The sequence below is a fragment of the Phalacrocorax aristotelis genome, chromosome 2, assembly GCF_949628215.1.
Source record: "Phalacrocorax aristotelis chromosome 2, bGulAri2.1, whole genome shotgun sequence".
Taxonomy (NCBI): domain Eukaryota; kingdom Metazoa; phylum Chordata; class Aves; order Suliformes; family Phalacrocoracidae; genus Phalacrocorax; species Phalacrocorax aristotelis.
This window is the reverse complement of record NC_134277.1, coordinates 25,164,447-25,274,204: the sequence shown is the minus strand read 5'-3', so window position 1 is coordinate 25,274,204 and position 109,758 is coordinate 25,164,447. Positions and strand designations below refer to the sequence as shown.

The window sequence follows — 109,758 nt, the reverse complement described above, 5'->3', positions numbered from 1 at the left end:
TGCAGGGCTCACGTTGTACCTAATTTTAAGTTTTTACGTAAGCATAAATATAAACTGATTTCCAGTTAAAAGACCTTTTATATCCATACCTTGGCTACACTGCACTGCTGTTGCTTTTGCTCAGAAATTGGAAGGACTTACATGAGTCCCTGTACGTTTTTTTGGAAAAAACGGGCCAGTGCCTTGCTGCCAGTAGTAATGAGTCACCCGCATGTTCACGTATATGCAAGCATATAAAAAACCCTCTAAATGTCACAGTCCTTGTTCTCCTGGTCAAATATTTATTGTTTGGTTTTAACTGTGAAAAGACAATGGAGTGTACTTTTTGTGTCCTCAGCGTGTAGATATGTTTTCACATTCTCTAAAACAGTAACAGAGCCCCGCAGCTGCTGAAGAGTTGTCAGAGAAACAAACAAATGAGCAAGACTTTGCTCGACACAAAGGATTTCAGTTGGATAATCTCTATATACCTTAGCTTACCTTTCTTGCAGGCAGGCAAGAAATACACAATACAGGCTTGTTTAATAAAACATACTTAAAATTTATGCTGATAGTTTTAGGGAAAAGAGTCATAATAAAACCAGATTATACTCAAAAATTATCAGTTAGCAAAGGGTCAGCATAAAAATTAAAATAAATTAGCATAGCTTAAGTACTAGTAGACTGTCTTACTCTACAATGTAATGTTTAACAGACCCACCCGTAAGAAAATGCTGCTGATTTCTGGAAACTAAACTGGAGATTTCTCTCAAGTTTACATACCATTTCATATGGCTGTTTTATTTTATTATCTTCTTTGGGTTCTCCTTTTTATAGAATTTAAGTAGACAGTTTTTAAACAAAAATCTCTGCCTTAATTTTTAATGCCAGCACTGCTATGTCTTGTTACAGGGACAAACAGATTTTTACAAAACTTATACACACGCACACCCCTCCCCTATCCGTCTTTCCAGAAGTAAAAAAGGGAGTTTTAAACTAAGCTGTTTAGCTCAAATTTACTTCCATTTTTTCAAGTTGGCACTTAATTAAGTAAAAGCATGTGCTTTTCTCAAAATGTTGCTCACAGGCAAAAATGACAGACTACGTGCCAGAGAACCCCTTGCAATGTCACAGCAATTTATGCCACAGCACTGGATACAACTGGTTTTAAAATGAAGTAGCAGCCTCAGGGAATCTTGCGCTGTTGTAACATAGCAAATTCTGGCTTTGCCCAAGTTAGGAGAGGAGACAGTAGCTTAGAAACTGAGTCATCTACAAAAAGGTCTGCTGCTCACAAGTTTGTGTTGGTATTATAGAGGTGCTAGGGTGGAAGAGGATGGGTTCTCTTTGGAGTCAACATGGGCAGTAACCCAAGAAATAATCAGAACAGTAAGATCAGTTCAAGAGCTGTGAGAAGAAACCCATGAGGAGCAGGACATTTCAGCATGTCTCTCCAGCAGGCTCAAAGAAACTGCTGGCACAGACAAGCTTCTTAGTGAGTCTTTGGATGAAAACTGAGAGAACAGAAGTCAGGAGTCCTGATGATACAGGCAGCAATTCAAGAGACAAAATGGACTTGGACAAAAACCATGTGGGTACAGTAACCAGGAAAATGAATGTGTTCATGTGAAGACTCATCACTCTGCTCAAAGAAAGAGACCCTTAAACTGCAACGTGTGGAACGTGTCAACAAGAGATGGAAATCTAAATGGTGGACCTACTGATAGTGGATCAGGGCAACCTGACACTAGCACATGAAATTATTAGACTCATACCTTTGTACCATACTGTATAGGGTACTTTATTAATAAATCAGCCCCTTGTTTATATTAAGACAAAATATAATTTGACTCTCAAGATGTTCTATGCAATTCATCAAAGCATTACAGACTTTATCTTTTATCTAAAATATACATATGGTTAACCAAAATATTAAAAGCACTGCTCAGAACACTATTCTACAGGTAATGAATCCTTCTTGACTGAGTCCAATGTTTTAACTCTTTTGATCTTTTTTAAGGCTCCTTCACAAACAGAGGGCTTTCTAAGAGCAATGTCTGCAACAGCCAGTGGCCCTCCAATTAACTGAGGAGGTGTACTTTCGACAGTTACTAAGCGACCAGATCCAATCTGAAAAACAAAATAAATGCATTGCTTGGCATTCATGTTAGCATTTAAAATGAGAGTTAAATCATGAACTGTCTTTCAAAAATATTATTCAGCTGGTGGAGATGCATGCCGAGGTTTCTGAGGTCGACTCAAACTATCCTTTATACTAAATTCACAAACTGTTCCCATCAATACAAAGGAAAAGACAGAGTGTTTTTTTCAGCAGGTACCTTTATGCAGTCTGCTCTTCTGCCTTCATGTCTGATCTTATGAACAGAGGAGAAGAAAATCAAGCCTTTACTACATTAGAAGTTTGTTGTGCAATGTTACTTGGATTTATATATAATATCAGCCATGGTTTTTCTCTTCAGAATTTCACTATACATTTAATACTTCAAAGAAAAAAAATGGGCACAGATCCTGTTTCTCTCAGAATGCAATTTCCTATAACTGTTGCTCCAGGAAAACTCCAAGACTGACAGAGACATACACTTTCCAGTCTCAGGACTACTCTTTATACTGAATAGATTCAGGTCTTTGAATAAAAATCCCTGAGTGACAACTCTATCTTCTAACCATGACCTACTAAAACAAACAATGCAACTCTTTGAGGGCATATGGGTGACACGTTTAATGACTTGACCTTGCCTGGTTTGCAACAACCGTCTTAGATTAATTTTCACCTCTCCCTGCTAAGGGTGTTTGGCAAAGAGGAGGGAAGAGGATTGTTCCATGAAAAAAATTGCCAGCCATATCTGTCATTTGTAGTTCTTCTAAGCAATGTACCCAAGGAATTTTATCTGATGTTCCTGGTGTGTTAATTTTCTTAATACACTTATTCTGCAAAGGGGGACTAACCTTTTCTTGTTTTTGTCTAGAGTTGTTGAAATATTGATTATAGACACATGAAGATATTTTCTAGTTAAATCCTCTCTCTCCAGAGAAATGAGTAATCTTGGCTCGAGGTCCGAGTCTTTAAAATAAAATCTAACGATGTATTTCTCTCTACTAACAATATCCAGAATACTCATATTTGTATCTAAACTTTTCAGGTACTTTCTGCAAAACATTGCTGATTAACAGGTGCACTGATATATGCACTTAACTAAATATGTTTTTCCAGCCCACTTCATCTTGCACTCACAGATGTGTCCATCCATAACTTTCAGAAGTTTAGGGCAAAGATAATTTGATAAAAATCCTAGTCCAGTACTCTGAGACCATCCCCTTGCTTCCTGTTAAGCACCTCCTTTCTTCATCACATCAAACATGAACTGCCTCTTTTCTTTTTCAGGATGCAGCCACCTTAGTTGTCTCATTCATGCCAGACAGCCCATGATAGTACAACCTCTTGCCTTTGTGTATGTTTAAAAACAGCACCTCATGGTTGTAAGAGAACAATCCCCCCTTGGAAAAAAAGGGGTATTGCACATGTTTAGTTAGCATGAATCTAGACTCCCTTCTTTTTGATTAACCATTGTTAATATTTAATCTAAGCCTAGCGATGGGATGTTGTGGCCATTGGCTCACTCATTTACAGGCTGCTACGGTATTACTGATCCAGGATGCACGGAGGCTGACTTTGCGACAGAAAATCACCATTTACGTGCCACAGACTGTTACAGCAGTGTTAGAACAGAAAGGACAGCATTGGCTATCCCCGAGCAGAATGGTACAGTATCAGGCAATACTGCTCGAACAAGAAGATGTAATAATGAGTGTCTAGTGCCTTAAATCCGGCATCCCTGCTGCCTTTACATGAAGAAGAAGGGTTAGTGCATGACTGCTGAGAGACTACTGAGCAGGTATATTCCAGCCATGCAGGCCTGAGAGGTGTCCCCTTACAGGACCCTGACTGGGAATTGTTTACTGATGGGAGCAGTTTTGTCATCAAAGGGGAACAGAAAGCTGGACATCTGTTGTCACTTTGAAAAAGGAAATAGAGGCAGCACCTTTGCCAGTGAACATTTCTGCACAGAAAGCTGAATTAATTGCACTGACTCGAGCTTTAGAAATATCAGAAGGAAAGTGAGCCAATATCTATACAGACTCAAAATATCTGTTTGGGGTAATACATGCACATGGTGCAGTTTGGAAGGAGAGAGGATTGTTATCATCACAAGGAAATCCTATAAAATATGGCAAGGAAATTTTGAGACTGCTTGAAGCAGTTAATAAGCCAAAGGAAGTGGCAGTGGTACATTGCAGAGTGCACAGGCTGGTATAATTAAAAGAAATCAAAGGGCAGATGAGACTGCAAAAAGAGCTGCTCTGTTTGCAAGGACAGCAGCCTTAGTCCCTGAACGAACTTCTGATATTGATGTTCCTGAATACACAGAGAAAGAAAACTGGGTAAGTTTCTAAATTGTGTTAAGACCTCTGAAGGACGGTGGAAGACTCCAGACGGACAATGTGTAGTTACTCCGCAAACAATGAGAGAACTTATGAAGAAGACACATGGTGCCACTCACATGGGAGCTGAGGCACTGGTAGAAATGACAAAAACATACGCAATAGGCATTAATATGCTAAAAACTGCCAAGGGTATTGCAAAAGGTTGTGAGACCTGTTTAAGAAATAATCTGAAAATTCCGTAGAGACCCTTAGCAGCAGAGGCAGTCACCGGCAAATTGATTTTTCAGAATTACAAAAATGTAAAGGATATAAGTATTTATTGGTAATTGTTAATACCTTTTCAGGCTGGCCAGAGGCTTTCCCATGTCACACCAACAAAGCCAGAGAGATAGTGAAAGTGCTTTTAAAGGAAATAATACCTAGATTTGGAGTCCCTGAGGGATTTTCGTCAGACAGGGGACCCCATTTTGTAGCAGAAGTTACCCAAGAAGTTTCAAAATTTTTGCAGATTAAATGGAATTTGCAAACTCCATGGAGACCACAGTCTAGTGGGAAAGTAGAAAGGATGAATCAAACAGTTAAACAGAGAATTAGAAAATTATGTCAAGAAAGCCAGACGAAATGGACCAAGGTTTTACCCTTGGCATTACTTAGAATAACACTGCAGATGCAAGAAAAAGTTAGCCCGTTTGAAATAATATATGGGAGACCTTATGTTGTAAGCTTCACAGGGAAAGTCAGTCAGATGCACCTGAATGGAGATCAGATTCTGAAGGACTACTTGATTTCTCTGGGCAAGGTTATTAACTCCATAGGTATATCCTGGTTAAAGCTTCTGTGCCTTTAGATTCACCAGTGCACCCCTTCAAGCCTGGAGATTCAGTTATCCATGAACGTGGAAAGACGAACAACTCACAGAGACGTGGAAAGGACCTTACCAGGTGCTGCTGGCTACAGATACTGCAGTGAAGACCCAAGGAATTGAGTCCTGGATCCATTACAGTACAGTAAAGAAAACACCTGCACCTCAGTAGACTTCTGCACCAAAGAGATCCTTGAAATTAAATATAAAATTCTATCCAGTTTTGAATTATTTGAGTAAGATTGTATCTAGGGAAAATAGTTTTGTATGATATTGGATAATTATTTGTGAAACTAATAATGAAATGGTTGATTGATGTGGGTTTTCTGCTAAATTGGATGGGAAAAAGTGATTCACAAATTATGCTGCCACAATGGGACAGATCAAAATCTATGTGAATTACTAGCCCAAGAGGAAACCAACAGACTCTCCTGTGTTGGATCTGGGAATTCAGTTGGAGAGATGTAGAGTTCATGCTTGACAAGAGTTCCCACTCCCCTAGAACTACTCAAGAATTATACCTATAGCAGGCCCTACAGCCTATGAAGAACTAGAAGTGAAGAAAGATGAATGCTAGAAGTTAGGGTATGAGGGATGCTCCCTGCTAAGAATTGTGTTACTTTTGAAAACTGCACTTCAAAATGTGACAATGTGACACAATTACAACCCCTTCTGACTTATGAAAGAACAGGGACCATAAGGTATGCCTGGTTCCATACTCAGTTACCTTTGGGATGGTTCTTACTTTGTGGAAGACTGGATTATACTTATGTTCCAGCGAATGTAATCAGAGGTCCTTTTTCTACAGGGAGACTGGCCCCCTTGCTTCTAAGTAAAAAGGACTTACAACATGAATCAAGAAAAAGAAGAGATGTCCATCCGCTACCTAGTGACTGTGATTCACAAATCATTTTATATAGTCCAAGTGAAATCACAGCAGCTTCCATCCTCACCCCTGGAGCTGGAGTAGCTATGAATTACCATGTTCTAAAGTGAGTTGTTTGTGTGCTGGTAAAAGATACAAATTTTGCTTCACAGGCCTTGGCAGCCATTGGTACTGAAACAACCCAAATCCAAGAAGCCACCTTAGAAAACTGGGCAGCTATTGACTATTGTTGAGACACAATCATGGTTGTGAGGAATTTAAGGGGATCTGTTGTTTCAATCTTACAGATAATTCACAGCTACTAGAAAATAAAACAAAGAAATTGAGAAAATTAGCCTCTGGAGCTTATGAAAGGGAAGGATTGGGTCTTTCTTGGTTAACCTCGTGGCTTCCCAACTTAGAATGGCTAATGCAACTGTTTGTAGTCATCTCACAGAATCACAGTCACAGGTTGGAAGGGACCTCAGGGCTCATCTAGTCAAACCTTTCTAGGAAGAGCACAATCTAGACAAGATGCCCCAGCACCCCGTCCAGACGACTCTTGAAAGTGTCCAATGTGGCCGAGTCAACCACTTCCCTGGGGAGATTATTCTCCCCATATCTTATTGATTGTACTAATAATCATAACCTCTTGTTGTCTTATTCAGTGTACCCTGAGGAGAGATGAAGAAATGGTTTGAGACTTGGAGGTATTAAGATGCCTCAAGCCTCAAAAAGGGGGGAAATGATTGTAAGAGAACAATCCCCCCTTGGAAAAAAAGGGGTATTGCATATGTTTAGTTAGCATGAATCTAGACTCCCTTCTTTTTTGATTAACCATTGTTAATACTTAATCTAAGCCTAGCGACGGGATGTCTTGGCCATCAGCTCACTCACTTCATCAACAACAAGCTTTCTTTTTAGAAGAAAAATGAAGGAGAGTTGATAGGAGAAAACAGCTTTAAGTTGTTCTTGCGTAACAAGGGTTAGGATATCTCATCTGTCAAGATCACCAAAGACCCCTGAAAACAGGAAGGCATGCATGGAAGAATCTGAAGCGGAGCCAAGAAGAATGACTTAATGTCATTATGCAACCTATGTAGATTAGAATGAATATGTATTAGACAGGTAGAATATGTATGGATTTATTGTATAAATATGATAAGGTAGCCAGCTTCGGAGTGCTTGATTTATGGAAAACCACCGAGCATCCAGTCTTGTGCAACCCTGAAATAACTTTGCAGTGTCTCTTCTGAGTGTGTGATTATTGGATCATTGCACACTGGGAGACAAATCTGCTTTTAGGACAACAATGTTTTTTCTTCCTTGTTTCTCCTTCCATGTAAGAGCAACTTATAAGCAACCAAAAAGCTATCCCTCCCCCTACAATCCTCCTTAGCTGTGACGCTTACACAGAAATCATCCAGCTAGCTCACAAGCAGTTACTGACTGGAATGGAGATTCTCCCACATCTTACCATGTCAAACTCAACATCTAAATACGCTGTTATGCCCAAATAAGATTTTAACAATGGCTTTTATTTTCTCACAAGTCAATTAACTGACAGAAATGAGAAAAAAAACCCCTTTTCTGCAGATGCAATGAGTGGCTTATCTGCACACAGTCAGGAACGCACTTACTGACAAAGGTCAACTCTACCAACATATTAGGCATCACACAGAGTTACCCAACAATAAACGAAGGAGGTCTTGACCTCAGCAAGGTTTTCATGAAAGGCTGTCCCACAAGAGGTACATGTCAAGTAGCATAGGGACCATCTTGCCCACGCTTTCTTTGAGTAGTTGGCAGATCTGAATCTCATTCTGAACTACCACCTGTTGTGTGAGGATATGTCAGAAGGGGAAGTGGTGCTTTGCGGGAAATATAGATTCTTTCTTACATACTTAGAGCTGGCCAACATAAGCATTATTAAAGAAAGAATAAGCAGGAGCACATACACAGCCAGAATAAACTCCAAACCACTTACACACTAACGAAAACTAAACAGTGTCACTGGGATTACTTACTGTTGTACCAAGGTCTTTAATATCTGTAGAATGGACTGCTCCATTTTGAGGCTTCAGTTTAGATCTGGAAGCCTCTATTAATTCTTCTTGAAGCCTTTTTGCTTTCTAAAGATAGTTAGAAAAAGGGCAAAATTGTTTTAATCAGAATGAATTGTATCATTTGCACTTGTTAGAAAATATACAAACAAAATGACAAAATAAATGAGGTGATAATTCTATTGGCCTTTAATTGTAAGCACCCTCCCTCTGTTTTTTTACTCTCTCATGTACTCGGGACCTGAAAACCGAATGAACGGAAATGGCTTCACAAGGGCAAGAAAGGAATAATCACTTGCTATGACCTGCGAGCTATATTCTTTCTAATGTATCCATATATGCTCTCAGCCTTCATCACTGCAAGAGGACACTGCTGCCTCATGTTCAGCTTCCCACCCCACAGACAGTACACGCCTACATAGCCTGTCAGTCCCCAGGCTGTTCTGATGCATGACAATCTTAATATATCCCAGATGTGTGACTTCACTTTTTCTTTTCCTGAACTGCATAAGCTTTTGGTCAGCCTATCCCTCCAGCTTCTCATGGTCCACCTGAAAAGCAACCCTACCTCCCAGCATATGGATTGCTTCCTCCAGCTCAGTGTCATGCATCAACGTGATGAGGGTGCATACTGATGCAATATCCAAATAATTAATGAAAATTATAAAACAGTATCAACCCTATAATTAACTCCGAGGAATATCACTCAAATCTGACTGTTAGTTAAACTTTAATCACCAACCACTGTCCTTTGAGCCCATCAGTCCAGCCAGTTTTTCATCTGACTTGTAGTCTAGCTGTAGTGGGCAACACCTATGTGTAGTCCAGTCCATATCTCTCTCCTCAGTTTGGCTGCAAGGATGCTACACAAGCCTGTGCTGAAAACCTTGCTAAAGCAGAGAGAAATAACATCCATCTTCCTCCTTCTGCAGAGCTAGTAATTTTATCACAAAAGGCAACCATGTTGGCAAGGCATGACTTGGTAAGGTAAATCCATGATGGCTATTTCCAATCACGTTCTTGTCCCTCATGTGCCTAAAACAGCTTTCCAGGGACTCTGTTAAAACTAAGAAGCCTGTAGTTCTCCAAATCCTTTTTCTGTCCTTTTTTTTTTAATTTCTAATTCTAGCATAGATCTTCACCGCAGGCCAGTGAGATGCTCGCACATAAAGAAAAATGTTCTCGTTGGTATTTCCTTTGGGAAATAAAGAAAAATTAAATTCAGCTGCCAAAGCATTTCTTTTAAGTCTGATTTTATCAATTCTCCAACTTAGTCTGATTACCCAACCAGGACTAACATTTTTATTGTTCTTTTGGAAAAGTGCTAACATTGTTAAAAGAAACTCCTTCCCTCATAAAACATTTCCCATCTTGAATGATGTCTGCTTTATTATAATGAGGGAATGAAGTGTTAGAAAAAATAAAGAAAAGAATGACCAGACTTTTAGTTTCAACAACTTCAGGACATATATACATATATATACACAGTGTATGTACGTTTACATGTACATATATACACACACAGAGACAAACAACCCTCCCCTAATTGCAGATGTGTAAACAATGTTGATCCCCAATTTGTGACTGTAATCAGAAGAGCGAATCATTGAATCACAGAAGATCAGAAGAGCCAATGATTGCATAGCTTTGCCAGTACATCTTATGGGTTATTATTCTATGCCTGTGTGAATACATTGTATTAGATATACTTACTTTAACTTCTACTTGAATATCCTCATAACTCATCAAGAAATGTGTTTGGAACTTCCCAATTATTTTAAATACACCCTGAATGTAAATTTTGCTCCATCACTCAGAGATTTCTTACCTTCAATGCCTCGTAGTTTGATGTCCGAGCCAAGAAATTTTCCCAAGATTTATTTACAATTTCTCTCTGCTTATGGATAGCTTGGATCTGTAATATAAACAAGATTTACAAGATGCAACACAATCCTATTCTCATAAGCTTTCCTGAACTCTTTGCTTGTGCTGTTTGGATAGTAGGTTCACCTATGCCCTTTGGCTACCTTAGCTCATCCCTCTCACTGGAGATTGGATGATAATATTGTCCTTGTCCTTTAAAGACTTCACTCATGCACTGCCTTTTAAAAAAAAAAAAAAGGCTTACCTTCTCTGTTGCAACAAATTTTCCTCTCTTCCAAAACAGATGTTGGAAGAGTACCAACTCTTTCAGGAATACTTTCTGTATATTGTCACTCTAATGCTGAATAACAGAGATGGAATCAGTTCTGGTGACAAAAGTGCAGGCATCATAATGCATGACAATCCCTCAAAAACACTAGCATGAGAGTTTAGACAACTGGACCAATTGTTCTTACTTCTCAGAGAGCAAGAGAGGATGAGGCAGTAGATGAGCAAAAATGCCAAATGCTTGCCTTATAACCAAAGTTGGAAAACATCTATACCTGCTCACTCTCAGCATGCTGGGAAGCACAAAGCCCTGCTTTGTGAAGTAATGAAGCTTTGAGAATATTCAGCCAGGGGAGCTTATAACAGAGGCTTATGTTTCATTTTAAGAAGCAGATGTAGTTGTAATAGGTACTTTACATTGCTATCTGCTACAGATGAACACAAGTGCAGCTTACAGTAACATAATGATCATTTCTCATTACACTATTGCTGATGTGTCACTGATGATACTGCTTCATTTTTTCATGTTACTCTCTAAATATTGGCAATATTATACAAATTGGGAGAACTGAGGTTAACCTAATTTAATTTAAAGTTAAAATTTTACTGCTGAGACAGATTAATATATCTTCAGTGTACCCATACAGAATTCTCAACATTATATAACGGGAAAATCTTCAAACAGGTTGACAAAAAAGCTTTACATGGGCTTTACTTGTTTAAATACTCCTTGTCTTACCTTTGCATATGTTTTCTCCTCCTCTTGGATTTCTTGGTGATGTTGACTTTCAAGCACTTCAGTCTGCAGAGCAGCAATCATTCTTCCAGTATTTTCTGATATCTCTGAAATAACTTTCAAGGCTTCCTCATCTGACTCAACAGGCCTGAATTCTTCTTTTAGTTCTGCACACAGTTCACTCCAAACTTCTCCAACCTGTGTGTGAAACAGACACCACACTATTTGATATTTGTATCTTTTTTCAGTTCCTATTATTCAAAATACAACAGAGGAACAATATCTCTCCTTGTTGTTGTTTCACTTCCCAGAATTTTTATGAAAGGTTAGACTTCAGTAACATTATGCCAAATTCATTAATGATAATCCTCCCTAAGCCCAAGCTTGACTCCACCGAGCAGTTACAGGAATGCTGATAACTACAGAAACTCAGAGAAACTCAGAGAAACACAGATAGCTACAGGATACCAAATTACAAGAATGAGATGTTGTGTCCTTCTTAAAATCTCAGACTGTGCACATTATCTGTGCAAACTGCAATACGAGACATAAACCGAAGTTGGAATTATCAACTAAAGATTGAGTCTTGCTAGTTCCTGAACACTTTAAGCTCTCACAGACTTTGCTCCTAGGCAGAAAATTGGCATAAACTGAAGCATCTTTTGAGCAGGATGGCTCCCACAAAGTTTGTTATCTTGCTCTCGTTCCCTATAGGAACATCATTCTTCACTTTTGACAGTATGGATGGATACTGCATGTGGGGACAAAGATGGGAAAGCACAGAAAAACCTTCATCAGAATGTGTATTTAATGTCATTTTTCATAGCAAACTGCCCCCCTGAACTAACCTTACTGCTCAAAGAGGCAATCCTACTCTCCAGCCCTTCCCCTATTTCTTACACCTACCCTGGCGCATTCCTGTGTCTTGACCTAGCGAACAGTTAAAATTATTTCTTTCTGAGTTATTTTTAACTACATTGGTTTCTAGTCTTATTTTCTATGCAGTCACAAACATTTATAGCAGTACAAAGGAAGGGTCTAGGGAGTGCTCAATGATGGAGGTGGGATTGTTTCTTTTGATGGTAAATACTGGCTTACATTCTCTGTGAACCTATAGGTGACTTGTGACATAGGTGACAGCTTTTGAAGGGTTATTTGTTTGTTGTGTGCTGAGATATACCTGCTATTTTTGCAAACACATATATAGTAGTAATATTTTCTTCCATTATACTCACTTTAAAGTCAATATAACGCTGTATGATGGCAAGCGTGACAAAATCCTTAGCAGATAAGCCAGGTAAATTTTCAAAACCTAAAAGAATATTAATCATGTCAGTATCAACAGCATGATGAATTTATCTTAAAATACAAAATTCTAAAAAAAAGGCACCGTCTTATTTATCATATAATCACATGCAAAATCTTCATCACAATAAACCAATCAGTCACTCTTCTAATCTTGAGCAGGCTTTTGGTGACAAAACCCGTTTTCTCTGTAATAAATTCACTCTATAGTAACTCTTTACTTATGAGTGGCTCCGTTAATAACGGAGTGTTGATGATGCATCTCAAAGTTTCCTTCGACCTTTTTTTTCTATAGCGGCTTTATTGACTGCCAGTGAACAAGTTCAGTTTAATGACAAACAGGACACTGACAAAGCTATTCACTTGTCTTACCAAGCTTGCACAGTAGTGAATAAAGTTTTGCCCGTATGTTTTCTGAAACTTCCATGATGGCAAAGCTAGGACAGTTGGCAGGCATGGGGATGACCTCTTGCTGTTTCTGGAAGCTGCTAGCAACAGGTCTCTTCATGTCTAATAATTTCAAAACACAAAAGCAGAGTAGAGGAATGAGGAGGTAGTATGTTCCCAAAGCTATTAAAAATAGAGGAAATTCTATCTGTGTAATGAATTATGAAGACCTTTAGCAGGCATCTATGGACATATTCTTTTCCATGATGCCTCCTCCAAACGAAGACAGTGCCATCTTACTTTGTGGATACCACGTAAATAATTTTGATAGTTTGGCCAGGAATTTGAACATAATTGGGGCCAGGAAATATTAATTAGTATGGCTAAAGATTTGCAAAAGCATAGCACTCTCCTTGTAACATATAACAAACCACAATGCCTTTTGTGGAAGAACTTAAGTAGTTTAACCGTCCAGCATTAGAAAAGCTGTTCAGGATACTAGTTATGGTTCTGTTCATTACCTAGTTCATTCCCAGATGATGTAGAAAATGCCATCTAGTGGCCAGACTCTAAACAAAATAGAAGGTATTTTGGGTTTAGTAAGAACTACAGCATAAAGCTATAAATATTGTGATTTACTTTCATCAGGATTCAGACTGCAAAAGCCAATAATGTCTTTGTTTTACTTTATTCAGTAGAACTGCTCACAGTTTCACATGCATCATAAAACTTACCTACAATCCTTCCATATTGATCACGTTTGACTCCTAGCTCCAATTCCTCCTGTCTCCATAATTGTATTAGAAGGTTAGCTGCTGTTTGATCTTTCTCCCCTCGCCAGGTACTGATGTGCGAAGTGGTTTTAGGGTTGTCACAAAATTCAACCAAGATTCCAAGAATTATATTGCACAGGCTCTTTTGCTTTAACTTGGAGAAGGGAAAAGGAAAGAATGTTTTAAACTGTTCAAAACACAGTAATGCCTACCTTCAAAAAAAATAGGGAAACTATGTAATATGTAATCAAGTAACTGCAAGCTCTTCATCACAACTATTTGCACAAAACTGGTGTACAAACTTGTAAATCTTGCAAGTTTCTGGAATCCTGCCATGCAAAGTTCCATAAATCAAGGAACATGAGGGGAAAGACTGCTGGATCATAAGATGCGCATACCTGTGTGTAGAATTACATAATAGGTTTTGTATACATGCCTCCAGGCTCACATGCTGGAGAATATACTACTACTAAGATTTATTTTTGTAAGACATGGACTTTAAAGGCAGTGGCTGTGCAGTACCACACAGCGCCTGTTCTGTTTTGTGGCCAGATCTTTTAGCAGTAGCTGCGAGTAGGAAAGGGTCTGCAGCCTTGCACTGCAAGGGCATCAGAGGCTGGCGGTATGACCAGCAACAATGACAGAATGAAACAAGGAAGGTGCATGCTTATTTTGTGAGACGTGAGATGCCTGTGCCAGCTCTATGGCCAAGACCCACAGAGGTAGCTATACATACAAAATACGTGTACAAAGTAACTTAACACATCAAATTTTAAAGCCTTGAAGTGTATACTAACTCTGCTCTTACTAAGTTCAATATGAAGTAAGAACTGAGATGCTTTTCTAAACAGAGATTTCATCCAAAATAAGAGCATAGTTTGAGTCTTCTTTTTAAAAAGAGTGTATTTTTGGTAAATTTAAAATTTCCTTTGTCAAATACTTATTTTTAAAAAAGATACACGGAAAATCCATCCAATAATTTCTGAGCAGATAACCTGGTGTGTGATAACTTTCCTATCTCTGGGAATTACACACACTGATCTTTTTGTTAGTATTATAGCACTCTTAGGAGATGCCGTTAACAAAAATAATGCAGTTTTCCATGTTGTTTTACTACTCTCTCATTCTGTAACGACAATAATAAAAATACCTACTGCCAACAAATCCAGAAGGAGAAAAATGCCATGTTTTTCAAGAAAATAATCCTCTGCAATGTAACATCCAATGACACAGGACCTTAAACAGAAATAATTTCACTGTGTAGAAACACTTGTGTGCTTTAGAACATTGTACAAACATTTATTTTACTGAATTGCATAAATGTATCTGGTATGCAATACGCTTCATACTTTCAGGGTGTAGAAAAATCATGTTTCCCATGCCTTTTCATTTACCCTGTATAACTAAATATACCTTATTGCTCTTTCTTCTCTTGCAGGTGGCACACCTTCCTTGTAGCAGCCCAAGAAATTTGGCAGGTTCCCAATGAACTGGATTAGAATATGGATTTGATCTAAAACTAAGTCAGTGAGAGAGGCTAAAATTTAGCTAGATCACATCCCTGGTCTGGCTTATTGCAGGGCTGTGTGAATATTTCTGCCAGCAGAATCAAGGGGGTGAGACAAGCAAGACTCTTTTTTCGGCAATAGTATTTGCTTCTCCCAGCTTAAAATGATCATAAAACCAGCATTCATGTTGCTATTGCTTCCTTCTCTTATTTCCTCACTTACAGTCATTAACACAGAAACTGAAGGGATCTTCTGCATCATTCTTTTCTCCCAGGCAAACATATCTGGCTTTCAGATTTGGCTTTTGATGTATTTATCAACCTCTGCCTTAAATTAACTTCCGGTTATCCGCCTACATACTGGCTTTCTTTGATAGCAATCTTTAAAATATTTCTAGCCCAATATATCCAGTTCACAAACACTTCTTATGCTTACACTAGTTTTTAGCTAATATTGGTCTATTCTTGCCTTCTGTTTACTTCTCTGAAGTTATTTACAGACTCTAACCATACACCTTTCAGAAATTCTTAGGTAACTCTCATGTCAGGAGGTCACTCTGTGTGGGGAGATAGACTGCTGTGTAGAGATTCAGGTTGTTATATGAACCCCTACTTAGAAGAGAATACATGCAGAATACGCCATTTATTTTGTATCACTTTAAATAAGTCACATTGTATAAAGGATTTTTATACCTTTTAAACAGAAAAAAGGCCTATATGTGCAGAAAAAGGCCATAGTATTGCAGACCTAAAAAATACAAGACTTGACATTTTTAAGGGTTACTGCTGCTAAAATACTTTACTAACCACAAGCAGTCAAGTGCACTGAAGAGGAGATAATTGTGGCCTAATCCACTATGTAACTTCTTTGGATCCATCTGAATGAATGGGATAAGTATATCCACTCCTTCATAGCTGAAGAGTTCCTGTTGAAATGTTAATTAAAGCAATATGTTTCTTAAATAATATTTACTAAATAGCTCCATATAATAAAATACAAAGGAAACTGAAAAATTTAAATATTTATATCATAATAAATTTGGCCCACTTGTTAGAGCAGGATATATTCCTTATGATACACATAAGAAAAACAGATTTTCAGCTTTCCCAAACTGCTAATCTCGTTCATTAACACACTTCAATATTAATTTAAAAACCATGTAAAATAGCAATAGGTGAGACCCTTCCTAGTGGAATTCTGAGTGATTTTGCATTTTAAATGTCACTGTCACAGAAACCAGTTATCAGACCTCACTTGTTAGTGATGAACTACAGTTCACATCTGCTTTTGAATGAAGAAAAAAAAGGCAATATCCTTTAAATGAAATGTACCATATTTTCACATTTTCTGCACAGTACGAGTTAGAAAGGTACATACCTTTCTGTGGAGATCATTTTCACAGAGAGCAGACAAAATAAATAATATATCAGCTTGGATTTCCAGTAGAATGGCATCTTCTTTCTCTTTAGATTTGTTTGCTGCATACTTCAGGATGTCTACAAATTAATGTATTTTATATATATAAATGTCCTATACATAAGTCAGAATTCTATTACAGCTGCTGATTTTTAAAAGAATCAAATTTACATCAAGGGATTTTTAAAGGAATCTACTTATGATGTTCAGTTTTATCTCCCATGTTTTATAATAGCTTACAGAAGTGCAGCACTCTGATGCTGTATTTTCATGGACTCTACTCTTGGTGACAGAGTTGATGAGAGCAGCCTGCACTGAATTCTTCGTTGTTCAGTCTCTGTGCTGCCCCTTGTATTGTGCCAGTGCAATGAATTCAGGGAACTGATCTGAATTAAGGAACTCTTAGAAAAAGGCAATGAACTTACTGATTTGCACTACTGTACAGCCTCACAAACATTTGTACCGAGAGTGGAAATGTGGGAGAGACATAAATTACCACCGTGGCTGAGAAAATAAGCCTTGGAATGACTATGTGAAAGAGGACATTCAGACACAGAACTCCTTCAAAGTAAGAAAAGTTACTTGAATCTGATATGTAAGGTTTAGTGTTCATTTTGCTTTAACTAAAATCTGTAAGTTTGCACAGAGTTTTCACTGGAGTTCAGTTTTCAACTGAGGATATAAAATCTTTTCTTTCTAGACTTTCTATTAGAACATAGTTTTTGAATTCCAAAGGATCTTACCTATTTTATTTCTTCCAGTATGACTCTTTCAGAGTACTGGAACTTTTTATTATTGTAAGAAAAGGACACACACCAGTGTGTATTGGAACTTAAAACCAAATGTAACAGTAGGTATGTGTTACTGAACAAAAAAATGCTCTAAAATTGCAGAAGCAGTGGTTAAGCAATTTTATTCTGCTTTTATTCTTCATAATGTTATTCATAGAAAAGTACATTGCTATTAAGTTTCTTCTGCTCTAGAGAGAAGTTGTGGAAAGTGACACCATAATAGACTTAGGTAAAACAAGACACATGGCTCAAGTTCCTAGGGGCTACCACAGTGAAATTAATATGTAACAAATGCAGTATAATAAAGGGAGAAGGGGCAGCTTTCACTCTGATATTAAACCCCAAGGCTTTTACAGCTGTCTGTTTTGCTTAATTCATTCAATTCAGTGTCTTAAAGTGTAAAAAAATTCAGATTCAAATTAATTACGTCTTGGATTAATTGTTTGAGGTTTTTTAGTTTTTCAGCAGTCAAAGGAGTAACTCACTAAAACCACAGCACACAAAAAAGCACATGCTTAGTCTCAGCAGAAATGTAGTAATTTAACTACAGCAATACAAGTTGTGCTTTACCCAGTAGCTGGCTAATTGCTCCCTGGTCACACAAATTAATGTTCACAGCATCATCATAAAGGGACACAACAGATCTCAGCACTCTCAGGCTGTAGCGCATTTGTGCAAGTTTGTTGCCGCGACCACCTGTTCCATGGAAACTGTTACCTTCACCAAAGAAAGGATCTGTGGAGCAATCACAAAAGGAATTTTTTTTTTGTCGGACAATGTAAGTTCAGAATAATAATGTGCTCAGGAGGAAAAAAAGGCTTATAAGTATAAGCTAAAATCAAACAAACAAAATCCCCTAATGTTAGAAAGGCTTCTTGTTTAAAACCATCTTGTAATAAGCCTTTCTGTGTAGGGCTATACTTTTTACCTTCATAAGAAAGGTATGATTTTGGTGAACATTTAAAATTACAATTTTTTTAAATCTTACTAGGTTAATGAGCAGTCTCCAAAACTCAAAGTATCTTCTCTAGCATGACACATAATGTCAACCTTTTGATCTCCATTAGATCCAAATGAAAAATTCCTCCTAGGAAAGCATACCAATTTTATGATGGAAACTATCCATCCCCAGAAAACCAGTCCAATAAATCGGGTGCAGTTAGTTATCTTTTTGCTTAGCCCATACTCTTAGCTGATGGCCACAAGCCAGCCACAAGCCAGCTTTAGTCTGGAAGCTGCCTTACTGTGTACTGCCCTAAGTTTTGAGCTAATGCATCCTGCCTCATGGCAGGAGTTACTGGTTGGACTTGTTGCCACAGCAAGTGTATCTGACTAGCTTAAAACACAGGCAACAGAGATGTGTGGCTGCCCACACAACTAAAAGAATACCAGTACAGTGGTATACAGTTAAATGGGGCACCAGCTCATCCTTCAGTAGTAAAAAATATTATGGTTGGTTTTTTAAGAAAGCTTAATTTCCTAAGTGACCTACTGAAAAAGATTCATTCTTACTTCATGCGTTTTACATTCTTCCTTCCTGTCAAAGAAAGTAAGTTCAGTTGAGTTGTGTTTTGAGATTACTATATATGAATGCCATGAGCACCTACTGACCTTGGCCTATACACCATTCTAGAAACATAAGGAGAAGAGTATTCGCTTGGCAGGACAAATATTTATCTACTAGCAAGGGAGCCACTGAAGCTAAAATAGCAATTGCATGAAGCTGTAATTCTTCATACTGGGCAGTGGACCAGTCACGAAATCCAGGTTTCTTATTTGGTTTTACATAATAAAGCAAAGCTGGCATCACATCATTTTCACTGAGAAGCTGCGGAGTCAAGACAAAGAGAAAGAGAGACAGCTTACAGGTTTCACATGCAAATAAGAAAAACCTAAAGCAATGAGTCAGCTTTATCTGTCTACACTACGAAAATTATTTTTTATTGAGAAAGTACATCTACAAGTACAGACAAACGCTGTTTATATGCTGTAACATTCCCACAGACTGTGGTTTGTTAAACTTGATTATGTTCTTCACATGTATTTCAGTAATGCTTTGCAGTCACTTGTCAGCTAATTTTCCTAGCATAGTCTAGGTTTGTAACTTTTCTAAAATAGAAACTGTACGCTGCTTTCAAACAGCAGGACTTGGTCTGAAGCTACATATGAATTCTTGATTTGGAGAACAGCTGATTTCAGTCTACCGGACTATGCCAGATGGACAGCTAAATAATATTGCTGTGGTTCTGTTGACCTTTTTTTTTTTCTTTTTCCTGCTTACCACATCTTCTGTTTCATTACAACTTACCTGTACAGCACAGGGGTCTTTAGATAAGACTCTTATTACATTAAATAGTAACTTCTTCATCTCGAAGTCCTCATAAGAGTAGGTAAGTTTAAGACCTTTTACCAAGGGATTGGGAATTTTAACTATGAAGGAAATTGTAGATAAGTTACAAAAAAATCATCATTAAAAGTAAAAATACTGTAATGACACAATTTGACATCTCTTACCTTCAGTAAATGTTGCAAGAACTATTAACAGCTTTGCAAATCCACTTTCCTAATAGGCATTCAAAAAACATACATTAATTACATTAAATTGCAGTGAAATTAAGACTTATGATTTAATTTTAGTTTTGCTTTTTTCTTCAGAGTGCAGAGTTTAATGTATCCTATGGCAGAATAAACAGAATTTTATTTAAAAAAGATCAACATTTGGACATTGTACAATACTGACTAACTACAGTCTTAAGGGCACAATTAGTTAAACCCATGTCTCATTCAGTGTAAGTCTGAACTTGTACGGGGAAGTCCCAGGCACATGTATTCACTACAATAATCTACCACACAAGAAAACTGTATTCTCAGTACTGTTACAGTTGTGTTTTCTAAAATGCATTTGTGGATGTGTAGGTTTATACATCAGGATCATTGGTACATAGAATTTTATGTCCTCAGTTGTGCGTACTAACACACTTATATTCAGCTTCAGTGCGTTTAGAAGTATGCACAAGAAAACTGCATGAATGAGTGACATGCATTTATATATATTACATATTAAATATTCAGAAAATATTGTAATTCACAGCTCATAGCTAACAGAAGGATGATTATGTCTAATGTAACTACGGATAGGATCAAGGCCAGGGGGTGTCTATGCAGCACACTAGAGGCAAGAGAGCTTTGTTTCTGGGGTGATTAGAAGCCATGGTTACCAGGACATTGCTGCTCTTGAGCAACAAAATACATTAGCTTGGCCTCAGTACTCCAGCAAAGCCACCACAGAGCTTTCTACCAGCTCCCAACAGGAGCAGAGCTCACAGAACACTACACAGATATCCCCACAGAATCAAACAGTTCTATTAGTTTTGCGTAGCTTTTTAGATGCGTCTCCAAAAAGCTGGGCTCAGATTTGTTCGGCTTAGCTCTGGAAGTTAGCATACAGCCAAATGATTTTAACAACCAGAAGAATATTGCAAAAATAGCTTTAAAGAAAGTATTGAAGTACACAACTATTTTACCTGTTAGCTTTTGTCTCTATGGTATCTATATCTTCTGTACAAAGCCATTGCAAAGTGGTTAAATAAAAAGCAACATTAAGACTTGTTAATATTTTCTCCTTGCTGATTAATGCAGTACTAAATTCTGAGGGAAACCAGTAAGCAATTATCAGAGAGTTTTGTTCTAATGCAGAAAGAATAATAATTATTATAATAAGCTTTACTTTACATATATTTTTCCAGTTTACTTGTGGTGAGAAAATTATTTTCCTTTTCAAAGGCTCAGATTCCTGTGCTGATTTCTGAATTGTTAAATACAAGACTGAGTTTTCCGAAGTTGCTTGGATAGTATATTAAGGGAAAAAAGAGAACATTCTGATGAAAATATCTCTGGTATTATCTACAAGGCAGGATTCAATGGTAATGTTAATGTTTTTGCTACCTGATATTTATACCTTGCACCTTATCTCCACAAGTGAAGTAAAATCTCTACAGAGGCTGTGAACAGAGAATCTAAATGAAAACATTTTCATTTTTTCCTTGCATTGAAACAATTTTTCTTCCCTGTAGTATAAAGAATTAAAAATATGTGTCCTGGTTATTTATTTTCTAGGAAAAAACTGCCCTGTTTCTACAGTCAGATAAACAATATGAATGTTTCAGACGTCAAATATGTTGCTGCAATAGTATAACAGGCATTTCATAACAGTTAGTGATAAATGGAAAGTTTGAATGAAAAATCTGTAATCTTCATTACAGACTATAAAATCTGTTTAGTAATACAGCCAACTGGGAAACTTCTACTCAAGCTGAGAAATTTATTCTCTGAAAGTAAACCATTCCTGAACAGCAATAGACCTACAGGAATTTGATTGCTTAATTATTCAGTATGTATGTCACAACTTCATTTGAAGTTCTAAACCTCAACTGTAAAACAACAGAATAAAATAATATTAATAACTATAAACGGTTAACTTCTCTGCAGTTTCCTCATAAAAATTCTGGAATATTATAGAAGAATAAGTCATTTACTTTTTGGGCAAGTCACGATAGTGCAGTCTGGACTACATTTTTCTGTCTTAGTCTTAGAAAGAATTTATGTGCCACTTATTAACTGGATCTAAGTAATTACTTTTTCAGCATGTTATTTAGAGCTTCTCAGCTTATTTTTGGAGGACCCTTCTTGTTCCTCGTTATGAGACACAGATACTTCAGTTGACTTTGGGCCATTTGAATATAGCCTGTACTCCTACATGTTCAAACAACAAATGAGATTTAGTGCAAAACTTGTAACAGAATGGCACATCTGAGAATCCGTACAAGAATACAGGGGTTAATATCAACTTCTGCACAGGAATAATATTAGCATAATTTTTCTAAGTATTCAATAACGTTGATGCTAGTACTCCAGGCTAATGACCTACAGATTTGAAGTCTCTTTGAGGTAAAGGGAATTGCAGAAAGAAAAATTATTTCTTGCTCAGAAAATCTAAGAAAGAGGAGAGCATTGGAGGCAGAGTAGAACAAACATTAGAACACTAATGGGGAAAAATACTGCATATATAATAGCAAAGAAGAAGTTATTAGACTCTGGAATATAACTACAAATACTTACAATCATAGGTGCTGCAGGGTTTTCAGCTAGTAATGTGGCAATCACCAAGAGGTCATTCCGTAGCTGACGATCATAATGCCGGAAACCATGCACGAGAAGGTCTACAAATACTTCTTTCAAAGCACTTAAAAGAAAGTGAAATGCATTTTACCTTTTCATATTCAAATTTTAGGCAGCTCTAGGTATACGAATCCTCATTCAGCATCATACTTTTCAAAGCCTTAGGGTTTAACTGCAAGAGAAATAACTTAAAATGGTTATGAAATGGGTTCTTATGTGTACCACTAGACATCCAATTTAAGCATATATGCAAGGTGCATGTACTACAAATTGCACCTTCCACTGTATGTGCTATAATTAATGGAAAGACATAGTATTTACTCAAGCATGGAACTGGATGTTGTTGAGAAGAAATGGTCTATTCCTAAATAGTTAAAAGTAACTCACTACAGGAGAACCTGTTAATTACTCCAGCAGAGGACCTAGAACTAAGCCTTGTATATCACAGCATAGGATTTCCTACTAATTCTATAACATAAGCATTTCAACAGTGCAGTAATACTGCCCAGCTGAACCTAACATAAGCTTGAAAACGGTGCAATTAACTTTCTCATCATATAAAGCAATAGGGCTATACCTCCTGTACTATGCAGCAGAGTGCCTTGATCTCCCTCTTGCCCTGTAACAGAAACAACTGGTGGTGGGGCACCATGTTCATGAAATAAAGAGAGGCTTGACAATGAAATAATTTTGAAGTTGACTGGATGTGCTTTTAGCTGGACTCTAGCCACTGAGTTTGTAAGCTACCTGGCAGGCACCTCTTGGATTATATATAATTTCCTGGCATCTCACAGGCCACAGAGCTATCTAACTTGCTGAAACAGAAACAGATGCCTGAGACATCTAAATCATGGGCTGCTTGGCTATGAGGTCTCATCCAGTAGTGCTTCAATTTTGGAGAATTAGATGTGTTAATACTGAAAACTTAATGAGGACTTAATGAGAGACCTCCATACCCTGTTCGCATTTTTGGTCAATTCTATTCAAACAAAATGCTTCACAATAGCAATGCTTTAGATGTCTCCAAAATGACAACATTAATTCAAAAATGCTTCCCTGCACTTACTGTACACACTCCAAGCTACTGAGCTGATTAACGACTTCTTCTTTTGATGTGTTTTCTAGCAGGTTCCACAGGATTTCTGAGGAGCGGAACACCAGCTGTCCTGACGGATCGACACCATTTAGATACAAACAGAGCCTGCTGGCTGCTTGGGCCTTCATCATAAGTCTGCAATTTACTCCTGAAATTATTAAAATCTGAATAATTAATTCCCTGTAGGTCATTAATTGTTTTAGGCATGTTCAGAGAACAAATGATCTAAGATCAGAGGTAATCAGATTGCTGAAAGAACAGTTTGTACTAACCAGAGCTGGAGAGATGCTGGAGAGCTTTGAGTACCCACAACTTCTCAGTAAGCTGATTTTCAACTAATGCTAGTGACAAAACGAGAGTCTCTGCCAATCCTCCTAATTCAGCCATTTGAATTTTATAGTTTGCACTTGTTGGCTGGTAACCTGCACATACAAAAGCTTTAGTTAAAATGCAGTAAATATTCAGATTTTTGGTTACCTCATAAAATATTCATCCTTCCTCAAGAAAGGATTGAGAACCGAGTATCACATTTACTTACTCCTAAAACCAATTGAAAAAAATGTAACAACCAACACGAGCTACTTTTCTTATATCTGAGTATTAATAGTGCCTAAAGCATATCCAACAGACTTACCCTTAAGACGACTAAAACGCTATAAAACCAAATGAATTGCTTCCTAGAATTTACAGAATGAAAGAACAAGCAGGGTTACAGAAAGGTGAAAAACCTTCTTCAGGTCATGCAATAAGCTGTTGGTGCAGGACCTAGTTCTCTTCTGTAGCCTATTCACTAGAGAATTAATGCCTTCTATTATTGTACTTAAAATATGTGAATCCAACATTTAATTTACAAACCTGACTTTCTAATGTGTCCCTGATTTTACTTTTGTCCATGCATATGTAAATCTGTATTTAATTACTGAATTACAGGGGAAGGGGAAGCACTGAGAAAAGAAACTTATATTTATATATGCTAACTCAGGAAAGTTAAGTTTATCTTAAAAAGCTTAAAAATATATATATCAAATGACATGAAATGCAGGATTGATAAATGCAGATAATGCACACAATGAAATCAGTTTTAACTAAACAAACTGATAGGCTCTAAGTCAGTATTACTTGATAGGTAAGAGGACTGCAGTATCAAACTGGCAAGATTTACATATATGCTTAGAGATAAAGAATTTGACTTAAAAATCAAACTGAAATACATTCTTCATTTTTGAGATAACATATCTTATTTTCTACGTCTGGATGACAAAAATAAACCCTAGCAATATTTAACACTCACTTATCTTGATGGAACTGTTTACAGATACATAACTAAATGCACACATAGCTCCTTGCAGGATTTGAGTCTTGTTTGTAAGGTAAAACCAGATGTATATGTTTTCATATTTCTAGAATCTTATGAGGGCTGTTGCTGCTGCAGCTTCTTTAGGCCTCCTAAAATAAATGAAAACCAGCAAGAGGGCACAGGAAGTAGTGCCATGCTGTAGGAACACAGCAAGGGAGCACACTGACATCCAGCATGCTCCCTCACCTGCACTCTGGATCCACTGTGACAATGTTCACCTGTAGCTTGGCTGCCTATAAATCTTGTGCTGTCTCACAGCACGTGATCCTGTGCCCCTCTGTGAGGGGATCCATGACTGACTTTGCCTGATAACAGCCTCTGGCATCATCATAAGGGTCAAAAACACAAATAGTAGTGGATTCTGATGACGGTTTGCATACCTATCCATAATACCAGAGGATCATGCTCTTATGCAGGCATCGTCACCCTCTTTCTGCAGAGACATGTCCACTAATTCCACTCAAATGTGTCTGTATAATATGAACACAATCAAATGCAGACAGGCTCAGATCTATCCCTCACAAGCAACACAAGTGAAACCAGAGCTGCTTCTCTCCAGGCTACATATACACAGTTGAAAATTACTTTTCCCTTCTCACAATTCTGACCCTAACTACTCTTTCTTCCTCCATTATCCACATTCCTGAGATTTTGGGACCACTTCACATTTTCTGGATACTATTTAATCCTAATCCCATAAGTGTAATAATTAAGTCCTTGAACATTGAAGAACTAATTTTAGATTTGGAGTATGCATTTCTATAAAAACATGTTAATTGCACATTTTCCAATGCTATATATTTAATATGAGATATAGTAACTATAGTAATAAAGAAAAATTAAGCCATAGCTAATCAGTAGCTGGGATCATAAGCACTTCATTTCTTGTGACACTTGAAAATACTGTGCTTTACCTGAAAGTAGTTTTCTTGGTAGCTCCGTATTATAAAAGCTAACAACACACTTACAGATTTGTATTCTAACTTGAGAGCTTGGCACCCTCATCAAATAACCTGTCAGAAACAGAAAAAAAAGTAATTTACAAAGTTTACAGTGTTTTTAGAATGTAATATTAACACTTCTATTTACAGTATTGACGGTTTCCTTTGGCCATACCCCCTACAAATCTGTCATTTCATGCAAAGTTTGATTATAAAACTCAAGGGACAGGGACTCCTCTGCTTTGTGGCTACAGACCCTTATAAGAGTTTGGATGTTATTCCAGAAGGTGTGGAATTCAGAAGAAAGCTACTACACTAGGCTGTTGTCATCATTACCATGTCAGAAATTCTTCTTCCAGCAGACATGATACGACATAAAGGGAGCACAGAAGGAGGTCCTTTTCCACAAGATAAAGAGAATTCCACTGAGAGCTAGCAGTGCTCAACATGGATAATAAAAGCAATCTTTTAGATTTTAGTGTCTTTTGGGACATGCTACTCTAAGGAGAATCTAGAACGATCTGAAACCAGGACACCATTCTGCTTCCTGCTCAGACCTGTGAAAATCCAGAAAATGCAGAAGTCTGAGTCAGGAGTTGCTGCTTCTCACTTGTTTCTTCCATTTGGCTTCAAAAAAATCAGGGAGGATACATGTTCCCCTTATTCCAGGCTTCAGTGTTTATAGCAATACAGTGATTTCTCAGAGAAAAATTAAATTAAACAAGCTATAGGCAAGTTTAGTTATTCAGCTGTACTGATAAAGTTATTTCATGTAGCTTCTGACATTGGCAAATAGGTAATTCTGCTAGCTAATCTGCAGGTTAACTGCACAGCAAAATAAGAATGGTTTCTAATACTAAAAGGCACAGAGGACTGAATGAATAATTGAAGGAAATTACTTACATCTACTAAGGAGGTAACAAGTAATTAAAATCGTGCTAATTATACAGATAATTTTATTATGGCACAATAATAATAATTTTTTTGTGGCATATCACTTTACACTCACCCAGTTGTGCAATGGATTTTGAAACTGCCACGGAATAGCTTACTTCATCAGATAATTTCTTTTTCTGAAATGGTAACCTGCAAAATGAAATTAAAAATATTACAACTATGCTTAAAACACCGCAGAAGAACACTTTGATCAAGTCACCAGAAAAGCTCAATAGCTTTTTGTGTCTTCCTTGACATTTTCTGCAAATAAGGACATTTTTCCCAGGACAAATATATTCTGGCAATTAATGGAACATGTTCATAGACAATGTTTTCTTAATTCATATTTGATGCAATAAGAAATACTGAATAAACAAATGTCATTTAAATGTGGAAGATTAAATCCTGGAACCTAGGCACTATCAGGCTACTGCAGAGCTAGACTATGCATAGACATGTGCAGAGGGGAAAAAAAGGGTCATATCCCTGGACAAGGCCTCTTGAAATGGATAAAAATAAAACCAATCAACTGACTCCAAATAACCCAACAACAAATTTAATTTTAAAAACAGGATATTAGGAAATATTCAATAATACTTGCAAAATACTCAGATATGACATAAACATCTAGGTGCTAAAAATCTCTAACAGTAAACATTACAATATTATGCTAAGGTCTCTGTAGCTCATAGTGTAGAGTAGCTTTCCGGTAGGTTTACCTCTGTAAACATAGCCAGAGAAAAAGGAGGAAAGAGCAAATAATGGAATAAATGGGAGGAAAAAAAAAAAAGAAGCAGACACTGAAAAACAAGTGGGAAGAAGACGGGTAAACAGAAGCAGTTATGGAGGAGTGGAAAATTTTATACCAGTTCTAGTATCTGAAAGAAAATAACAGTTAAATAACAGCCCCTGCCTCTAGTTACAGGCTTCTCTTTGTCATACAAAGTAGTAGTGAATTGGGGAATTTCCACACTACAGAAATTAAAGCAAAACCCAAGGGTGCAATCTTCCAAAATATATTCATTGCAGAAGGCACAATTATTGCTGAACTGCTGTAAGAGACGAGAAGTCGTACTCACAACTACACTTTATCTACTTTATTCATTCATTCTCAGTTTTGTCACGCTTCTGCCAAACAGGTAAGAAAATGAAACTCTGTGATGCGCTTCCTCATCCTCCGCTGTGTGGCAGCAAAGGAAAGCAGCACAACTGATGGTGCTCAGGGAACTAAAGGATTCAGCTGAGAAGTTCTCTGTTTATTAAACCTAACAGCTGAGAGGAAGCAATGTAAAAACCTATTTGATTATCTGGGTTACTATGCAACTAATTTTCTGTCCGGCATAATTTTTCTCTTCCTTATTCTCACCAATTATAATTAAATACAGGACTAACTGTAGGTACAAGCATTCCATAAGTAACTTTATTAAATTATTGAGGAGGAGAAAACTGCTGACAAGGGTGGGTAACACCTAAATTCTATTCTACAAATAGTTTAAAGTACAGTATGACAATGAAGATGCCCAGAAGTTCATGCAGTGTTTTTAAATGAATTATAAACCCCAAATCATTCAGTTGTTGTGGTTCTTTCTTTTCTGCAACATGGCTCGTCATTTTTTAAAGCTTACCTTCAGGTGTTAAAGTGTCTTTGTGTCACCTCAGGTTTTTAAACTCACTTAGAGAGCTTGTTTGAAACAGCAAAATGTGCCTCAGCAGGACTTAGCTGCTGAATCTTTTGAGGCCATCAGTCCCAGAACAACTTACTCTTGGAGATAAAAACACCTTGGGGAATCTTGCTTCCAAGCAAGCTGGGGCCAATTACAATACAGTTTTGAATGATGTAATACGTAGCTCCACGGATACTGAACTGCTTAAATGGGTCCCTCCTTCATGCCAACAGAAATTGGACTCAAGGATTGGACACCGTTCATGAAAAGGAAGGGTGATATAATAGATGCCTTGCAGATATAGATGCCTTGTAGACAGATACTGTATGGATATGTCAGTTGCCTTGGAAAATGTATGAATGTGTCAATAAGCAGTGTTTAGATCTCTAAAAGAAGGGCTGAAGTACTTACCCACATAATTTAATAAGTTCACATAAAGGCTCAGTGAAAGCTTCTTGTTCCGTTGTTTTTTCTGCACACAGGTTAAGAATTTCAATTACTTGTGCTAAATCCCTAAGTGGCTTTTAATTTAAAGTTAAGGAAATCAGATTGTTTGTACTGCTACAAATCAGAAGAAAAAGTTGAAAACTATTCACCATACTTCAAAGCCTGAACCAAGAAAAAGCGAGGCCAATGCTTTCGAAGTCAGATGTCTAAAATGAAGCATATGAGTCAATACTTGGCTTTTTCAAGCAGCCTTACTTCTACAGGAGTACAACTCTTGCAAATCTAATTTAGCTTTCTTATCAGCTGAACTCACTGGAAGTTCAGCACTGAATATCTAATAATATAGGATGAAAAGTTTTTACATCACAGTGTCAGATTTACTTATCTAAATTCTGAGACAGCCTTGAGGTATTTAAATTCCTTCCCACTCCAGTCCCATGTGACTAAGTAAAGTTTGAAAATCTGGACCCAAACACATTTTGAGATTATCTAATTAAGGGTAGAGGCACAAGATCAAAACTGAACAGATCGCTGAGACTGAGAAGTCACTACCAGTCCACTGACTCATGGGAACTGCCTGTAAGTACTTAACCACAACTCGACTGTGAAGTAACGTGATAGCTTAAATCACTGTGGCAATTAACGGAACTGTATGAAATTAATCACATTCTTCCATATGGCCACACCCTCCCTAGTACTTCTGATTATCAGAAGCCTTTCCATTTGTACTGTAAATATGAAGAAAAGTTTCAGATAAATTAGTCTGACTTTATTTTTCTTTAAAATGTGTCCGCACAGGAACTCATTGCTATTTTATCTGCTGCTTCTTAAGTAGTGACAATTATTATGCATGTCTACTCTGTGTTGAAAGAACACTAATTACATTTTGAACACTTTCAAACACTGTACAGGTAAGATCCCTCTACTGAATTTTGTAGCAAATGAATCTAGCATCCAAGAATCTTGCTAATCTACCAACCTTGGCTACGTGTGCACAAGAAGGCCAGTGACAAGAACATGCGTGGACCTAACTTATCTCCATGTGGAAGCACAGCACGTCATAAAATGCTTTGCAGAAAAGTCAGAGTATTATCAGACATAAAACACCATGACACCTGAATTCTACAGTGGCAAAAAGGATACAAACCCATTTTCAAAATGCTTGACTACCTTCTTGAGAGTCTTCAGCTGCTCTGTTTCCAAATCTTTCTGAAGTAAAAGAATGAAAAGCAGGTTTTAATTGCAGTTTGCCGTAGAACATTAAATGATTACATTTATCCCCTTTTAAGTTTAAATGAAAGTGGAAACGAGATTAAAAAATCACAAGACACAATGAAATTATGAAAGTGCTTTGCAGCAGGATTAGCTCCTTGATCAAGCCTTATTTCTAAGCAGGGAGTCTGCGCTCTTGTAACTGAAGAGGCTTTAAAACTCTATCTTTTCTTCAAATGTGTGAGCTCTTTCCCTGAAATTCTTTGGGATTCTGTGAAAGACAACTAAATAAACCAAACCTATGTCACACATGACACAGATATATAAAAATGTGTATCTAAGTGCCTTGGAGTGGAGCTCTGCTACCACAAGGAAAGAGCCTGCAAATTCAAAGTTGAAAACAACTGAAGTGAGGATATGTCAGGGTACATCAGTGACATGCAGCATTCATTCCAGCTCTTCGGAGCATGTCCACGCCGGGCAAGAACACTGCAATTTGAGGCAGGCCAGAAAGTTGTTTCAGGAATCTGCAAGCCCAGAATCCTACATTTTATCATGTATCTTATACACTCTAGAGAAGCAGTAAACAATATAATCCAGCACATTTTTCTTCAGTCAGTAAGTTTATTCTATCAGCTGTGTATCAAAAGGGGGGGAAAAAAACCCCACATTTGAACTACTTCTCTGTGCTGCATTACCTTAAAGTGTGGTATGTTTAACTGAGTTCTTGTTTTAAGAATAGATATTATTAGGTTTTTAGATCAAAAATAACTGATGGCTTTGTGAATTTAGTTTCCCAAATCTCCTTGTGGAGACCAAAACCAGTCTGTGGAAGTCCATGAGATTACATTCTCCTGTGTGCCTAGGTAGTCATATTTGTCCCTCAACACAGAACTTTGTGTATTTCTCCTTCCTTTAAAATCACCTCCCTGGAGAAAATTAGCAGTTAACTTGGGCAATTACATAAACTCCTGACATAGTTTCAGTTAACTCTGTATGTATTTCTGTTTTTCAGCTGTAGGTTTCACACTCAAAAACTCCCAGATAAGCTAGAAATTCTGCATGTCTGGTTTTTAAATGCATGTGCTTTTGTCTTTTTTTTTTTTGAAAAGTCCCTGTGGGAGGATGTACTGGTTTGTATGTATCTATACCTATAGCCTTTTAAAAAAGATAAAACCACCATTGATACCATTCTTTATAACAGTGAACATCTTTCAAAGAGGTGTTCAACTGCTGGAACAAATACTTCAGCTTTGTGCTCTGCAGACCCAGCCACCAGTGCCATCCGGGTAATTTAAGGCGGGTACTAAAGTAACTGTATAAAACATTTTTCTAAGCCCCATTACTACCTGTGTAACTGAAATAACAAGGTATCAGGCTTACTTACCGAGTCTGAATCTTTGAGTAGTCTGATGACATGATTCAGATCCACCGATCTTAACTGTCTATCCTGGAAAAGTCACACTTGTAACTTTTTTTTTTTTTTAGACTGTGCTTAAAAAGTGGTTAAACCTTAAAAATGTAAAAGTGCCGTGTTGAACCAACACGAATCTACCCACGGACGGGTAAAGACAGGCTGTGTGTGGAGCACAAACCGGGGCCTGTTCTTAGCCCGACGTAGCGGCCCAGCCGAGCCAAGGCAAGGCAAACCCAGCCAAGCCAAGCCCAGCCAAGCCAGGGAAGGGCAGGGCAGAGCTGAGCAGGGCCGGGCCGGGCCTCCCGGCCGGCGGCTGCCGGCAGCGGGGCCGGCGGGTGACCCCGGGCTGCGGTAAGCTCACCTGGACGGTGCCGAGACCCGCACCGGCGTCCAAGGCGTTCCTGCGCCGCTCCCCGCCGCAGCGAGAGGGGCCGGGGGCCGGCGACAGCGCCGGGGAGCGAGAGGGCGCCCGTGAGGCGGGGGGCTCGGGCAGACAGGACATTGTGTCGGCCGGCCCGCCCGCCCGCCAGCGGCGGCAGCAGCAGCAGCAGCAGCAGCAGCGCCGGCGGCAGGGAGGCCCGGCGCCGTTGCCATGGGCGCGGGGCGGCGCCACCTCCCGGCGTCGGGGCCGGGGCCCAGTCTCGCCGCGGCCCAGCCTGTGCCCTCCGCCCGGCCAGCCAGGCCCCACCGTGGGGAGGCGGTCCCGCTGCCGCCCCCCGCCGCCTGCAGGCCTCACACCTGCCCCTCCCGCCTCATCCGGAGCCGCATCGCCACACGGTGCCATGACATCTGTGTGTTGTACCTCCTCTGCCCTACCAGTAGGGCCATTTCATGCCCTATTATAAAATGCTTCCTCAGCGAGGCAACTATTTCCCCAGGCTTGTGCAGGGCAGAGGCCGGGCTTCCACCACTTGCTGGGGAGCTGGAGGAGAGAGGCTGGTCGATCTGTAACTTCTGATCATTAAAAAGTCCACCATGAGAGACCACTGTGACAAACGCTAGTGTAGACAGGACAGCCCTGTCTGGGGTAGCACGGCTGTGGGGAGGAGGGGGAAAGGAGCCTTTTCTCTGCATAGGCCAATACAAAACTGATGACTAATGCTTGGAAAGTAATAAAGGCAGGGACAGAAGCATAAGGAGATTTGGATATTTTCTACTTGCTCACAGTTTTCACCCCTAGGTTTGCTACGGCATCTTCCAGCTGCAAGCAAAGCTTCTCCTATGGGGATACACGTACACCTAATGGGCATGCCCCCATATTCTGAAACGCTGTCTCCAGGATGGGAGCGTGGCTGAGCCTGCCAGCTCCAAACTCTCCGGGAACACAAGGCCCTTTGCTGGGTTTATGCCTGGAGGAAGAGCGCTGTGTATCCAGCAGTGGCTGCAGCAAAAGCCGACACCTCATCATTGCTCACAGGCGCTCTGCTGGGCTGCTTACTTCAGCTGCCCTTCGCAAGAATTGGATACACTGTGGGCAAGTTGCAGATATGCAACTTTAGGTATGCACATTCCCATGTCTTTGACTGCAGGCACTGTTGATACCAACCTCAGTTTTCATTAACAAGTAATTTTGAACTTCCAAAGAAACATTTGAATATGTGAATAAATTTATTAAATGTTAATTTAGCTGTTTGAAAGTCCAGACAGCTTTTATAGGAAAAGAAGGGATAACAGAAACAAGAAAGAAACCTTTATAGCTCCAACTATAACCAACACAGTTCTTATTTTCATTCTTACCAGTTTGCATGTTATACCCCTCCCATTTTATACCTGCCTTCTTCAGAAATAAGTAAGATGCAGATCACGTATGCTGTACAGTTCTCCTTCCATTAAAAGGAAAATATACAGTAGCGCATGGACCCATCCACACTCTGCATTTCATCCCAGGGATGAAATTTCATCCTGCATACAACTCCAAAATGACAGCAAAAATATAGCCTAGCATAGGATGGGACTCCAGTTTGGAAAATGCAATGACCATCCACAAAATCCTGATTTGCATTCATAGGAACACGGGTCATACAAAGGCAGAACCTGGATGGCATTATAGTGCATTCACCCGATGTGACAATGCAGCTGCTAGTCCTGGAGCTAGTGTTGGATGCTTTTCATCCATCCATGTACACACATCTCTCCATTCCTCTAACCATTTTACTAGCCCTTCCATGTTCTAGTTAAACATTTGTTTCTGTGAACATTTTCAGTGGCTGTCTTGTATCTGGGCCTACACTGCATGGAACAAGATTTTTTATTAAGCATTTGAGATGAATTATAATGACGTTTATAGGCCTGCAAGCAGTTAGTGCTGAACAAACTCGATTAAATCTTTTTTTGCTTGGTACCCATGACTAGATGCTTACTGAAGTTGTAGGTATTCAAAGTTTTTAAGCTTATGGAAAAAAAACCCACTAAAAATTTAGTGCTTTTTAAAAAATTACTTTTATTGTGGCTTAAGTGGTTTTAAGTTCTGTTGCTTGTGTTTTGAATGACAATCGTATAAAGACCATACCTAAATCGGGCAACTTAGTCTGTAAATGATAAGCTTAGGTCACATGACATTTGTTGGCTGCCTGTTCCAAAGATCATTTTGCAAAGCTCCATTTGCTCACTGTGCACCTTCTTCATAAATGAAGCTTTTAAAAACTGGGATGAAAGCTACACTGTGCAAGTTTGACTACAGAGATTTTGCTGCCCTTGGCAAATTTCGATCCTCAAAACCCTGCAATCAACTGTGAAAATATTTACTTAACAGTTTTCTGCCCCAAACAGGCTTATATTGTATTTTTATCACATCTACCTCTTCCATTGGTAACAAGTAACATCAGAGTTATAGTACCTTACTTCTGAGAGTATTAATTCATATGTATTAAATGTTAAGTCTTACAAATGCCAAGAAATGTGTTTAAAAAGTAGACTTGATGTAGAGAGGATTTCTACTTTGAGGGCAATCTTTTGTTGTGAAGAGACATTTCAGCAAACTCTATTCTTGAGGTAAAGTTAAATTTCATAAAATGACAGGACTGTGTAGTTGAAGTTGTAGGACACAGCTGAGCGTTAGAAGATCAAGGTTCCAAATCTCGGTCTGCCATTTAATCCCCTGTTGACTTTGCTGAGTGAATTATTTCCTCTACCACTCTGTATTTGCTCTCTTACAGATTAGGTTGCAAGCTCTTGAAGGACTATTATTCAGTACAGGATATGCCTTTCATGTGCTGCAATGGGGGTCTTCAGCCCTACCTAAGTCCTTTCCTTGGCTGTGTTGAACGTGTAGACTTTTTCCAAAGCCACCTGCACTGTTTTTATCAAATATGACACTGAGCTCTTAATAGCACAGAAATCAGAGTCTTTTTAAGAATCAGTTTGATGACTCCTTGTCTTACTTTTCATTCTCCTTTCTTTTTTTGTTCAGTAGGAAATGGAAAAAGAAGGGGGGGCATAGGAGCAGGAAGGTGCAGAGCTGTCCTGCCAGACCTCCTGTGTTTGATATCCACAGAAAAAAGAAAAGACCTCTGAAGTGGCTGGCAGTACACTCAGGCTTAAAACCATAGAGTCAACAGAACTTCCAACATCTGGATTTACATGCCTATACAATTAAAACACAGTGTTCAGGTCACTGGGTGGGATGGATTTGAAGGGGACTTTCACACTGCTCTTTATTAATGCAAGGAAATGCAGTGAGTCACAACAGACAGAACTTAGACTTTTGTACAGTACAAGGTACAGCTCAATGAAGGTGTAAGTCTGGGGCCCCAGCTGCTAGCATAGCATCAACACTCAGTAAAACAAGCACTGTGATATAGGGAAACAGGGTGAGATTTAAAAAAAAAGCTAAGAAAAGACAGACTTCAGGACCAAAATGTTACTGTTATGTCTGGCATGGCACAAATAGATATTAAAAATTCTGAATTTTAAAAATACCTAAATTCCATTTGGGAATCTGGGAAGGCTGTGTGTGAAAGCAATGTGAATCCTGCCAGCTTCACTGACTCATGCCTCTTGACCTCTCTGACCTCAGAACAGTTTATGCTGCTGACCTCTAGTTAAGCAGGAATTGACCCCTTGTGTATTCTTTTCCTCTTTCCTCTTATGTTGGCATAAGTCTCTTTGGAAAAAAGTTATGTATTTCCTAATGAAGGATTCCAAAGTGGTTCACCTGTTTTTCTCATTCAAACAGTAATGCTTTCTCACACACACAACCAAGCAGGAAGAGTGTCTCCACCTGGCAAACTTACTTTCTGTTTGTTGAGTAGAAAGCTGACTGAATATATGCTGATTGTACTGTAGTGTTCATTCTGTGTTCTGAAAACGTGGAAAATACCTTACAGCAGGGTATAGGATATAGCCTTCCAGTGTGTCTGTGTGAAATATCTGTTACCCAGCCATTGCAAAAGAAACAAATTGCCCTTTAGAATTTTTTTCTTATGAACTCACACTCAAGTTCTACATTTCTCAGAGAAAATGTTGATCATCAAGTTCTACCTCTTAGGGAAAACGTTGATCAGAGCATACATGCATTATAAAGAAAAGCAAGCTAAAATTTATTATGCATAAGCACATAAGAAAAAGCCAAATACCTGATGTTGAATTTTTATTGATTTTTGTGTAAAACACAGTCTATGGAAAAATAGATAAAAGCATTACTAATAATTTATAATAGCCCTGTTCAAAGAGACAGCACAAACAAACTGACAGACACAACTACAGAGAGAATATTGCAAATGGGAGACATACTATGCTCACTGCAAGACACTGCCAGCAAAGCATGAGAAACAATATATAATGACAGAGATTGTTGTTCAAGTCAGTTCAATGTGTCACTTACTGTAAAGGCTGTAATCTAATTAATTCAAGCAGTATCACATACTGATACTATATCAGTACTGCAACATTACGCATTACATTGATATAAAATACTACAGGATGAACAGCCAAGAAATCAAGAACATGTGTATTAGGAGATGCACTGTCTGAAAGGAACTATGCATATGCATCTATCACCACTGCATATATGAAAATATTACACTGAAAAAATCTATCTAATTTTTATTCACCTGATATATCTAACCTGTGAAATTTATAGCGACTTGGGAACTCATTGCCTTATATTAATTAAGAATTTCCCTTAGTGCTAGTTGGGGAACATGTAAAAGTAATAACATATAGACACACACAGACACACTAGTTTATAGGCAATTAATGCCAAATGAAAATACAAATATACTTTCTCATATTGGCACATCATATAATGCACAATGTTGGAACAAAAAGTTACATGGCACCAATTCACAGTAACCATTACCACAAGCTAGATACACAAAGAACTTGCAAAACAATTACAAAATAATTGATCTCTAAATAATTCAAGAACATGGGTATTTAATTACCTTGTACATAGTTGCCACAGTTAACAGAATTGTAAGATAAAATTAAAGACACATATGGAACCTGTAATAGAACTGTATTTTAGACAATGTAAAGAAAGAATACCTTAATATCCACAGAAAACAAATAACCTGTTGCTAAATACATAGAGGTCTCCATTTTCTAATATGGGGTGTACAGTTCTGTATTACATATTAAGCGCTATTTTTTTACTTAACAGTAATGAAGAGAAATGCAGTTTATTTCATTATTCATCTTTCATTAGGCAGTAAGCAATATATATAAAGCTACAGAAAAATATTTTTATAGCAGGCTATTCCTCAAAATATGTATTTATTCTCCTAAGTAACTAAGACATCTGAAATAATTTAGTTGTTTATATTTAGGCAACTGAAACTAAACTTTTAGCCTCACATCTTTTTCCAATGAGACGTCTTTACGTGAGTTCTTCTATAGAAATCAATGTGTTTGATCACATGAATAAAGATTCCTTATATGACTAAACATATGCATGATTATGACACATAATGTGTAGAAAATACATGAGTGTCATTTTACTTTCAGACTTAACAGGTCTTGTTAGAGTGAATTGGTCCTTAAAGAACTCTACAAAATATTAAAACACTAGTCAACTTGTTATTCCAGTTAGAAGGAAATACATGGCCTAATGGGAAACCATATGTCATTTTGTAGCACAAATATTTCACAGAATGTCTTTACATATTTGATCTAAAAATATCATCTATTTATTAATACTTCAGTATTTCAACCTTTCAAGTAACCTATAAAATCAAAACACGTTTTTAATTTTCTACACACACAGTTTGAAAAAAGGAAAACACACCACTATTCTCTCCAGACACCTTTGGCAGTTCAAAGTTGAACAGTTCAAAAATTCTTGAAGAAACTTGATGATGAAATAACTTTTTTTGCATAGGAGAAAGGGTCTGTATATACTGTCAGTGGTTGCATTACAGTACAATACATATGGACTTTGACAGTAATTTTCTATTAGTACAGTATCTTAGTTCTGCAACATTATCGCTATTGCACCAAATGAATTAGATAACTGTAGGGAACTTGAATATTAATTACCTGTTCAACAGAAGTGTAGAATTACTATAAAATAATAGCAGCATATTTAATTTTGAAATGTAATCAGATTGTCAACAGTAATGGTTTCTGCCCTAAATTTGTTCAGAGGTGTGAAATTCTGCTCTCAGTTATACCATCCCATTCTAGTGATTTTAATTAGGTTGTGTGCATGGGACTGGGGTAGAATGTAGCATGGTATTTATCACATTAAAATTCTCCAAGACTTTGTGTATACTAAGATTTTTTAAAATTAATTTTATTTAAAGGATTGAAGCACAAATGACTAAGCATTGTGTAGTTTCACCTGTGCAATAATGGAATAGGAAACAGGCCAAGAAATTAAGTTAAATATATAATTCTGCAAGCCTTCCAGGAAATATACAGCTTTCTGTATTAGAATATATTTACGGACAGGCAAAGTAAGTTAGAAATTTTAATTGTCACTTTTTCTTCATTTTTATGTGAAAATCTCATTCTTACTAGTTTAGGCTCCTGTCTACAATGACAGGTTTTTCACTTAATGTCTAGAAAGTTTCATAAAATAGTATTGTGCTTGTGTATCACCACAAGTATCACTGAAATAGCTGCATATTGGAGGAGGGAGAATAAAATTAGTACCTTGAAACTAACTGACTAGTTTTGGAACAAAGAAAGCATGCAAACTTTTTTTATTAATTTCATAAATTTATTAAGCATTTTTTTTCCCTTCTGTCTTTTCCTTTCTTTTCCTGTAAAAAACTGGGAAAGTTTCAAATTTCTAAAAAAGTTAGATAAATTTTTTGGAGGAAGTAGCTATTAAAAACAATAGCCCAGGGGCAGCAGCTGTCTCAAATAAGTCCTAAATTATTGATTTCCAAGAGACTGAGAGGTTATGTCAGGAGAAGAATCACTGGACACATGCCCTCTTTTTGGAAGCATCTGACACTTGTCAGCTATTGGAGAAAAGTCTCAAAGATCTTAGTCTCACCAATTATACCTGTTATTATCGTTTACTTTGCAAAAAATGGTGAAATAAAAGGGTTTTCTCTTTCCAATTGATTCCTCCCCTTCCCAATTGCTTCCCCCATAGCTTAAAAAAGAGGATAAAACTGAGTTTTCCAACTATTTGGAACTGAAAATTTGTGAACTGAAGAAAACTACTAAAATTTCTGTTCGCACGCATGAAATATAGTTTAAATTTTTTTCCAAAAAAATGTTTTCACAAACCTCCATTTTCAAAAAGAATTCACTGACCTCTCATTTGATACAAAACATGTTTAAAGACACAAAAAAATGCTTTATTTCTGGAAAAAAAAACCACAAACATTTTACTTTTCATCTCTAGATTTGAACGTGCTTAAGTGAAAGAAAGTTCAACTGTCTCTTGATTTGCAACAAACCCAGAATATACACAGGCTTGATACGTAGGTTTGGGGAATACGGATACTACAGTGAAAATAAAACTGGTGTAGATTTTTTGAATTTGAAATTAAATTAAGAACAACTAACATGAACTCTTTAGATTTAGGCTGGTGTAACTGGGGGCAGAGTTTGATTCTATATTATTCTTGTTCTGTGGAGCTGTTGGTTTTATTACAAACAGAGATAATGAGATTTGCAGGACTAGCAATGTTTAAGGATAAATTAAAATTTAAGTACTGTATATTTCTGATGTATCATATCAATGAAAAATTCTTGCAAAGTAATAAATAATAAGTGAAGGTTCAGCTAAGAAAATCAGAGATCCTAAACAGTGCAAATATAGATAAGAAAAATATAATTTAATACAAATAAAGAAAATTAGGACCAAATACACATTCAGATTCATTGAAATAAAGATTTTGCTGATTAAGCATAAGTAGCCTGATTGTATGAGTTTGGCTATTTTGTTAGAGAAGAGTAGAATCTGACAAAGCAGTAGTAATAAATAATTGTGAACGTTCTTTTGAATCCCACAGGAAAGGCAAATGTCAAGTTTTAGAGATAAATACATTTTTAAGTATAAGAATAATAATTTTGTTTCTCAAAAATTCAGGCATATCCCAGAGACACTTGTAAAAGTAAGACTTTTATATAAAAATAGAATATTGGATTTGCACAAAAAGATATTGAGAATTTAAGACAGACTCTGGGAAATTCATATATAATAACTGAAATTCCAGTGTAGAAACATATAGAACATGAGTATTGTGATGCTTCCCTGTTGTACCAACAAATTGGAAGCTTCTCAGTGAAAACGGATTTTTGTTGTTGCAGATTTCTTAGCTTATTTTCGTTTGTTTAAAATATTTCCTCGTCTTTCAAAATAATTCTAAAATCAAAAACCTAGTTGCTTGCACACATATCTGCAAGTCTTTCTATACATGTATAACACTGTTTTGAATTTTCATTATATGATGTATGGAAAGAGATGCCAAAGGTCTCAAATCCTATGTGATACTTAGGAAAAAAATGACCCCGTTAGTATAATACCATTTGCTTACAAGATGTACAATTACACCATAACTGAAACTGGTTTTGCATATTCAAATCATGGAATGGTGTAAACCCACACACAAATATAATGTACATGTGCAATACATCATTACAAATTAATTTAATTTGTTTCAAAACCTGATTATTTCCTAAATTATTAACTTTATTAATCTATGTTCTGAACTCACTAACCCAGAAGTGTGGTTTCAATAAAAGAAACACTGCCCAGAAAATGAAATAGCACTGTGACACATATGCTCTAAGTCAAAGAACTATCTGGAAAGCATGGTTATAATAAAATACTTTTGTGACACAACAGTGCAAAGGAGCATTAAAAAATTCTGATTTCATAATGATCTGCCCTCTGTAATTCAAAACAAATGTGTTTTTGTAGTTATCTGAAGCAGTATTCTTCTAGTTATAAATGTCTCAGTTTGGTTGAGAGCTTGTACTACATGCCAAGCAAGTCCACAGTGACTTTACTCGTACTTTAACTAAATTCCTAAAAAAATACAAGTTTTTGACAAAAAAACCCAAACCCAAACATGTACAGCACTGCTAACAAAAATTAGTCTATCATCACATCACAGTTATCCTTTCTGGGGAGAGATGTGGAACAGACCCACTTGCTTCTTCTATAACATGGCTTTTCTCCCATCCTCTTCGAATTCTCCTCAGCCTCCTACGTACACATGGCAAAAGCAAAATGATCTTACCTAGAATTACAATGGAAGGCAGAACAAGTGCAAGAACAAAATTTGGTGGTGTATAAAATCTGTAATACTCTTCTTCAAAAGCTCTTTTCCATCCATAAATCAGTACATGGAAAGTACTTATGAGCAGAGCAACATATCCAAGCGTAGACTTTGAAAAAAGAGATAACAAGGAAAAAAGGAAATATAATTGTACTTGGTGCTTCATCCAACAGCTCTAACCCATTATTTTAACATTTGTCACGTTAAAATCTCTTACCTATACACTATTTTAAATTAACAATACGTGATTTTAAGTTCATGTTCTGAAAACTACGGACTGAACTGAACACTGATTTACAACATATCTCTGCTAACATCTAATAGGCCTTAGGTGAAGCTGAAATGAAGATGATGTTTTGCCCAAATTCTAAGTAATGGAAGTTAACTTCAGGGCATGTATGCGAATAGGAACAATCCCAGTTAAGTTACACAAACATCAGTTGTGATTGGAAATTAAGTTCCCTGTTTCTTAACTATGCAGGTAGATCAGTTCCAAAATACATGGTTATGGAACAATGCAATTCTGCTGGAAGAGATCTGGGCCTAACACTCCAAATTTTTATCACTCTGAGAGGTGCAGTTTGCTTCTTCCTCACAATGGCCTATATCCACTTGTCTGAAGTTAGCACAAACCATCCCTTACCTTTCTCCATCAGCTGTTGCCTGCTGGTTAATGGGAATATCTGGACTGCAAGACTTGGCCATAATGGCACAAGGCAATGATGCAGTTTACCATGAACAGGTAGTGTCAGATGAAACGTGGAGTAGAAGGTTCCCACAGCACCCTGCAGAAGACCTGTTACCACATAATCTAGAGCATGGCACAGAAGGTAGTGCTAATAGGGGTCATTCACTGTTTCTCTGATTCTGCCTGTTTAAGCACCCTGTAGTTGTATTGCTCTGCAGACTTGAGTTAAATGTATTAAACTTGACTTTCTCAAACCATGGCAAAAAAAAGAGACTACTATGCCTTGTATTCTGGTGATGATGAATTGAAGAAAAACTCTTTTTGGCCAAAACTGATGTAACGACTAACTTGGTTAGGAAACATTTATTGAAAATTATCAAAAGAGAGAATGAATATTAAGAAAGGTAACTGGCTACCAAGGTTTGGTTTAGCTCCAGTAAACAGAGAGGCAAAGACAAAAGCAGCCTAAGGGTCTATAATAGTTAGTGAAAGAATTAATTCTTTCTACTTCAAGATTAATCAGTTTCTAGGGAAAGGAGAATGTCAGAGCTAATACCATTTGCAAGGATTCACACAGATAATGGTATAAAAATACTTTTGTTAATTTCTAGAGAATGGTCCATGTTTTTTAACCTGCCAATATTTATGCATTTTTTTGCCATGCATTAAAGCCATGTTGGTACATATTAGATATGCTGCACCCTTTTTTAAAAAAGAACAATTTGCTCCCAAAATATTCCATAAGAAACAGAACGATCAGCCAACCACTTGTGGATATGAAAATGCATATGCAGTATCTGAACAGAAGCTCTAGTAAAAAATTTGGGGAGCAAACAGTACTATCAAACCTGATGTTTGAATATGATATTGCAGATTTTTGCTGGTATGACTATCCTGAATTCATTGCTGTTATACCACTGCCAGCAGGGAAAAGGGCACAAGTGAATCATATCCCTCATTTCTTCATCAGGCTTACTGATGAAAAGTATAACAATTCTTGAAAAGGAAACAGGAAGGAAATGTTATACAGACTCTTCCCAATTTAAAAAAAAAATGCTTATTTGGAAGTCCATCTGCAAACTACAGACTTGAGACCTCTATATATGTCTTTCTATCTAACAGTCAAAACGGAAGCTAAGTAGTACATCAGTACATTTACCAGTACCTTTTGAACCAACAGCACAAGGACAAGAAAAAAATAAAATGCACCTCTACTGAGTTTTTTTTTTTGCCCTGTAGGAAGCTGCCATATGCTTCTTTGAAGTGTTGGTAGGGCATGTGCTAGTATGTACTGGACCATTTCAACCACTCATCTAAAAACCTGAAAACAAAGACACTCATAGGAGCTTCTGTCAGCTACTGATGGTATTTTCTTCTACCAGGCCCGTAACTGCTGTATTTCTGTGCTGTACTTTTGACTGTAATAACACAGCTTAGCTAGAAAGAGGATGTCCTCCACACAGACAGCATTCTGCAGTCTTTGGTTTATTTAATCAGGGCAGATCTGCACTAGAAAGTTACAATATAAGCATTTATCCCAGCTTTCAGCTACTGCCATTGACTTTTCCAGAAGCACAAGAAAGACTTGCTGCCTTTGTTACTTAAGTAAATCCCCACTGCAGGAGGCTGTGCTTGTTATAAAGACTTGATTTTTCTGTATCTGCACATGTTCAAAGACTACAGCAATGGCTGTACAGTAGTAAAATAAGGAAACTCAGAACTCACTGAAGCAAGCTTGGACAAAAAGTCATCAGCTAGTGCAGCAGAAGGCACCGCTGGGCAGCTGAACTGTGAAAATAAAATCAGTTGGTAGCACTGGATCAAACTACAGATCTCGGCCAGCAGTAGCATCAGAAAGCCATATTCCAAAGCTGGCCACACCTGTGGGTTCTAACAAGAAAGATGTTTCAGTTATTGAGAAATAAACAGTGATTTTGTTGTGGGAGTTATTAATTGCTAGAAAGCAATCTGTTTAATACTGGAAAGGTGAGAGCTGCTGTCATTCAGGTACAGAAAGGCTGTTTTCTTCTCCGCAAGTCTATGATTGGACAATGTGGAGAAAGGAATACAGGGATTAAAGACAATGGATTTCCTGAAATGCCATTGTGCTTCAGATAGAATATACATATTGCATTTCTGTCATCCTTTCTTGGTTTCTTAAGACACAAAAAGAAAGGGATGAATATGTCTGTGAGAGCTGGAAGATCAGTTACACTAATGTTACCAGAGGGAGGCCAGGAGAGGCACAGGATGCTAACTTCTTTACTAGCAGAGGGCTTTTAAAAGCAGCAAGAAGGGATGCTATTCCTTCACTGGTAAATTCACATTTCTGAGTGACAGTGAGTAGCAGTATCAGTTGTAAGTCTTGGGAACCCTCTAGGAAGGCTGCTGGGAAAAGAGGAAGAACATCTTTGGTTGCTTTGCTTCCCTCTCTGCCATAATACTGTGTCTCCTAGAAACTGAGTAATAGATTAGCACATTCCTGATGGATTCACTAATCTTTTAGCTTTTCTCTAAGTCTTCCCTGTTTTGTTTCTTTTCCTTCCCAAAGTCAGTTTTTAGCCAATGTGGGAGATTCCCAGCCAAGGCCACTGATAAACTGGACAAACTGGCATTGTTTGGGGTAAAAAAAAGAGTGTTAGCAAAGTGGAAAAGATGCAGGAGAAAAACCCCATGAATGTTACCAGGAAGCTGTGCATATATAGAGACACAAATCTGCTGTGGGACAAATCTGCTTCAGGAATTTCTACCTGCACAATGGTTGAGTAGTTCCAAGCAATTTATATATACAAAAGGTATTTTCCAAAGCCTATGTTTATGCAAAGTATACTTCAGATTCTCCCAGTAACAGGATATTGCTAAACTTATAAACCGGCTGTAGCAATTCTGACTGGAATCTTACCCATAACCTTGCTAAATACTCAGGCCTCATTCTTCTTTCCTCTGGGGGAAAAGTATCATATTCTTGTGGGAGAACCAAGGCAGGGCAGCTCTTCCTCAGTGTGTGTGCACAAGAGAAGTTTTAGTAATACTGTCTCCAAAAAACTTTAGGATTGTGCTAGCAGACAAGGAATGTTTAGAAAAAGATCAGGTTCCTGCTATGCAAATGGCAGATATGTACTGATTTTTGCTAGGAAAGATAAAGCTCAGCTTTCAAAGTCAGTCTGCTCTGTCCATTGACACTTTGAAGTGCTTTGGACTTGAATTCTTACACTGGAAAACAAAAACAGTAGTAATTTATGCTTACATTATGTATTTACAGTTTAACTTTCTCCAGAAGACTGAAGGACCCGGTGCAGCACTGCTTGCACACAATATTCTCCATTTCCATGTATTTCATGTGAACACTCAAGGGCTGGTTTCAATAAATGCCCTTTTCTGTTTGCAGTGTTTAGGCTAGTTGGTTTAGGCTAGTTATTCTGCCTGCTCTGACAAAATATTAATTCTTTCTTATTTCTTGCCCATGTCTCTTTGTTCTTTATCCAAATAAGTTTAAAGGAGAACAAGAAGAGTACTGAAGTGGCATTTAAGAAAACTGATGCATTGGTTTATCAGCCCCAGTTTCCTCCCGGCTTCTTTCTTCAGGAAGCTCCAACTCTGGGTCATATTAACATGCCTGCAAAGTTACATGCTAAGTTTTGATCATCTAGGATCTCCTACTGAGCAAACTCTAAGTCAGTGTCTGGTTCTGTGGCTCCTCCATCTGGATGTTATGAGTGTTTCTCTCTGAATCATGATGCAGTAATCAGATATATATTTTGTACAGTGGTCAGCTCTGTACTACAGCAACTCCAAGTTTTCTGCTGGTCTCTTAGCTCCTGGTAGGGCTGACACAATGACTTCCTTCTGCATTCAACCTTCTCACATATCTCACTTTGTTCATATTCATACTCTGAGGGAATAAGCGGACCCTGCACTGCTTCTCCTCTCAAAGTCCTTTTCCCTTGATCAAGCAGGCTGGAATTTTTGGGACTCTTGACACCTGTGTTGTGAAACCAGGCTAGGTAAGATGGAGGCATCTCCAGAATAATTGGGGATAGCAAAGACAGCAATGATTTCTGGGCAAAAACATTCAGAACTGGGGTTTCTTTACAGTATTAGAAAGACTGTGGTAGAGGTCTGTTTGAACCACAGTAGGTAGGGGAGGTGCTGCTGAGGGCTTCTACTACTGGAACAAGGCTAGAAAATAGTCTATACTGTATATGTTAATGATTTGTTAATTCTAAACTCGGACTGAGTATATTCTAGTGTTAAAACTCCTTAGGGGAGGCCAGACCCGTATTTTGATTAAACTGTATTTACTAAGATGAGCAAGCAATGGTATGTTGTTCTCAGTGGGAAGTCCTGAGGTGAGAAACTGACTGTGTGCTGCCTGACTGATTCGTCATCTGTCAGATGCAAAACAAGTTCAGCAATCATTGTGGCAAATTATTTGAGATTCAGGACTAAAACTAGAGACATACTGCTTTTCACAGTTAAAAAAAGCAGCACTGAGAAGATAGGCTAATAGTTCCACTGTTTGTCCCCCTAAGTTAGAGAAGATTGAGAAAATTAAGTTCAAATTCACTTCATCACATTGCAATTCAGCAGAAGAAAAATATAAAAGACAGTAAATATTACGATGCTTTATCTGTTCTACTTGCACACTGGGTACAACGAAGCTTGTGCAAGAATGCAGACTCCTCTTACTTTATTGAGGGACCGCTGAAAGTCTGGTTTCTGATTGAAAAAGCAAGAGGACTTCCTTGAAGGACAAGTAAGTAAATTAAGAACAACTTACTGAGAAGTAATTAATGACAAAGTAAAACACCTTTAATAATAATTAAAGGAAATTTTTAGTAGTTCAATATTTTTTGTGATTAAAAATTGCAAATGATCATAATTACCAACACCAGTTCTCTTCAGCATGTAATGCAGTATCAACTGTAACTTACCTCCAGAGAAAACAATTTGCTCCCAATCAACTTCCTCAAAATACCAACAGATGCTTCATTAAAGTTCATAATTATTTAAATTTGGAACAATTTAAACTTTATTTACAGTGGAAATAACTGCAGTAAATACGACAATAAAACATGCCCTTGTAGACACATCATTATGTGATTATTGTGTGGGTTTTGACTCAGTCACACAAGTCTGAAATCTAGGAATTTGAGTGAGAAAAAATAAGACACAAATGCTAGGTTTACAGCTGGAAGTCATTATTGGATAAAGGCATCACCTGATTCACAAGTGGATATACATTTTTCCCTTTTGCACTAACATTTTACATCACCCAACAGCAGTACCATTGCCCCCACGCAGAGAACTCTAGACGGCAGGGATGATGTAACAATACAAAATGGGTATTTACTCCCTTTGATGGCTCAAAATCACGAGCGAGAATAAACAGGTCTGTTGTGGGAACTCTAATTTGAAAAAAATTTCAGCAAACTTTTTGTAGGCCTTCCTGGATTGTTCCACCAACAGAAACCCTAGGGGAAGGGATGACCTCTGACAACTACAGCCAAAGAAGTGCTCCCCATCACTCTCTTCAAAACATTTTTAAATTATAAAGTGAAACTCAGCCCTGAACAATAAAGTCAGTGACTGTGTTCTGAAGGTAAAACTTTGTAAACAGTGACAGGACTAAGAATTAGGCAGTATTATTACAGTGACTATGTTGAAAAAACGTTAATCAGAAAAGACTGCGTTAAGATTACAGTACTGAATCCAAAGTCAGAGAAAAAAAAAACATAACAAAACCCAAAACTGCATGTACATGCTTAGAAAATCTATCACAAGACCAAACCCTACAAAATTCCTTATCACTGACTGCTGCCTAAGAGTAATGGCAACTTTGTTTGAAAGCAAACATTAAGCTGTTTATTAAAGCCTGTATTTCTCAGAATTTCATGCTGGTTATGTCTTCCTGTAGTAGATATTTATCTGAGGAAGGAGGGCAGCAGAAGGCATGCCAGGACCTGGAAAAGCCTCTGCTTTTAATAAACAAAGCTTCATATTTTACTAATGGGTATTTTCAGCTAATGGGACTAGTGCAGTTGAGAGCTGTATTAATTCCCACCCCGTGGAGGGGAAGCAAAACTGAATGAATGACACCGTGGCTGTCACAGGGCTGTGCAATAAAAATCCTGCAGGACAAATTAAATCTTCAATTTTAACAGTGTGTGTATCTACATATATTAGTATCTCATCAGTATCATTGCCTTTACCGAGTTTGTCCAAATTTATCTGATTTGAATTTAGCAAGAAATTCTAACAATGGAAAAGGAATAGATTAGTGCTCATTTGGTCTTCGCTATGGTGGTTATTTAAGACCAAGAAGTGTAAAATGCAAATTCCTATTCTAACATTCATTATATGCTTAATGTGCCTTCGTGGTAATACGTCTACTGAATAAGGATATATTGTTTTTATTAACTTGACAGAGAGAGGGGGAAGAAAGCTGTCATCATGTTGCAAAGTGCTTTCGTTCATCATCATCAAGGAATTCTTATTAACCACAAAACCCCCTTATTTAAAAAGTAACACACCTGAATAAAACTGAACTCCCTCCAGTTTAAGGCACTGTTTACTGAAGGGATGGAAGTTACTGCCAGCAAAGAAAGCAATCCAAGACTCATTATTCCAAAGGAGATGTACATTTCAATTCGCCACACTTCTTCCTCATTCCAAGAATTTTCAACGTTTGCATGAACCTGATGAAAGAGCAGAAAGGAACCACTTTATTCTACAGATTAGTAAAAATATCAACAAGTTATTTTGCTAAGTAGAAGTCTGCAGTCACAGGACAACTATAATATGGGGTCAAATATTTCAGAGGTTTCCTCATGTCTTGGAGAAAAACAACTGTTTCCTTACTGCTGGTATTGGCTCTTGTTAGATTAAAAATATGTTAAACATGGAAACTTAGATGTGTTGTTAAAAGAAAATGTAACATTATATACTATTTATAACAATTATGTTATAAAAACAGCTGAACTGTGTATTTCTATATACTTCAGAAAAGTAGCTGTGTTCTTCAGTCCCTAGAAACTTAAATTCTGTAACATAAACTGGGTAAACCTGCAATTTGTTTTTAGTTTGTTACATTTAGAAACAGTTTAGCATAATTTCCTGGTTTTGCTTCAGCTCCCTATGCTGGGTCCAAGTTATTCTGCTTCTTTCACTCTTGACATCTGATTCATCCAAGATTGTTCTTGGTGGAGAGCTTTACCAGAAAAAAGAAACAACTCAGGTCCTTAATAATTAAGAGGATTGGATATTCAACTATTCTTCCACTTTCAGGTGAACTACTGTGATATGGCATGTCTTGAAAGACGTTCACTATGAGTATTAGCAAGTGAATTTTACAATATTATTAAAACAAAGATAATGTCTTAGTAAAAGTTTCAGTGGGTCGTTTACTAATACTAAGTGTGAACAGTTAGAGTTTCTTGCTGACTTTTATAGTTTTGCTCTTCCTGACTTTCTTGTAAGTTCAGTTTTTCATACTAGCACTTTTAGAATTTGTGGACCCAATCCCCGTTAATTAGTTCCATTTGACTGATTTCCTTAGTTTGCTTTTCTTTCTGTTTGATCACATCTCTCTTGAAGATTTTATGTGCCGAATGTCAATGCTGCTTTTCTGGCAATGCTGCTTTTCTGCCACTTTAAAAGTGACAATAAGCTCCCTCAGACAGGAGCATCAGACCCTCTTCTAAAGGATGACAGATTTGTCGGAGATTGTTTCAGGGTGATGCATGACCAATTGCTCCTAGGAACTGTGAATCATTTTCTATTGCCTGTTAGAGATTATGTTCACAGAATTTTTAATGAATAAAGTGTTTTTACCATTGGTCCAAAATGTGACAAAGTAACAGCATTTTCATTTGGTAAACACAGATGTATCTGTAAGCATTATTACAGTATCTACTGTTCCTACCTTTTTCAGACTTGTAAACGCAGTTATGATATACATACTTCCCCCATATGTTAAGAATACATACCTCAGAAACTCAGAAGTTTTCTCCTGTTGCTCTTATCCTGTCTATGCAACATTCTCCTTGTGTATATTACTATCAGGGATTTAAGTAGGACACATCCTTTATTCCCCTTACCACACCAACTTGACTGCAGCTTGACCCACGAGGTGAGCACAATGCACAGATGTTTCTCAGTCTCCCTTGTTACTTGCCACTAGCTATACACAAGATAACCCATAACATTTTCTGCTGAAAACAGTGGAACAGAATAAGAAAATATATATACTGTATTCAGGAGTCTTACACATATAGCCAAGGCATTTTTGCCTTACTGAACTAAAGATTCAAATTCAGGCTTACCTGTTGATATGCCATATTGAGGAACAAGTATCGCTCCGATCTCCTCATAGGTAAGCAGAGGCTGTATGCCACATGCACTGTTGCAAAGAAAAAACTGAGCAGTCCCAGCTGCTTTCGACACTGGAGCCAGTTGTCCAGCCAAGGTGGAAACCGCCTATACTTGGTACCATAGTAAAGCTGATAAGCAGCCGCAATAAGTCCGGATAAATACACTAGAGAAAGTAAAGTGATAGCCACAATTGGTAGAGTCTTGTTCACGATTTCAATGGGGATCTTGTAAAAGTCACTCTGCTGATTTCTCACGTATGGATGGATTACATCTCTGACGAAGGAGTAGATGAAGAAAAACGTTGCCAGGCTAATGGCAATCACTACAGGCCCCTTCCACAGCGTGAACAGTCGCAGAGGTAAGTTTTCAATCTCCCTTGAAGATGACAATGCCCCCAAATCAATAGGAATAAAACTGAGCTGACGGGCAAGCTCAATAACCTGATGGCGAGCCTGAACATTGTTACTGCATATATAGACCTGTTGGGAAAGTCAAGTGAATTGTGTGTAGTCAGAGAAAGAGAGTCATAGGTGAAAAAAAAACCCAACCACAAAAAAACCTTAAGGGCCTCCAGGACAAAACAGGACTACTGCTAAAACTGCACACTCTCATCGCAGTTTATATCATCAAGATGAGAATGAACCCATATACAAATCCAGCCAAAGTGAAAATATGCACCCTGATTTAGCAACAGAGTAGTCGAAACAAAATTGGCTTTTTCTTGGAGTTAATGATAAGCTGACTGTGGGATGCCCTAGTAATCTGCACAATGAACCCACCCCGCCACTGAAATGGCTATAGGACTGCATTGAACTTGAAACAATGGCTAAAAGCATTTCAGAAAATCGTAAGTCTCTCAGAAATACAGGTATCTTGAATGATGACCCTAAAACAGCTGTCCCATAGACAGAATGCAAAGCAGAGGACCATGTAATCTCTCCATGTATAACAACTTTAGCTTAATTTCACAATCCAGGTTTCCATAAAAATTGCATATTTAACAGAAAAGACAAAAACTAGCAGCCAAATAAGAACTCCTTCTAAAGACCAGTTTATTACATAGTGAAAGAAATGCACTGCTACAAAGTACTTTACAGTTCCTTTGGAGTTTACAGTGGGCTATAGTTTGCCCAACACTGCTGATCATCTGCATTAGAGCAAACATGATCAATTTTGACAGAAGTTAATTACTTGTAGTGCAGTGCTGTTCTGAAAGGGGATAAAAATAGTACAGTGAGGTTACTTTTAAAATTATGCTAATTCTATATCAACTGCATTCCATTTAAAATCTAACCTGAAGTGCCAGAAAACACAATTGTTTCCAGTAGTCACGTTACACCAGTCGTTTCTCATGCGTGTCTCAGAGTCCATAAAGCCATGAAGGACTGGGTTCTTACATAGGCTTAAATCCTTTGTATTGCTTCAGCAAGGCATGAAAAACATAAAGCTGCCTCTTCTATATGCAGGCAGGATGGATTTGGGGAACATACTTGGAAGGAATTTGAACATGATGTTCCTAAGCAGTCCTGGATCAAATAAATGATCACTTAGAAACATATGTGCTTCCTTCTGTGTCCTCTTTTTTATTATTTTTTTGGGGCATTCTAATAGCTAGATAATTTCTTTCATTCACTTTGCTGCTACACTGAATGCAAGCATTTTTAGGACAGCTGACTTCTGAGCCCTGGAATCAGGACCTCATGTTTCTGTGCATCTCTTTCATGTATTGATGTAAATCAATACTGAAAGTAATATATAGTGGGAAAGACTGCCTCTATCCTCGTATAGAGCATAAGGATAAAAGTTAACATATTTCCTACAGAAGACGTTAAGACCCAACACATCTCCTCTGTCTGTAGTCATCTAAAGGTCACCTGTCTAGTCTAAGCTGGTACCACATTTCCTCTGGGATCTTTAAAGATAAACAGGTCTTCCTGGGGACAGTTTGGACCACTCACTCTATGTGTCTTACAGTGGGATGAACTAGACTCTGAAAGTTTTATTGGCTGCTAAAACTTAAACTAAAGCCCCAACATCTTAGGTACGTTAAGTCAGGCAAGATGAATCCCATGAGTTCCGGCTTGCATTCAGTTCCTGTCATTTTCATCTTACAAACAAGTTAAATTAATACAAATATAACATTTACCTGTCTGCTGGCATCCTTTGGTCCTAACTGCAGTGACCAAGCTGAAACGACATTGAATCCTTTGACAACCAGGGAATCTGGGAAAAGTGATGCCAAATACTCTGCATTGGAGTCCGGATATTGGTCTACTCTTGTATTATTGCTGACATCAATCAGAATTTTACCAGTGAGTAAATGCTTGAGGTCCCACAAAGAGGCATAATGTTCTCTGTGTATGGCTACAAAAATAATGTTTGTTTTTGCTACTGCATCTTCATGGTGAGTGACATCAACCACATGGGGGAAGAACTCGGCAGCAAGTTTAGGGTTTCTGCTTCCTACGACCACATGGTACCCACATCTGATAAGCCTAATTGTCAATGATTTCGCAAAGTCTCCACTTCCAATGATGCCTATTGTGATCTTACTGGCATCCTTCATGCCATTGGCAACATTTGGTAGAAAAGTTTCATTGAGGTTCTTAGGACTTCCCATCATAGAGATTGATTCCATACTTCCAAGACAACAAACCTACAGTGATTTCTTTGTGGGGGAGGGGAAGAGAAAAATAAAGGAGAAAGCAATAGAAAGCAAAATGCTGCATCATACAATTTTATAAGACATCAGAATACTAACATCTCTGGGAGTAAAATATGTGGTTCTAAGATTAGTGTTATATTTTCTCCTTAATAAAGTATGTGCTAATCAATTTTGTCTTGCAACGTGCCACTAACACAAGGAGAAACACAAAATACTTCGAGCACTTCAGTAATACAGTTACAGAGTAAATGATATTTTTTCCATCTTCTATTCCCCATCTTCCACTGCCCCAGAATACTGGGCCACAAGACAACTTTGTGGTCCTCAAACTAATGGTCAATGGAATAATGAGAGGAAACATGTAAGGAAAACTGGGTAATTATGGAAAATATGAGAAGGTAGAGATAGCTGGCTGTGGCTGGCTTAAGGACAGTGAGTTCAAGGAAGCTGAATTCCATTAAAAGCTTGTGAAGGCTATTATCATGGTATCCTATATTTGCCAGGAAGGAAGGGATGCAAAAGCCTCAAAGCTGCAAATGTCATGACTGCCACCATGACACAGGCATCCGACATACTCACCTGTCAGCTGCGGAAATGGGCATCACACACAGATCCAGTGCAAAGACAAGAAGGGAAATTTGTCAAGGGCTACTCATGAGATCACTAATGACACTGCTAAGTCAGACCACTAGGTCTGGCCATGCATGTAAAAGGATTAACTGTGGGTGCAAGGGTGAAGGATTCCAGGACATGGGTCACAAATATGCCTAACAGAATTTTTCTCGCCAGACAGAGAAGACAAATCCTGGTGACAAACATATTGCACAGCATTCCACAAAAATCTAATGGCAGGAAAAGACAGATTTCATGCAATAATAAAAGGAAAGAAAGTTTTAGGACTCGAGTTCAGTGCAGTAAGGGAGACTTTGAAAAAGAACAGAGGCTAAGGCTCACAGAAAATTAAAAGAAATACTGCTATAGCTTTGGAGAGAACACAGAAGAGAGGTCACAGAACTGCAGTAAAGCTGTAACAGAGACAGACATAAAAAACAACAAAACAACCCCCAGGAGGGAAGTCTTCACATGAAACCAGTTATGGCATAAGTAGTTCTGCACTGCAGACAGGAATGAGTTCTGAAAATGAAGGAAGCGATGAGGAAAGGCAGGCTAAGGGGGAGCAAAGAGAAACCATGAAGTTGCTGTCTTTGGAGCAATCAACAACAGACTCCACAGAAAGGAGGAGCTGAATGAACCTCTTCCTGAGCCACCATCCAAGAGCTGATATGATAGTAACTAATCACCAGTGGGCGACTTCACCCAGCCATCAGCTAGGAATAGTTATGTGTGGTGAACAACCTCCCACAATTAAAAGTAGCTCCATTTTTCAGAAATGGGATGAAGCTACTAGAAGAACTGGCACTTTTCATTTCAGCTTTGACTAGAAGGGAAGAACTGGACTGAGACTCTAAAGATGGAAAGCAGTATGTGAATGTGACCAAAAAAACTCCAGTATTCTAAGTAAAGATTCTAACAGTGAATCTTTCTGGCAAAGGCAGACCATGTAGATTTTTATTCATGCACTGAAAAAATATTGAATTCTTTCTTACCACATGACCTGAAATGTATCTAACACATGACGAAAATACCAGTATTTCCTGTTCCTGGGTTCACATCCAGGAACATAACGAGAATAGCTGTATTTTGATCAGATAAGAGATATACATCAACTGGATATGGGATTACAGAGGCCCATTTCAGTTCATGCCACGTGACACAAAGGTGCTGCAAAACTTTGGGACAGAAAGGGAACTGCTGTGAGGAAATGAGCTATCAGCATCATTTAACCATACTGCAGCCTACTTTCAGTTTTTGTCCAAATGATCCTTAGGAGAGTGAGCATCAAGGATTTGGACATGATGAATTGCTCTGGCAAGCTGAATTTGGCCCACTGGCCAAAGTTTCTCGCTGCCTGTTCTAAGGAAAGTCGACTGTGAGGAACGGAATAAACCTAAGAAACTTCATAACAAAACCTCAGGGAATAGGCAGATATGACTCTTGGGCAAATAACCTAAGAGATGGAAGAGATCAGAGAGCTGCAAGTTACTGAAAGGGACTATATTAAATGCACAATAGCAATTCAGAGGAAAGCGAGCGTATAAGACTCTTTTAATTGCATCAGGGGAGCTTTAATAGCCTGAAGAATCACACAAAAACTTAAAAAATAAAGGGGTGTGCGTGAATGGCTAAGGAGTAGTACAAAGAGACAGTGTTATCCTGTTGGGATAAAATCAGAACAGCAATGGTACAGAAATGAGTTATAACTAGTGACAGCCATAGAGGGTAACAAGTAAAGGTTCCATAAATACAATAAAAGACACAAGGCAGGGTTTATAACTTAAGAGGAAAAGGAAAAAACATTATAGGTGACACAAAGTAGGATAAAGTGTCAAATGTCTTCTCTATTTCCGCCCTCAGCAGAAAGGTTAATTGTGAATAGATATTTAATGAAATTCCTTTTACAGGAAGACAGAAGGTGAGGTCAAAGTGGAAAAAGGTAAGTTAAGAGTAAAGGATAAAGTTAAGGATAAGATAAAGATTTTCAAGTCAGCAGACACTTATAAAACCCACCCTTGAGGCTTAAAATGCTGATCAAAGCAACATCTTGAGAACTCAGAGAGGGCAAGAGAGACAGACTAGCACATACCTCTAAAAGAGGGGAGGAGGAGGACTGAGGAAAGCAAAGACTTGTTAGTGTAACTTCAGCCTCTGGACGGATTTTACATCAAGTTATTGAGCAATCAATTTGTAAATAGTTAGACGGGAAGCAGATGATAAGAAGTAGCTAAGGTGGGTTGTTCAGGAACAAGACTGCAATAAAACCAACCCTCTTTTACAAAATATCTGGCTTCACAGATATGAAAAATAGTAAAATAGTAGAAGCAACATAAATGTGACATTTGCCCTTAGATATAGCTTATAGAGAACACGACAGAGCTATGTCAGCCAGACGGTGACACAGTCATGGAAAATTGCTCTTGGAAAAATAACTACTGGAGGGGAAAAACGAACAAACAGAAAGCCAGGCGGTCACTGAACGTGTGACTCGGGGGGAACTTACGGGGCGAGGGCCGAGGCGAGCGGCTGGCCGGGCGCCGGGTGCAGGCCGGTGCCCCCTAGGCAGGCGAGCGGGCGGCGGCGCGATGCCGGTGTCCACCCCAGCGGAGCTCGGCGGGGCCCAGGTCCTGGCCGGCATCTCCAGCTGCAACGACAACATCGCCCGTGACAAGGGCGGCGAACCCACCGCCCGGCCGGCCGCCTCCGTCCCCCCGGGCAGAGCCGGGGCCGCGCTGCCAGGCCCGGCCGCCGCGGGGCGGGGGCACCCCGGCTCCGCGCTGCCGGCAGGGACCGGGGCGGCGCTGGCAGCTGCCGGTGGCCCGGCCGCACCTAGCCCTGCCGCTTGACCCGGCTCCGGAGGGTGGCGAGCCGCGACACCGCCAGGCCCGCCAGAGCCTGTCCGGAGACAGGGGCAGCCGCGGAGGGAGCCCGCCGCCACGGCGAGGGACAGCGGGGAGCCCCCCGCGGTGTGACGGCGAGCACGGCTGGCTGAGGAGGCGCCCGGCGGGAATGGGCTCCCTCCCGCCCCGGCCCCGGCGCCGCTCACCTCCTCCCGCCCGCCGGGAGGACCAGCACCGCCGCCTCTCCTCCTCACACTACGGCCCCGCAGTGGCGGGCGGGCGGGAAGGCGGCGCCTTTCCCGCCGCTGCGACCCGCCCTCTGCGGCCGCTCCACCACAGCCAGCACGGCGGCCGGGCGGGCAGCGGCGCGGCCCCGCGGGGGGTGACAGGACCGGGGTCGGCCGCGGGTGGGGAAAGAGAGGGGCTCTCGGCCCCGGATCCTGGGCCCTGCGCTACGGTTACAAGCTTCTCGAGCGTGCTCAGTGCCCCCAGCGCCCCCAGACCCAGCGCCGGGTCCCGCCGACACAGCGCGAGGATGTCGTCGGTCCCCAGGCGAGCTGACGGCCCGGAGGGCGAAACCCACCTCTCCTCCTGGGCCCTGCCCGGCCTCGGCGGCTCCGGCCCGCGTTGGTTCGTCAGCCGTGACCTTCCCCTGGCGGCATTTCCTTTAGCTCCCCTGGAGAACGGTGCTGCCGGCCCGCAGCCAGTGCCGGCTGAGCAGGGCCGCAGGTGAGGAATCACAGTCATGGAACCATGGAATAGTCTGGGGTTTACGGGACCTTTAGAGGTCATCTAGCCCAACCCCTCCGCAGTGAGCAGGGACATCTTCAACTAGATCCGAGGGCTCAGAGCCCTGTCCAACCTGACCATGAATGTTTCCAGAGATGGGGCATTTACTACCTCTCTGGGCAACCTGTGCCAACCTGTGCCAGCCACGTCCAGGCGGGTTTTGATTGTCTCCAGGGAAGGAGACTCCACAACCAGCCCTGGGCAGCCTGTTCCAGAGCTGTGTCACCCTCACAGTAAAAAAAGTTTTTCTCATACTGAGGTGGAACTTCCTGTGTTCCAACTTGGGCCCATTGCCCCTTGTCCTGTCGTTGGGCACCACTGAAAAGAGTCCAGTCCCATTGTCCTGACACCCGCCCTTCAGATACTTATAAGCAATGATTCTATGATTCTATAATTCTATGAAGCATTGGTAAAATCCCCCCTCAGTCTTCTCTTCTCCAGGCCGAACAAACCCAAGTCTTTCCTCATAAGGGAGATGGTCCAGTCCCCTGATCATCTTGGTAGCTCTCTGCTGGACTTGCTCAAGCAGTTCCGCGTCCTTCATAAACTGGGGAGCCCAGAACAGGACGCAGTACTCCAGATGTGGCCTTTTGTATGGTGGAGTAGAGGGGGGGGATAACCTCCCTCGACCTGCTGGCCACACTCCTTTTAATGCAGCCCAGGATACCATAGGCCTTCTTGGCCACAGGGGCACATTGTTGGCTCATGCTCAGCTTGTTGTCCACCAGCACTGGTGTCCAGGTCTCGTTGGATGGCAGCACAGCCTTCTGGTGTATCAGCCACTCCTCACAGCTTGGTATCATCAGAGAACTTGCTGAGGTTACACTCTATCCCATCATCCAGGTCATTGATGAATATGTTGAACAGGACTGGACCCAGCACAGACCCCTGGGGAACACCGTTATTTACAGGCCTCCAACCAGACTCTGCCCTGTTGATCATGACTCTCTGAGTTCTGTTGTTGAGCCAGTTCTCAATCCACCTCACTGTCCACTCATCCAACCCACACTTCCATAGCTTGTCTATGAGGATGTTATGGGAGACAGTGTCAAATGCCTTGATGAAGTCAAGGTAGGCAATATCCACTGCTCTCCATTCGTTGATCCAGCCAGTCACACCATCATAGAAGGCTATCAGGCTATCATGGTCTAGCATGATCGCCCCTTGGTGAATCCATGTTGACTACTTCTGATAACCTTCTTTCCTCTACATGCCTGGAGATGACCTCCAGGATGAACTGCTCCATCACCTTTCCAGGGGAAAGATATAATTTTTATAAACCATATAATCAATTCAAACATTTGTTTCAATGTATAATCATGAATAACCATGCTGTAGAATTTGAAAAGAGGGCAAAGAAACATTTGCATTGTAGTTCAGGAGCCATTTTCTTCCCAATTACTAAATAAGTAATTTTTCCTGACATTGAAAACATGTATTTTTAATGTATTTTTTTAATTTGGTAAACAGGTGCACAGAAAACTTACTGCCTCATTTTCCATACCGCATTTCAGCTCTCAGATGGTGAGGACTGGATTGATACTCCATGGAAGTCAATGGAAAGGTGAGTCTGTTGACAGATTACTGAGAAACACCCTTTACATGGTGAGAACTAGAGTTTCAGCCCTTCAGTTTCTTGTTCTAATATTCTCCTTTTCTTTGCTATTGATTCAAAAGTTGTCATCCTAGGCTTGTTTTTCTGTAGCTGGTACAACTGCAGTAGTACAAGTTAAAAAATTTTAGTCCAACCAACAAATGTATCAAAAGAAAAAAAGCAGAATATTCTTTTCTGGATTACTGGTGGCTGATTCTCCTTATATGCTACTTTATGTGACTCTTGTAGCCATAAAAATATTTACATTAAAATAGGCATATTTAGTCATGAGACTAACTTGTGCGCCTCAAAGTGATAGTACATCACACATAATGAGAATAGCCACAATCCTATAATTCTTAATTTATTTGAATGATAGCCTTAATAGAAATCTGTAAATTTTTTTGATTGTTTTCCTATGGGATTTTTTTATATTATTACTGCAGCATAAAGTCTTTAACAGAAGACTTAGACCTTTAGGAGATGATGCATTAGAAGATCTGTGTTGATTTTTTAACAAGGAGAGGGCTTTTTTCTTATGCAGATAGTATGGTCAATGATCCCTGAGTTCTTTTAACTGCTTCTTCTGCAGCTGTTTGGCCTATGATTGCTCACTAGCTACATTTTCCGCGTGAAAGAATCAAAGGTTCTGTCTTCCAGCCTGTGCTATGTAGGGCGTGCCAGCCCTGACCCTGGTCCTTCATGCCTAACACACCCGGGTTCCCATGGATGTCATTCAGTGTCATTTCTCACCTATGTTGTTCGTTCCTTCTCCAGTTGCTTCTCCTCTCACTATGTGCAAACCTACCTAGCTTTAGCCTTTGTGTACAGGGGTAGATGAGGAAACTTTTGAGTCATGGTCATTTATCAGCCTGTTGGACAGATACCACTCACTTGATAGCTAGTACATTTAAAAAGTAAAATCTGGGGAGTTTGGAGGATTTCACCTGATCCTATGTTTTTCTTGCACCTTTTTGAGGTTTTGCAGTTTGAATATCCTTGTTCGAAATCGGTACTAACCAACTACAGCCTCCCTTCAACTGCTGTGTAACTGATCCGTTCAAGCAGGCGAAACATAAAGAGGTCCCCTTTTTGCAGGGAGTTTTGCATGAGAGCAAGGGTATATACATAGCTTTTGTATATGTACACTTTCTGCAAAATTGGACCATGTCTCTTTAGTGAGATAATGAAATTGGATACAGTTCTCTCAAATTATATGCAAAGATTATATGGGGATCATAATTCTCAGATATCCTGCTAAAGGGCTGTTGTAAACAACCTGTTCAAAAAAAAGGAGGTTATTTTCTCTTAGCAGGTGTTTTTCTTTCTTTAGCAAAGTCCAGGGCAGCATTATTATTTCTTCCTTTAAGGGATGGAACATAACAAAGGATTTTCCAATTGGCAAATGGAAACAGATATTCTGGTTCTTCCTCTTGGCAAGGGGAAAGCAAAGCCCCAGGGATTTCCCCACGGAAAGAGAGTGAAAACAACACACAAAAATTTGCTTCCTATCAGGGTAACAAACCCAAATACAATCGTTTCTGGCATACTACCCTCAACACAGCTAATTTCGTAACTTAGCAGAAAAATACAGTATTTCCCAGCCAGGAACATTAGGCCAGCTAATTTTTTCTTATGGCAGCCTGCAATTAGTCTAAAAATAAAACTTACACCTCTTACCCATTCTTTATAAAGAAAAAATGGATCTGAGCGATTTAGAAAATTGAAACCTATTTTTACCTTTTGTTCTAGAAACAAATTGTAGTTTTGTTCTTTGCTTCTTTCTGGTTTTTTAATTAATCTGATGTCATTGTTTACTTGAAAAGATGTTGTTTTATAATAAAGATACTCTTTTTAGAAAAAAACCCTAACCACTAACAAAGAACAAAAATGAATGGTAAATACCTCAAGTAAAATAATTTCCCTTCCTTCCCTCTTTGGATTTTATCAATTTGTGATGTCCCCTTTTCACTAACTGTTGAGGTATCACTACTTCTTTCAGACCCTGTAGGATCTGAATTTCAGTAGTCAAAAGCAAGGAAAGAAGAACAAGCTGAAATAGGCAAATAAAACATTTGGATATTCTTTTGAGGAGGAGAAGTGAAAGGAGAGGAGAGGAGAGAAAGGAGAGAAAAGAGAGAAAAGAAAGAGAAGAGAAGAGGGAGAAGAGAAGAGAAGAGAAGAGAAGAGAGGAGAAGAGAAGAGAGAAGAGAAAGACAGAATGAAGGAAAGAGAAGGAAAGCCTTTATAGAGTACATTTAATAAGCCATAATTGACAAATCCTAGCAAGTCATGTATAACAGGACAGGGTAGCTCCTTCTTCTCAAGACAATTTACAAATCAAGGGCGATTTGACCAAAACAAATGACCCCCGCCAAAAAAAACCCCTGCAAAACCCCAAAGCAACCAAAAGTACAGGAGATCCAGGCTTATAATTCTCTTTCTAAGGCATTCCAAGTAGTAAAATAGTGAGGATTGTTTCTGCTTTTATGATCAGCAGATTAATTTTATTGACCAGAAAGAAGCTGAAGGAAGGAAACATCTCCTAGCTTTTACTGACTACAGTTTTCCGTAGCTATTGTTGAAGTCCAGTTAAGGGATTTCAGGACCCTTGTTATTGGCTTTTTATGGAGCACAAGGTCATGTATGACCTTTCTACTTCTTCCTATTACTCTGAAACAACATTTGCTTTGTGGTGTAAGTTATAGAAGGTCAGAATTTTTCTTCGTGGTTTGTGGCTGCTCATCTTAGAAAGCATCTACAAAGTGAGACAGTAGGTTCTAAAAGTGTGACGTTGTGCCTGTAATTATTGCTGGACCCCAAGCCTGGGGGGTTTCATAATGCAAACAATTAAATCCAGAGCAAAACTTTCAGTCAGTTGACTTGTTAACCAAGAACAGACACATACATCCTTCCTAGTGAAGCATGGATATTGCAAAACTGAAAAACTCATTTAAAAGACAATAATACTTACCTGAATACTAAAGTAGCTGATGGAAGCATAGGCTAGATTGCAGCTTGACCACCATTTGACAGCCTAAGATTAACGTGTTTGTTTTACTAACCAGATTTTAGCTCTTCCAGTTCAAATTTCCTTTACAAAGCTGGAGACCACAGTTTTTTCTTGAGAGCAGAAGAAAAATGAAAATTAATCAAGATCATGCTGCGTAGTATGTAGCATCATGGTTGTGAAAATGTAGAAATAGATCATTTAACATATAACATATTTGTAACCTTCTTATTACATGTATGTCATAGGTTAGGTCTTCAGGTAGTTTGTTCCGAACATTCTGTTTCACTGAATGGGACCATACCAGCTGTGTAAAATATTCCCTGAAAAATAAAAATGAAAACATGATAATGCAATAGCAACCAAGTACTGTGAGAGGAAAATCCATATCTTTAGAGTGATGAAACACTAATTCTGTTCCCAGTCTTGTGAAGATTTATGTAGTTAATTCCACAGAAATTAACTGAGGCCAGTGAGTTGCTACAGAGCCTGAGAGTTAAGCAGTTCTTTTCAAGATCAAAGCAATAGCTTTTTCTTCAGGATTTAAGTTGTCATTCCAACACATTTTTTTCCAGCCAGAAAACTTAGAGGAGTGTACCAGTCTGAGAGATTTCCTCTTGAAGTACAGGAACATAAGAAACACCCTACTTGGTTAGACCAATAGCCTATCTAACCAATTAGTACATGTTCAAGAGCAGCAAAACAAAATGGTCTTTAAAGAGAGTGCGCAAGCCTGGCTGCTGTATTTTGTACTCTCCTCCAAACTCCTTTTAATGTCACTTTAGGGACTGTTGTTTCTGAATTTGCGTAACCCCCTTTTGAACCTGCTAATGCTGTTTGCCTTCACAGCCCTCTATGGCAGCAAGCTCCAGAGGTTCTCTGCCCACTGCATAAAGATGCACTTTCTTAATAAATTGTAAACTGATCGAGTAGTTTCACTGAATCCTCCCTAGTCCTGGTAATGTGGATTTGGTGAAAAACAGTTCCGTGTGTATCCTATCCACTGTCTTCAATATTTTGTAAACCTTGATTTTATCCTCTTCCACTGTCTCATTTCAAGAATTTCCACCTTTTAAGTCTCCTCCTGTAAAGCAGCTTCTCCACACCCTGAGCATCTGAGATGCTCTTCTCTATACTGTTAGGTTAAATGATCAAAGGCTAATCATCGTGAACACAAAGACCCAATGAGGGTCAGAGGAGCAATAACAGACAAAGGAACCCCAGCAAGCTAATCAATGAGAATGAAGCCAAACTACCTACTGCCAAGACCATCCACGGGGAATGACCAGATCATTGTGCCTGGAGTGAAAACCACCAAGTTGATCAAGGGAAGAAACTCTTTCCCCTGAAATGTAATGCAAACTAAAGAGGTGTTTTCCTACAGGGGTGTGGGACTTGTTATAGTGTATATATACACACACACACACATACATATATAGTGTGTATATATATAAGGAAGAGAATTGTATGAAAATTACTATGGGCTATTTTAAGGGGATTGCTAGACCTACTGTGGGATGTTTAAGGAAAGGACCAAAGGCGGGGAAAGGGAGGGATCAAGGTGGAGCAGGGAGGAATAAGAATGAGAAAACAGAGGGAAAGGGCATTAAAAGGGCCAGTCAGTACATGATACCCCTTCCATCTCCCAAACATTTTGTAGGCTCTCAGTTTCACCCTGCTTCATTTATGCACCCTCACCTCATTCTAGTAGCTTAGTGTATTCCGTTCCTGCTTACCCTATGATGTACTTCATTTTCCTCTTCCTCACCACTGGCATTCCCCACCACCAATTTTTCCTTATTCTTTTAGCACCTTGGTATCAGAAACATGTAAAAACCCTATTATATGGAAGAGTTTTGAGGGAGGAACTTGGAAATAACTAAGCAAGCATAGGGTGTTAAAACAGGGCTGAATGAAGCCGGGCAGCTGGTGAGGAGGAGATTTTGTGGCTCAGCTGCTGTTTTGTGATATGGAGTGCTCAGGCCAGGCTTTGGTAATGAAGAAATGGTAATAAATTTTAGCGCTGTTCTCTTGATAAGGCTGTCTTGATGGAGGGTGCACAGCAGAATAGAGTCCATCCCAAACACTGGAGAAGGTGAACAATTCATTGGTAATTGTGTCTGCCTAGACCTGAAGTATTTATGTGACTGCAGGGGACAAACCTTACTCTGAATAGCTAAGTAAAAGCCCCATTGGTTTCACTGGAAATTTTGCCTCTGCAAGAACTGAATGGTGAGGATTAAATATCTGCAGTAGAATAGTGATATCAGAACAAGAATAAAACTGAAGTTATTAGGAATTACTTTTCTGAATATAGTCTGATGCATCACCTAATTCTCTGGTTTCAGTTGGTTCCCTATTTTGCATAATTAAGCTTCATTATGTGTTACATAAACATTTTCCTTCATTTAGCATAGCATACTGTACACTCTACCAGGAAGTAAAGCAGCCATGCCTGCTCCACTATAAGCACAATCTATTTGAAGATAACTCAGTTTATATGTAGATTGTTATGAAAAGTGGAGCAATATCTATGACTCATGTCTCTCCAGCTTCAGAAACAGTATGTTCTTCATCCATAGTAAAACCATAGGGCTACATCTCAGACAATAATTCCTCCAATCACAGAACCACTTACAGCCTTGCTGGTGTTCATAGATATCAGTGGAATTTGAACAGATTTCCCCAGAAATGCCTCAAATGGTATTTCAGCAATGGAGAAGTGGTTGCAACTTAACAGGTTCTGCAGGCCAAACTTTGCACACACGTGGGCTCTTTGTACTTGCTCATTCCATTCCCCAGCTCGATGTGGATAACCAACCCTCCCATCCCATTTCAAGGATTCACTTCAGTTTTTTCAGATTCTCTCACATCTGCCATTCACTTGTCCTCCATTTTACCCATCTCCCCGACTAAGGGTTTCTGTTCCCTACTATTTTGATGATGTTGCATTAATCACATTCAGTATCCTCCACCTACTTATTTTTCCCCTTGAACATCCATTGGGCTCCTTTACTCTTTCCTCTCATAAGGAAATCTAGTGCTTGCAATGTCTCCTTTTGTCTTTTCCCCACATCTCCAGTTGTCCTGGTCCTTCCCATTCCCTGTTAATGCCTCTTGCATAGCTTCATAGTCCCAGCCTTCCTCTGCCCCAGAATACCCTTTTGTCTGTCATTAATTACCTGGGAATAAATAATTTAGGATGTTCATATCCTTGTGAATGTACTAAGTCTATTGCAAATTAGAAGGCACAAGAGAAAGCCATCATTATTTTAATTATGGGTGCCATCAAACAGTTTTTATACTGCTAAACTCTTGCAGAGATGCTTGAGGTGCCCTGTAAGCGGCTTGTTTTTTCCCCATTTCATCTTCTTGGTTTTTTACTTTTTAAGGATTTCCTGTTTCCTATATGAGTATATATGCCATATATGCGAGTCACAGGACTGGAAGAAAAAGCAGAGAAAAAAATAGAGATGGGTTATGTGGCCATTCCTCAAGTCTAGCAAGAAGATACTTCTCAGCATTTCAAGTAAGGGAGACATTCACATTGAAATTTTTTTTCAGTAGAGTACATCCAACAAAACAGTGTAAGCATGTATATAAAGACTGCACATGACTGCAAAGTACAAGATTGACTGTTCAGTTCAAAAAACCCCACGCTTGGCTCACTTCTTTTTTAACAGTGAGCTCAAAAGATGAAATTTAAGGACCGAATACTTCCATCAGTAGCAATGGTAGTATTCCACCAGTCCTACAGCGACTACACAACTTTAACCAAATCAAGGACATAGCATATTTATCTCAGTAATATACTTTCGTGCTACAAAAATGAAATATACATAAAAATAAACAAAGAAAAAAGGCGAAACAACTGTATCTTCTGTTGCATCATCTTTATTGGAAGTAGCTGTGACCTTTTCTGTAGGTTTATAGAGTTTGGTTCACTGACTTTTTATACCTTTTCATTTTAAAATCTCTGAAAGCTTATTATGCATACTTAAATTAGCCTCACCACATCCATTCAAATGTTACATTCAACCTACAGAAAAGTTCAAATAATGGTGCAGAAGTTGAACCCTACTGCAACTGAATTCAAAGAGATTTTTTTTAGGGAGTCCAAGGTCTCACCGAAAGAAAATATTTTGCCATGAGTAACAGAGCATGCTGATGGGATCAAGAAATCCTGGCACTACTGAAAAAAATCAGTGGCAATGATCAGCCATTGCCAGACACTTACAGTGACTGCCGCAGACTACATTCTCCAGGGGTGGATTCAGCACGTTTTCAAAAAGCTGTCTTTTTGTTTTGCTTTGTTCTTTTAATGCCATTTTAAGAAAATCGGCTTAAAAGAAATTAGTCTGAATTTCAAAAATGGTTTACATAACATCTCATGTTATCAAGGGACAGTACTAGAAACTATGGATATAGCAGAAAAAAAAGGAAGACGAGATCATCATCTCCACAGTCATGTAGAGGTCAGTCGGTTTTGTATTTTTTTCAGTCAGTGGCAATTTCTAAAACACATTTTTGCTTACTGATTCATGGAAAACTAAGAACATGACAAATAAGTGAAGCAATGGAACATTCTTGCTACTGAAACAGAATTAAATACCTTAAGTTTTGAATTTTAGGAGCACTTGCAACCATGCAGTTCAAGCCAGTTTAAGTTAAGCTGCCACTTTGTGCCATTCCTCTTCCTGTCCTTCCTGCTGGCTTATGTGCGTGCCTCTCAGGTGAATCAGACCAGCGTATGGATCTGGCTGAATCATTCTTTTCCCTGTATTACTTTATAACTGGATTGAGTTCCATAGTCTGATTAACTTCACAGCTTTGAACACTTGCAAAACTGAGAGAACAGAGAAGATTGGCCAAAGGGAGGGACTGCTTACAGTAAATGCTGCTGTCAACAGGAATTTACATTAAACCATAGCCAGCACAGCCCTGGCTCTAGCTTCCGGGACACTGATTGTTGGTACCACTTCTTGGGAATAGTATTCTGGGATTTGGCTACCCCAGGTCACCTTGGCATAAAATTCTTCAAGTCCCTTCAACAATTTTTGAGTATCTCTCCAGGGTTTCAATTCTGTGTCTCTAACTTAAATGTATCAGGGACATAGAACAACTGAAGGAAGTACTTTGCAGCCTTTGTAGAGGCACTGCAAAACCACTTAAACTAAGAGTGATGGATTTTTACCCAAAAATATGCCTGTATTCCTTTCCTCTCCTCAGTGCCCTCACCATTCTTGAGCTTTTCCTGGAGTTTTCAGGGATTTTCCTGCTTTTTTTTCAGGGATTATAGGTATCCCTCCAAAGCACTCCACAACTAGCTCAGCTTTCTCTCCCTTCTCACAAAATCTCCTCTGAATGCTAATATATACAATCTGTCAGTTAAAAGATCTGTCAGGAAAATGTGCTTTCATTAAATCCTGCTACGAAAGTGTCCGTTTTGCTTTTCACATCTTTGTCTTCTCTCCTTTGGAGGCTCCAGGCTCTGCACCAGCATGGGGAGAATGATTCCCCTTGACTGAAATAATTTTTATTGATCATGGCAACAGCTCTTCTAGAATCTGCTGTGCCTTTTTACCTTTATGCCTTGGATGTATATGACGCAATAGCAGATACAGCATACATCGAAGCATTTAATGATGCACGGTTTTATAAAAGTAATCAGTGTTATACAAAGAAGTGCCTAAAATTTGCACACACATTGATTTTATGTATTATAGTAGTATATAGGTATTTTAATACACTGAATATTGAAATAGGCATGTAAAGATAAATTAAAAGGTACATATGCACTTATTTTAATTAGTGTTGAACTAAATCATATGACAAAGGAATAAAATACTGTCAATAACATTTTCTTCTGTAGCCCTTTATAGCCCTTACATGACCCTCCTCCCTCACTGAATGCCTTAAAACCTTGAACATACTGTTGCAATGTCCTGTAAGTGTTATTGCTCCAGTTCTGCAGATTGGGAAGTGAGTTTCTTAGAGGTGAAGTAGTTTACTGAAGTCTTACAAAGCAGGGTAGAGACTTGACACAAGGTCTCAAATTCTGGCTCTAAGCATTCAACTGTGCTTTCCAGAGAAACGGCTAGCTGTGACACAGAAAACCTGGCTCCTACTTGAGAGAATCAGTAGAGAAAAACCTACTTGAATGTCTGGATGTCACGTATGACTTTAGGAAGAGCTTTCATAGGTAGAATGCAAATTTCAGCTGGCAGAAAACACTTCTGGTTTTGCCCCTGAGCAATGCTAGAGAGAAAAACCTGAAGTGTCCCCAGCTGAACAACGAGCATAAAGGTCAGTTTGGATAGTATGTTATGATCTTGAAATTGGTTTTCATTTGTATATTAGGATCTCAACCCATATTAACAGGTTGAAATTAATGAAGTTATGGTAGTTTGCACTACCTTGTGTAACGAGCGCATAGAGCACAGTATTGCAGTTGAGTGCTTCCTTAGGACATGAACTGTAAACCACTTGAAGTAGGATGAATCTAAATTTATCACTGCTGCACCACAAACAGAAGATAAATAAAGATGTACATGTACATACATTCTCCTTAGTACTTTCTGAAAGGAGTTCAGTGCTTGTGATTTGCCTTGTTCTGATTTTATGCACTAAATACAATGGTACAAACAGTTCCTGTCTGCTGCCTGGATGAAGATGTGTTAGAACAAGACAGCTCAAACGCTTTTTACAAAGCATTGAATATAGGCAATATATTTACATGCCCATGGAGTTCTTGGTCTGTTTTCTAGCATGGTACCTATAGTGAATTCTGCAATAAAGATCTGTCTCCAAATTGGACAATATCTTACATATTCAGAGGGAGAAGAGTTTAAGAATTTGGACAAAAAATTCAGAAGGATATTTCAATGAAGAATTTCATTCAGTTTTAATTACAACTTTGGAGTTAAAGTCCCATTTTCAAAAGTGACTTAGCGGCCTAAATCCTACTGCTCTGCAGTAATATGCAGACTCCAAAAGCACAGAACCTTAACTTCCAGCTTCTATTAATTTCATAACCATATTGACCATACTTCTCTACTCAGTGCCCACTACTGTAGGTCATCCATAATGGAGCCCTCGTGCAAAAGATTACAGTTGGTAATGGTGATAATAAGGTGAAAAGCCTTGAAGCCCATTATTATTCCCCTGAACTACTTTGCTCTCCAAATGCATACACATATTAATTTGCCTTGATTTTGTTCCATACATGCCATATGAATAGCTTTGAATGGCTTCTTCCAAGGAGTGTCTTCATTCACCTCTTTTCAGTTTTCAGTTATCAAGGGTCAGGTGCCACATGCTTTGTTATCCCTGAAGCTGTTTATATTCCTATGTGCCAAGGGGTTAGCTTCTGTGACCAGCTGTAAACAATTAGTCCAACTATTTGACCAGAATTTGACAAAGTTGGGAGATTTAATGAAATTCTCCAGACTTTCTAAGTAAGGGAGCAGCAGGACTGATTCTGGAGAGCACAGTTCAACACAATTTAGCATGTATTTCAATAAAACCAAATGCAGCTCTTTTCAGTGGATGCATACAGGGGTTGCTTGGAGTGCTTACAGTCTCAGCTTTGTCCTAAATAGTAAGTTTGAGCACACGTTATGAGTAACTAGTGGACAATACAGAAGACAAAGGGTGTTCTTTATCATTGCACTTGCCTCAACCTGTTCCATTAGAAAAACTATTTTATTATTTCTTATGACTCCTGCCAACAAAGTGCAGGTAATACTCTGAATAAGCCTTTGGCAAATATTATTCTTTAACCCTAATACAACTTCTAAAAGATTTTCTTTATTTCATTAATAGAAATGTAAATGCCAATGCATTGACAACCACGCTTTCCTGTTCTGTTAGAAATTCGTTAGATTCACATTGCAGACTAGTTTCCTGTGTTTCAGAGAGTGTTTACCTCTGTCATACATCACTGGTTTGGTACATAATGCCATTCATTTCTCTTCAGTCTATATTATACAGGCCACCATGTCCCCCGATATTTTCACAGTACTACATTAAGTGCAAATAACAAGGCCAACTTTTAAGTTGCAATAACTGAAAGGAGTTATAACCAGGAAAATACAAAATGTAGTATCCCTGTAGCTATTTAATTTGTCTGTTATTTATATTCAGTGTACCAAGTCCGCAAATGTACAACAGAATCATTAGCTGCAGAATCATTAGCACCATGTATTACATATTTTTTTATGCATCCATTGTTTTCCTGTTTGTTTTAATAGCAGATCCATTACCAATTATGATTCTCATGCAGATGATCCCAGCAATAGGTGACATCATCAGTCCATGTCCTAGTCAACTCATTCAGGAAGCCTGGCAGAAATTATCCTAATGCTGGGTGAAAATATTAACCACTGCATAAAATATTTAAAAACGGATACTAAAAAATGAATTATTCATTTAAAACATTCAGCCAGACCTATGCAATGTAAGGAAAGTGAGGTTTATTGGCTTATATGAAATTTTTTGTAAAAGCAAATGCATTCAGAAGCCATTTTACGTTAAAATCTCACCAAATTAATGTCAAGATTCAAATGTCTATTTTTAATGTTTTTCTTCCAGTCACACAATTGTGCCGGCCCTAGAGTAAACAGTAAAACACATTTACCTGACGTGGGTTATCCCACTGGAATAATTTGTGTGAATAAAGTTTAGTACGTGTCAAGGGCTGCAGGCTTAGGTCAAAAGCATGGAAAATTTCCAGCATCAGAAACAAAAGAACATGTTCATGGAATAAAAAATGGGAAATGTTTTATCGTTTCAAGTAAACAAAGACACACCTAGTCCTGTATAAGATGGAGATCTGAGTCTAAAACCTCTTTTTTTAGATTGTGCACAAGCCTCAGGAGAGATTTACCTTGTAAAGTTCCCTGCAATTCTGCTTGCCCAATTGTCTAAGTTCAAGACCTGGTGGGAATACACAGTTTCTGCCTGGCTCATGTGCCAAGGTCCCTATTCTGTAGAGTGAAACATAGGATGCAGGTGATCAGGGGGAATGGGATGATAAATACTCTAGTTGTTGTCCCATTATAATACTGAGAGTTAACGAAGGAACAAACATGGCTGTGGGAAGCAGAAAGCATTCCTGGATTCTGTGGCGTAATAATTAATTTACTTTCTGTGGTCATCTGGAGCAATGACTTATGCTTGCTTTTCCCTACTGAAAGAATTACAGTTGAGACAACGAAGCCCTTGGATTTTAAGAGGAGTGAGTCAGAAGAAAGAAATTATCAATACCAGAACACTGAATAGAATAAAGTGTAAAATGAATGTTTCCACCTTCTGTTTTAGCAAAGGTCCAAATTGCATCAAGTATCCCATACTCCTGAAGTCGAAATGAAAAGAGAAGAAGAAACATTTATGGAAAATATGAAAACAGACCTTGCAAGTGAACATTTCATGGCCTTGAGCATATTTACATACATAGACAGGAAACGTCCAAATTTGTTCTACAGTCTGGAAGTCATGCTGGTTTGATTGGTTTGTGTGTTAGCTTCCCAACCACATCTGATCTTTTTTATCCTCTTCCTAAAACATGGGAGCAGCAGCGTGCATTTACAAAGCAGAACTACAATAGGAAGAAAAACTGCAACCATAAATGAAGGTGGTGTATACCAGATAAATTGGTTAACATCAACCCACTTATTCCAAGCAAACACCAGTGCGTGAACAGTGCATAGCAGCAGAGCTAAATATCCCATCTTGCTCTGAAAAGAGAAAGAAAACAGTAAGCTGTTTATTTTTTCCAACTTGGCAAAAAGAGTAGTCTGTTAAGCAAATACGGAAATCAGGAGGGGCCTCAACCAACACACTTAAGTCAAAGACGAGACCATTGGCTTTGAACTAAAATTTAGGACCTACAATTCAAGACTTCAGCTGTACCCCTCTATGCCACCGTAAGCGAAAACAGATGAAGCACATTTTTCAAGTATTGCTATGGTACTTAGCTAGAGATTACAGACTACAGGCTATTCCTGAAAAAGGGTCAATTCTCAATATCTCAATTTTAAAATGTCACCTGTATCCTAAATTACTTTATTTCTGTAATAAATTTTTATGAGTTCAAAAGCAGATTTATAAATGGCTTGATTGATTATTTGCAAAGAAAAATTTTAAAGTCAATCAAAATCAGAAACTCTAGTAAGTCTGGTGCTACGACAAAAGCAATTGCACAACTACAGGAAACTGAAGCTGTGCATTCCACTTGCAGTGATAAATTTGGCTTAATTCAGGAGTAAAGGAAATTTTATGCTTGAGTTACTAGTAATTTTGAGTTTCTTGTTGCATAAAATCTTGATATTGTTGGAAAAATGGAATTACTCATCAGTGAAGTCAAACACTGCCTTTCCAACTGCTAAATCTACAGAATCTGATTTTTGAGTATAAAGGTTATTTCTTTATAAAACAAATCCAATATAGTAGTATTACTCTTCCGGGTTTCTTCACCATAGTAATTTAACACTGAAAGCAGTCGTGCACTTGGAGACTCCCTCCTAGACCTGTCCATATATATTCTCTGGAGAGCTGAAAACTTTTCTTACAAATGATGCACTTCACAGAGTGGGCAGAATCTCAAATCGCTAATTGTAGGAAGATATACATATCAGATCTATTTTTCAAATTCAGATCAAATTTTCAAATGCCAGGTACTTAGTAGCTAATTGAATTTTCAGATTTTGGTGTTCAGGGATCTAATTTAACACTTGCTTAACTCTAGTGTGATCATATTGATGTCAGCAGATCCACCCCTGATTATTACTGTGTATGATACAGGAGAACTAAGACCAAACCAGATACTTAGGTGAATGAAGCAAACTTTTAGATTGGTTTCACTAACTCATCTGTGTTTCGTCTTTCTAACTCCTAATAGTCTTAGCTGATAACATACAGTCCTACAAATGAGGACTAATGACATGCAATAATGGCATTTATGCGTACCTGAATGTAGTGGAACTCTCTCCAGGTCAAAGACTGACTGACAGATGGGATTGATGTTATTGCCAACAAGGCCAGAAAAGCAAGTCCCAGAATTCCTACAGACACATAAATCTCCATTCTCCAAACATCGTGTTCAATCCAGGCATTTTCTTTTTTTTGCTTGACCTGCCAAAAGAACACCATATTTAAAGTGACAGACTGGCACACTTAGCCGTTCATGTGAAACACAGCTATTTTCACCTTAATATTCAGGAAATCAGCCAAGAAATATAGTATTTTTGTTTGTTTGAGTGTCTCTGAATGTAAATACTATTTACTTTTGATGACAAAGTTTCCACTAGTATCTGCAGAGCAAAGGTGGGCTTTAAGTGAGAAGAATTTAGACTTCGTCAGTGTCTTGGCCCAGGACAGACTGGTTCTGAGGCCTGTTAGCCTGCCTTCACAGCAGGAGAAATCTTATTCTTTGACAAAAAAAATTCCATCTATGCCTAAATACCATATCTAGGAGATTATAACAACAGGAAATATATTAACAGCACTATTTTAGGGAGCTAATTCAGCAGGCATTCTTAATGATGGTATCCTGCCAGGATAGCTGTTTAACTACATTTTTTAAAAAAAAACAACTTGGTACATTCAGCCGCACTGAATACAACAGTTGGTATGGATGAAAAGGTTGTGATTTTAATAAACTTTTGTCAAAGCTTCTCTTACTTACGACCACTTAACCAGCTCTTTGATGCTGCTAGAGATCACCATGGCATAATATGCCCCAAATATGATAATTTTTTCATCTTGAGGCCTGGAATCTCAAGGAAATTTCTGGTAACCCATTCAAGTCAGATTACCAGTAAGGCTGATTTCAGGATTTTCAACAGGTAGTTTGACTGTTTACATAATTCTTAAGAAGCTGCTAAGATCATATTTTGCTTTTAATAAAACTCTAGATTAGACTTTGAGGGCAATAAAGATGTACATCAGCCCAATTGTGGAGCCGCCCGCGTTCACAAATTTAGTTTGTGGCAAATACAGCTGGTTGTGATTTAGCTCAGCCTTCCTTCATTGCTGGCTAATTAACTTTACAAAGAAGATGTCTAAACTGGTGTGTGCTCAGTTTTTGTAGATAGTTAGATTCCACTGGTGCAGAGAGGATTAATCCACACTAAACTAATAGCGTGCCAAGCCAAACACTTAAATGTTCCTGTGAGGCAAGTATAATTATGTGCATTTTACAGAGAGATAAAAAATCTGAAATTAAGAAAATGCCTTATTTAATACACGCTGGCACAGCTGTGATGACTCTTGGCTCTCTATTACATGCTTTAACAACTAGGTCCTGCTCCATCCCTTAACAGCGCTCTGTGGGGATCTGCTTCAAAATTAAATGAAGGCAATGAAAATAGCTCCCCCCATCCAGATTTGCTTGAATGACCAAGACAAGGATTTTCTGAATACAGAAGGGTTGGTGTTTGCGTGCCCATCATACCTGCTGGAACGCCCAGTTCAGCAGCTTGTATCTGTACGATCTTCTCATTGGATAGCATAGGCTATAGCAGGCGTGCATTGTAGCGAAGAAGAAACTGAGAAGTCCAAATTGCTTTCTTGATAACATCCATCTATCCAGCCACTGGGGAAACCTTTTATACTTGGTGCCAAAGTACAGCTGGAAACCAGCAGCTAATATTCCTGGTAAATATACTAGTGCTAAAAGGGTGATTGAGACCACTGGTAAAACTTTGTTTATGACAAGGATTGGAATTTTATAGAAAACATTTTCCTTTCTGGTTATAAAAGGATATATGACATCTCTCATAAATGTGTAAATAAATGTTAATAATGAGATCACAGATGCTATCTTCATTGGCAGGTGCCACCTGGGAAACAGATCCTGCTTGCAGTGTTGTTCTGAAGAGCGTTCAAACTCACCAAAATGGTGTGCTTGATGTAAATTAAAAAGTGCAGCTGCTTCTGGTGGATTGGTGACTTGCATATCCACATTCTGGAAAGGACAGAAAGGAAATAAGAAGTGAGTTCAAGAGAAGATTAAAAACCTCAGTAATGACAGTATTTTTCATCATGGCTTTTAGACCATACTGCACCGAAACCATATACAAAACATACACGCTATTAAAGACAGGGTAGCTTGAAAACATAACATTTCGAACAACATAGTCAGTAGTTGAGCAAGGCACTTCTAGCATAGATTTCTCATTCTTCATTCATTATCTGTAGTGATTTCAAAATAGATTTTAATTCCAGGAAGTTAACTACAGCGCAAGGGAGGTTGGATTACGTTATGTGAAGCATCATTACAGCTTCTTATGATAAGAGCTACAGATTTCAAATGTCAAATTTCAGCTTCAGACTTAATGATGTAGCCCAAATAATATGCACAATAACAAAATCCAGAGTCAAGACAATAAAATATTTCATTCAGTCACTGCTATTTTAATGACATTTAATTGGGAGAATAAGGATGTAAGGATGTTTGGGATCCAGGGTATTAGACCGGCTGCACATCTGTCAGCTCCGGCATCAGGTCCCATGGTCTTCTTCCTCTCCTTCACAAATATAATAGTGTCCTCTTAACTTTTATGAAACCTTGTGAAACTGAGTCACTTCAGTTTAAAAAGCTGAATTTTCTGCTGCCAAGTAGGCATGGCTTGATTCTAGACTCACAGAAGATCTTGGCAGAATTATCACAGACTTTAGAAGCATCTAAGCCAGTACAAAATATTAGTGTAATATTATAAACTGTTTACCTGTGATAATATATTTAAAGACTGTCCCATATAGTTCATTGAAGAGGTTCATGATCAGTATACATACAAAATGAAAATATGTGTATCTACAGCAGGACATTGCATTTGATGCGGCAGACAGCTGACCAGGGGTGGAGAACTAAGAACTGATAATATTAGGTAATAGCCATATAAGGCATTTAATATTCCCATAAAATATAAAGTAAAACTGAACTAATGCTGCAATGGCTCAGCGTTAGAATGGCTAATGTGGCAGATGTCCAGACCTCCAGAAAGCAAAATGGCACTGTCTGTTTTGAGGAAGGCAAATATTAGTAGTTTGAAAGTCATGAATTAGCATTCTGCTAGGATAGAGGAGATCTTCCTATCTCAGCAATATTATCTGGCTTTATTCTTAAGAAGCAGATATTACACTGAAGCTGATTAAGGAGTCAATTGAAACAAGACACTACCTGTGAATAATGCACGGATAAGTAGGTGCAAGTCTTGTGTTCACCTTTAAGGATACGTAGGTGTTTTGTTTCAACAAAAAGATAAAATACATACACTGCTATCTTGCTGGAAAATCCTAATCAGAGACGAGGTAGACTGTTTGCCACAATATGCCTGACTGACTTGCCTACAGTGCCTCACAGTAAAAATAAAGGACATGGTCTTCATTAGGATTTTTAGCTGAAAGCTACTACGTGTTTATCTGATAATAAAAGCATATCTTTGTAACAGTGAAGATGTAGCCTAAGTAACTTCTATTCTCTAGTCTGTGAAGAGTTGAGTGTAGTCTATGCATTGCAGAATTAGAAGCTGGTAAAAATTATACAAACTGAGATTCACATCTGAACTAAGTTTCACCTAGAAATCCCTGTTTCTTGAAGAGATGGTTTGCAAAGCCTAATTCAGTATTTCACAGCCTGTGAGACAGTTTACATTAGAATAGAAAGTTGTAACTTGAACTACTTCTGTGCATCAGCAGTTGCAGAGGCAAATGCTATTGGAATGGATTGTTTTCCTGGACTTTTTTGTGTGATGTGGAAAACTTACTGATGCGATGTGGCAATTTTGAAGACTTCTCCAAAGATAAATTTTGTATTCCTGTATAAAAATCCCAAATTATTTCTATAGAACTTTGCTCATCTGGTAAAATGCAACTAGCAACTAACCCCATGTAGTTTTTAGCTGGCCTGGATTTCTTGTCTTTCTTATCATTGACTATGATTAAACTGAATGAGATGCTCTTTATCTTTTTATCTCTTCATGTCAATATTGTGACAAGACTTCAGAAATATTGATGATATGCCAGTATGATGGCAACCCTGTTTCTGGACAAAATCAAATTAAATACTGCAATATTCTGTGTGACATATGAGCTGCTTTTTTACAGAAACATTACCAAGTTGCTAAGGTTTCCTGTATTTCTTCTCGGCATGATGATTTGACCTGCATTCTGATCAATGGCATGATTATCACCTTCCCTCTTCTCCATTGCGGAAACTCCCTGCAAAACAAACACAGGATGTAAAACAGGTTTTGAAAAGCCCTACTGGAAATTTGAGGCCTATTTTTCCCTCAAAATGCTTTCTTCCCTCTCCTCCACCCGTTTGCTGGAGAAGGTGTGATAATCTAGGGAAAGGAAAATCTGTCCTCTGAGAACAGAAAAGCTCAGCGTGTTGTTTAAGTAAAGCAGAGACTAAGACAGAGTATGAGTCAACAGAATAAAATCACTGATGAAAAATGCCCACGTTGCCAGTGGAATGAATGCACTAATTCAGGCTGCAAGTTTTTAAATTACAGCAGATAAATTTGAAACAGCTTACAGAAATAACATGTAAAATGTTATGAAGATGGATTTTGGTAAATTCATGAGATTTGCCAATGCAAGAAACCCATGCAAATGTGTTCTTTGAATAAATGCTTTTCAAGAAATCAGAATAAAGAAAAGGAAGAGAATGGATAAACTGGAAGAGATGTTTCTGAAAATCCTAGGATAGCAGGAGAGTATCCTGAAGACTGTAAAATACCTAAAAGGACTGCAAGGACCCTGCAACAAGGACTTGCCATGTGTGCATCACACTTGCACACTGCAGGAGTGGCACTAGCACCACACCACTGCAAGCTCAGGGTGCCATACCATGGTGTGACTGCGGCTACCTTGAAGACAGTGACTAGGTAGCTCTTCCATGTACCTTCCTACTGAACAGCTGAATTACTAGACATGAAACTGTTTTGCTAACTACCTAACTACTGATTCTTTCATATCCATAAACCTTTTGGGAAACTGTGTGGACAAATCAGACTTAGACAGTTGTCCTTTCTTTACTGCGTCTGGTTCCTCCAGCGGATGAGTTCTACAGTCCTGTACCGTCTGCTGTGGGTGTGGGTTTGCTTTCTGCCAGGCCACCAGACTCCGAAGCCAAAGTGTTCTTTTCCTAAGTATTTCGCTTTGTTTTTTTTTTTTTTTTTTTTCCCTCCAGCTAGCAAGCTCTCCCTTTGGGCATAATCTTTCAGCCAAGTGTTGCAGAGTAGGGTCAACAAGAGCTTCAGTCTGAAGGTCAGGCTGTTAACCCTTTCCTACACCAGCTAATGGATGGTTTGTATATCCTGCGCACAAGAAAGCTCCGGCTGACGAAGGCACGTTTCTATTTTTCCCTAATCCTAGGGCTAGTCCTAGAGATTTTATCAGAAGTTTCAGGGTATCAGGTATCTTCATAAAGCCTCAGCTCCTGCAGTCCCATGATTGGTTAAGAATTTCTACTTCTATATGTTTTAATATACTGGATTTCTAGCTGTTACAATGGTAAAGAATAGTTTACAAAGAGAACTCAGTATAATGTACTTACCTGGAAAAAAACAATAACAAATACGGTGAGCTCCACATCTCTTTTTAAAATAACTCAGAATACAAAGGGCAGTCACACTGTTTTTGAGGCCTACCTTCTGATTTTTAAAGTTTGATGTGGAAAAGAAACAGACGTAAACTTACAGACTGACTTTTTAGTCTTTTAGGTAGTAAGACTGACTTCTTAAAATTGTTAAAACAGCTTGTGGCTCAGATCTCTGCTGCTTTTTAATTTTTTTTTGTACTGATCTCCGCTGAGCTTTTAACTGTGAATAACACCAGTCTACATGAGTTTACACAGTAATCCCAGCCACTTCATAACTCTCCTCTTCTGACTACCACACTGTCCTGGGGGTCCAAAAGCATATTTTAGATTAGGAAGAGCTTGACTCCCTCTATTCTCATGCTGCTATCACTCTTCATTTAGAAAATTTAGAAACAAAGAGTACAGTAATAGTTTCTAGCTAAAGGTTTGTATTGGTGAGGATGTAGTAAATGATATCATGATGTGAAAAAAAAAATCGATGAGCTAGAATGCCAGCTGCTGATCCTAAAAGCTGATTTATTGGTTCTTTTGGGAAACAATGTTTAATACAATGTTAAATACAGCATTAATGGCTTATGCAGCAGAAGACAAAATGGAAAGAAAAAAGAAAGCGTGTGTGAATGAATGCATGTGCTCATCCATGGAAATATGGGTTACAGCCATGTGACTGCATGCAAGGAAACACAATAGTCCACTTGACTTCTGATACCAGAGTTAACACAAAATTATTTCTTGGGTACGCCCAATAACAAACCGCAGTAATAGTCTTGGAAAACCCTGAACACAAGGCACTTGTAATTCCACTATTCGATGCCTTGTGAATTGCCAGAAAGGAGTCATCTACAACATGTGTCTTTTTGGAATACATCTGAAGGAAAAGATTTAGGAGTCCTGTGAGAGGCAGAAACGAGTCAATTGTAGCCCTACCTAAGTAACAACTGTTATGAAAGAAAACAGTTGTAGTAATGTCCATCCCCAGTGCACACCCCTTCTGCTCTGGCAGGGAGCTGTGAATGAGGATGGAGGGTGTCCAGCTGCAGAAAGCCAAGTTTCCAACGCTGCGAGTACGCTACTGCATTTTGTACTATGGAAACAGGCTCATCCTAACACTGGACCAACACGGACCCACACCGTGCAGACATGACCCCGAGAAAACATCGTCCAAAGCCAGTGAGAGGTTTTCCTGAGTAAGGGGTTTCAGTGCAGGCTCCACGAAAAAAGAAAAATGGGTAAAATAAACAGGCTATGATAATAATGATGAGGTGACGGAAGAGGCACGGGACAGCGACTACATCTCTCTCCCGTGGCACCATCAGAAAACGACAGTGTGAAAGTTAGGGATAACAGCGCCTACTGCATCGCGCGGGACGGTGCGAGCGCCCGGGGCAGGAGTAGATAACTCTCCCTGCTCTTCACAAATTCCTCCGAGCTCCGTAGAAACCCGAACAAAATCCCGGGGGTCGGAGCAGAAAAGCCTTGCTCGGCGTTTCTCCGCGGTCAGAGTGCGCCCGGGGCGGTGTGCGGCGGGGGCGGACCAGGCCGGCCGGGCAGGGCCGGGTGGGCTGCCTGCCCGCCCTCGCCCCGCCGCTGCGCGGGGGAGCCCGGGCCCGCTCCCGCTCCCGCTCCCGCCGCGTGGTCCCCGTCCCGTCCCGTCCCGTCCCGTCCCGGCGGCGGCCGCGGGGCGGGCGGGGCCCCGCGCCGGAACCCGGCCGCAGCCCGGCCACGCGGGCGCCTCCCCGGCGGCTCCGCCGAGGGCCGCCGCCGCCGCCCAGGGGCTCACCCACCTCGGCCCGGCCTCTGCTTCCAGCCACACGCCGGAGACCCCCGCCGCGGGGGGCGGCAGCGGCCTCCGGCTGGGCTCCCTCAGCAGCGGGGCAGTCTCCCCGCCGGCGGCGGTGCGGGCGCCGGTGCCCGGTGGCGGCGCAGCTCTGTCGGAGAGGGCGGACTCGGGCCCGCCGCGGAGCGCCCGCCGGGCTCTGAGGAGGGGAGCGGCGGGGCGGGGGACGAGGGCTGGCCGCAGCCTCCACCTCCCCTCCCGGCCCCGCCTTTCGCGCCCATCCCGCTCCCCTGCGCGCCGGTGGGCTGCGGGTGGCACTCCCGTGTCCCGTCCCGCGTCCTGAGGGGTCTCCCCTCCGACACCGCCCGGGGCCGCGGTGCCCGGCCGTGGGTCTGTCTGCTGGGGCCTCGGCTGGACAAAGGGCGCATTTACCTGCGCCCTCCCCGCCCCGCAGGAGGGAGGAGGAGGAGGAAGAGGCTCCGGTGTGCGCTGCCTCCTCGGGCGCCCCTCGCCTCCGCGAACCTGCCCATGGCCGGCAGCTCCGCTCCCTCCGCCGGGGCGCACACGGGGGTTGGCGGGAGGGTGCTGCAGCACTTCGGGGCACCGGGGGGCTGCCCCGGCCCGCCAGCCGCCCCAACGGCGCAGTCCTTCGGGTCCCTGCCCGGGAAACCTCCCCAGCGCCTTTCAGTCCCTTCCCCCTTCCATACCTCTCACTCTCTCAGCCTGACAAAACGCTGTATTAAATGCTGCTTTTAATACAAGCAGTGCTCACTTTAAAAGTTATTTTTTTCCTATATGCCATGATCTTGTACCTTTTTTGGTGCTGGCGATTCTGAAAAGGCCGCTGTCTCCTGCAAGTTTAGTCACACAACAGTGCGAGCTATCATTATCTTGTGAGAGCTCTGTTTTAGCGGATATTTCAACATTTAGTGGCTTACTCACATCGCAGACAGCATGGCCAGTCTGTCTCAGAAATGTTTTAATTTCTTCACACAGAGCTCATTGCGTCTTCCTCAGGATGTCTTCACAGAAATGATGCCAAGTTGCATCTCTTTATATCTTGGGAACATATTTTTTTTCCCCTCAGTAAATGTCAAGTGGACATAGGCTCCAGCAGAATGCTACATCTGGCAGAGAAGAGGAGATTGCCTTAGAAGTAATAAAAGCTAAAATAATTGTCTCTCCTGTGTTAAAACAAACCCTTCTAATTTTTCCTTATAGTTGCTTTCATTAGCATATTTGCCTGTGCTTTGCATGAAGGCTGCTTTCCACGTGCTTTCCGTTAGTCACTTTTTTTGCAAGGGATGCTAACTCTTGTATGCTCTCACTTTTATGAAAGTGCCGTTTGATTTTCTTTTCTACTCCTTTTTTGCACCGTAGGTTTGGGTTTTTTTTTCAGTTCCCTGCATCAGCAGGGTGACGCCTGGCGGTGGGAGCGCAGGGGAGGCGGCTGACTGTACCGGGCAGTGCTTACACGCCGGGTGAGTGGGAACTTGTAGTCCAAAGGGCTAAAAGCATCGTCGTATTCCAAGTGAACTCCATGGTAAAGCTCTCCTCAGGAGTCGCTGGTGTAGGCTAGTGTTATGGGGACTACATTTATAGACCAAAAGGTAGCTCAAGATGCTGAGAAATTTCAGCATCTGGATATACTATCTCAAGGATGGGATATGCTTAAGATAGCCGTAGCCTATTCATAAAACACACAAGAGCTAAGCTCCTGCATAAGCATTCTTGGAAGACGAGACAAAAAGCCAGCCAAAGTGAACCTGGGTATTAAATAAGTATGTAGTAAGATGCTTTGCACAGATGCTCCTCGGTATCTCTGCCCAAGCAATCCTCTCTCTAGTCTCTGCATCCTGAGTACTGTTAGTTGCTTGTCTGTGAATAAAAATGGAAAGCTCATTTTATGTGGGTGCTGACAAAGTGGAAGTAGATTAAAATGCTAGAGAAAACTTTCCTTTCATGGCTACCCTAAGACATGACTTCCAGGTCATTCAAAGTACCACTTGTATTAGAGTGGTTTCTGGAAAGCAAACTGCATGGCAGTCCTCCTGCAACCTGTTACCTCAGGGTGATACTGCTGCACGCTGACAGCTTTGAACTGATATTTATGCAATGCGCTATGCAAGAAGTGTGAGGCTTAAGGTAGGAAACACCACAGAAATCAGGAGTTGATTCAAAATGAGATAGTTGCTCTTGGCACATGCAGAACGGGGATGATCTCACTGACAAAAATTTAAAGCTGTGCAGATTTGGCTAGCTCCAAACATTTAGAAGTGTCAGTATTCTTTAACTAATGTGTGAGTTGGGTGAGAAAGAGTAATACTTCTGTGGTTGCTGAAGTGTGACAGAGCATTTTCCAGGTATAAAAAACACCCTAGTGACACTGTCTTAGCCTGTCTGTGTTTTAGTCCTCCTTCTTTCTGGACAGAGTCTCTGTGTGTGTTGTTGAATGGAAGATTGCATTTTCTGGAGGAAAAAAAAATATTGCATCATTGACAAGATTGCCTGGCAGTGCTTTAATCTTGAGGACGCTTTCACCACAGTTTATAGAGGGAGAAGTCTGTGGTCAGGGCAATTCATCTGCTTCTGCAACTGCTCTTTAGGAGCTCTGACAACAATTTGCCAAATAGTTGGAAAAGTGGTGCCGTCTTCCAGTAACACAAAGGCCTACGTATAATCATACTAACACTTAGTCTTGCTCTAAACTTGTTGAGTAAGCTAAGGGTGACTATTACTGTCAGCAAGATGACCCTAGCATGCCCTTACATGACTCAGAAATGATGCTGCATGGGGCTAAGTGGTATGGAAGGGTGGAAACCATTCCCTGTAATTTGGACAAGTGCAAGTGGGCTTGGTTCAGCTGTTGAAACAATGGCTAGGTTTCCAGGATGGCACAGGAGAGGGTTCAGCAGAGGGTTACCAAGGTTGTGAAGGGCTTACAGCACATGCTCCCTGAGGAGTTATGTGGAGGAGCTGGGCTTGTTTAGTCCGGTGAAGAGCAGACTAAGGGGTGATGTAGTAGCAACCCTCAAACGCTTGAAGGGGAGGTACAAAGGTGATGAAGCCCAACTCTTGTTGGTAGCACCAGGGAGTGTAAGAACAGTCAGGAATCACAAATCACATATCAAAGGTTCATATTGGATTTTAGAAAAAACAATCTTCACTGTTAGGAGAGCGAAAATCCAGAGGGATTGTGGAATCGTGGGCATTTTCAAAATTTTGCTATACAGAATGATGGCTAACTTCACAGAATCACTGAATTGTTGAGGCTGGAGGGGAACTCTGGAGATCATCTAGTCCACCCCCTCCACTCTACTGACCTAAAGCAGTGTTAACAGAGCAGGTTGTTCAGGGCATGGGCCCGTTGGGTTTTGAATATCTCCAAGGACTGGGATTCCACAACCTCTATGGCCAACTTATTCCAGTATTTGATCACTGTTACAGTAAAACAGGTTTTTTTCTTTTTTTCTCATGTTTAAATGGGATTTCCTATGTTTAAGTGGAAGTTCTTATTTTTAAATGCAATTTCCTATGTTTCAGTTTGTGCCCATTTCTTCTTGTCCTTTCTTTGGGCTTCACTGAGAAGAGTCAAGCTCCATCTTCTTTACTTCTCTGCTCCCTCAGCTATTTATATGTATTGTATACATTATATGTATTGCCTTCCTGAGCCTTCTCATCCCCAGGCTGAAACGTCCCAGCTCTCAGCCTCTCCTTGTAGGAGAAATGCTCTGGCCCCTTAATCATCTTGGTGGTGATCTGTGCTGAAGTAACTTCAGTATGTCTGTGTCTTGCTTGTACTGGGGAGCCCAGAACTGAACACAGCACTGCAGATGGGTCTCAAAGGGGCTGAGAAAAGGGGAAGGATCACCTGCCTCGACCAGCTGGCAATGTTCTTCCTACTGCAGCCTAGGACTTGATCTGGTACTGGGAGGGGTCTTGCTTTGGGTAGGACAGTGGACACAAAATTTAACTGCATTAACCTTTTTGGCCATGAAGATGTGTGAGATGCCAACCAGAAGGCTCTTGCTCAAAATTCCAAATCCCAGCAATCTGTGAAAAGGAATAATAAAAATACACACTACAAAGAACCATGTATAAACTTGGAAAATTATGAAAGGATTTGAAAATTCATTTTGATATGCAATCAAATGTAACCTGATTTTGAAAACTGCAGCATAAAAATCTGCACTGTTGGCTTCTAAATGGGACGGGGCTGAGTTGGGAATGGAAGGGGTAAGTGCGCTCTGTTCGTATTGTGAGTGGGAGTTGCAGATGCACCTGGCAGGGAGTTCCTTGTGGGTTAAGGCCATCTGAGAACAAGGCCATCAGACAACATCTTTGATTTGCTGTCATTTAATAAGCTCCTTTATCCAAGGCAATACGATAGAAAGAGATCAGACAACTGCTGTATCCCCTGTGGAATGAACGTGAAGTAAAGGACCAGCTGTTCTTAGCGAGTAACATTGTTAATGTCAAACAAATTTCTTACTTGGCTTGGATTTATCACACAAATTCTGATTCAAAGAAGTGGCTCTCAAACTACTTGAAATACTTGAATTCCTCTGGAGGATTTAAGTCATCAGTGCCAAGTTATGGGAAGCTGAGAAAAAGAAATACAGTTGAAGAACCCGGAGGCTCAGGATTGTTTGAGGGGGCTGTTCAATCCAGTTCAACACATGTAAGAAACAAAATTATCTACCACTTCTCTTGAATTATGAGAAATCAATAGAGCCACATGACACCCAAATAATTTTTAACAGTGATACTTTCAGACTCTGTTGAAAGTACAAGTAAAGGCCACATGACTGTTTCAGTTAAAGTTCAATTAAATAAGTTGAAAACCAACTCAAAGTAGAGGAGAATAGCAGTATTTTATATTCTCATTCCTTGTAAAAGAAATTACATTCTGGATTTCAAGTATATAGTTTATAGACAAGTACAGAAAGCGCTTCCACTCCTGGTTTTTCAAACTAACACCTTTCACAGAATTCCTTTCTGACAATGCATGTCATTTCTTGGAAGCAACACAGAATAATTTGTTTGATACCTAAGAACAAAATTTGATTGAATCAGGCATAGTGATATTCTTTGTGTATAATCACATACTCTTAAAGTAATGCTTGCCTTTCTCATTGTGTTTGTCACTTTTACTTACATAATATCTAAAATTGTACCTTTATCCCCAGAAGCAGTTATGATGCTTTTCTAATTGTGGTGTTTTGATGATTTCATGATTTTACTGCACACATGTCACTGGAGTACAGAGCTGACTGCCTTAAAATACTTATAATAATGAAACCAGTGATAATAGTAATCACAACAGTAATTTATATACAGATTAACAAAAAAGCTGCAGCACTTCAAAACTGTAAAATATAAGGATACAGGGGAAGGACAGACCCACAGGGGAAGGGTTACTGAGCAATGACAGAATATTGGGCATGCAAGTAGGCATTTGGCCTGCCCCAGTTCAAGAGTTCTTTCACATTTCTGCCTCTGCTTTTTTTTCAGTTTGCTTTTTTTTTTTGCTTAAGTCTGATTATGTAGCAGCGAATAGTAGCAGTATATTTTCTGCTGTGGTGTACATGGGTATTCATTTCCTCTAACTGTTAAAAAAAGATAATTTTTTTACAATATTTCCACAAGAGTGATTTAAAATTAATATGCTTTGGAACATACCTTGTGAGAAACATTTAGTGTGGTTTATTGCCCATGGCTATAACTCTTTGATAGATTTTGCGGTTTGGAAATGGCATTCTAATGTCATTATATTTTCCACTGAGAATTTCTGAAGGCGTGTGGTGAGACCACAAACTTGTCAAAACGTTGCAGGATCCCTCCCACAACCATGACCTTTCCCAGGCTTTCTACTTCAGGAATTTCTCAGAAAACCTTTCTGGACCCGATAACGTATTTTAACATCCTTACAATTTGTAAGGAATTTTTTGACACTATACCTTGCATTTATGTAATCAGTTTTTTGCCTGTTACCATGGCACCTACAAGCCATAGTCCATAGTGTTACATGCTATGCAAACACAAGCCACAAACACTAACACCTGTGCAGGCTACCAGGTAGGTTTCACATTCAAAACAATAGGAGTGGGGTGATGCAAGCATATAGGGAAGAAACAGTGGTGAATACAGTTTCAGGAACGTAATGAGACGATGACGGTTAAGATGTCAGGCTGTGGTGATGATTCTCCAGTGTGATGACAGTAGTTCCAGCTGCTGGCTGCCATTGTAATAACAACAGCTTCCTAATTTTAAAGAGGGATTTGAAGGAAGGCAAGGAATTAGCTTTGTTGGAACTTACAAGTCATGTCTCGGTTACCGAGATGTCTTTGAGAAGTGAGCAGATGTGAGAAATTCTTAAAATGCTATGCTAAGGGTACTGAGGTACTTAAAAAAAACTTTCAGTTGACCAGGCTGTGTTAAAAAATTGATATAATCTAAATAAATATGGAACAGAACCTGCCAATACATTTGGAATTACTTAAATAATGTAATAATTATTAACAATTTAAATAATACCATAATTAATTTAAATAAAGCAATAAATAGTTCAAAGTTGTCTGCTATCAGATTTTGGGCAATTTTTTTTTAAATGGAACTACTACATTAATACATTTATTATGGTTGACTGGTAAGCGAATTGTTGCTCACATACAAAGACTGACAGCACAATTACACATATGTCTTCAATATGGAAACAATTGTGCTAATTAAAGCTTGTTAAGTTGGATATTTTGCCAGAGTTGGAATTATTTTTCAACAGTTTAAGTGCTAATATTGAAATTTTATACCAATTATAAGTTCTTAGAGCAAGAGTATTTTTAAATCCAGACAGTTTTATTACTTACAAAGAAAAAGATCTTTTGTCCAAAACTACATACTGGAATTCTAGCTTAAGATTCTGACTGTTCAAAAATACTACCCAAAATTAAGATGTTTCTGTCATCCAGAAGCACTAGTTATACTGTGTTACTAACTACACACTACAAACAACAGTAGATAGCTGCAGTTATTTGCCAGAAATAATCCAAGAGCTATCTTTGTTCAGGCATTTTGCTGCTGCCTGGGACACTGGTCTATTCTCGAAGCAGAGCAGGGACTCGAGGAAGAGCTGGAGCAGGAAATGAGGCAGGACTGGAGCAGAGACAGGGAGCTCAGGCAGAGCAAGAACAGCAGGCTCTAGCATGCTGCAGGCTCCAGGGGAAAACTCTAAGCTTCCATCTAACAGCCATCCAGTCAGAAATGAGCTTTGCAGATGACAGAAAAACTGGGGCTAGTGGTCGATACAGCAGATGGTTGTGCAACCATTCAGAGTCACTTCAGCAGGCTGGAGAGGCGGGCCAACAGGAATCTTGTGAAGTTCAACAAAGCCCTGCACCTGGGAAGAAATAAACCCATACACCAGTACAGGCTGGTGGCCAACCAGCTGGAAAGAAGCTTGGCAGAAAAGGCCTTGGAGGTCCTGGTGGACACAAAACGAACATAAGCACCATTTCAACAAAGGTGGCCAACAGTCTCCTGGGCTGCAGTAAGCAGAGCATTGCCAGCATGTCGAGGGAGGTTACTCTTCTCCTCTACTTGGCACTCCACATCTATAGTGCTGTGTACAGTTCTGGACTCCCCAGTATGAGGAAGACACGGACATACTTGAATAAGTCCAGTGGAGGGTGACAAAGATGATTAAAAGATTGGAGCATCTGACATAAGAGACGATGGACTGCTTAGCTTGGAGAAGTGAAGGCATGGGGACGTCTTATCTATGTGTGTAAATACCTGATGGGAGGGAGTAAAGACGAGTCAGACTCTTCTCAGTGACAGGACAAGAGGCAATGGGCACAAACTGAGATACAGGAAATTCAGTTTGAACAGAAGAAAAGTATGCTGATTGGTTGTGATTGAGGAGATGCATTGATTGTGAAAAGATGGAAATCAAACTCCACAATGATATGTGACCCTAATGACTATGGATGGTTTCAGGAACTGGACTTGAGAGTGCACTAGCTTGAATATGGAGGCTGAATGATGGGCAGAAGAGTTTAATGAGAACTCTAATTTCATGTCGTAGGAATTGTACTCAGAAATCTCCTTTCAGGTCATTTGTTATTTGGTTATTGCCTTTACTTGAAGTCTAGAGTAGAAGTCTGATTTTCTGTTATTTTGCTATTCCCTTCAGCACACTTGTTTTACTATAGCTGTTGACCTAACGTGACTTACCATTAATGTCCCTCTGAGAACTCTGCCTTTGCCAATTCTGCTTGAGATCTCAGTGAAAACACTAGCAGGGAGAGTGCAGTGAAAGCAAAGACAGACATTGACATGGTCTTAATCATTGCAGGCTACCAAATGAAAGCTTGGCAATACCTTCACAATGAGAGGAGAGTCAAGCCAGATGATCTTTAAACTACTTAGATAGTAGAAAAATTGCATGTGTATCATCTCCTATCTATTTTCAGAAACACTATCAGAAGGTGAAGCAGTGTAGAGAAACTCATTCTGAGCATTCATAAAGAGCAGCAAAGCTAAGGAAACAAGTTTTTCTTAAAAGTATTTATTATTATTGTTCTCTGATTGTCAATATGGATCTGTAACTACCCTGGCTTTGGCATAAACTACAAGGTGATTATTTTTTTCCTTCCTAATCTGCATCAGCTGACAACATTGCCCTGATTTCCTTAGTCAAAAGTTCATGAAAAAAATAAAAGACTTCAGAGACAAAACCTATGCTCCTGAATATCACTGGGCAATCTACAAGGGGCTGAGTGTTGTTATTCATCCTCTACTCTCTCTTAAGAGATCCATTATGTTTACAAGTGCTTTCTTCTTATTGTCTGAAACAACTGGCTGGAGATCTGTGAATTCCATTCAGCAGGGCATCTCTCTAACTTTTAGATGTTTTGGTGCTTTGCACGCCTAAGAAACCTAAGTATACTGTTATGCTTAAGGATGCCTTAGCATCTATGAGGAACTTGCCTAAATGACTGCTGTAGAAGTATTTACTGAATATTATTTAATGACCTGGTTTGGTAAACAATAAACCTCTTATCTTTGCCCTTAATAAGATACTCCTGATGACTGACTCATGACTAAACGGTTCCCAGTTCTACCAATTGCCACCTCTTGTAAATTTAGAGCTTTCAGCAAAGCAGAAATCCTGACAGCCCATCCTAATATACACTCCCAAAACACAACTTAAAAGGGAAAGTTAGAACAAAGTACTTCCAAAAGCTGCAACTTAGTATTCTTTGTGTTTTATGGTCTAGAGTGTTACTTAACTTTTTGACTCACAAGGACTATTTTATATTGATAGAAATTCAAAATCTTGATTTTCTTCAGTTATCCTGATTATCATTTAAAAAATAACTCAAAATATGTGTTCCTATGTTATCCAAAAGTCCCTGGTATAAAAACAGTTGAAGAGATTGCTTACATTTTAATAAAGGTGCTGGCTAAGTGATAAAAATAAATTATAGAATTTTGTCCAAATTTGGTTTTATTCACACTGAGCTCTGCCCTATTATTACTGCTTTGGTGCTGAAGGAAAATACCTAAATATCATCCTTGTATGTGTTTGCACAGTTAATTTGTGTAAAACATACATAGCTATTCGTAATTCCAGAAAAAATGACAGGCCAGTCTTTTTTATAATGCCTTTGAAAGGAAGAGAGGTGCAACACATTTCACAGATCAGTAGAGCAAAGTAAAATGGTGATGAAATAAATTCTCTTGGTAATACATTAATTTCAAATGCAAGTTTACACAGAACATTTGGATGTTGCAAGGATTTTCATAAATGAGTCAAATACTGTAGCAGTACCACATATATATATACATACAATTATAATGAAGAAAAAGGGTGGAAATTATATAAGAGAAAAAGAAATACTGTTTCCTCGAGCAAGTCTTTATATTGTAGAGTCAGAAATATTAAATGAAACTCTGAAGCTGTTTGGTATAGAGTAGTGCATGTGATTGAGAATAGATGGGACTGCATTGGAGCAGCGGAAGAAGTTGGCTTGTATTTAAAATCAAATCAGTAATTTGAAAACAATTGGTAGGGGTGCCTAATCCTACTGTTGTGGACTTTATTCAGCATCACTTCTGCTTGATGCTAATGTTATGTTACTTTTGCTAGAATAGTTCCCTATTTGACATCACAACAGAACGTGGCTTAGCCCTATAGAGTATCCTCTGTGGAAATTCTTCAGTAAATTAGGGGACAATTTCATTCATGTGTAAGATACTGTAATATTCCATACTGAAAGAGCTTGTTGCTGTAGTCCTTTAAATTTTGTATAAAAATATTCCTGGTGTAACTTTTATCCTTGAATAGCAGCACTTTATAGTGTAATCTACAAGAGGAATGTTAATCCATATGCTACCAAGACCTTTTCTCTGCTAGAAAGGCTTTCAAGGTTTGATGGTGTGGGCAAACGCAAAACTCTCCCATGAAATAGCATCTCCACTTAATGTCATGCTGGCCTCCTGTATCTTCATTCACAAATCCTGAACATTTTAGTGGCTGGTGCTGCCACAACATTGAAACAGTGTATGTGTGCTTGTACATGTGTTCACATATGCAGCCGCACACATGCACTCCTCTTCCTTCTCCCCTCAGTCTATCTAGCTATTTGTCTGAAACACATGAAGTTATATTTTGACTCAGTGAAAAAACAGTGACTGCTTCCTGCATATTTTCTCTCCTCATCCCATCTGTTGCCTTTCCACATGTGGCCAGCTGTTTTCCTGTGACAACCTTCCCTCTTCAGAAGAACATACTTTGGAAACTGTGAATTTCTCTATTTCTGGAAAACAGTTTCTACTCTTCTTGCCTGCCCCCTCTTGGCCACTGGCTGTGGCCTGAAGGGTAAAACTTCAGTAGAAGATGGTTTGGGTTTTTTTTGTTGCTAAGACTAAAAATAAACTGAAGAAACCATTTCCATTGTCCTAACTCATCTGTTTTGTTTTATCTGGGAGAAACTGACAGTTGGATGTGGGTGACTTCATTTTGAAAAAACTGCACAAAGACCAGCTCTAAGAAGATAAAGGAAATCTCTGTGTCAGAAAAAAACAAACACCCAGTGTGGTGTCTATCTAGTTTGGGTTCCCTGGCAAGCTGTTTTATCGCCACACAGGGTACTATTACTAAATTAGCTACAGTGCCGAAACATGCCCATATCCTGATACAGCCCTAAGACCCTTCAGCTTGCAGCAGCCAAGCTTTAAGTTAAAGTGATTTTAAAAGTCAGTGGTTTCCACATCCCAGAGGCTGGCTGTGATGGAACATGCTCCTGTTCTTGAAAGGGCTGCCTTCTGATGGAACGGAGGAGCTGTGTCACTATTTCACCAATCCATTTTACATTGAAATAGCACATAGTTTTTGTAGGGATGAAAGCCTGATCAAAAGATCATTGAGGTCAAGGGCAGCTATTTTTCCACTGTCTTCAACAGACTTTGTATCTGGCCCTTTGTAAGAAGCTCTTGCACCAAAAGCTCCAAAGTGAAGGTCAGTGTCAGACTTGATGCTTGCTTTCTTCTGAAGCTGGACACTAGAGAAGACCGTAGCTGTGATTTCCATGGCAAGCATGCACAGTGCCTAGCTGACACTCCATGGAGGCACCTGAGATATAAGGCTGGGGTTTTTTGGCTCCCTGTATAGTCTGTGGTTTATGTTAAGCTGCAGTATCTCGTATCTGCTGTGCACTAAGAACAGACACATGTAAAGTTACCATAACTCAGCTGATGTTCGATAACTTGTTAAGCTGCTGTCAAATTGTAATGAGACTCTAAGTCTGAGCATTAATACAACTACCACTCCTAGCAACAAATGGGAATTAAAATGTTGTATCAATTATGGTTTTTATAGCAGGAGTAAGTCTGTTTTAATTACACAAATAGGTTAAGTCATGTCCAACAAGAATAAAAACACATTGAAAACATCTGTTTCATTATAAACTAAGAGGGTGACATAAAAGAGTATTGCACACTTCCTTCCTGAAGTAATAAACACTTAGAACTAAGCAACAAAATCTCTGTAATTAAATACTTCATAATGGAGGTCTAAACTGACCATGAAGAAGGCAGCAAGGTGAAATAAGCAGTAAAGCAAATTAATATTGTCGCTGAGGTTATTTAATTTTATTTTTTATTCATTGATGGTTTCTACAATAGTTGTTTACTTCATAAATCCACTATAAACAGAATTCTACCAGGTTATCACGGGAGCTGAAAAGAAAGGTGCTGGTGTATGAGTCAGCTTATTATGCTCCTCAGAACTTTTGACAAATCCCAGGGTATTAAAGTGATTATTAACGCTGGAGAGAGATTTCAGAAAAATACCTTCCATGAGGCTCACTTTGTTTATCCAGCCAAGATGTACAGCAGTATAAGCCCTAACACAACAAAGCTTCCCGACTACTTCAGAATATCAGTTTTCTCAACCAAATGTCTGTCCCCTAAGCCAGCATACCGCCTGCGGTGGGTAGTGTCCTGAGGGAGCATTCTCAGAGGAGCCACTGCATGGCTGGTGGGAGAGGCAAGGTGGACTGGAAGAAAGCATCCTAGAGAAAGACTCTGATGATTTCCTTCTTGGCTGCTTTTGACAGCTTATTGGGTGACTTTGGAAAAGTTTCGTCACTGCCCTTTGCCTCTGTTTCCCTGTCTTTACAATAAGGCTGTTCATTCTGATGTCTGTGAAAATATTTTGAGATCATTAAGGACAAATTGCAGAGCAAAGCAAGGGTAGTAGCAATTGCTATACTTACTAGGCTTGGGATGTGCTAAATTGTAAGCCTGAGACTTTATTAAGTGTGTAGCACCAAAGTACAAATGCCTCTGTTACTTGTATATACCCTTTCTACAGGTTGACACACTTCTCTACCACATGTTCCTTCATCTTAACCAGTTTCATAGGGAAGGAGTATCGCTGCCCAGGGTCTTCTGGGTTCTTACTGATTTCAATTTGTTCGAACACTTTGTTGCAGCCAGAAAGTAGTGAAGCTGCTTCCTGTCTGCTTAACATTTTGTTTAATGAATGAAGAGTTAAACCCTTAATAAATGAGCAGGCACATTCTAGGTCCTGACCTCGGTTGGTCTCAGCATATGATAGATACCTGTAAATGACTCTCTTTTGTGGAGGTACAAATTAAAATAATGTTCAGCTCTCTTGCATGTACCTTTTTCTGATTTATTTGAATGCAAAATAGCTTCACTTGGAAGCAGATTTTGTGTTAAGTCTCCTGAGGATAGCGGATGACTTGGGGGGTGGCTCTGAGAAAAGACTGTTAGGGATTAGCGGCTTCTGATGCTCTGCCACTATGCAGCACATGTTAGAACTGCCTGAAAATTATTTTAACTACTACCAGTCAGAGCTGCTTTCTTAAGAGCCATTCATTAGGTGGAAATAACAGGGTGGATAGTGACAGCATTCCTCCTGTCAGCCTTTCCCTACAAGACTATAAGAATCAAGGGGAGAGAGCTGACTGGCCGCTCCATGCCTTTTTGAGGCTTCTCAACATTGAAGACCATTACAGGTTACTTGAAGAATTGACAAATGTAATAATATTTTTATTTTCTTTAGATAGTAAATACTTTGGTCATAAGTAATCACTTTGTTAATGTCTGTATACAGTGAAGTCTTCTCCAGTTGCATTTTAAGTGCCGTTGCTGTATAAACTTTACATTAATATAGTGATAAAAATATTTATTAAAATGTTACATGTGTATTTCAGTGACATCCAGCAGCCTTCATCATGAAATAGGATTCTGCTGCACATTAACATAGAACAAATGGGAATTCTAATACTGCTGAAAGAGCAGCTAACTATCAAAATAAGTATTTAGTGGGATGCATTGATCTACGGAGAGAAAACAAGTAAACTCTGGCTATGAAGTTAGCATCTTGAGAGACAGCTTTATAAATCTCTGTTCAATCACAGTACTTCAGGAGTGCTGTGGATCAACCTTTCTGTAACTGAATTTAGGATAAAAAAGGTTTGGGTTTTTTTCCTGTCTGACCTTCTTGGTTTCTTTTTCTTCTTGTTTTAGGCTTTGAAAGTGTTGATGCTGAAAAGTTGTATTTGTATCATCTTGCACATTCTCTCGCTCTGGATATACTTTTTTGTTTTTCTTTTTTGTTTGTTTGTTTTGTTACATTGCTCTTTGTGTATTGCTTAAAAAGAAATAAAACATAAATTAAAAAAAGAAAAGCAATAAGAAAAAAATTTGACCAAAAGGTGGCAGTGAAGACACATAAAATACACCATTCTACATTTGAATAGTAAACAGTTTAAAAGAAAAATCTAATTCACCTAAGCTTTAACAGCATTATTGTTAAAAAAGTTACCAGTTAGGCTGCATGTGAATGTAAAAATTCCAAAAGGAGTTTGACTTCCTGAAGTAAGTTATCGCTTGATAAAAACCCGCTATTGACTCATGTGTGAGCTGTGTGTAAGATAGGAAAAGAATGGCTTTCCCTTGATCTAGTCTCCTGCTGCTCAGAGAACATATCACAGAGGGTTTGGATGGCTCTTCCTGTCGAGATGGGAACACCCAAGGTACATCCATCATTCCCAGTGCACACTCTACGTGCCTAAACAGCCTTTCTCTTGCTCTTCCTTTTCTAGCTCTATTTGCGAGTCACAGGTGAAGCAAAGGGGTAAGCCACATTTCAGCTATTCAGACCACGGTGAAATCGTTGTCTGCTGTGTTCTGTCGGTTGTAGTCTGTAAGGATGTTTGGCTTACTGTTGTATGTGTGCATACATGATCTATGGCCTTTCCTCAGCTGTGCCTGCCAAATGTTTATCCAGTTAAGTAACACATATGACATTGCACTCTTCTACCCCAGAACTTATTTTACCTTAAAAATGTACTTTCCTTTATTATCCTTATTAGTTATGACTGCAGCTAAATACTCTAGTTGTGCTCTATAGAAAGTACTAATTAAAAAGGTAGTTTCTCCCTCAAGTAGTTATACCCTTGGGCTTAGTTGCCTTTTCTGTTCTTAAATTGTTCCTCATTTGCACAGAAGCATAAAATTTGAAGTGCACAGACCCCCGTGTTTTTAAACATCATTGCTGAAGCACTCAGATTTTCTTTCTGGGTCTAGCCCATTGATAAAGTCAAATTCCTGTAAATGTCTTTTGAGACTCTGTGTATTTTTCAGTACATTTCCTCCTGAATTTTAGTAAAATACATTATGGAAACCAGGGCCAACATATATCATGAAAGTTAACTTCGTTTATCTGTATGGCTGCTTTTCACAACTTGTAATCCATTGATCAGTGTTGATCTTTAAGACATTAAAAACTTGCCTTGGAAAAAATTAGTAAGAAACCATGTCCTTGCAATACAGACAAGGAAGTAATCAAATAAAAAAGTGGGAAATAATTGTAAAAAATGGAATATTTGAGATTTAACGTGATTTTTATTTGGTTGGAAATGATAAGGTATTGCCAGAAGCCTGTACAAGACAGTCTTTAATTTTTTTTTTGTTTAAAAAGATGTAAATGGTCCTTTGTGTGAAAAGAGCTTAAATCACACTCTTAGCCAGCATTCTACTGACTGATCCAGACAGTTTAAAAAACTGACAGCCTGTCCTCTGGGTAGTTGCTCCACTGTGTGATAGGTTTCTTTGCAAGGAACCTTTCATGCCATGCAGCCCAGATTTCCTTGACATCGCATGATGTTCATCAGGTCCCAGTTCAAAAACCAAAATGCAAAAGCCTCAAAAGATATTTAATACAGTTTATACTAACCACTACTTTGTAAGCCTTTAATAAGCTGGAATTTAAATCTACAAATGCTGCAGTACTGTAAGATGCTGTATTCTTAGAATCCTTTACTGGCCAATGGATAATTCGTGTAGGTTAATCCCATTAAAATTAAAAACAAATTAGCTTGACATTGAGGACGGGAAAATCAATCCATACTCTACTAAGAGCAATCATTAATTTCACACAGGGAACTGGAGAATGCTTTTCCTGTTTTCCCAGCTTTCAGTACCTTTAGTTAAGATTTTTCTTTTTTTCCTCACTATGATTCAAGTCAACCAGGGGAAGCCCCTGACAGGAGACAGACTAAATGTGTTTACTTGAACCACATCTCTTTCTGAATATATAAAATTTCTGATTTTATTAAATAAAGGTTCTGTAGACCTTCTGTGGTTTGGGTTTCTTGTTCTTCTAAGGATGTACAGCTATAGATTTCTTAGATTAGCTCAGTTTGGAATGTCTGTACAGTTTTGATAACAATTGCAAATATCTAGTTAACTTGTCCTAATTAAATTCTTTGCAAACTATTGATGAACCCTGAGCAGATGAAATGAAATCAAGGAGATGAAGAAATCAGAGATACATAGTTAAATACCTGCAGAGACTGACACATGGAAATTGCTATTTTTGTTGCGTTCACGTTGAATGAGGCACCTTTTGAGCTGTGTATACTTTTAACGCTTTTCTTTTGTGTTAATCAGTCAGAGTAAAGGCGCCAGATAAAGCTTTAACTAATTACCTGTGAGTATTGGGGTGGCTATGGGAGAAACTGGCAGCTGGCTGGTTTGTAGTCAGCAAAGCTGCTTCTGCATTGGAATGGGTGCTGGAAATGCCTGGAGGTGGACTTACCCGTGAGATTGCTGTACCCTCTTTCATTAGCTCTGCTTGCATCAATGCGGTGCTCCCTCTGTGCTTTGTGGCACAACAAAAATTGCAACACTTGATTCGGCTCCCTGGGAGGGAACCAAAGTTCTCTATCCAGATGTGGCTCTAAGAAAATCTATGCTTTTCTCAATGGCATTAATTTCACTCTTTCCCATGTACTGCTGTCATCACTGCTGGATGTATAAAGCTCTTGAGGTAGAGGAAGGATGTGGCAGGAGCATGCTGAGTTGAGCCTGGAAAGAGGTGAAGTGGTTGGTTCTCTCCATCATGAGGAAACTCAGTGCTGAAATGAGCTCAGGTTCCTCTGTGGAAGTAAGGAAATGCCACCATGTTCCTGACAGCATCCTTGCAGCAAATGGGACTCATGCCTAGAGGAGAGTAAGTCCCTTTTTGTTTGTTTGCTGATTGGGCACAGTCTTCCCATGTTACCTGATCAAGACAGTGGAGCCTACTTTGGCTTCTGGTTCCTTTTCTGCCTTCTAAAAATGTAACCTACTTAAAACGTATATAGAAGCCTTTGGTAAGCATTGGAAAGTATAGCTGTGTGCTGAGAACTGACAAAAAAGAAAGACAAAATACCGTGTTTTGGGTAATAGACAAAATATAATACCCAGAAATTTATTCTAAGTTCAAGAAGTGTTTTTAAAACTTCTTTCCTTTTGTGTGTTACAGTTACTGGTGCAGGGGCCTGCTGGGAGGTAGGCTGCAGATGATAGGCTGTATTTTTAAGAAATATCCTTTATAGTTATAACAATAAAATGATGATTTGGAAACGATAAAACAACCGCTTTTCCCAGCTGCCAAAGAACAGAGGGATGTAGTATCTGGGTATTTTTTTCCAAGGATCTTAGTCAGGCCTTCAATTAAAAAGAAGCATTTGGTTGCCTTGCTATTATTTCACATAAACTTGAAGTAATTCCTTCATTTAAAGTTTTTGCATGAGGTCACTGGTGATCTGAAATTCTTCTCTTGGGATATATAGTGGACAAAGAAGTCCAGCCAATTGGAAAGAAATTTATGAGGATGAAAACAAGTACATTTTTCACATTTGAATGGAGAGGGAAAGGACTTTCTTGTGGTGAAAAAAATAAATTAGACCAGGAAATTCATATAGACGGTTTCGGGAAATGAAAAGCAATCTATGATACTTTAGAGCTACTTCAAAGACAGTTTAAATATATAAGTTGAAATGTCAAGAAGACATTGGTGCCCAAATTGTAGTGAATTTCTCTGGGAATTGGGTACCCAACTACATATTGCCCTTAACCTTATTCATGAGGCGCACCCCTTTTAGTTCCATTTATCTTAGTACAAACATTTCAAAGTTATTAATCTAAAGCATAGTTCTTTAAATCCTATGTGGGTGTCCTGATCTTCAAAATACTGTGGAATATAGAAGGTCCCATTAACATTAGAGTAATACTGCACTTTTATATTAAGAGTTGGTTGTCATTTCAGGTACAGCTTTCCTATGAAATATCTCAAAATTTGTGCTGAGGACAAAAATTTCCCCAAAATTTCAGCATCAGTAATCAGTTAGCACTAGCTGCCGTTATGCATAGCTGATAAAGTCTGCTTGGCTGGTATGCCTGGATTTCCCCTCTGTGAAAACTGCAGTGCTGAGGGTTGACAAGATGCATGCCTGGATTTAACTGTGATAAGGAGCTTGACTATGCTGTAAATTGTGCCTAGGACTGGGAACTTGAAAGCAGAGAGAATCTGCAAACTAAATGTAGCTTTTATGAAATAGCTGGAGCCCAGTCAGGGGATGGTAATGCTATCAGTGTCTGTTAAAGCTTCAAACTGGGACATAGAGAATCTCTGGGTAATGGCTGATTTGAATAAGTCTTTGGATAATAAATTGTGTTGCTGTCCATAACTCCTGTTATGCAAAGGACTTAACTTGTCCAATGTGTGCAAAACACATATCTTTTCAGGTCATCCTCCTTAGTTCATGCTGTTTATTTCCCTCTCAAGGTATATAGCGAATGTTTTCTACCTTCCCCTGCAGACAGAAAAATATCTTCAATTAGATAGTTATCTAAAGCTGTTATCAGCTTCAGGTGTGTCTGTTACATAATAAAACATACCCATGCAGTAAACCCAAGCAGGCCTGCCCTGTAGCCCCATCTAATAACAGCAAGAGATGTGCATTAAACCCACAGTATGCTCACATTAGCTTCACAGCAACTTTTGTACATTATCACAGGACAAAAATCAAATTGGCAGCCAATAATGTAACCAAGAAAACAGTATATGGGTGGAGGGGGGGATATAAAGAAATAACATTTCAGAGCTGCCAATCACGCACATTTAATGATAAGAAGCTACTTGTATGCAGAGTTTAGCTGGATCCCTCCTTGCCAACAGGAGCGTCTACATTTTTTCAAAAGAGTCCAATTTGATTAATATTTAATGCTGCTTTAAACAATTACTAAGCACTTCTGTCCAATTTCTTACATCCTTTCCTATACCCTTGGTATAAGACTTCATGTTGAAAGCCTAAAGCAGGCTTCACCTTTCTTCCAACTGAAAATATTTTGCTTCTTACACCACAGAAGGTGATGGTAAAGAACAAAATAAAAAGAACATACAACTTCTAAGTGGGAAGTGATGTGTTCTTTTCAAATGCATATTGCTCAAAATATAAACCAAGCTCTTGTTAGTTGTTAGACTAATATAAACTAAGCTCTTTTAGGTTTTCAGATGGTGTCATCGGTTTGTATATCTGAAATCTGCAAGACTGTTGACATCTGCTGTTTTGAGACTGAAACACTTATGCTGAATACTACTAATTGTTCATTTCACTAAGGAGCCTTTTATGCAATTAGGCCATATTTTTTGATGAGGAAATAAATTTTAAATTAAAGGACTGCACTAGGGAAAGGTGCAGCTAAAAGGTTTACCTAAAAGAGAATTGGAAAACTATACAAGTATTGTAGTGCTTTATGATGCAGGAGTTCTGAAGAGCTTTTATTTCTTCAATGGACTTTGAAGAAATGTAGCTGAAGAATAGCTTTTTGCAGAGCATGGTAATTCACTTTCAGAAGTTTAGTGACATTATTTTGGAATTGGCAAGATGATTGATGTGCTGATGATAAGACAGCATTTGGATGTCAGTATGCATGAATGACAGCAAGACGTAGACACAGGGCATATGAGCAGTGATACTTGAGGAATCTTACTTGATGCATTCACATATTATTTAATTGAGAAATATTTTTTTTCTAGTGAAGAACAAGTGTATTTTTTACCAGGAGAGTAAATGCAATTGGTACAAAGAGCACCCTTTATGACATCCTGATGCCATGGTGACTCTGCTTCTTTTATTTTCCTCTTTATTCTTACGCTGCCCATGCAGGCAAAGCAACTCAGGATAAAGCTGCCACTGGGCTACTCCACTTTGTACAAACTAGAACAACCTGATCTTACATTCTTCTACACCTCTTCTACCCAATGTCAAGTCTCCTTTTCACCCAGATTCAGTGTTATCCTGCTTCCAGGTGGACGTGAGATGTCTCTGCTGCTGTGTCAGGTGAGGGCATGAAACTGGGCTAAGTTTTTAGTTAGTAAGCTTGATAATCAATCCTCCATAGCTATCTTCTGTCTGAAGAGCTCCAACGATTGTCTTTTCAATTATTAACATTACTTAATCTGGCTTTGACTATATTAACTGATGAGTTCACACTGATACAATAAGACTTATATTTAGGCTTAACTGCTTGAATCCTCCCCAGTAGTCACAGGCAGACAGACTGGTGATGCACAGACACGTCAGTGTCCAATACTCAAGATGATCCCCTCACAAGGTCAGAGATACTGACCAGAAATAGAAAATATCTTGCTCACATGCAATCTACCCGATCTTCTTCTGAGTAAAGAAAATATATTGATAATGTGAAAAGGTTGGAATACATCCTTTTAGCACATGTTTTTCAAAACATTAGTGGGTTTGAGTCAGAAATAGTTATGTATGTGTAAGAAACTTAGCTACTACATAAATATAGGTATATCTGTCCACATGCAAGCATGAGGCATCTATGTTTCATGTGTCCTTTAAAGTTCCCAAGCAAGGCAACCAGTAAGTACTAATGAAAGCTTTTTGCCCCACACTAATCTCCTAGGCAAAGAAGAGGCATTATTTTAATTTGTCACATTGATGGTGTTTTCAATCAATTATGCAAATTTCCTGAGACAAAATGAGAATAAAGACACTGTAAAGACAGTTCGGTTTCTCAGTTCAGTATCTTTAACTGGTCTGCCAAGGACCTTTCATTAGAGGTTATTTCAACAAAGAATTCATATGGTATTATCTTCATATTTAACATACTTCTTATGTTTAAGCTTGTTTTAAATGTAATTTCATATGCTATGTCTTATAAGAGGAGTTGCAAAGGGATGCTAAAGGTGTTATTGTGTGAACTCGGTATGCTCTTTTCAGTATGATAGATGCTTTTCTTGCAGACAGATTATTTCTGCACAGTTTTGCTTGGGAAACTACACAGAATGTTGAGTCTTAAAGTAAGAATTCAGCAAGTTGTTGATACGTGCCTGAAATGTGATAGCCTGGTTATAGTAAATAAAAGAAATACCACTACTGAATAAGTGCTATCCCAATTAAAGCGTAGAAGGCAATGTACCAAACTCCTATATAGATGCCATCGTTGGATCTCCCCTGTGTCTATTCTGTCTTAATTTCCTCACATTCCTTTTCCCACAGTGTTTCTTCTATCTCTTCTTTGGTGCATGGAAATGTAGGTATCTCTTTACTGGAACAAGGACGCTGCCTTGCCCATTGGTCCTGTCAGGAATTTTTATCTGCTTGAGTCCTTGAGCTGTGCTAACTCAAGCTTGTGCTAACAGACATAAATTACATTTTGTTGTGCTACTCCAGCTGTGTGCTAAGGGGATTAATTTCAAGGCAATATATATGACTCCGTCTCACTCTTCTCTGTGGCTTGCAAAATGGGAGGGCAGTTTTAATTTGCTCTGGGTGGGTTGGTAGGGAGGGATATTGATTCAGTTTCTTATCTGTGCTCTGCCTTTCTTTCCTCCCTGAGGTAATATGATCTACAGCTTGGGTTGCACAGGTCCTCCATATGCAAGTGTTGGACTCAACCTCATAGTGACATAAACTGATAAAAGCATTTGTGAGGTTCAGGGCTAGGCATTTGCTGTGTGCTGCATCACTTGGTGTTTTGAACTTGGTCCGTCTGATGAAACCCATGGAAAGATATGGTGACTTTTATCTAGGGCCATCTTTAGTAAAGCCATAGCAAGCATGGCCTGAAATGGGAGACTTTACAACACTTGTATGCAAAAGCAGCACAGGAAGATCCGGAGATGCCTGATACCTTGCTTAGTTGAACTGAGACTAAGCTTGACAGTATGCCTCATTCTACCATTGCTGGCTGGTAAGTCTGGGAGGTGTTAGGAGTAAACACTGAAGTAGTTTGTGTAATTCATTAAATGTCAAAGAAACCTAGGCATTCACTAAGACAGTTTCAAGCCCAAGTGCATTTAATTTAATGCTCTGTTATTTTATTAGTAAAGCAGATAACTAGCAGCGGCTTGCTTATATGTCTGCACTTAGTGGTTGTTGTCTTTCTCGATCAATTAGAAATTCCAGAATGGAAATTCTGGTTGTTAGCTTGCCTAATCCTGATTCAGGACTGCAAATATTTTTGATCACTGCATTTTACTTTTCCAGTAGAATATGCACTGACCTGCAAAGATTGAAATTCCAGGGAGATATGTTGGAGACCACAAAAGCCTTGATCTTAAAGCTACATCCCCTCAAAGCCTTCACATAAACCGGGGTATATGTATATTGTGATTATTTAATACAGGAAATTGTGTTTTCTAGTTTTCACAATTGATTCTTTAGTGGTATATTTTTATTTACTCATGCACTAGCTCAACATCATGAATAAAACAGAAGTGCAATCAGGTTAAATACAGACATACTGATATGCCATAATAGATGGTCCCAATGCAAAAAAGTTCTCAGTGTGTTTGACGAGTCTGTGCTGAAGGGCAACTTCTGTTAAACAAGGTAAGTATATCTCCAAACACATGTTTATTGGTAGGCCAGTGTTCACATTTCTGGCAGTCTACTCATAGCTTATTGTGCACAGAAGCCAGAAAAGAGAGTAGATAAAAGATCAAGAACTTGCTTGCCTGGAATGTCCCTGGAATGCAAGCAGAGTTAATTTTGTTCCTAAGAACAAAATTCCTAAGAACAGTCTGTGTCTCTATGATTGGTCTGATGTCTCTGTTTTGGGACTGTGGGTCATGACTGAGAAAGTGGTTTGGTAGCTGAGGGTGTGAGGCAGGCTTCCTACTTTCAGTTTCTGCCAGTACATGGATGATTATGAACGAAAAAGGGGGATCAGAATTAGCCTATGCAAAAGGCTTAATAGATAAGCTCCCAGCTATAAACCCAGCAACCAGAACATGGCCCAGCTAGAGAGGACTTTGGAGGAAGGATTGCTTCCTTTGAATACATGGGCCAGAAGGAATGATGGTGATGCTTCAGAGGGAAGAACTGAATGCAACTTAGTGAAGAGAAGAGACAATGAAGATAAGTGGATGCGGATTCCACAGGATGAAAATTACCCCTAAATGGGAGCCTTGAAGGAGATATTTGGGTATGAAATGTCCTCTCTGAGAGCTAGCATCAAAACCTGAGGAACAGGGATGCAGATGGATGGTAGTGCTGATATTCAGAAAAGGGTATGGAAAGCATGACAGAGAGAAGGCTGTACAGCAAATTTTGTTTCTGTGGACAAATCCTGAAAAGGCGGTGTATGGGACAGCCTTAAGTGAATACTGGATGAGTGTGACTGAATACAAGATATAGAAAGACACTGACTTATGAAGAAGCAGAGTTGCTACAATATTTTGTTTAGAACAGATGAGTTTAGGGTCCAGGGAAGACTATTCAGTAGGAGGGTTAGGATGTATGAAGGGTGGGAGGCAGCCACAAAGTCTGACTACTCTATTACAGAGTTGGACATCTATATTTCTCATTAGTCATGAATGGTCTCCATAGAACAACAGCAACACACCAGAAATCATAAGCTTAGCCAAATTATTGTATAATTTATACTTTTTATGAAGTGCAACATAGGAAGGCTAGTAAAGTCAAGAAAGTGTTAAAACGTTTGTCTTGTGCCTTCTGTGGAAGAAAGAATATGCTAAAATTGCAACATAAAGGTCTTCATAAGCTGGAAATGGAGACAGAAAAGAGGGAGTCATGATTCCAGGAAGTGCTTTGAATATCAAAGGCAACCCTGAATATTTCATTTGCTTTGAAAGGACACTGATCAAGCTTTGAATGTTTCATTTGCATTAAAAAGGGACAGGAATACACAGTCTAAGAGAAATCATCCAGGATTGGAGGGAATCACCCAGCAGATGGAGTAACTTGATGAATTCTGCACCCTTAGCTTTTGCAACAAGAGTTTTGGGGTGATTATTATTTCTTGAGCACCTAAAGAGAAACCATTATGCTGTTAAAATTCAAGTATGCATTTTTAAATGTATTTACTATTTGCAATCCAGTTTACAAGTTTGTAATTAGTTGTGTGAACTTTACCTTGATAAACTAGCTTCTATTGTGCTTTAACGTTTAATACATAGTATTATAGGGTGAGTCTGGGTGAAGCTGAGAATTTGGGGATTTATAATCTCTTTGAAAACAAAAAGAATGTATCTGAAGCAGCTTCCTTGGGACAATCTGCACATAAAGTTATGTTTTTAAGAAACATGAGTGGTTTCCTGGTAAGCTGCAAGATCTAGCATGCAGGCTATTAAATACAAAAGTCAGTCCAGTGAACAGCTGTCCTAAAGGCAGCAGGCCTTGGAGATATCTCACCACTACATGTGTGGAATGGAGCAAGTTCCTTCAAGAATTTTTCACCTGGTCTACCTGACCTTGGGATCAACTGGATTGGCGTAGAGTCAAGCTACAGTATCTAACTTGTCTCTTATCCTCAAATAAGACTATTTGGGGATTTGGCCTGTCGCCATGCCTGAGTCAGAGAGTTCAGTTTGACAGTACCTTTCAACTTTTATTTTGTAACTCCCCCCCGCCCTGCAACCTAAAAGCCTTTAATTCAGTCTCTTTGCAAGCCTAGAAAACAAATTTTGTGGAGTCATTGAATTATTTGTGGGAGTCCCCACGGATTCAAAACATTTAACATTACTTTGTAGAGGCACAGATTTTGTGACTTTCCTCTTGTGGACCTGGCAATTTTAAAAAACAAAAATGTTAAAATTAAATTAAGGAAGGATGATATTGGTGAAAACAGAGGTGAGTGCTAATACAATCGACCCATTGCCTAGAATTAGCCATCGCACATGCCAGTCCTCCACAAAGACATTTTGGTAAGCAAAACCAGAATTTACTACGGAGTTGGAACAATTGGGAAGTTGAAGAACCTTCATTACAGAAGTTTGGAAGGTACCTGTGTATGGCACAAATTACTGCTCAATTTACTTGATCTGTTGTGACACAAAGATTCTTGGCAGAGCCCTTGGCTTGTAAGCTGAAAAAACCCCAAATCTCTTATTACTCTAATTAGACATGTAAATCAGGTCAGATTTATTCAGTCTTGGCAATAGGCAGACGACTCATAAATATAACTGTAATTGTTCTTGAAGGAATGCTTGGTAGCATCACTGCTGGACACTGAAAACAGATAGGGTTGCTTGGGATTTTTTTTTCCTAACCCTTGAAGGAAAGGGATTCAATGCCCCCTTTAAGAATTAGATTAAATTGTTATATACTAACCCCCCATTAAGGCAAATAATAGATAATTAGATTTCAGAATCTTTCTCATTAAAGAGGGACAATCCTTGCTACTCTTCCAGATCCTACTGGCAACCCAGGGCAATACAGGTGGTCTGTTCTGTAAGTTATATCATGCATGCAATAAATGAACAAAGAGTTTTATGCAGAGGATGTGCTGGTTCTAAAACCCATGAAGACTTGTTTCCAAATTATGAGAATGCATTGAGAACTATGTACATAATATTTGTGCAAATGTTGCAGAAAATTCTTCGTTATGGCATAAATTAAATACAAATTTGAGGTTTAGCAAATGACACTGAAGTATCTAGGGGATTAATGCTAAGAAATGTAAATAGTTAAACCAATGCCATTATTACACCAAGCACTAACTGGGAACTAGTTAAATGAAAATCTTTTCTCCCAGACTTTCTGAGAAAGGAAAGATGGAAATTATTATTTTTACTGAGATTAAGTAAGGACTCAGGGAGATTCCTACCTCAACACTAGTTTCAGAAAAAAAAAGGGATACCCTTAAAAATGGAAACTGCCTTCTTACCTTTATCTGCTTGTCTGACAGTATTTGGGTTCTAAAGCTGTGATAGTATCATATTTATAATAAACTAGGCCATACAATGTCTGCTTTTTATCACAAATGCAATACCTATATGCTTAAGTCCCATTATTTATACTGTGGTTCTGGACTTTGAATTCTAGTCAATCTGAAGTATTCATTGGACTTGTCAGATAAAGGCCAGATTAGCGTATCAACATCAGTTTAGGCTTCATCCCATGTGGAGAGAGTTCCAAGTTAAAAATTGAAGGGAGAGGTTGAGAAAAGACTGGCTGCCACACGTGTATACACCTCCAGAAATATCTCTTGGTTAGTAACTGAGGCCTGGATTCCACCTATCTGGAGCTGCCAAGAAGTCTAGCATATACTGAAATAAGGCGATATATTTAGATGTATCACTTACATCAGAATAAACCCCCAAAATATTTATGCCATTGAAATACCCAAATCCTCTCCTACTGAAAGTGATACTATACCTACAGAGACTGCCAACTACACAGTGTTAGTTTCCACTGACACACCAAATTTCACACAAACAAGTAGTATAAAATTATGTAAATATACTCATATGTAAATAATTTTATGAATTATAAAATTAAAGATATATACATGGATTACTTATGCACACACATGTACACATGCATGTATATACACAGACACACATAAAGTTTAAAAATCTAGCAACAATTGGGAAGAAACATCTTGCTTACTTAGAGTGAAAAAGAGTGACATATGAGATTAAAGGAGCAATCTTTGACCATCATACGTATCTCCCTCAGATTTAATAGAAATAATCACAGAAACCCAGAATCCCAGGTTGGAAGGGACTTCAGGGATCATCTAGTCCAACCTTTCTGGGAAGAGCAGAGTCTAAACAAGATGGCCCAGCGCCCTGTCCAAACGACTCTTAAAGGTGTCCAACATGACCAAGTCAACCACTTCCCTGGGGAGATTATTCCAATGGTGACTGTCCTCACTGTGAAAAATTTCCCTCTGGTGTCCAATCAGAATCTCCCTAAGAGCAACTTGTGTCCATTCCTCCTTGTCCTCTCCATGTGACACCGTGTAAAAAGGGAGTCTCCATCTTCTTTGTAGCTACCCCTTAAGTACTGGTACACGGTGATGAGATCCCCTCTAAGCCTCTTTTTCTCAAGGCTGAACAAACCCAGTTCTGCCAGCCTATCCTCATACGGCAGGCTTCCCTGTCCTTTGATCGTCTTGGTGGCCCTTCTCTGGACCCCTTCCAGCCTGTCCACATCCTTTTTGTATAGCGGGGACCAGAACTGTACCCAGTACTCCAGGTGTGGCCTGACAAGTGCTGAGTAGAGCGGGATGATGACTTCTTTATCTCTGCTGGCAATGCCCTTTTTGATGCAACCCAGCATCCTGTTGGCCTTCTTGGCCGCAGCAGCACACTGTTCGCTCAGGTTGAGCTTTCTGTCCACCAGGACCCCCGTGTCCCTTTCCACAGAGCTGCCCTCCAGCCATGTGGATCCCAGCCTGTGCTGCACTCCTGGATTATGTTTTCCCAGGTGCAAGACTTTATACTTGTCCTTGTTGAACTTCATAAGGTTCTTGCTGGCCCACTCTTCCAGCGTATCCAGGTCTCCCTGCAGAGCAGCTCTCCCTTCTGGAGTGTCTGCTTCCCCACTCAACTTGGTGTCATCAGCAAACTTCATCAGGCAACACATGATGCTGTTATCCAGATGACTTATAAAGATATTGAATAACATTGGGCCCAATATCGATCCCTGGGGGACTCCACTTGTGACAGGTTGCCACTTGGAAAAGGAGCTATTTATCACCACCCTTTGGGTGCGGCCTGTCAGCCAGTTCCCCGCCCACTGCACAGACCACTTGTCTAGGCTATAACGCATTAATTTCTCCAGCAGGAGACTGTGGGGGACCATATCAAAGGCCTTGGAGAAGTCTAACCAGGCAAGTCACTTTGTCATAGAAGGCCACCAGGTTTGTCAAGCACGATCTGCCTTTAGTGAATCCATGTTGGCTTTTCGCAATCACGTGCTGCATTTGACTTCTGGTGGCCCCCAGGAGGATTCGTTCCATAACTTCCCCAGGGATTGAAGTAAGGCTGATGGGCCTATAGTTACCCAGATCCTCCCTCGAGCCTTTCTTGTAGATAGGGGTAACATTTGCCTTTCTCTGATCCTCTGGGACATCCCCTGTTCTCCATGACTTCTCGAAGATTATGGAGAATGGCCTTGCGATGATGTCAGCCAGCTCTCTCTACACCCTTGGGTGGATGGCGTCAGGGCCCATTGATTTGTAGGGGTCAAGCTCCTGTAGTAGCTCATATACTAAGTCTTCCTTCACTGATGGTGGGTCGGTGTTTGGATCAATCAGCAATTTCTGTCCCAAAGCCTGGGACCCTACATCGTTGGTAAAGACAGAGGTGAAGAAGGTGTTGAGGACCTCTGCCTTTTAGGCATCATTGGAGATTGACTGTCCTTTTCCGTTTAACATTGGGCCTATGCTTTCCTTCTTTTTCTGCTTATGGTAGATATGTCCGAAGAAACCATTGTTATTTTTCACGCCTACAGCCAGTTTCAATTTGAGTTGTGCTTTTGCTTTTCTAACTGCGTCTCTGCACACTTTGGCAATGCCCTTGTAGCTCTTGACAGATAATCCTCCGCTTCTCCATCTCTGGTATGCTTCCCTTTTGGATTTGAGCAGACCCAGGAGGTCATGGTTGAGCCAAGGGGGCCTCTTGCTCCGCTTACTTCCCTTTCCTTTATAGGGGATAAATGGTTTTGTGCTTCCAATAGAGAGCTCTTGAAGAACTCCCAGCACTCACTATCTCCTTTGTCTTCCATGGAAGCTTCCCATCGAATCCCTCCCAGCTGAGCCCTGAATGAACTGAAGTTTGCTCTTCTAAAATCCAGAACCCAATCTTTTAATGCCTTGGCCACTTCAGGGGCCTTATGAAATAAAAGCTGAACCCATTGACTGGTGTTGTAGGTATAGGGGAAAAAATATCCTGTAGGTTTTTTGTTCATGGCCTGTCTTCTGAAGTTCTGGTGTGATACTGGTGTAATTATAATACACCTTTTTGACCTTAACGAATAGTGTCTCTATACAGCATAGAGCAGGCAGTTACTAAGTTTTTGGTTTTGTGGGCTGTGGCAAAGAACGCTGAATGAACAGCAATTGCTAAGGAGTCTTAGTCCCTCTGAATCAGTTAAATGGATTTCATAGTCAGAGACTTAGACAAACAGCCTCTCCTTCCCTTTTCTTTATTTTCTTCCCTTCTTCACTCCACTTATTTTTCTCTCTGACTTTAACTGCCGTATGTTTTTGTTTGTTTTAGTATGCGTCACATTAATCAGTGCAGAGGGACTACTGTGTTTAATATATGGGCATCCAATCACTGAGAGAATATTTTCATCTGTTCTCACATTTAATACTTTTTTCTTATGTTGACACAATTTGTTTGGTTTGATTAAAAAAACCACAGAGATAAAACCAGAAGGCTGGAAATGTTTAATAAATAATAAATGGGTATG

At 39.3% G+C, this 109,758-nt stretch overlaps 4 protein-coding genes across 8 annotated transcripts; 1 reads left to right on the top strand and 3 right to left on the bottom strand.

The window, feature by feature from the left end:
* Positions 1-1,764: 1,764 nt before the first annotated feature.
* Positions 1,765-32,347, bottom strand: CFAP69 (cilia and flagella associated protein 69). Of its 5 annotated transcripts, XM_075082791.1 has the most exons (23): positions 31,910-32,347; positions 31,519-31,581; positions 30,063-30,128; positions 28,884-28,993; positions 26,882-26,958; positions 25,846-25,944; positions 23,847-23,996; positions 23,545-23,722; positions 22,419-22,542; positions 19,815-19,863; positions 19,609-19,730; positions 18,912-19,128; positions 17,871-18,035; positions 16,471-16,589; positions 15,900-16,018; positions 14,740-14,821; positions 13,547-13,739; positions 12,798-12,935; positions 12,356-12,432; positions 11,124-11,318; positions 10,062-10,148; positions 8,198-8,302; positions 1,765-2,109 (listed from the first exon to the last, which is right to left on the bottom strand). In XM_075082791.1, exons 1-23 carry the CDS (start codon positions 32,330-32,332, stop codon positions 1,933-1,935), a joined length of 3,135 nt encoding a protein of 1,044 aa, XP_074938892.1. In that variant the 5' UTR covers positions 32,333-32,347; the 3' UTR covers positions 1,765-1,932. The 5 variants fall into 5 exon arrangements, 3 of the variants coding, with proteins under 3 accessions (XP_074938892.1, XP_074938893.1, XP_074938894.1); XM_075082792.1 differs by lacking the exon at positions 28,884-28,993 and having other exon boundaries at positions 30,067-30,128; XR_012658868.1 differs by lacking the exons at positions 1,765-2,109; positions 8,198-8,302 and adding an exon at positions 10,362-10,457.
* Positions 32,348-38,752: 6,405 nt separating this feature from the next.
* Positions 38,753-56,704, bottom strand: STEAP2 (STEAP2 metalloreductase). The gene is made up of 6 exons (XM_075082788.1): positions 56,622-56,704; positions 56,079-56,219; positions 52,442-52,963; positions 50,247-50,774; positions 48,456-48,620; positions 38,753-41,343 (listed from the first exon to the last, which is right to left on the bottom strand). Exons 3-6 carry the CDS (start codon positions 52,931-52,933, stop codon positions 41,059-41,061), a joined length of 1,470 nt encoding a protein of 489 aa, XP_074938889.1. The 5' UTR covers positions 52,934-52,963; positions 56,079-56,219; positions 56,622-56,704; the 3' UTR covers positions 38,753-41,058.
* Positions 56,583-58,768, top strand: LOC142052542 (uncharacterized). Its single transcript, XM_075082789.1, has 2 exons — positions 56,583-57,144; positions 58,675-58,768. Exons 1-2 carry the CDS (start codon positions 56,585-56,587, stop codon positions 58,730-58,732), a joined length of 618 nt encoding a protein of 205 aa, XP_074938890.1. The 5' UTR covers positions 56,583-56,584; the 3' UTR covers positions 58,733-58,768.
* Positions 58,769-67,427: 8,659 nt separating this feature from the next.
* STEAP1 (STEAP family member 1) lies at positions 67,428-80,365 on the bottom strand. Its single transcript, XM_075082786.1, has 5 exons — positions 80,202-80,365; positions 76,926-77,030; positions 74,263-74,775; positions 72,777-72,941; positions 67,428-71,545 (listed from the first exon to the last, which is right to left on the bottom strand). Exons 2-5 carry the CDS (start codon positions 77,016-77,018, stop codon positions 71,288-71,290), a joined length of 1,029 nt encoding a protein of 342 aa, XP_074938887.1. The 5' UTR covers positions 77,019-77,030; positions 80,202-80,365; the 3' UTR covers positions 67,428-71,287.
* Between the last annotated feature and the right edge of the window lie 29,393 nt (positions 80,366-109,758).

Excerpts from the sequence above, each read along its gene's own strand:
- CFAP69 (XM_075082791.1), bottom strand. The coding sequence starts at position 32,332 with ATGGCACCGTGTGGCGATGCGGCTCCGGATGAGGCGGGAGGGGCAGGT. Across the intron at positions 13,740-14,739 it reads TCCTTCTGGATTTGTTGGCA|TTAAAGCAAAAGAGCCTGTG; the intron begins GTAGGTATTTTT and ends CCCTTCTCCAAG. Across the intron at positions 2,110-8,197 it reads TTAAAGACCTTGGTACAACA|ATTGGATCTGGTCGCTTAGT; the intron begins GTAAGTAATCCC and ends TTTGTTTTTCAG.
- STEAP2 (XM_075082788.1), bottom strand. The coding sequence starts at position 52,933 with ATGGAATCAATCTCTATGATGGGAAGTCCTAAGAACCTCAATGAAACT. Across the intron at positions 48,621-50,246 it reads TCAATATGGCATATCAACAG|GTTCATGCAAACGTTGAAAA; the intron begins GTAAGCCTGAAT and ends CTCTTTCATCAG. Across the intron at positions 41,344-48,455 it reads GGGAGTTCAGTTTTATTCAG|TCTACGCTTGGATATGTTGC; the intron begins GTGTGTTACTTT and ends CTTTTTTCAAAG.
- LOC142052542 (XM_075082789.1), top strand. The coding sequence starts at position 56,585 with ATGGGCTCCCTCCCGCCCCGGCCCCGGCGCCGCTCACCTCCTCCCGCC. Across the intron at positions 57,145-58,674 it reads CCGGCTGAGCAGGGCCGCAG|GTGCACAGAAAACTTACTGC; the intron begins GTGAGGAATCAC and ends TTTGGTAAACAG.
- STEAP1 (XM_075082786.1), bottom strand. The coding sequence starts at position 77,018 with ATGGAGAAGAGGGAAGGTGATAATCATGCCATTGATCAGAATGCAGGT. Across the intron at positions 74,776-76,925 it reads CAGGAAACCTTAGCAACTTG|AATGTGGATATGCAAGTCAC; the intron begins GTAATGTTTCTG and ends TGTCCTTTCCAG. Across the intron at positions 71,546-72,776 it reads GAGAGTTCCACTACATTCAG|AGCAAGATGGGATATTTAGC; the intron begins GTACGCATAAAT and ends TTCTCTTTTCAG.